General features: G+C 40.0%; 10 protein-coding genes across 16 annotated transcripts; 5 read left to right on the top strand and 5 right to left on the bottom strand.

Moving 5' to 3' along the window:
* Positions 1-399: 399 nt before the first annotated feature.
* On the top strand, positions 400-8,575 carry LOC120552675 (crystallin J1B-like). Of its 2 annotated transcripts, none has more exons than XM_039790880.1 (10): positions 400-477; positions 933-999; positions 1,827-2,006; positions 3,114-3,212; positions 3,760-3,852; positions 4,232-4,388; positions 4,505-4,620; positions 5,862-5,939; positions 6,779-6,918; positions 8,143-8,575. In XM_039790880.1, the coding sequence occupies exons 2-10, from the start codon at positions 933-935 to the stop codon at positions 8,245-8,247; spliced, it is 1,035 nt and encodes a 344-aa protein (XP_039646814.1). In that variant the 5' UTR covers positions 400-477; the 3' UTR covers positions 8,248-8,575. The 2 variants fall into 2 exon arrangements, with proteins under 2 accessions (XP_039646814.1, XP_039646815.1); XM_039790881.1 differs by having other exon boundaries at positions 405-477; positions 930-999.
* Positions 8,576-11,022: 2,447 nt separating this feature from the next.
* sh3glb1a (SH3-domain GRB2-like endophilin B1a) lies at positions 11,023-25,256 on the top strand. Its single transcript, XM_039789548.1, has 9 exons — positions 11,023-11,280; positions 11,783-11,924; positions 12,749-12,877; positions 13,767-13,900; positions 16,953-17,045; positions 21,376-21,465; positions 21,832-21,932; positions 23,112-23,349; positions 24,417-25,256. Exons 1-9 carry the CDS (start codon positions 11,218-11,220, stop codon positions 24,522-24,524), a joined length of 1,098 nt encoding a protein of 365 aa, XP_039645482.1. The 5' UTR covers positions 11,023-11,217; the 3' UTR covers positions 24,525-25,256.
* Positions 25,257-30,712: 5,456 nt separating this feature from the next.
* Positions 30,713-40,837, bottom strand: nrros (negative regulator of reactive oxygen species). Of its 2 annotated transcripts, none has more exons than XM_039789547.1 (3): positions 40,567-40,837; positions 38,636-38,753; positions 30,713-33,540 (listed from the first exon to the last, which is right to left on the bottom strand). In XM_039789547.1, the coding sequence occupies exons 2-3, from the start codon at positions 38,735-38,737 to the stop codon at positions 31,582-31,584; spliced, it is 2,061 nt and encodes a 686-aa protein (XP_039645481.1). In that variant the 5' UTR covers positions 38,738-38,753; positions 40,567-40,837; the 3' UTR covers positions 30,713-31,581. The 2 variants fall into 2 exon arrangements, with proteins under 2 accessions (XP_039645481.1, XP_039645480.1); XM_039789546.1 differs by having other exon boundaries at positions 38,636-38,750; positions 40,567-40,836.
* An 8,462-nt stretch (positions 40,838-49,299) lies between these two features.
* On the bottom strand, positions 49,300-53,288 carry fbxo45 (F-box protein 45). The gene is made up of 3 exons (XM_039789549.1): positions 52,364-53,288; positions 51,009-51,365; positions 49,300-50,367 (listed from the first exon to the last, which is right to left on the bottom strand). The coding sequence occupies exons 1-3, from the start codon at positions 52,688-52,690 to the stop codon at positions 50,182-50,184; spliced, it is 870 nt and encodes a 289-aa protein (XP_039645483.1). The 5' UTR covers positions 52,691-53,288; the 3' UTR covers positions 49,300-50,181.
* Positions 53,289-53,432: 144 nt separating this feature from the next.
* Positions 53,433-59,543, top strand: fam168b (family with sequence similarity 168 member B). Of its 3 annotated transcripts, none has more exons than XM_039789552.1 (7): positions 53,433-53,573; positions 56,165-56,256; positions 56,382-56,453; positions 56,685-56,827; positions 57,409-57,607; positions 57,784-57,908; positions 58,087-59,543. In XM_039789552.1, exons 2-6 carry the CDS (start codon positions 56,187-56,189, stop codon positions 57,894-57,896), a joined length of 597 nt encoding a protein of 198 aa, XP_039645486.1. In that variant the 5' UTR covers positions 53,433-53,573; positions 56,165-56,186; the 3' UTR covers positions 57,897-57,908; positions 58,087-59,543. The 3 variants fall into 3 exon arrangements, with proteins under 3 accessions (XP_039645486.1, XP_039645484.1, XP_039645485.1); XM_039789550.1 differs by having other exon boundaries at positions 53,434-53,573; positions 56,379-56,453; XM_039789551.1 differs by lacking the exon at positions 53,433-53,573 and adding an exon at positions 53,754-53,772 and having other exon boundaries at positions 56,379-56,453.
* A 758-nt stretch (positions 59,544-60,301) lies between these two features.
* rbbp8 (retinoblastoma binding protein 8) lies at positions 60,302-68,558 on the top strand. The gene is made up of 19 exons (XM_039790057.1): positions 60,302-60,468; positions 60,899-61,063; positions 61,198-61,240; positions 61,391-61,486; positions 61,567-61,658; positions 62,605-62,677; positions 62,988-63,169; positions 63,766-63,861; positions 64,331-64,401; positions 64,558-64,625; positions 64,897-65,185; positions 65,377-65,548; positions 65,701-65,789; positions 66,968-67,091; positions 67,233-67,379; positions 67,485-67,539; positions 67,713-67,800; positions 67,871-68,012; positions 68,194-68,558. Exons 2-19 carry the CDS (start codon positions 60,964-60,966, stop codon positions 68,289-68,291), a joined length of 2,025 nt encoding a protein of 674 aa, XP_039645991.1. The 5' UTR covers positions 60,302-60,468; positions 60,899-60,963; the 3' UTR covers positions 68,292-68,558.
* A 67-nt stretch (positions 68,559-68,625) lies between these two features.
* On the bottom strand, positions 68,626-77,011 carry LOC120552222 (transmembrane protein 241). 3 transcript variants are annotated; one of them, XM_039790058.1, is made up of 15 exons: positions 76,783-76,998; positions 76,068-76,114; positions 75,553-75,630; positions 75,364-75,445; positions 75,171-75,248; positions 74,640-74,665; positions 74,110-74,161; positions 73,962-74,010; positions 73,754-73,799; positions 72,124-72,159; positions 70,057-70,091; positions 69,771-69,840; positions 69,200-69,293; positions 68,929-68,993; positions 68,626-68,836 (listed from the first exon to the last, which is right to left on the bottom strand). In XM_039790058.1, the coding sequence occupies exons 1-15, from the start codon at positions 76,852-76,854 to the stop codon at positions 68,773-68,775; spliced, it is 894 nt and encodes a 297-aa protein (XP_039645992.1). In that variant the 5' UTR covers positions 76,855-76,998; the 3' UTR covers positions 68,626-68,772. The 3 variants fall into 3 exon arrangements, with proteins under 3 accessions (XP_039645992.1, XP_039645993.1, XP_039645994.1); XM_039790059.1 differs by lacking the exon at positions 76,068-76,114 and having other exon boundaries at positions 76,783-77,011; XM_039790060.1 differs by lacking the exon at positions 68,929-68,993 and having other exon boundaries at positions 68,626-68,824; positions 76,783-76,999.
* A 915-nt stretch (positions 77,012-77,926) lies between these two features.
* On the top strand, positions 77,927-96,184 carry nsmaf (neutral sphingomyelinase (N-SMase) activation associated factor). The gene is made up of 31 exons (XM_039790056.1): positions 77,927-78,062; positions 81,767-81,853; positions 83,076-83,154; positions 83,482-83,543; positions 83,919-83,955; positions 84,172-84,222; positions 85,126-85,197; positions 85,404-85,451; positions 85,669-85,721; positions 85,873-86,002; positions 86,279-86,350; positions 86,454-86,562; positions 86,975-87,151; positions 87,346-87,425; positions 87,584-87,674; positions 88,239-88,302; positions 89,068-89,119; positions 89,822-89,942; positions 90,146-90,277; positions 90,364-90,406; positions 90,492-90,658; positions 91,214-91,325; positions 92,418-92,476; positions 93,009-93,076; positions 93,165-93,232; positions 93,323-93,446; positions 93,668-93,751; positions 94,136-94,286; positions 94,805-94,907; positions 95,170-95,279; positions 95,577-96,184. The coding sequence occupies exons 1-31, from the start codon at positions 78,025-78,027 to the stop codon at positions 95,669-95,671; spliced, it is 2,739 nt and encodes a 912-aa protein (XP_039645990.1). The 5' UTR covers positions 77,927-78,024; the 3' UTR covers positions 95,672-96,184.
* Positions 96,185-97,661: 1,477 nt separating this feature from the next.
* On the bottom strand, positions 97,662-111,362 carry cngb3.1 (cyclic nucleotide gated channel subunit beta 3, tandem duplicate 1). Its single transcript, XM_039790894.1, has 18 exons — positions 111,165-111,362; positions 108,598-108,733; positions 107,976-108,123; positions 105,755-105,909; positions 105,353-105,652; positions 104,452-104,660; positions 104,246-104,296; positions 103,246-103,332; positions 103,061-103,125; positions 101,718-101,840; positions 100,748-100,889; positions 100,461-100,620; positions 100,199-100,296; positions 99,970-100,053; positions 99,282-99,400; positions 98,480-98,632; positions 98,161-98,284; positions 97,662-97,927 (listed from the first exon to the last, which is right to left on the bottom strand). The coding sequence occupies exons 1-18, from the start codon at positions 111,255-111,257 to the stop codon at positions 97,910-97,912; spliced, it is 2,265 nt and encodes a 754-aa protein (XP_039646828.1). The 5' UTR covers positions 111,258-111,362; the 3' UTR covers positions 97,662-97,909.
* Positions 111,363-112,339: 977 nt separating this feature from the next.
* LOC120552683 (cyclic nucleotide-gated cation channel beta-3) lies at positions 112,340-120,019 on the bottom strand. The gene is made up of 14 exons (XM_039790895.1): positions 119,839-120,019; positions 119,103-119,641; positions 118,959-119,009; positions 118,799-118,885; positions 118,634-118,698; positions 118,361-118,483; positions 116,458-116,599; positions 115,470-115,629; positions 115,187-115,284; positions 115,013-115,096; positions 114,729-114,847; positions 114,379-114,531; positions 112,639-112,783; positions 112,340-112,545 (listed from the first exon to the last, which is right to left on the bottom strand). Exons 1-14 carry the CDS (start codon positions 120,017-120,019, stop codon positions 112,522-112,524), a joined length of 1,971 nt encoding a protein of 656 aa, XP_039646829.1. The 3' UTR covers positions 112,340-112,521.
* Between the last annotated feature and the right edge of the window lie 22,186 nt (positions 120,020-142,205).

Here is a 142,205-nt window from a genome sequence, read left to right on the forward strand (position 1 = left end):
GACTAACCTTTGACCTTTGAGCTTAGCAACACAACGGTATAGGAATACCTACCTGAAGTACATAAGAAGCTGGAGTACACAGCACCTGACAAAGAAATCTCCTGGTGACTTCCAAACGTGATGCTGCTTTCTGAATGTTAAAATTAAAATCTTAAAATAATGTATGTAAAATATCTAATGACAAGAATCATGAGCAACTAATTATCCCTCATATACTATACAAAACCTGCTTTCTGCATTTGATTGGCAAGCTAAAACCCTACATACGTTTGTAGAACTCTAGTCCAGGGTTTTAACCTCTATCTGACCACCTCCTTGGCTTCTCTCCACAATACAAAACTGTTTTTCTTGGGTTGCCATTGGTCTATGCTTATCACTGGGCTGATGGTACCCTCCCCTTGTCAGAGAACTGACACTGGGACGTGTGTTTTTTAAACACTTCACGTGGTATGCTAAAGGTAAAGACGAGGCTCTAAGGTAAGGATAACCAAGTCTGTATTAGTTTGTTATTGACATCAAATATTATTGAGCACTTCATTAAGATGCACCATATACTGAGCCAAATTACTGTGTTCTCTCTAAAGTAATATAAGAACTATTCTCTAATCTTTTTACCAGATCCTATGTAATCAAGTGCTGTTTTGCATAGGTTCCCATAGTAACTTATTTTTTCAATAGAAGAAATTCACCAAAAATAACAACTTCTAAGTTCTGCATCTGGATATACTTTGTTATAGGTTTGTATTTTAGTTACTGGCTACATTAGACCATTTACAACGACAACAATTAGTGAGCCGTATTTCTATTTAATTAAATGAAATTACAAGCATTCATGTCAGGCAATCTTTTTAAAGGTTGTGTTTTTATATATACGATGAAAGCCTCACATTATTTATTGTGTATGCCGTACTTGTGTCTGAAAATGAAAGCAGATGGCCTTGACTTTGGCAGACCGAGCCATTGGGGCCATTATTGGGTCAGCAGCAGCAGATGCAGCAGGTAAGATAAACTGTGAGATACTGGTGCTGGGACTGGGTTAATTACAGCAAACAGGCTTTCCATATCTGCATCCTTCACTTTCCATATCTCAATAATTCATACTCCTACTGCATGTTATGATACTTTCATGGAGCGTCTACTGTTCCATGTCTATTTCCATGTTCTATTTCTCACATTGCAAATGTTATACATAAGAGTTTATACATCACATTAGCTTGCATCACACTATTTGTTATTAAATACCTTTCACAGCTTTCTAGTGTTTGTGTTAGATGTTACACAATATGACATTTCAAACACTGTTTCATTGTTTTCTTACGTGTTGCACACAAGCATTATCAGTAGAATTATCCATAAGCAACATCTGTACATGCTGATAAAGTACAGGGGCGGTTCCTTAAATTCTGTAAGTCATGTTGACTTTACACATATTGTTATGAAGGTTTTTGCAATAGCTGTACTGCTACAGTAAACTTGAAGTATATGATGACCAAAGTCATCATATATTTTAACTTCCACGTTATTCTTACAATTTAATGATGCATAGGAAAGGGAATTATCCCACATGTTAGTTCCTGCTTGGTGACTGCTTAACATGTAATTGTTCACACATCTATTTCCCTTTCCATTTTATCTGTTATCATCAGACTGTATACACAGTAGGTCATGTCAAAAACAAAACTATTGAATGTTCCACTATTTTTCTGTGTGTGTGTGTGTGTGTGTGTGTGTGTGTGTGTGTGTGTGTGTGTGTGTGTGTGTGTGTGTGTGTGTGTGTGTGTGTGTGTGTGTGTGTGTGTGTGTGTGTGTGTCCCCCACCCATACAGCCCAGCCCATGCACTGGATCTACAATCCAGACAGGCTCAAAGAAGTTCTCTCTGATCTGGAGCCCTGTCCTGAGTTTCGGCCTCAGTCAGCCAATCCTTTTTACCGCAGGACGACGGGCGAGCAGACCTGCTACGGGGACCAGGCATATGTCCTGCTGGAGTCCCTGAGCGAGTGTGGAGGTACTCAAACAGGCAGCAACTATGTTAACATATCATTCTCGGTGCCTGCCAACGTCTTACAGTAGTATTGTTTGATTGCCAATAAATCATTATTAAAGTTGTCAAGATTGTGATATTGTTACTGTTGGTAAAATTAAGACTATATTTCCCATACATCCTGCTGTTTCCTATGTTGCAAGGAGCCAACAATTTTAGTGAGTCCTCAGATTTGAAGATTTACACTTCGTGCTTACTGACAAATGATGATCATGATATGATTATTTTAGTTTAGAATAAAGACTGAAAGAAAGGGGAACCAGTTAGCCAAACTGAAGTTTAAAAAGGACAGTGGATTACAGGGGGTGGTTATGTGCTGGACTATTTGTCTCTGAGTGCTCTGACTTCCTGGGGTTACTTCCTGACAAGATTCCAGAATCTCCCGGAACAAAGCCAAGAAATGGCCCAGCACATAAATATGCTTAATATAACAGATACAGGCCATGTGTTAATTAGTGATCTTTACAGGTGCTGTTTTTTTTAATGCTATGCTAAGGTAAGCTTACAGTCTCCTGGCTGTAGCCTTATATTTAACAGACAGACATTAGAGTGGTATCAATCATCTAACTTTCTGCAAGAAAGCATACAAGCTCTTTTTGCTACGCTAAGCTAACCAGCTGGCTGTAACTTCATATTTAACAGACAGACATGAGAGTGGTATCCATCTTCTCATCTAGCCTACCTCTTTGCAAGAAAGCGAATAAGCTCTTTATGCTAGAACAGGCTAACCAGCTGGCTGTAACTTCATATTTAACTGACAGACATGAGAGTGGTATCCATCTTTTCATCTACCTTCCTGCAATAAATTGAAAAAGCTCTTTATGCTAATCTAGGTTAGCCAGCTAGCTGTAACTTAATATTTAGCTGACATGAAAGCGTTATCCATCTTCTCAAGTAACTTTTGGCAAGAGAAGTCAAAGAACTTTTCCTGTTTTGGGTGACACACCACCTTTAACAGATCACTTGCTTTTTACTATGTAAAGTATATAGGAGATAATGTCACATCAGTGTGTTTAATTGTGAACTAACATAATTGTTTTTTTAAAGCTACAGTATGTAATGTGTTGGCAGATGTAAATGTGGAAGACTTGACCAAGCGCATCTACAAGTTCTTTGGCCCAGGAACAGTGTACGATCTGCCTCTCAATGATCCTTACAGGAAGAAAGAAGGTACTGTTCGGCTTTTATGTAACTGTCAATATTGTAATGTCCATATCAATCATCAACTTAACAGACCTAAACAAATGTGAGAGCCTCCGCTGTCTGATAACACTGTGTGTAATGTTTTTCCTACCAGCCGATGGGGAATTCCTTCTCTATTTAAATATTCTATACAGTCAGACTTCTCTGTTCCTGGTTGGTGTTCAGAGCTTTAGATATTTGCGGCTTTATTACAGTCAGGATATCATAAAAATACAGTGCTTCTGTAAATCACCCTAACAGCACAGGGCATTTTGGGAGAGCTGTGTCATCATCATGGGCATTAATAGGCATCATGACTGAGCAGACAAGAAAAGAGCTCCACCTACAGAAACGTCAACTACATCAACAGAAAGTTCAAGGAAATGTTTGTTTTCCTCTCTTGCTTGTTTTGCCCTTTAGCTATACTTCTCTGATTTTATCTTTACCATAGGTATTATATCTAATGAGGATGACACTGTCAAATAAAAATGTATTCATTCTCCTATATAAAATAGCTGTTTGTTGCATTTGTTAGGTCCCAAAGCCATCCTCCCCATAGATGGCCCATGGAGAAACGCGAGCCTGAAAGCTTTCATCAGAAATGTGGATGCTGGCAAAGAAGAAACTGGTACATTTTTAATTTATACTTTTTATTGATCCCCAATTGGGAAATTACAATTTTTTCACTCTGTTGTTAGAACACACTACACACAGGCCGGAAGTACACACACACATGCTCAGGTCCTATACATGCACAAATAAAGAGATGTCTGAGTGAGGGGGCTGCGATTGCAGGACAGGCACCCCAAGCAGTTGGGGGAGTTTGGTACCTTGCTCAGGAGCACCTTGGCAGTGCCCAGGTGGTGAACTGGCACCTCTCCAGCTACCAGTCCACACTCTGTACTTCAGTCCTTCTTAATGCCACCCAAGACAGATAATAAGTGCATAAAGACCTCCCCATGCTTTTTTTGGTGGTCGTAATCTCTGGATGTGTATGTGTTTTTGAGGCTGTGATAAGGACTGTCAGATGGACGGCGTCACTAAGCTGGCTCCGGTGGTGGCCATGTACGCTGGCCGACCTGAGATGCTGGAGAAGGTGGAGAAAGCCATACGGGTGACCCAGAACAACGACATGTGTGTCGCTGGGACACTGGCTGCAGCAAGGTAAGAGACCGTTCTGAAGAAGATGATAAACTGGTCAAGCACCATAGTTAAATAGTTATTTAGAAGGGAGGGAAGGGAGACTCAACCTTTTGTGTTTATCTGTTGAACCCTGTAAGGTTTTTGGAGCATTTCATTCTGAATGGTCCAGATCCAAATGCCCTAGATGCAGTTCTGGCCCAGTTGAATGACCCGAAGAGACAGAACCCTCAGGAGCTGGACCAGGCTACCATTGGTAAGGCTACATTCATTTTATGATACAAAGGAATAATTTGACATTATGACATCACGCTTTTTGGGAAATATGCTTATTTATTTTCCTGCCAAAGGAAAATGAAAAGACCATAAAGGTCTGTTCAATATGAAGCTATAGCTGGGAGTTGATTAGCTTAGCTTAGCATCAAGACTGAAAGCAAGTGGGAACAGTTAGACTGGCCAACTCCAAAGCAAAAAAAAAAAAAAAATGTTTTACCTACCTGCACCTTTAAACCCAAAAGTTGAAGTTTTATTATTTCATATTCATTCCAGAACTGATTAAGCAAACAAGATATACTGTGTGCATTAATGAGCTTAATTCTGAACTAACTTTCAGCACAATGATTAGTCAGAAAGAAAATGGCAAAATTAATTTAGATTAAGCTAACCAACTCCTGGCTATAGGTAGGAAGCAAAAAAAATGGCAAAAGTTCAAGTAGAGTGAGACATCTTCCTGCATCTCTCCCTCTCCCTTCTCTGTCGGCATGTGAAATAACCTGTGATTGGCCAAAGTCTCCCGTCACGGCTAGACTCTCTAAAAGCTTGACTACAGAGCCAAGAGGAGGTGCAGAAGTCTGGTGATCTCTTGAATTAGAATATGCTGCTTATCAAGCAATTTCTGCCCAATGATGCAAGAAAATATACTGCCTACCACAGCTTTAAACACAGACGTAAGAGCTGTGTCAGACTTCTCATCAAACTCTCGCCAAGGTGGTGAATACGTAAGATTCCCTAAACGTCCAACTATTTACGGTATTGAAGTATAATTTCAATGAGCAAAACAAGGCATTTTTTGTGAAAACCTCCAGTTGCTAGCAGCCTGTACACTGCATTATGCAATGTATTCCATCAGGATGGCTTTGGTGTGAAATCTGCTGTTAGGAATTTCAGTATGAAGCAAGCATTATTCTCTCATCTGTCCTTAAAACAAGAAGAGGAAGAGATAGGCAAAAACAGAACGCAGAAACAAAGAGGTCTAGTGGGAAATGTGGTCAAAACCGCTAGAAACCCAAAATGGTACGTGCAGGAAAATGATCGTCTGTAAAGACATAGCATTTGTCTTTCAAAATCAAAATATAATGTTACAGAATAGATGTGTAAGATACATAATGTGTGTTATATCAATAAGCAGCCACAGCAACCCCCCAAAAAATGTCAAAGGCTCCAATGTTTAAACACTAAACAATGCATTTCATCTTGTGTCCTGTATCTGGGCTGAAGCACATATCCACCAGGTGAAGGACAACCTGGCCAAGACATCCCAACAGCTGATACCTGCTGTGTTCACAAACACATGAGGTAAGCAGGATAGCAGGATCCAGGTCTGTTGTCTTGGCGTGGCTTGCGTTCCCTCCCTGCCGGTATATCCGTTAGTAGAGTCCTCCAGCCTTTGATCTCCTGACTAATGGTCTCCCTCCTCCTTCCTTTTCATCTTCCCCTTCCCGCTGAGTTGAGTGTCTCAGGTTTTACACCGCGAAAAGGTTGAGATGCTTAACCCTTGTGTTGTCCTCCCATGTCAAAATTTAAAACTACCACCCTATTCCCCACTACCACCAGTACACACCTACACCAACTTGTTACCACTATTTTTAAACTCATATTTGGATTTTATAGTCAATAAACCTCATGTATCCTTTATGAAATTGTATCTAATTTTAGAGTTAAAAATAAATGCAGAAAGTATACATTATTATGACCAGGGGATGTTTATGGCTAATCACAGACTGTCAAAGTTGAGTCAAAAATTGATTAAAACACCCAAAAGTCAATGATTGTATTGAACTGATCCTTACTTTTACTTGTCAAGAGCGTTTCATGGAACCATCTGTGTTACTTTTGGGCAATTTGGTTGAAAGAAACCCAAATTTCTGATGTAGAAACTTTGAAAACGGGTCAAATTTGACCCGAGGACAACAGGAGGGTTAACGTACTTGTGAAGTTCTGCAGACCTGTTCAAGTGCCTATACCTGTAATGATATTGCAAAAGCAAAAAAAGTCAAATTGTGCACAGTGAATAACATAAGTAACTTGGTGGTAACATGAAAACCCTTGACTGAATCCTCTATATTTGATGGCTGATCTGTTACTGTATTATTTACCATGTCTCAATCTGCAACTAACTCTGGGTTCCTGTGTAGCTTTGCCTGGTGCGTTCCAGGGAGCGCTTCATGGAGTCCTGAAGCTGAAACAGCTGGATGAAGCAGTCAGGGACACCATGCGCTGCGGGGGATGCACCGCCAGCCGAGCCTCCTTTATAGGAGCCTGTTTTGGGGCACAGGTACTGTAGGAATGTGGCTCTCGGGCATATCAAATTATCATTAGTCACAGATAAGGTTCTGAATTTGTACTGGTGTATTTGTATTGTTTATTATTACTGCTTTAATGCTGTTTAGTTGTTTTGTTGCGGTCTGTTGTTTCTGTTTCCCTTTAATTGTAAAGTGCACTGAGACAAAGTTTAATGGTGATTTTACACTTTAAATACAATTTGATTGATTGGTTGGTTGGTGGATTATTGGTGGAAATCAGTAGCAGTTGGAAATGCAATCAGAAATGCGTTTTTAAAGATTTTTTACACATTTTTACACACTGAGAAAAAAAATTATTTTGTTTTGCTATTCAATATACTCACTAATACATACAGTATGTCCAAATCATGTGTAACAGCACAATAAGGCTGGCTACACACTGGCTGCGTGAACGTGGCGTTTCTGTTGCGTGTCAGTTGCGAGGCGGCTGCCTGGCGTTTTCTATGTCTTTTGCTGCTGCTGCTGCTGCTGCTGCTAGCCTTGTCTGTACACATGTATGTTTCCCATTAATAAAATGCACTCAAGCAGTAGTATATTTCATGATAAAAATACATATATACTGATTTGATTACAGCAAAGACAACGTCGGCAGTATTGACGGCAAAATAGGCTACAGAATATTTCGTTCTGTATTGACAGGTGGAATATTTGAAAATCAATAATTATTTATTATGTCAAAACCTAGACAGACATCAACATCAAAATGTCATTTATTAAATGTATTTGTGTCAAAATGACATATAAACATCTTTTCGTATTCCCTTTTGCCTAGGAACGCTTCCAACACGCTTGCGTGTCGTGTGAAAAATAGGCGTCGGTCCTATTTCTAGCATACACGCGTTTTCGGCGCGGCTCAGACGTGCGTGTCACGCAGGCAGTGTGTAAGCTCTAACCTGATAACATGGGAGCCGAAATAAAAACGGAAACGCCACGCAGCTGACACGCTCACGCCACGCAGCCAGTGTGTAGCCGGCCTTATGATGCTAAGCTGAGTGCACTCTGCTTATCCTAGTCACAAAGCCAATCAACCATAACAAATTAATCATTAAAAAGCATGCAAAGCCATTTTTCTTCATGGTTGAAATATATAATTTAGCATATTGTTGTTGTACTTGTGGAACTCTTGTGATGAGTTTGGCAGTGAGAGCTTTGTGCTGCCTGGGATGCTTTCAGCTGTCATCTTGATGTGTTTTCAGACTGGTCTCCATGGAATCCCAGAGTCTTGGAGGAAGAGGACACTCAGATACCCTCTGCTGCTGGAGCTCGCCGAAAATGTGGTCCAAAAAAGTCAGCAATTGTAGTTCGTAGCTTTGATTTTTGCCCTAAATAAAATAGTTTTATCTGCTATCAAGTATTTATGGAGCGCTGGATAATCAAAGCTATTTTAGAAGACTTTCTCAAGTTGCAGATGCACTTTGACACGACGATCCATGACAGTCTCATTCTAAAGTCTTGTACTGAATGAAACTTGAATCCTTTTTGCTCCGTCAAAGCTGCATCATGTAAGAAAGTGAAAGTCTGTGTGAAGTATTTATGTTGTGTTGAGGACATGGAATACATTAATACTCAGCAGCTGCATCGTACACTAGGAAACCGTCTCAAATAAAGAACCTTTATGTCGCCAACATACATGTCTGTATTGTTCCATTAACTCTTTGCTGCAACAGTTGAGATTTTGGAAACACGCTTTGCCTTGATGAGAAAATAATTTAGCTGAAGTTCAGTTTCAGCAGGTTTTGGTCTTCTCTTACCCTTGAGTGCTTTCTGTACGGCGAAGTGAAAGAGCAGATACACACAGATTAACTACTGGAACAACCAGACTGCAACCGATTCCTCCCTCCAAGGAGCTGTTCTGCCTTCCTGAAAGTGCTGACTTCCATATTCACGTGTTTAAAGCACCCGCCCACAACAATTCTGAAAGTTAGCCAAGCATAAAGCAAAGCCAAAGACTTAATATCTTTGACATAGCGTGGTTATTTAAAAAAAAAATGCAGTGTGTAGGCTACATTTGCTGCTTAACAGCATGTTCAAAAATGATAAATAGACAATAGGTCAAGCGTGTTCAAAACTGAAACATTTCCAACGTTGTAAATCACTACCTTTATGTAAACTGGTATTACATGACATCTTGGCAGAGCAATAAGAAACTGTGTGATGGGAAAACCCCACAGGATTTTCAGTTGTGAGGTCCAAACGCAACAAAAAGTGTGGAAGAAACCTTGGAGCCATCGTTTAGCTGAGGTTGTAGCTGACGGTGCGTTGGTAGCCTAGAGAAGGGAAGTCATTTGATTTTTCTCTCTGCCTGACTTCCTCCCACACAGCAGGTAGCAGGCTATGTCTGGCATAATTACATCCAGACCTGAAGAGTGTTTTTGTTTTTCCAAAATCTGCCAAAGTCCGCTTCCTCGGGACATTTTTTGAGAAAGAGGGGAGAATTGCAGAAGATATTATGTTGTAGAAGTAGCCTATTATCCTCATTGCAAATAACATGTACACGCACTAAACCTGCATCATATAAAACAGACAATATTCTAAAGGGGGGTGGGGGTTGGGGCTCTAAATAATCTCTCCCTGTCTCCCGTAATAGCCTCACTCCCAGCAATCACAATTGTCCTTTACTTTCATTAGAATTGCAAAGTTTGGAGTCCAGCCATGACTGGCGCTAATAACAAAATGCATAACTTATGAGGACAGATGAGCCACCCTCTCTCCTCCTCATACTCCTCTAGAAGTAATGCATAATGAAATTAAATATTGTGATGTTCCTGTTTATGGTGGGAGGGAGCAGCATCCAGGCTGCTGGAGGCTTCAGGATGATATTCAGGAAAAACATTCATTCTTCTAATATGTCTGCTAGAATGGTGGTTTTACATTTGGATATTGCATGCTACTTGACACAAGAAATAATTGCATGATCAAAGGTTTCCTTCTCATTCAGACTTGACAGCTGTCAATAATACATGAAAAAAAACAATTGGTAAAGAGTCAATGAGGGGTGACAGGCAAAGGGTGTGAGGTCAAGGGATCAGGGCAGATGATACTTGGTTAAGCTGCTGCTGTAAGGGACTTTATCCATATTTCAAATGTGCTTTATGGATATGGATATATATATATGGATCGTGTGACACATGATTTGAAGTATACATTCAGGTTCAGGTTCAGGTTCATTTATTTGTACCCGTAGGTAAATTAAGTTCCAGAGAGCAAGTTCAGGCTATTTCTCAAACATGTAAACAACAAACACCATACACACAGAACAAAACACTAAAATCACACTAAGACAATTTCCCCATCTTATTGCTATTCATAAAATTAATCACTACTGGGACAAAGCTATTTTTTATATCGTTTTGTTGTACACCGCAGTACTCTAAGCCGTCGATTGGACGGCAGATACTGGAACTCCTAATACAGCGGATGAAGCTGGTCACTCAGGATTGAAATACCCATACGCTGTACCTGCCTAGTATACAGCAAAGCTGGGTTCAGTAGTGGTTTCCCAATCAACCTAGGCCTACTGGACCATTTCACAATCTGGTTAATAGAGTTCCGGCTCTTTAAAGTTAAGTTACCGTACCAAGACACCAGAGAAAAAGAGAGTACGGATTCAATAAAAGCACGATAAAACATACTCAACAATGTTTTCTCAATTTGAAATTTGCACAGTTTTCTTAAAAAGAACAGACGTTGATGCCCCTTTTTACACACCGTTTCACAGTTGGCTTCAAAACTCAGCTTTGAATCAATGATTGTCCCAAGGTATTTGTAAGACTGCACACACACATATACATGTATATATTGTCTTGACGTTTCTAACTTGTAGGCTATTTATGTAGGCCTAAGTATGCTGTTTTAGATTAAGATTAATGGAAGCACCTGAGCAGAGAAATCATACATGAAATTGTATGGTGTATATCACATTATGCAGATAAAACTCGTTTCTTAAAAGCCCATAGTGAAAACTAAGTAATAAACAGCAACGCGTATTACTAACTAAAGTTTCAGTTTATTGACATTCATTTTTATTATTGTCAACTTTCTCATATTCTCGTGTGTCGATATGCGCCTGCGCGAGATTTTGCTCACAGCTGTCAGTATCGGACTCGGGTGGAGACGCGAACTATCTTGTCCTGCATACTATCTTTGTCAGGATCAACAGCTGGGTGGAACTTCGACAAAAAGTTGCTTCAATGACATTTTATATAGGGATGGCAGCTTGACTGTGAGACAAGCAAGCTGTTGTATTAAGTGTTTATTTCCCCCGCGGTGTCATGGATTTTAATGTTAAGCGGTTAGCTGCAGATGCGGGTACTTTCCTGAGCCGCGCTGTGCAAGTAAGTTTGAACGTCTGACGTTAGATCGTGGAAGTTGTTGCTAACCAACGTTAGCTGCTAGCTTAATTAACGTTAGTCGGGTAGCGTTAGCTCGCATGCTAAACAGCTAACGCTATCGTGTTGCTAAGTAGCCCGTTATCATCTGAGAGACATTTCTGTAACGTTATCCTTCAAAGTTGGCTGCAGTTACAATATAGAGTGTTTTCAAACATTAACGTTACCTGCGAGACCACAGCCTCTATTGTAGCTAACGTTACACTTGACATTTGTTCAATGTAACTATCAAAGCAGGCCTCGGCGACCATTAGATAGCAAGAGGTATCAACATTAGCTAAGCAGATAACGTTTATTTTGTAAGTTAGTCCGTCCAGCTTGCTCACTTTGGTGCCTTCCATCAAACATGCCTTGCATGACTCCTCCGCCTTTAACACTTTAACGTTAGTGTATCACTTTCCGGGCGACACTGTGTGTACACACTTTATCCGGATATTTTCTTTTTCAGTTTACAGAAGAGAAACTTGGCCAGGCTGAAAAGACAGAGTTGGATGCCCATTTGGAGAACCTGTTGGTCAGAGCTGAGAACACCAAGCAATGGACAGAAAGGATTATGAAGCAGACCGAAGTCTTACTACAGCCCAACCCAAGTAAGAAACAGCTAATGACCACTGTTGACTCTGTGATGACTGGACTGACAAATAAAATGCTGACATACTGGGACCCTTTTCAGAGCAGTGTAGGCCAGGTAGGTACCCAGTCCATGTTCCTCTCTCTATGAGGAGAAAGTCCCCAAAACCCATTTATAGATCTGTAATGCCACTCCAAATGTTCTTGTAGATTCATTATAATGGTGATCCACCAACAGATGCTTCACTTCTGAACCCAACATTTGTAAATCAACTATTTCTGCTATATTATCAGAATAATACCAGCTCTGAAAGTTGATATCTTGTTAACATATGTGTTGACAAAATGATAGCAGCTGCACTGAATAGTAGCTCAATGATTCATAAAAATGCTTGAATGAAGGAGACGTACATGCATTGCCAGTAAGATAAACAATGCTTAACATCTCTTGAGATGTTGTTTGACATACATCAGTGGGTAGGGTGTCTGTGAAGTCTGTAAGCTCAGCTGTGCATCCTCCTCCGTTCGCACCGTGATGCCATATTGCTGTAGCACAACAAACCCAACAAACCGACCGGCTCCTGGTTACAGTCTTGTGTAACGGTCCTATATTGTAAAGTGGATTTGTTCTACTTTTTCTCTGCATCCATACTACATACCACATATATGCTGACTGTGGCTGTCAGTGTTCATCCACGTGATGGTCACAGTTGTCAACGTGAAAGCTTCTATTTTAATTTGCAAACGTAAAGCAGGCTGTTTGGACTTACTGTTCTAAATTCGTTTGGCTCCCTCACTGTAGTCTTATGACTTCGTAATTAAGTTTTCTCGTTGCAATCCGCAGATGTCCGGCTAGAAGAGTTTGTGTACGAGAAGCTGGAGAAAAAAGCCCCTACGCGAATGAACAACCATGAGCTGCTGGGCCAGTCCATGATCGAGTCAGGAAGTGAATTTGGTCCTGGGACTGCCTACGGTGAGTAATACGGGGGACTTCAAGGAACATCTAGCCTCTGCTGAATTCTGGTAAACTTTGGTTGTGGCTCATATACCATCTTATTTTTATTTATTTTTTAGTTGATTCCTGTCACCTTTTGACAAACTCAGTCCTCCCGTACAATATTGCTTAATTCATGGAGTATAAAATGGTTGAAATTAGGGCTGCACAATATGAATGAAATATCTAATTGTGATTATTTTGACTGATATTGTGATTGCGATATGATTCATGATATTGGAGAGTGATCATTTTTGTACCATTATTCTATATTAAGTATATTAAAAGTAAAAAAATTTCAATGATGTGATTTTTGCGAGGATCTGTATCAAACAAAGATTTTTTTTCTTCAGTCTGTAGGATAGGATTTGTAGGTCGGGACGTCTACGCAGCACCACAATACTTAATTCAGAATGGTTTGACACAGATTTTGCCTTTTAACAAAATTGCACCCACTTGCGATTTGGATATTGCACTAGTCCATATTGCGATTTCGATAAAATGGTGATTAATAGTGTAGCCCTAATTGAAAGCCTTTTAGTTATTAAGTATTGAGTATTCCAGTATTCTGTCTACTGTTAGACTTTGAGTAAAGTTTTTTTTTTTTGTGGAGAACATTTGAACTCTTCTGTTATGATTTTTAACATCAGCATCACCCCCTGCCACAGTCTTTCATGTCATTACTCGGTCGCAGCTGTGGCTTCTCGCAACTTTTGAACAACAGTACTTTGTACGTTTCCACAGGCCTCTGTGTCTTCTCAAGACGGAAGTATTCAGGCCTTCTTTAGACTGTGGTGCCACATTGTGCAGTCTCCTGTCCAGTGGTATATTGGGAGTGAAGCTGTGTCTGTGCTGCTGACCATTACAGGAAATGCTTTGATAAAATGTGGTGAGACGGAGAAGCAGATTGGTGGGGCCGAACGGGAGTTAATCCACAGTGCTGCCATCAACTTCCTGACACCTTTCCGGAACTTCCTTGAGGGCGACTTCAAAACCATCCTGGTGAGTTGGACTGCTGGACTGGCTACAGGTCTTTGAATCACTTTCACTTTTCACTGAACTTTGAACCTTTATCCGGAACTTGACCCTCAGCACTATTGGCTGTTGAGTTTAGTGCAGTCTTGGTGACTGTCCCTTTCTGTTTTGCAACTCCGTCCAGTAGCCTCAATTTAGTTCAGAAGTTAGTCCAAAAGATATATTTAATTCTACCTTGTCGAAAGTTTCAAATTGTTTTGTGAAGTGAAATTACAGAAGCAGAAAAGTAGTTTCAGATCTTGTATCTATTTGAAGAAAATATAGAAAATGGCGCTAACAGTACTATAATAGGATTTCCTTCAACAGGGGATCCACAAGACTTGTACTTGTAAGTACAACTCAGCAATATGATGGGGGGGGGTTGAGATCATTGCAGTCATCACTGTTTGTTTTCTTTGATTAGTCCTATTAAGCTGCAGTTAAGTTTTTGTTAATACAAACTTCCTGTCACTCAGAATGAAAGCTGTTCTCCAGCTGACCGTTGTAATGCTTTTCTAGAACAGCAGCTATAGCATCCAGTAGCTAGCTTTTAGTCAACCTAAAGTTAGCAACTGCTAAATTCCATGAATGAAGACGGCCTTTATAAAGATAATGACGTTCAGACACTTTTTTTTTTTTCTTTTTTTTTTACCAGATGAGTTTTAAAGGTTCCATGGCATGATCTATCTATCTATCTATCTATCTATCTATCTATCTATCTATCTATCTCATGTCAATTATTGTAAACAAGAATAAGGAGTTGGTACATTTTTTTTTTTATTTGAAGCACATTATACTGTACTCAAAGTCTTATAGCGGGTCCCCCCTTGCTGTCAAATGCCCCTCAGATGGCCAACACCTGTAATTTGGCCTTTTTCCCCTTTGGCCTTGGCTAAACCAGCTTGCCACATTCCCTAGCATCAAATTTCTGCAAGCTGGGCCCCTCCACACTGATTCTTATCAGATCTTCCACTAGTCCAGGACTAAAAATCATATCTCTGTATTTTTCGGCTGAATGGCGATACACAATATATATCTCTCTATCTCTAATTTATATTTTTTACAAAGTAGGCGAAATGTTCAGTTTTAAGTCAAAGCCACTTTTCACAAGCTCTTTTATCAAAACAGATGTGATTGAAATAAAATGCAAAGACAGGGTTTCCTTCCCAATTTGAAAATATACAGCTGCAACACATGTAAATTATCTGAAATAAATAGCCTGGCATATATTTAAAAAATATATATCGCTGAGAAAGCTCCTTCACTTGTTTTCAATAACACCAGATAGCCCAGTAGCTCATATAGGGAGAGAGGGGGAGTACGATGGACTGAAGCTACTCACAGAGTGACGGCTGACTCATTATGAACGGGTCCTGCACGGGTCGAATGCGGGTCAGCGGCGTTGCATACGTCTTGTGTAGGCTATGAAATGTCTGTGTCGTCACTGCGCTGCATTTTTATGAACTATGATAATGTGGCCATGGGTCACATTTCTCGCCCAGGTCCAGCAGGCTCCATCTCACACACTATTATTCAACGAACTGAAGTTACCGTAGTTCCATTCAATAACTTCTTCTGTGTTTTTCGCCGTGGCGGCCGCAATAACAGAGAGTTAGGCTACCAGCGGAAACACTGGTACCAATACAGGTTTCCCTCTCATACTTATATATATATATATATATATATATATATATATATATATATATATATATATATAACCATATAACCATATACAGCTGTGTTAATAACAATTAAAACTGTAGACAAATGTCAGCATGTGGACCGGCGGAGCCGTGTCTCTCCATGAGCCACTTTCCGATGTTGCAGGTGAGCCGGCCGGTGTGTGAGTGAATGGGGGTCGGTGCTGCGCGGAGGAGAGATCCAAACACAGGCACGGCTTTACAGAAGGAGTGGGTCATGTACCGCAACATATCAACGACATTGCTTCGTTCGTGGAGAGGCAGCCGATGCAAGGACGTTAGGTGCACTGGTGCGACCTAGGAAAAATCTTAGTCGCACCCTTACAAATTTTGGGCGCATTTGCGACCAAATTGGTCGCACTCTCGAGCCCTGCTTAAGAGGTCATGAGGAGCAAGGCTACCTCCCCTTTCTCTGCTTTGCCCGCCCAGAGAATTTGGCCCACCCATGAGAGAGAGACATCATGGCTTTCAAACAAGGAAAGTGGCAGTTGGTCAAGGCCACACCCCCACCCTCCACCTTACCCCCCACCCTCCACCTTGCCCCCTCTCTCCTCAATAGCTACAGACACAGAAATGGCACATCCTAAGGAAAGCTCATTGTGGGACTGGCTCTAGTGGCTGTAATTCTGCACCAAGGCTGAATTTCGGGAAGAGACTTCAGATACAGTATTAGGGGACCACTAAGGTCTATATAAAAGAGACTTCAGATACAGTATTAGGGGACCACTAAAAAAAAGAAAAAAATTTAAAAAAAAATTTAGATAAGTATTAAGGGGACCACTAAGGTCTATATAAAAGACTTCAGATACAGTATTAGGGGACCACTTAGGTCTATATAAAAGAGACTTCAGATAAAGTATTAGGGACCACTAAGGTCTATATAAAAGAGACTTCAGATACAGTATTAGGGGACCACTAAGGCCTATATAAAAGAGACTTCAGATACAGTATTAGGGGACCACTAAGGCCTATATAAAAGAGACTTCAGATACAGTATTAGGGGACCACTAAGGCCTATATAAAAGAGACTTCAGATACAGTATTAGGGGACCACTAAGGTCTATATAAAAGAGACTTCAGATACAGTATTAGGGGACCACTAAGGTCTATATAAAAGACTTCAGATACAGTATTAGGGGACCACTAAGGTCTATATAAAAGAGACTTCAGATACAGTATAAGGGGACCAGTATAAGATTCTCCATCTACCATAAAGCGAGTGATGACAGCAAATGCACGCCACTTATCTCATGTGCAAGAAAATTGTGACCGTAAAGGACAATGGTGAACGAACCGAAGAATTCAAATGTTTTGAGGGTTTTATTGTGTTTTGTGTCCAGAAAGAAAGGAAGCTGCTGCAGGTCAAACGTTTGGATTTGGATGCAGCCAAAACCAGGCTAAAGAAAGCCAGGATGACTGATGCTAGAGCTGCAGTAAGTACACACACACACACACACACACACACACACACACACACACACACACACACACACACACACAACATCAATGCAACACTTCGTCATTTCTTTTGCATCTGGATATCTTCTGGTCATTTTAATGCTGATTAACGAACAGTGATTAGCCAATTTCCCTTCAGAGGAAGGAAAGCTCCCCACTGTGCCCCTGTCTGAAGTCCCTCAGGTCATAACTGCTACACCAAGTTACACAACATAAAGCTGATCATTTTATCTCTTGTGACTTGCATACAGTCACATGAGCAGCTATGGGCAGTTTAGACTTCCCTTTTTCTGGACAGTTGTTTTCTGGACATGGTGTCCCTGTTTTCTTCTGACGTCTGTGTTCAACATCTCTTTTTCTTTGGCATACCAGGGCTCCACACTTACATTTACTCTAGAGGCACAGACGGAAATTAACGTGCACAGTTATTTAAAAAAAAAATAACATAAATGCATCTCCTTTTTTTTTTTTACATTTAATATTGAACGTGCAGTATTCATAAGACTCATGGGTAAACCTTTTGATACATAAGGAGCACTAGGTCCCTAACAAAGGACAGCGATGATTGTGTGTCACAAATACAAATTGCAGTCTTTCAATTAAACAGCATAGAGTCTAAAAACATTTTTAGGCTTTTGAAGATAGGAATGGCATTTTTGCATCCTTTCAAACATCTTAGTGAACCTATTTATATTAAGTGTTCAACTTTAAAAGTTACTCAAGATATAATCTAACTAAAACTGAAAAGATCCAGTTGAAATGTTTAGGTTGAGAAGGCAAAAACTGTTTTGAGTCACAGCCAAATTAATTAATGTTCACAACCTGAAAATGACATAAGATGGAAGTTATTTACACACTGAAATAACCGTGGACTTTTGACTCTGGCACACCATATTTTCCAAAAAGCTATAAATACAACCGAAAGTTGATCCTCTTCATGTGTTGATGTTATATTAATGGAATTTCAACTGGGAGATTGTGACTCCTGCAATTGAGTTGATGAAATCAGCTGATGGTTGTGAAATTAGGAGGTCATTATAATTTAAGACAGTTCTCTAGCTTTGAAATTGGTAAAGTGAGGACAAATGCAAAATATAGATGTGTGTTTCAGTTTTGGGGGTTAAATTATGGAATGAACTTGATTGATGATGTTGAAAATGTGCACGTCTCTGTTGAATTAAAAAAAAAAAAGCTTTACAATCCAAATGAATTAACGGTTATGAAGTGATTTGAATAAAATGTAAATTGTAAAATGTATTACCAAGATTGTACACAGGTATTTGTTTTCATTTAGTTTTGTTGGATTCCCGGGGTGATTCTATAGTGATTATGGGATAGGATAGACAAAAATAAAATAAGCCTTGGCTTCAGCCACGGTGGAAAATTGTGGGAAATAATAGTTTCTTTCATGTATGTTAACCGAAATAAAATGATTCATCATCATAGAGAAAACTCCTCACTCTGTTGCAGTCGTTTGAACTACAGAAGCATGCGATGGTACAGTGGTGTTACAGACTGAGGCTTCTTTTACCTCATAAAGAATCTTTGGTTGAGTACAGGCACCCCAGCTTGCAGGAAGCCCACATTTTGGCCGGTCATCAAGTTAGTCATGGAACTAATGTTAATTAATGGCAGCTGGTATTCATGACCTGCTTTTTTTTCATTTGAACCAGCTAAAGTGCCATCAGGCGCTACTCAAACGTTTTGTACACTGAGATTTGCTGAGCAAATTATTGTACTGATAAGAGTCCTAAGTGCAGTATATAAAGTGCCTTTGCATTTAATCTCTGTGCCATTTGGTGTATCAATCATCAACACATTGAACCAATAGAGCGGAGGATTAGGATCAGTACAGAGACCGTCACCAAGTTGGGACTCGAGGCCTTTAAACCTCTTGAATACAGTCATTTTATGTATTCACTGATTGAGGTCTTTTGTAACGCTGGAATTTAAGATTCAAAATCCTTTATGAATCCCACAACGGGGACATTCACACTGTTGCAGCAGCAAGGGATTGGGGAGGGGGGGACAAGACACTCTAAAGCAAGGGTGTCCAACTCATTTTAGTTAATGGACCACATGCCCCTGATTTGATCTCACGTGGGCCAGACCACTCAACCACTCCAGAGAGATCAGAAACTTGAATCTGCCACGGAGTTTCTTGTCAGCTTGATGTTGGCAAACAAAAAAGAACTCGGATATTCTCTGAGATTAAAGTGGTGAATTTGGAATGAATTACTTCTCTGCAATTTTCGGGCCGGTTCTGGCCCACGGGCCGTATGTTTGATGCCCCTTCTCTAAAGATAAACAAACAAGGAATAATTATAAGTTAAGAGAGTAAATAGTAAAATGTATTTACAGTATTGCACAGTCACATTATGTCTATCTATCTATCTCTTGATGTTGTCTAGGGAAAAACCAGAGTTTTTCTGACCTGCAAGTGTTTGTTTTTTTCAAATTATTTTTTGGGCTTTTCCACCTTTCATTTTTGACAGGACAGCTAGGTGAGAGAGAGGGGGGTGGGGGGAGACATGCAGGAAATTGTCACAGGTCGGATTCGAACCTGGACCTCTGCGTCAAGGCATCAACCTCTCTGTATATGTGCGCCTGCTCTACCCACTGAGCCAAACCGGCCACGACCTGCAAGTGTTTTTAATGCCATGGGTTACATGGGCACGCGATGGACGTGCCAGTAAGATAACAGACGAGACAAACTAAGCTGCTGATATTCTACAACTATTAGAAGCAGGATCACTAAACAGTACGATGTAATGTCAGCCTCATGGATGGACACACAAACATTGGGCAGTATCCCAGAAAAGCTCTTTGGCTGCAGTCTTCAGAGCGTCTAGAGTAAATGAGTGGCTTTTGTGCCCAATTTTCCACAGACGCTTAAAAATCGAAACAAAAAAAACATCTATCTGAGACCCAGTGAGCCTAATTTCCATCCCTCTTTAAAGAACTGTTATTTCATTCAGAGCCAAGTTCTCCCTGTGGCTTCTTAACACGCTCCATACAAATAAATGTATGTTCTGTCAACAATATCTGAGTGAACTTGACTCATGAAAGAGCACCTAAATAAAGGAGGTGTAAATTGTAGTCTATGCTGGTTAACACCGGTTCTCCTTTTTAATCTTCGCTTCACGCATTGGTACTCTTTTACACGGAGCTCACAGGGAGCCTGAGGTGGCTTGGTTGTGTGAATGCTGAGGGGTGAGAAATATTAATGTGCTACCTTCTACAGAGTGTGGTTTTGTTGACACATGCCGCTGCCGCCACACACACACACACACTCTCAGAGTGGGTGAGGATGTGTTGTGTTGGCTGCGGCCGTGCTGCAGCTGTATCTCTAACTACTGTGTCACTGTTTTCAAAAAAACGCAAAGCAGCAGATGTGAGCAGAGGAAGTGACAGAGGTGAGTGGAATGTTGGAGCCATCTTTGAATTACACACACACACGCACACACACCACCCTGTAGCTTTCTCTATCTCCTCCATGAAACCGACTGTCGTACCTCTTAGAAAAAACCTTGAATCCTTGGAGACGAGTCCTACGAGAACCAAACACTGTAGATGGTCTCTCTGCGGCTCTAATGTAAGCTGTAGAGAGTTCAGGACAGTGCGGCCATTGTCCCGGTCAGTCTCGTCTCCAAACCATATGTTTATTGGACCTTTTTAGCAAGTCTCAACAAGCCATTGTTCCACAGATCTCATATTGACTCATTTTGGCTCATTGTGAGGAAAGGGGAACAGAAACATCATGGTGAGATGTTGTGTCCTTTTCCCTGGCCTCTGACTTCCCCGGTCTGGGCCCACTAAAGCCGTATGTCATACGCACATATTCAGCCTCTGGCATCATTTTCTCTTTTGGTTGATTGACCTGTTCATCTGTTTGTATTTTTAATTTGTTTTATGCTTTTTATTTTTTTGGGGACTAACTGATGGCATATGTTGATATTCAGTTTAAATCAATTTGATTATTTTCATACCAAAAAGTTTTTTTTTTTCCCCAGATGGCAACAAGCTTTATACCACAGGACACAAACACTTTATTTAAATACAGATAATATAGCATATCAGAGGTGGCACTACATACTGGCCTCCTTTTCAAAAAGAGGATATCGGCAAAGCAATTTGTTAGTCTGAGACTTGTTCATTCGCTCTTATTTTTAAATAGTATAAGTCTTCTGTTCTGCAAAGCTTGGTTTTGCCCGCTTGGATCATCATCATTTCTCCAACCGAGATGCGCATGTCTGTATAGTGATGTGTTCTCTGAAAATCTAGTTTTTGCTTCTTCATTCTCAGGCGGAGCAGGAGTTGAGGATGACCCAGAGCGAGTTTGACCGGCAGGCAGAGATCACCCGCCTGCTGCTAGAAGGCGTCAGCAGCACCCACGTAGGTAGCCCGGTTAAGCCCAGCACACCCTCCAGCTTCTCAGGCTTCTGCTTTAGTAATAATGAACGATCATTCAATCATTAAACAAATAGCATTAAGGGATGTTATTGCAGCGCTGCCGGTCCTTGATAGCAGGAACATCTGATTTCGCCGTGTAACGTTGGTGCAGCGAGCTACTATTTAAGACGACAAAAGATTTGTTGTAGAAATACGCATATTTCTAGCAAATCTAACCTACAAACATAAACCTAGTTAGGCTAAGAAAGTAATTGAATTCTCCTTTTGGAAACCTTGAGTTTAACAAGTGAAAGAAACTGGTGAAACTTGCAGTATTATTCTCTTACATCTCTCTTTGTGCATTACCAGGCACACCACCTACGCTGTTTGAATGACTTTGTGGAGGCCCAGGCTACATACTACGCACAGTGTTACCAGTACATGGTGGATCTCCAAAAGCAGCTGGGCAGGTGAAATACCATCATCACCTTTTTCCTTCCTTTTGTCCTGAATAACTCTATACAACTAGTTCACTGGCCGTTTTTCCAGGCAGTTCACATAACAGGTGATGCCACATAGAAGACAGCTTTTCTGAGATACACGGGTCAAGGCATCTCACTATCCAATTCAAAAGTCCTCCTGTTTGCATTCAAGGCCATTCACAACCTCGCCCCGCCATATTTGTCTGATCTCCTCCAGCGTCCCACTACCTCCCGCTCCCTCAGATCCTCTTCCTCCATACACCTGTCTGTCCCCTCCGCCCATCTCACCACCACGGGGAGCAGAGCATTCAGCTGCTCTGCTCCCCGTCTCTGGAATTCATTACCACCGCAACTCAGAAAAAATTTATTATTATTATTATTATTATTATTAAGTGCAGCACTCATCTGTTGTATCATTTGTCGTACTGCACATTGCTGCAGCTCCTCTTTTCACCCTGTGTGTTGAGCTCCATTTTAATTACCGAGTGAGGCATCTCACTTCTGTTCCAACTTTGTTGGGAGTCGCACATGTGCAGTACCTAGGTAAGCACTACTAGCCAGTCAGAAGCAGAGTATGAGGGCGTGCCACACTAGCAGCTAGGCGAGCATTATAACGTGTGTTACAAAGTGACGAGCGTTCGTCACGGAAGTAAAGGCTGGACTACAATAGAGCAGTTTGTGAACAGTGTACAAACACAATAAAGGAGAGGGACAAAGCATAATATGAGCACTTTAATATAATCTTACTGCAGGGAGCAGTAAGTCATTACGGCCTTTGCTGTTATTTTTTTCCAGTGTCTTTCCAACTGGGTCAATAACCGTGCTACTTTTAGAAACCCTTCCTGTTAACAAAAGTGTTGTTGTCAAAGTTTCCTCTCTTCAAAGCAGTGCAAGTTCATGTCGGGTTGTGTGAACTTCTCACCTTTCTGTTGAAAGAGGGAAAATGACTAATACTTAATCAGAGAGAGAGAGAGAGAGAGAGAGAGAGAGAGAGAGAGAGAGAGAGAGAGAGAGAGAGAGAGAGAGAGAGAGAGAGAGAGAGAGAGAGAGAGAGAGAGAGAGAGAGAGAGAGAGAGAGAGAGAGAGAGAGAGAGATTCACCCGCCAGCTCTGCTTCAGGCTGGCTCTGCAGTTGCCAGTGTTAATTGTCTCCCCTTCCTCCCACCAGTTTCCCCTCGTCATTCTCCAACAACAACCAGTCGTTGGTGTCGAGCGGAGCCAGCAGCATCTCCGTGCCCACCATCCCGGTGTCGGCCTCCCTGCCCAGTGTGTCTGCGGGCCACGGCAGCTCGACGGCATCGGGCGGGTTCAGTGAATTGCGTAGCTCCAACGGCAGCCGCAAAGCCCGAGTGCTTTACGACTACGATGCCGCCAGCAGCAGCGAGCTTTCCCTGCTGGCTGATGAGGTGAGGGGGGTGGGTGGGTGGGTGGGGGGGATGGGACCATACAACAATTTAAGAATGATTTCATTATTACTTTATATTTTTACTGCAATTGTTTTATAAGTTTTTCCTATATTGCTTGACTCTATTGTTTCAATTTTTTTTTCTTCTTTTATTATAGTTTCTTTTCCAGTTTCTTTTAATATAAGAATCAGCATTTTAACTAACAAATTTAGGAAGCTGAGTCTTAACCCAAACTACAGTGGAGCAGTTCCTGTTCAGTAGCGGAACATCAGCCACTCCCTTTTCCATTACAAGCGGTTGACTTAACAATGAACTGGCATTACCTCATTCATTCCAATACGCACATTTAGGAACATTTTCCACTCTGCCCTTGCATTTGGTGAGCCAACTGTGTGGCCTGAACCGTCTTTGATAATAGCAGGATTTATTACCAAGCATTTCATAAATGTGGTGCCTTTTGGAAACACTGTAATGTTGATGAATAGTACAGAGTGGGCTGACTGGATGATAGTGTACCTTTTTTTTTAAATCGAAACGGAGACTTGATACTTTTAAAGTTCCCATATTCTGCTAATTTTCAGCTTCACGCTTGTATTTTAGGTTTCTCTAGAACGTATGTCTACATGCTTAAATGTTCAAAAAACACTTTTTCATACTGTCCTTCTGGATATACACTGTACCTACTCCGTTTTAGCGCCTGTCTCTTTAAGCCCCTCCTCCGAAAAAGCCAAGTCTGCTCTGATTGGTCAGTGTTTTCAGGTCTTCCGTATTTGCGCTCTCTGAGTCTCTGCACTGTCATTGCAGCTGGGGAAGGACTGTAACGGCACTTTATATATTTATCAAGTTGTGACATCACAACCGTCCAAAAGTCCTGCCGGCTCGTTTAAAGGCACCGTTTCTAAATACGGTCTGTGTGCATTTCTCTGTGGATTGAGAGTTTTGATACTTTCCCAGTATTTATATAGCGCCTCAACCTGCTTTGTAATATAATAAAAACATATATCTCACTTTTTTTTACAATAAGGGACCTTTTAATACAATTTAAAACTGTATCCCTGTCTTTGCAGGTGATCACAGTGAGCAGCGTCCCTGGCATGGACTCAGACTGGCTGATGGGCGAGCGAGGCAACCAGAAGGGCAAAGTGCCCATCACTTACCTGGAGCTGCTTAACTGAGGCCCACAACCCCCCTTTTCCAGCCCTCTGTAACCAGCTGTGATGTCATATTTATATTGTGTTGCAGGGACAGGCCTCACTTCCTCTTCCATTCAGTCATTTTAGAATGAGTTATATTTCAATGAAAAAGGAGTCTCAGTTTTCACAGACTTGAGCCGGAATGAATAAATCTGAGTGATAGGAAAGGAAAATGGACCACAATCCCTAACACGTTTGTATGCAACTGCAGTACATTTCTAAAACCTGCTTCCATGCCTTTGTCTTTGATGCCATGCAATCTGCAACACGTGCCAGAACATCTCCCAAACTGTAACTTAAAAAAAAGAAAAGTTTTTGTTTACAATAGATGGTGACCTTAAATGCTTTTAATGTGAGGGTTTTATTTCTCTAATCTGTTTTTTTCTCTAATCTACAGTGATACTGTAGAAAAAGAAAAGAAAATGCACTTCAGTTTGAGGTGGAGAGTAATGCTGATCTTTAAGTCTTTTAAAAAAAATTTTTTTATTGATAATCTTATTGTGCAGTAGCTGTTATGGTTATCCAAAATATTTTACCATTATCGTAAGTATTGCGTGTCAGCTTTATTCACATGAGCCATACTGGACAGCGAGTTAAACACATTGTTCCAGTACATCTGATTGATAAGCAGTTGCAAAACATACATGCCAAATGATGTTAAGTGCCTATCGCAGTGAATAGACCTTTCTGAAACCATTTGCCTTTTTTTTTTTTGCAGCTAAACCAGCAGTATTGAGACTGTCGATTCAGTCTCCTCTCTTAACATTGAGCCCTAATACTTCTATTTAAGTTATTTGACAATTGGAAACCGACATTTTCCACGACAGATGTTAGCTCTGATTAAATTATTGATTTGTGAATTGTTCATAAATACACAATTTGTTACATATTTATCATCTCTGGCAGAGATCTTCGACAGGGGGTCCTCAGAGTCAATGCAGGGGCTCCAAATTATTGTTAGTATTTGAAAGTTTTTTTCAAAAATGAAGTCTTAACATGAATCCAACATATTATTAGCAAATAAAAAAATCCCCACTGATGATAGGCTTAATGGCCTATAGGTCAGGTAGTCACTAAGGTAGCCATCCACAGATTCAGTTCATCCTAAGGATTCACTGTGCCACATGTATGTTTTAACATTAAAACATGATTTTTAAAATACTACCAACAATTATTGGGCTATTTTAATAGCTTAGTATTATATGCGAAAAAGGTATGTATAAAGGCTTTTAGGCTGCCCTACATGTTAATCTAGGCCCAGTTTAATATGCAACTTCATTTTATACAATATATGTAGTAGGGGGTCCCTGCTCCATCTATCTTTTTAAGGGGACCTTAGCTTAAAAAATGGTGAAGACCCCTGATCTCTGGTGTTGGTCAACTTGGCGTTTAAAGAAAATTCCTCAAAGAACATCATCTTTATTTTGACTTTACTAACATCAGTTTCCCCCTAAACCTGAATTTTAACTCCACATTGGAAAAAAAAACAAAAAGTCTTGTTACATTCTGGGAGATAAACGTATATTATTACATCGCTGCTTTTTGTTTTGTGTGTAACTGATAAGATGGCATACAATTGTAAAATAAATATACAATATGATTCATTAAAATAAAATATCACTGGTCTGTTTTAAGATTTTCATTATAGCAATATAGATCGACATTTTCAGTAGTTAAGGAGCAAAAAGTGTCTTTCACAGCTGACTTGGTTGTTAAGTTTTTGCAATTCCTGGTGGAACCAGTAGAGGGCAGAACAGGGACTATAATCAGTCTGTGTGAACTGTGAAATGTATCTGGTTGGTACATACAACTGAAGAATTCATTTGTCATTTGTCGCAATCACATGAGACTGAGCTAGAGAAAAGTTAATGTCTGTAATGCATGAAAGCTGCCATTTTAGATGCAGTGGTAGTGGTGCTAAATGATGGTAAATGAAAGAAAAAATGGAAAATACACAAAGGACCAAACCTTAACATATGAATATTGTATGCTCAAAAACCAACCGGAAACTTGAAATAAACATTTTCCAGGAAAAAAAAACCTTTGATACTCCTACAGATCAACACCATCTCCTCATTAATTCTCAGTAAAGCACTTGCATGTTCAACCTTTATCAACGCAATCTACAAAAGAAAAGTACACTTCTTTTTTTTTTTTTCACGCCGATAAATGCTGAATGTATAAATGCTAAAAGTGGTGTGACACAATTCCTGTGAAAGAGGTCAAATGAGTTTGAAAAACACGAGAACGGAATTCATGCCCAATGTGATCCAACGGCAAATTATTTTGCTACAGAAGACACCTCTGAATGAAAGTTAATACTTTGGTTGATTTGTCCTGCTCGTGGAAAAATCTCTTTTCTTAATTTTTCACAGATCAACTTTATTTTAAAGCACGTGTTATTTGGGGCTCTCCCTCCTGACCCTTTCCCCACTGACTTCCACAACTCCCAGTGGAGCTTGCAGCTGTGGACCAGCAACATAGAAATCCCCAGAAAAGAAGTCAAAACGCTGACCCAGTTTGACAGAATTTCTATATTTGAATACGATTTCCAAAGCATCCTGTACTGGGTAGAGTCTAAACAAGAAATATTGGCTGTACTTACTGAGGGTTTCTCTCTAACCCTAACCCTGTAAAACCTACAGTGAAATATCCTTTTTTGCACGTCATTAAGTCACTTTTTAGCAGTCTTGAGGCAGTCACATTGTTAACAACTGATATCAAGTGCTTCTGGCTGAACAATAAGTCCAGTGCAAAGCGCCTTGCCCTCGCCTGTCATAAGAGCAGGAAGGGTTAAGAGGAAGTGGAGTTTTGCAAACTGCCTGTTGACTAAGAAGCTGCCAGTACATCAGCTTACATGGTACAATATTCATTTCCAGCACGCGCCCATCCACATCCAAGGCATTAACCTCTAACATTAGTAGCCTGTGTTACCATTTACCTTTTCTTTGTGTAATATTAAAAGCTAAAAGCCTAAAAGAGAAAGAAGAACGATTTGTGAGACAAATGGACACCAAACTATTATGTATAATATAGAACAAAGACTAAGAAATCCAATATTTGGGGCTTACATTTGTCCTCATAAAACCTGATCTGATTCTGCATTCAGAAACCTGACTGACTTTTTTCAATCTTAATCTCTCTAAAGATAACCCAGCCACTTAGGTAAAGTAAGCCTTAACCAGTTCACAGATCAGATGAGTGATCCTGAGTAAAAACACTTCCTTATCATATGTTGCACGGAAAATACTTGTTTGACATCTGCCATTTTGGACCTCCTTAAAGTTTGCTTGATACACAGGGGAAAAAAAGCAAAATGTCAGATTTTTCACTAAATAAGATGCTGAAACAAAAAAAAAAAATCATATGTAAACAACTTCAGGCACATTCCTTTTGACAGCTACTAAGAAAGTGACTAGTCTTTTTGGGAGCAAAATGAGCCTGTTTGGGTGCAAAAACAGTTCAGTAGTGGTCACGAGAGTCAGAACAGTAAAAAACAGTGTGAAAAAGTGAAACGAGAAGATAAACTGCTGCTTATCTGATGTGCTCGCTAAAGAGGTGGTTGGGTAACAGGTAGCCACCATATTATCATTGTCATGGCATTTTGTCAGTTCTTAGAAAGCTGTGTGGTTTTCATTAATGCCATGCTAGCCGCTAGGTTCTATGAATAGCAAAGCCCGTTGTACAGTTGGTGATTTATGCCAAAATACTTGCAATACTAATGAGTATTATATCAGCCTCCCATCAACATGCAGCATTTAGCCGAAAGCGCCATTGCGCATATAAGTATGGTACAGCCCCACAAAGCCGTTAAAAAAACAACCCTTTCACACTGCATTCTCTTAGGATAGCCCTGGTCTAACTTAGCCCTTCTTTCTTTTTTTACACTGCATTCACATAGCCCAGAGTTAGCCTAAACCCAGGGCTATACGATCTACACTGCACTTTTACTAGCTAACTTCTACTTGGACACAACACTAATGTTAACATATTTCTAGAATGTTAACATAATTCTAGAATGTTAGTAAAGTGTCCCACACTGACACCATTCCATTAGCCCTGTTTCCCACTGGCAACTTTTAGCCCCATGGCTTAGTTTTTCTTTCAGGGGATAACCCCACAAACTCTGAGCTAAACCTGCTCCAGAGCAGGGCAAGCAAGGCCTAGGCCAAAGTCTGGGTTAACCCACTTGGGATATGCCAAGATTGTGCCAGTGTGAACACTTTCTTAGCCCCAGGTTAACAGCTTCCCTTAGCCTTTGGGCTACAGTAATAGCTCCCTTAGCCTGGGCTTAGTACAGTGTGAAAAGGGCTCAATGAGCACATCCAGCTGAGAATGACTGCCAATCACACACACACACACACACACACACACACACACACACACACACCCACACCCACACACACACACTCATACATATATAATACATACATATAATGAGTTGTCTAGTTGACTTGGCACCCGTTCAATGCAATCAGGGACAGTTACAGTCACACGTGACCCTGACCACTTCTGGTATAAGGTATCCGGATATGGTATATCTAAATTGTACATACTGTATGTAGATTTAGCTCAGATGTACACAGCTGCTGTCAGAATGCAACTTAAAAGAATCTCATTCGACCACTTAAGGTCAAATTTTACTTCTCCAATGTATGTTGCATTTATCTGTGCGAAACTGTGACCACTACTTGAAAGAAAATAAAAAACTCAGCCACACTGCTTGTAAAGAGTATTGTGGTGTATATTTGGTAACTCACTTAAAGTACAGACCCCATGACAACAGCTGGGCTGTTTTGCAAAGACAAATCAGCTGCATTGATGTGTGTTTGGCAGCTTTGCTGTGCTATGTGCACACTACAAACTTGACTGGGCGGTGATATAATTGCTATAGTATGTATGCGGTCGCTTGGTTCCCTGACGACCACTGAATATGGCTTGTGCAGTCACATCTGATGCATTTATACACCATGTTAAGTTAGCTACAAAGTTATCAAAGTTTGGCTGTTGTGTGAATGCCCTCTTAACTATTTTATGCAGTTGTTTTCTGACTTCTTGCCTAATATATTACCCAATATATATAAATATATAAGACTATAATATTATATATATAATATTACACCTGCTGTTCACCTCAATTGGCATCCCTAAACACAATATTTGCTTGTACTTTTGCTTCAAAGTAGACTTACACTGGTTTCAATTCGCCAATCAATATAAATCCAGAAGTTCAGGATGAGTCATTGTTCACACTTCTTCTTCAAAACTGCTTAAAGATATTCAAATCAGAAACCTTCAAGTCAGTCTCAAGCCTGTTTCTCCATCTGTATTAACTGCTGCCCTGAGTTGAACCCATGTACATGCTTAGAACTAATCCTCCCTGTTCTGCAGATGAACACCCAAAATGTTGTGACTCTGATGACTTTATGTCATAAAAGATATGTAAAAAGGATGGTGTTTCTAAGCTTTGACGCAACTTCACTCCAGTTTCTCTTTTTATGTTCCAACCACCATGACCCTGAGCATCACCACAGCGGTATTCTGGTTACTTTCTGGTTAGGCCTCGGCACTCTGCACAGCTACACACTGATCTACCAACCTTCCTAACACTGAGCAGCAACAACACCTGCACACAAAGGTAGATAAATTAAGCTGGCCCTTGTTTGGAAGGTTTATAATGCTATCTGTACAATTTAGCCTGAACTTAATGGCCTGTCATTGCTGCCAAATGCACAGCAGAATGGATTAGCAAGTATCAATACGTGGGTCCAAAACAACTCCTCGTGAGTACTGACACACTGGAATTTTATGTCTATGTTGCATCTGTGTCCCCTTGATGGGAAGGAAACCTCAAACCCCTCCTCTTTGAGATGCTGAACTGGGCAGTTCCTGCACATCTTAGCAAAACAGGAAATTTCATGTTTCCTTTGCTGCTTATAGCAACAGCTTGCATCACACTACTTCTGCATATGTACACACACACACACACACACACACACACACACACACACACACACACACACACACACACACACACACACACAGCCACATTTTTACATTAGGTGTCAGGCTAAGGGTCTGGTTTTGAACCGCACTTCAACAGCACAGCAATGTGAACAGGTGAATACCCCATTGCTTACATACATAGAATAGTTCATTATTCTAGACAGTTTTACAATAACTTGAATTTATTTCCAACATACATTCAGTTAGAGCTGGGCAATAATCCAATATGATAATTTGTCGTTTTTCAATGTAATTGTATCATTATGATATCATATCTCGAGATAACGTGATATATATTCACGTAGTCTAAATTGATAATATCTAGCACATACTAACTCAAATTTCTCAGAAAATCTGATGTGAAATATTTTGAAGGAACACCATTTGAAGTTTGCGGTTTTGTTTTTACATCACACTATTTGTATATATAGTGTATAGCTGGAAAAAAAATCTTTAAACTGTTATGTTCATTTTGCACTAAAGTTCTTAATAATATGATAAAATACTAAAGTCTTTTCTCATTTGTCAAGTATTTAATTCACACAGGAGTATACAACACTTCATCACTGAGTATGAGATAAGACTCATATACATCACAACTGCACTGAATGTACCTTGCACAACCTTGCACAATAGGTTTATCTACATCCTATCTTTACTAGGGAAACAGTTGTAAATTTTTACTCACCATCTTGTATATATTTTAAATATTGCTTGTGTAGTATTCAATTATTATTTAATGTATATTGTTTCCTATTAATTAATGTATACTCTGTATGTATGCTGTGTGTCTGATATTTTTGCTGCTGCAACACCATTATTTCCCATTTTTTTGGGATCAATAAAAAAAAATCTATCTATCTATCTATACAAAAATAGGCTTTACCATGTGATTATTTTGTACGGACTCTTCATGAAATTACCAGAAAACGTGATTTATCTTGTTATAGAGATATATCCCAGCCCTACATTCAGTTACATTTCTTAATAATATACTTTACAAAATATGGTTCGGTTGAGGGTTTATAAAGTTTCAGTAAGATGTGGGCTTCAAACACTTCTTTTTGATTGACTTTTGTAGCATTTTGGGCTTGAAGGTGAGGAGAACAATAATTGAAATGCCCACAAAAGAAAGACAGATGGGTACGAAAAGCAGAATGTACCAGATTATAGATTCACCACCTTTCACCAAACACAATAATTGCTGGAAGTGCTCCACTCTGTGTGTTGTTTGGATGAGATCCTCACATTCAATGTCTGATTGTCCGACCATATTGATTGTCTTTGTTGTTTCAAATGTCCTGAACCATTCAGTTTGGCAGCAGTTAAACGGATTTCCTGTGAGGAAAACAGTGTGCAGTTTCGGGGCTAATGCGTTAGCCTGACCTGAGGAAATAGTGGACAGTCTGTTGTCCCTCAAATCCAGCACTTTCAGGTCAAGCTTTAGAAGTGAAGAAGGAAGATGGGCAAGGGAGTTCCTTGAAATGTTTAAAGACTTCAGAGCTTGGAAATGGGAGAAGTCAAAGTCTTGTATCTGAGTATTTCCTAAACCTAGATGCTGTAACGTTCTGCTGAGACTTTGTATTGATTCTTGGACAATGAGGCCGGGGTTGTCGGACAGTTCCAAGTGCGTTAGAGACAACCCAGAAAATGTAGACGATGGAATTATTTTGAGGTTGCATCCCTTGAGGTAAAGCTGTTTCAGGTATACAACGTTGTTCCAATATGCGCAAGCTGAGCTAGTGTCTGTACTGATCTTAGGTTCCTCAGGAAGGCAAATGTCAACATTGTTATAACTGAGATCCACTGACCTGAGGCTTGGCAATGAGGAAAATAATCCTGACGGTAACCGCCCAAGATTGTTCAGGCTAAGGTTAAAGTATGTCAGATTGCCAAGAGTGGTCAGCGTACCTCCATCTGCTACGATCTGGTTCAGCCTGTTATTGCTAATGTCCAACTCGTACAGGCTGCCAGAGAACTGTTCCAATGTTAGATTTAAGGTTTCCAGACAGTTCGTGCACATTTGTAGTCGAGACAGGACAGGCATTTTCTGGATGAAACCTTGAGGAAAGTACTCCACCTGGTTTCCTCTTAGATCCAAAATCTCTAGAGAGGAGATGTCACCGTGAAGGCTCTCGTCCCACAGCTGAGCCGTCACATTGCCTGTGTTCTCCTGCATATTGTAGAACTCAACAGTTGAAGTTGAGTTTGGGAATGTGCTGTTGTCTGCCAAGTGTTGGTAAAAGCTAATGCTGTTGTGGGATAGGTAAAGATTCCGCAAGTGGCTGTGGTTGGGCAAGAAGGGAAAGAAGAGCAGTTTGTTATCTGATAGATCGAGTGTCTCTAGCTGGAAGATGTCATTAAGGTCTTGTCTGGAGATGAACCACTCAATGAAGTTGTGGCTAGCGTTGAGGACCACCAGCTCGGTCATGTGGAAGTCTGTCAGGCAATGCAGATAGTTGAAGGCCAAGTTGAGCCGCTGGAGCTTGGGATTGCTGTCGAAGGCACCATCAAGCTCGTACATCATATTTCTCTGTAGGTTGAGTTCTTTGAGTTGGTAAAGATCTCTGAACGAGGTCTCATCCAGTCTCTGCATGAAGTTTCCGGAAAGATTGAGGTACTCCAGGGACGTCAGATTTTGGAGAAGAGTGGCCACCATTTCGTCATCAAGCTCATTCTCAGAGAGATCCAGAGCTCTGAGCTTGGGAAGAGTCTTTAATGCGAGGCTGGTTTCTTGGTAGCCAATACGAAGATTGTTATTTGCTAAATTGAGGTTTTCTAACAATTTGGTGCCTTGAAAAGTGTTTGATTCTAATTTCTCCAAACTATTACAAGCTAAGCTCAGGGTGTTTAATGAGGGGTAACGGAGGAGAGAGTTGTCCCGTAGTGTTTGAATGTGATTGTAGTTGAGCTGAAACTCCTCTAGGTTGTCTGGCTGTCTTTCAGGCACAGCGGAAAGGTTGCGATTGTTGCAGAGAGCCGTTCTTTGTATCTGCAGAGAAAAGGAGAGCACATACCATTACGCTTATGTATTTGTGGGTAGTATGTCTCAATGTTTTTTAACTCACAAGGCTGACTTTACTCTTTTGTAGGTTTACATCAGCCAGCTTCCTTTTGGGAAGGATTGTTTAACCTGTCATATCACTTCTAAAATCAACATTTTAATATGGGTTGTAATTTCTTAGTTTTTAGCCACACTAGCAGCATGCAGCAGCCTCACAGAGCAGCTAGCGAGGCAGTAGACTCATAAACCCTATTCGCACGGGATTAGTTTTATCTGAGAACCTTGTGTGATTTAGAAATTACAGACAAGTTCCGTAATTATTACAAATGACTAGAAGTCACCAGGTAATACCAATCCTTGCGAATAGGGCTTTAAGGTTGTCCACATGTACACGGGTATTTTTTCAAACGTAGCTTTTTCAATGCATTTTGGCCTTGCATCTACACACAAACAACATCTTAGGTCACTGTAAACAGACATTTTGTAAAACTCCAGCCAGGGTGAGGACTTTTAGAAACGCTGTTTGTGTGTTGTGATGTAGACAGGGAAAACTGAGTTTCTGGCTTGTAACGTGAGAGTGTGTGCTGTTATCTGTTAGAAAACGTTTATTGTAATGGCAGACATGGCCAAAATAGTTCACGGAGAGGAGAAGAGTTATGACCAAAACAGTCATAAAAAACAACATGTCCAGGCACTCAAGGTTGGTTACAAAAAATAAAAGGCCTTTGGCAAGACATTTAAAAGTACATTTGGTGCTTGGCCAAAATAGTACTAGTAACAGGCTTGCTAGTAGGACCTTTTACATGTTTACGCATAAATGTACAGTTACTCTCCAATTGTATTGTGGAAAAGAGGCATCAGAATGCGTTACGGGGGTTGATGCTACATAATCCAACACTGCCACGACACAGACTCTGGCGCCAACGTTGCTGAAGACCACGGACTTCTAGTTACTGGGTACCCTTCTGGTAACAGCTTTTTTTCTGGCTTCTGATTGGCCAACATCTTCTTATTCTTTGCACAACTAGGGTTATATTGTTGCCTATCAGCTTGGCGTGCTTTTGACAAATGTGTTTTGGTTTTTTCGGTAACACTTTACTTGAAGGTATCTACATAAGAGTGACATGACACTGTCATGACACAGTCATGACACATGAACCCTAACCCTAACCATAACCATAACTTGTCATGACAAAAACTGAATGACACTAAAAGAAGCGTTATGTCATAAATGTTTGACTTGTTTATAATATTTATGACACGTTCATGACAGTGTCATGTCACTCTTATGTAGAGACCTTCAACTAAAGTGTAACTGATTTTTCTAACCAATGCATGTGTGTACATTATTTAATTTTTTTAAACGAATGAAGGAAATACGCCGTTTAAAAAAAAATACTTGTGTACGTGTGGACTAGACCTTGTTGCCCTCAAGACAATTGACTGTGTATAGATTTTCATCACTTACTTGACTAGTTTTTAGTTGCTTCATCTTTGAGGTGTTTTATTTATATTTGTTTGTGCTAAATCAGCCATAAACAATCTACAGCAGAGATTTCTCACTTTTATTAAAGGGGTGATAGAATGCAAAACCGATTTTACCCTGTCATAGTTGAATAACGACAGTTCGGTGGGTAAATAGGACACACATAGAAGCTCAAAATCCCATTGACACCCCTTTACTATGAAAATCTCATATTTTGAAACTGCAGCTGAAAACGGGCGAATCTCAACAAAGCTAGAAGCTGACGTAAGCATCTCAGGACCTGTACCTTTGTCACACCCATGGGTGTATTAAGAGAACGGTCACGCCCCAACATTTAGGCTACACAACTGACCAGAGATCAGGTAGTCTTCTGAATCTAGGTCAGGCAGATCTCTGCTATTCCATTACAAAATTCACTTCTGAAACTTTTTTATGAAAGAAATCAACCATGTAAAGCTGAAATATGGGCCGTTTTACGAAAATTGATGGCTAATTACAAATTTTGTCCGACTGTGTGTCGGAGTTCAGCGGCCGGTGCTGCCTGGGTTGCTATATCGCCGCCCTGCCTGTCCTCCGTCACAGACCCAGGCCTGCTGTGAGCTCGATTGAGGGCCGGCAGCCCAGTGCTCAATACCCGCGCAAACTCACCCTTTTCTGGGTGACTGGACTACCAAACGCCACTGCCCTGACAGAGCTCCAGGGCCTGTAGCTCGCTGTTCTCCCTCCAGTCTTCCTGCTAAATGGCCAGCCGGTGAGTGACTGAGAGCGTGGTCAGCAAGCTTGTTACGCCCGCAATCTCTTACCGCAGGTTCCAGTTAATCTTATAATGGATATGTGTGTTGAGTTATTTAAACAAACAATCAGGGAACTAAAAGCCTCTTGTCCGTGAGTCTCATTGATAGAGCTGCGGTGAGCTGGAGTCCATCAATGAGAGCTAGCTAGCCTCCTCCTAACGAGACCTCTGACATTCACAAAAATGCATTCAATTGATATCCGAAATCGGACAAGTGTTAGCTAAGCTTTGTAAGACCTTGGGGAACCTGTAATATACATGCCGTGATGATTTTCCATTGTATTCAATGGGACACAAAGCTAGCTTGCTGCTCCTCCTAACAAGACCCCTCAGTTCATAAAAATACCTTAAATTAAAATCGGACACAACGGTTAGCTTTGTAAGACCTTGGGGTAGCTCTGATATAAGTGCTGTGACAAAAGTCAAACTGTAAATATATTATAGTAATGCTGAAAGTGTAGCTAGCTAGCTGCAATTGTTTCCCATTGTATTGAATGGGACATATAGCTAACTAGCTGCTCGTCCTAACAAGACGCCTCGTGTTCATAAAAATGCCTTAAAATCAAATCGGACACAACGGTTAGCTTTATAAGACATTTGGGTAGATGTTATATAAGTGGAGTGACAAAATTCAAACTGTAAATATACTATAGTTATGCCGAAAGTGTAGCTAGCTAGCTGCAATCGTTTCCCATTGTACTGAATGGGACAAAAATCTAGGTAGCTGCTCGTCCTAACAAGACGCTTGGTGTTCATAAAAATGCCTTAAAATCAAATCTGACACAATGGTTAGCTTTATAAGACATTGGGGTAGATGTTATATAAGTGGCGTGATGAAATTCAAACCGTAAATATATTATAGTTATGCCGGTAGACGGCCGCGGAGCCCCGGTAGTGCAGTATCCACAAAGGGTGACTTTGGCCTGGGTATGGAGCCCAGCAGGCTACCACTTTCTCGTCAGACTGTGCGGAGCTCCTAAAGTCCGACATGTCTTACCAAATTTTCAATTAGCCATCAATTTTCATAAAACGGCCCATATTTGAGCTTTATATAGTTGATTTCTCGCATAAAAAAAGTCTCAGAAGTGAATTTGGCAAGGAAACATTGCATTGTCTGGAATATGAGATTCTGTCGCGTCTCTAATGTGTGTGTATTGTGGATTCGCTCAACCAATCAGGGCGCGTCTCTAACGTGTGTGTATGGCGAATCGCTCAACCAATCAGCTCACAGTTCATCTAAATATTCATGAGCATACCATATTTGGAAGAAAAGCTCTTGTTACAAATAGGGCCAAAACACAGGGATGCATAAGGGCCAATAAAATATCAACCAGGCCATTTTCAGCCCAACCAATGTTACATACCCCATTAGGAGACCATAAAGAACAGTGTGAAATACCCTATATAATCATTCTATCACCCCTTTAATTGTGTACCACTTTCACTATGTGTTGTAAGTTGTAACAATTGTCTTTATCAGTGTTTAGTAAATGTCTGATTACTGCTTATTATAGCAGTTATACATCATTTATAAGAAACGTGGGGGTTGTCAGGTCATGAACATTTTATTATGTTTTGTCTTTTATCTAGCTACGTAATTCATCAGGAAGACCAGGTACAACCAGTTACCTTCTGGGAAACAGCAACAGAGCTTCCATAACGAACCCAAGTTATTAAGAAGTTATTAACCTTCACAAACTTCATTGCAGTTTAGTAAGTAAGTAAGTGCAAGTCATTGATAAAGGGTACTTCCACCACAATAGTCCATGAAATCCACTGCAAATGTCAAGTTGTTAAATGACAGATAAACCCTACAACAGTATTCCTCAAAGAGTGGTATCATGTATCATGTTTTTAATTCAAAATTCAAAACAGTGTTTCTCAAACTGTCTGCGAGCAATATAGTGAGAAACATAGTTGTGTTATTTTCAATATTAAATAACCTAGTATTTAAATTTAAACATTATTATTTGAACTGGCTGTGTTGCTGGACTTTAGCAGGCAACCGTTTTTCCGCACTGCCTCCAATTTAAATCATAAATGATCAGCGTCACTAGAAAATGTGGAGGATTAGATTAGAACATGGATAGATTTAGTGTAAAAATGACTCCTAATTCCAACATTTAATACCGTGAACTACCAACTTTGATGGATTACTTAATAAATTACTCACTTTGCCTCCCTGCTAAGACAATATCAGACCACGCAAAATATCCCCACAAAGTACAGAACATCTGATAGGCACTAAATGCAGCATCAGGGTGTCGTAATGATAACATACAAAACAAAAAAAGCCTATCTTTTATCAGAGTTGTACATCTGAGTTTCTCTACCAGTAGGCACTTTTCTTCCCTAAACTAGAACGCTACTACATTTCTAAACTATATAAGAATAGAAGATCAGTGTTTCATAAAAAACACATAAAATGTTTTGCAATTTACATCAGATGATGCTTTATACTATATGCTGTATTCCTGACACTGACACCTCAGTTTATTTCGAGATGGACTTTTATCAAGTAGGGCTATGTGTGTGTGTTTGTGTGTGTGTGTGTGTGTGTGTGTGTGTGTGTGTGTGTGTGTGTGTGTGTGTGTGTGTGTGTGTGTGTGTGTGTGTGTGTGTGTGTGTGTGTGTGTGTGTGTGTGTGTGTGTGTGTGTGTGTGTGTGAGAATTTGTATGGTTGCACTTGTATGTGGCTTGTTGGCTTGTTTATTATTATTTCTATTCATGCTTTGTTTTAATGTGTATGCTGTTTTTTTTTTATGCAAAGCACACACTAAATAAAATTGACATTGATATCTTACCAGCTGACATGGGTTGTGTTGTGGATGACTTGAGACCGGCGTCAGGATTCTGCACATGGTTAACAAGCAAAGCAGGATGGGAGTGAGGCCGTGGACTGGCATTTTAACATCCTCACTGCTAACAAGGAGATAGAAGGAGAGAGGGAGGATGCTGCGTTAGCCTTGCTCCTCCTCAGTATAAAACCACAGTTATTATGATTTGCATGTGATGATGAGCATGGTATCATGTCCTTTTGAAATGAGCACCACTTCTTGAAACCACTAGCAACTATGAGCTCATAGCATGCAAAATTGGAGAAATCATCTCTCCACTATAATACACTATATGAATTCTCAAACTGGGAGAGGGAGACAGCAACTTGATATTACAGTGGTGAAGCAGTGTTGAGGTCAGATTAGTAGACGGGCAAATACAAGTTTGACGGCCTGGGTTCAGTCACCTACTCAAAACTTTTCATACTGTGAGGGAAGATTTTCAGTCAACCTTTCAACTTAAGTTTTTAACATTGATTCCATACTAAAATGTGTCTATCGTAGTCTTGAGCCATTTATTTATTTTTTTACTTGTTGTTTTCTAACTTTAAATTTTAGGAAATATATTAATATGGCTTGACAAACGTGTTCTGGTCATATGTCTTTAATGGCGAAAGAATGTAATCCTCACATTATTCATGTCCACAACATTTTCTGTTGTGTCTGGTTGACCCTATACAATAACAGAAGTCACAGTAAAGTTGGAGTTAAATAAAATTATGTAAATATGTGAACGTCCTATCTATGATATTTTTTTTTTGCTGAAAACAGAAGCTGGACATTGATAAAAATGTCCCAAATTTCAATTCAAACCACTGCGTGACTCATAGTGAATATGGACGCCTTTTGTTCCTTTTTTGGGGAGTACACGTTTTAATCTTTGTATTTTAGTGGACTTATAAAGTATGTTGTTTTTGGGGAGAGTTTTTCTTTTCTTTAATAACATTATTTTATATATACATATTTTGATCACTATTTTTATCACTTTGCTGTTGTTTTTAAAAAATGCTTAAACAAATAGCTTATCTTCACCAACAGTAGTTAAATACATTGTGAACAACACTGGCCAGAACGCTACTACATTTCTAAACTATATAATGTGTTCTGGGGGAGAGTCAGCCACAGAAGAAAAGACTTTTTGGCAAAATACTACTTTCTCTTTTCTGAGTGTTGTGATAAAGCTAATTCATGAAAACAATGATCAAATATGTGATATGTTATTTTAAAATTGAGAAATTTAAACTGAACCTAAAAATCACCATTATTAAATTGAGACTGACATTGTGCCGTTGTTTGTCATCCATAACTAAAAGGACATTAATCAAATGCACTATCAAGCAATTTTGTAACATCAGGGCTGCAACTGACGATTAATCTGCTGATTATTTTCTCGTTTAATCGATTAAATCTATAAAATGTCAGAAAATTGTGAAAAATGTCAATCGCTGTTTTCCAAAACCCAAGATTATGTCCCAAAATGTCTTGTTTTGTCCACAATTCAACAATATTCAGTTTACTGTCATAGAGGAGTGAAGAAATCAGAAAATATTCACATTTAAGAAACTGTAATCAATAGTGGGCAATTAATTTAATAGTTGACAACTAATTGATTATTCTTTGCAGCTCTAGGTAACATTAACAATGGCTCATTATGCAACATTGATAGAAATCTAAATAATCGTTTTATGCTGACATTTGTTTTAACAATACTATTTATGACATACAGCACTATCAGAAACTCTAGTATGCACCAAAGCGGGTGATCAACAAGATATCTTGCTCAAATACACCTAAGACAAATTAGGTTCAAATTCAACATTCTAATTTGAGACAAAGCATGCAATTTGCTCCTTTTCGCATACTGCAGTACTAGATTAGAGCAAGGTGCCTTTACTTACGCTGGTGGTTAGGTGTGGATTTCCCAAGCCACTGACGGTTGATCCCCTGACCATATCGCTAGTTGACTGGCTGTTGCAGAGTGTGTTCTCTGAGGTTCAGCTGCCTTCCTCTGCTCCGACTGAAGCACTGCTGCTTCTTTTTTACTATTCACGGAAGCAGGCAAGCAACGGAAACCAAAGTCACATGGACAAGCTGCAATCAGAAAGAGGTTCTCAAGGCCGGGGCCACAGGAAGGCAAGTGCAAGCTCAACAGCTCTCAAGCAGCACAGCGTGAGTTTTTGTTTTGTTTTTCCGTCACACAAACCCCACAACGGTAATAATGTTGTGCAGGCAACCTATGGTTGGTAGCACAAGTGCAACCACAAAAACCTAACGAAAACACACCCTTCACACCCTTTGCTTATTCTGATCAGCCAAGCTACGAGGGAGGAAACCACTCAACACACACACGCCCTTCCTGCCTGATATTCGGCCTGGCACTGCAACAGCCATTACAAAACACACAGAACAGTCAAGTCTGTGGATATGTATTGAAGGGTCACAATGCTTTTGGGGCCAGATACTACAGGGAAGATGATCGATGGATAGCACACTTTTTTTTCAGCACAAACCATATCACTGCAACATACTCTAAATGAGTAATGGAGAAGTCCTCTAATGCTTTACTTTCAATACTTATATATTTACAGCATGGCCACTTGAAGTATGCAAGTGCCGTCCCTAAACACTGTTAGTGTTTCGTTCTCTCTTAATGTCCTGCTACTAAATGCACCAGCTCTCTTTCGTCTTTTGTTAATCTTCCTTCGTTAACTTTACTTGTTAACTTGTTTAGTCTTAGTAGTCACCCATGGGTAAAAGAATAGGGAATTAGGAATCAGGAAGTGATGATGCAGTCCTTGGAGAGTTGATTTGTCAGTGATTTCTTCCTGTTTTCATACAGGACATCTCCAGCTCTCAGTTCTGACTCTGTAAATTTGGGTGGCAACAATATTTTCTAATCCATGACTCCATGTTGAGGAGGATTTACTCTGAAACAAAGCAGATAAACTGGTTATACAACGTAAAAATAAAATTAACAATTGACCTGAAACTTCTTGAAAAGGGTGTTGCAAACATGCTCAATGTGGGCCCAATGGAAAATCTGCATACTAACCTTAAAGTAACAATCTCGATTGTCTATATCGATGACGTTTCATTTCCAGGATTGTTCAGGCGCTGCCGGAAATTCCGCCGGATGTCCCTAATTTTCGGCTGGATGTCCATCACCTTTTGTTTTCTTTGTGTTGGTATTCTAAACTCCGGTGGATTTATGAGGACTATGGTGAACTGCTCCTCAGATCTCTGCAGGGTAAATCCAGACAGCTAGCTAGACTATCTGTCCAATCTGAGTTTTCTGTTGCTCGACTAAAACAACTTTTGAACGTAGACACGTTCCATCAAAACAAGTTCCTTCCCGAGGCTGTTTTGCAGTGGCTCCGTTGCTCCGTCCTGGGCTTAGCACCGCCCAAGACGATTGTTATTGGTTTAAAGAAATGCCAATACACCACACCATGTTTTTCTCCCATCCCAGAATGCTGTGTGGACTAGCCGGACCCAAGGTCTGGCAATGCGAGACTACAATCTCGGAGATCTCCGTTTGGTCCTCTTTGGCGATAAGTGGAAATCAGTGGGCTAGAGGTTCAATCACCATTGTGTTAGCTACACACAACACACTCACCCAAAGGATTATTAGGAACACCATACCAATACCATGTTCGACCCCCTTTCCCCTTCAGAACTGCCTTAATTCTTTGTGGCATTGATTCAACAAGGTGCTGGAAGCATTCTCTAGAAATTTTGGCCCATATTGATAGGATAGCATCCCCCATACCATTACACCACCACCACCAGCAGCCTGCACAGTGGTAACAAGGCATGACGGATCCATGTTCTCATTCTGTTTATGCCAAATTCTGACTCTACCATCTGAATGTCTCAACAGAAATCGAGACTCATCAGACCAGGCAACATCTTTCCAGTCTTCAACTGTCCAATTTTGGTGAGCTTGTGCAAATTGTAGCTTCATTTTCCTATTTTTAGTGGAGATGAGTGGTACCCGGTGGGGTCTTCTGCTGGTGTAGCCCATCCGACTCAAGGTTGTGCGTGTTGTGGCTTCACAAATGCTTTGCTGCATACCTCGGTTGTAACGAGTGGTTATTTGAGTCAAAGTTGATCTTCTATCAGCTTGAATCAGTCGGCCCATTTAAAAAAAAATAAGTCAACATGAAGTAATAGCATTTTTCAATCAAAGGTGAAACAACAAAGCTATGATGGATTAAAGTGGGACTTGCCATGTTCACCCCATTAAAGGTGTAGTAGGTAAGACTTATAAAACTAACTTTCCTGTCATATTTGCTGAAACTGACCCTATGTTCGAGTAGAACTACATGAAGCAGGTAATTAAAAACAAATCCGGCTCCTCTGGCACCACCTACAGCCTGTAGTGCGATTTGCAAAAACCCACCGCTCCCTGTTCAGATGCTCCAATCAGGGCTATTGACTGCGTCTCAATCACTGCTCATGCACACGCATTCACTCTCCCTTGTGGGGGGAGGGGCTTAGAGACCGTTTTGGGCTTTAGCAGAAAAGGGGGAGGCACTGAGAAGTTGTTGATGTTAAATTTTTTTGGCTAAGTCCTGGATCTTCGCAATCCAGCACCTTTAACTTCAACAGAAGTCGCATCAAAATCTGGCACCAATGCAACATTCGAGCACTGTCACAGAAGTAATGTCTCTTCCTTCTTGTAAAGGTTCCTTGGCGGCCTAGGGTTTAACACGCCGACCATGAACCACATCGTCCGTGGTTTGTGTCTGGTCAGGGATCTTTGTTGCTTGCCCTTCATCTGTTTTTAAAGAACTTTGTTAAAGGCAGTGGTGAAATGTAACTAAGTGCACTTACTCAAGTACTGTACTTAATTACAAATGTAAGGTACTTGTACTTTACTTGAGTATTTTCTTTTCATGTCACTTTCCACTTCTACTCCGCTACATTTCAGGGACAGCTTAAGTTACTAGTTACGTTACAAATTAAGATTTTTCCACACAAAACACATGTAGTTTATAAAATACAATGGTTTATTATAAATTAAACTACTCAACAATATATAGGTCTACAAGTCCAGCTGAAATGATTAGACCATTAAACACAGAACTGTTTTGATCGTTTCCAGTTTCTAAAATGTGAGGAACTTTCTGCATTGAGTAGTTTTACTTTTAATATTTTAAGAACATTTTCATGATGATACCTTCATACTTTGACTTAGAAACCTGCGTGCTCTCTCTTCAAGTGTTAACATTATGAACCTCATACTTGAAAACCAGACCTCTATTTGCTCATTTTCATTTTCCACTATTAATCATGTCTTTGAAAAGCCTCTGAACACCCACATTCTGGCTGATAAGACACCTCTGCTCAGGTTGAAGGTGGGCCGGAGCTTTGGTGGGAATGTGTTAGGTCACAAATTTCATCTACCAATCAGAATGATCAAGGTGTCAGTTTGTCCTGCCCTAACAGGTGCAACAAAGCTAACAGGAAGCTGTCAATCAATCACTCTGTACATGCCCACTCAGTCCTGGACGAGATCTAATCAGCCAGATTAACTGAAAACACTTGGGTGAGCGTTTCAGTGTGGCTTTACAAATATGACTGCTTGTGTGTTCTGGGTGAGAAAACCTTTAAAACCCTTGTGTTGTTCTTCGGGTTCCAGTAACCCAAAGGACAAAACAAGGGTTAATACAGCACCTTAGTGCTTTTTTTGTACAGCATTTTGGTCATCTTAAACTGTGTTTAAATGTGCTCTAGAAATAAACTTGACTTACTTACTTTACGAGAGACAGGGTTTAGAGAGCAATTCTCAACAAAGTAAACGGAAGTACATAACCCTTGTGTTGTCCTTCGGGTCACTTGGACTTTAAACAGGGGGGCCCAATAACAATGACACTGTGTGGACGTATCAATTTCAATCAAATCTCTCGTGGCCTGTTCTATTGTTGTTGAATCGTTAACAACCATTTACTTACAACAGGAGAGAACCACACCAAGGTGGGAATTAAATAATGAACTGAAATTGTTTTTGCAACTGAAATGAATCTGCTTGTTTTGAGGGAGTTGAGAAATATTGTTGTTTACTGGCCAAGAGGAAAGAACTTAAGAGAGGTTAGACGGTAAGAGACTGATACAGAAGTGATTCACCTTCATGTCAAATGAGTGAGAAGCCCGACGATGGAAAACATTAAATCAAAGAGAAGAAAAGAAAAGGCTTGCGAACAGGGTCTAGATGAATTCCCCATTACTCATTAGCTTTAGTGTATGACTACAGGGCGCCCAGGACATTTTAATATCACATTATTAATAATTTCTTCAACACACATGCACGCAGGTGACGTGACACACAGTCACACTATCCCACTGATTGGCAGGTGGTAATGTGCCAAAAATCGCTGCAATGCACCTGCAAATGGAAGTTGATTTGATAGCTATTCCTTCCAGTTCCTGGAAGATGATGACCACTGAAACACCGAATGTACCTTGTCGTACTTGTTAACAAATAAACCAACGAACCTCCCCAGTGGAGATACAACGCTTGATATTTCAGCTAAATGAGTGACGCTTCCCCTAGTGTTAACACCAGCGAGGTCACTTTTAGTGGCTTTTGGGTGTTTCTTCACCTGGGTTAAACAGCTCTATAAATCAGCATGTTCACTTCCAGTTATAGCTCAGTGTTGTGTTATTCTTGTATTGTGAGCAGACCGATGGAAAGCAGCTCTCACACACTGGACTTGTGGTGAGAACATGTGCAGGCACAAGCGTGAATGCCGGGCACTATTATTTGTCTGTTTCAGGAAACATTAAGCCTGTATGAAAATTTGCATTCTATTTTTAAGAGCTGAGGAGGTCATGTGGCAGTTGGGGTGTGAAGTCCCATGGGAAGGTGGGCAACTCGCACCCTGCAATAACCCCACAGCAATGAAGACTTGTACCAAACATGATGATAAATATTAGATATTGAGGATTCTCAGTGTCTCAGGTTTAAATGTCTATGATAGTAAAATGTTCTTCTTCACCAGTTTTCTCAACCCCCCAAAGTTACGCCCTTGTGTCTCTACACTAGATACACGTGTAATTTCTCTCTTCCTCCGGACGTTTTGTAAGATTTTAAGCCGTTGTTTCACCATAAAATTCACTCCACTGCTGCAATTTAATGAAAACTGATACAACTTGCAAAAGCCTGCTTGATTTAGAATCAAAAGTGAGGTGAAGAACCTCTATCCTCTTGAGATTTCATGCTGCACATGAGTGGTGAAGGAAAGGCTATTTGCATAACATGCACAAGACGATAATGCCCTCCTGTGGAGACAGGATACAGTACATATTTGAAACGAAGATTGCAGGTGTGAGCCTATGGTATCATAGTAATTTGTTAGTACATTATTCAAATGCCTATACCAGAGATCTTCAACAGGGGGTCCGTGACCCCTATGGTGTCATTAGAGTTGCTGCAGGAGGGCCTCCAAATAATTGTTTGATGGTTTAAAAAAAGAAAATTAAAATATGTCTGAAAATATGAAATGAATCCAACATATTAGTAAGATAAATCTTTTTTTTAGCCATAAGCTAGCCATCCACAGATACAGATAAGCTTAAGGATTCACTGTGCCACATGTTAACATTAAAACATGATGTATATAAATATACAGAGCTGTATAGTAACGAAGTAGATCTACTTCACTACTCTACTTAAGTACTAAAAGGCTGTATCTGTACTCTACTGGAGTATTATTTTTTTCTCCTACTTCCACTTTTACTTGAGTACATATTTTCGATGAGTTTAATACTTTTACTCCGATACATTTTTTTATGTATTGCATATTGCATTGTTACTCATTACTGTTGTGAATTCCTCACGCTACGGAGACTGTGTAGGTTACAGTGTGTGTACGTTAGATACGTATGCTAAGAAACCGTTTCTTTTCATTGCGGCGATCGCCTGTTCAATAGTCAGACGATGTAAGTTTGTACTCTTTCTATTTAGCTATTGTTGCAGCATATGAATCTATTCCTGAGTTGTTTCAGTCTGCAATGAGTACTGAATGTTAACCGTTTGACCCTGTGATGTCAACCTGCTAGTTTATCTGTATTTTACTAGCTTGCTAACTTTCTTGTACATCACACATTTTATTTCAGTATTTGTTAATAAGTGATTAATAACCCACTGTTATATCAGATAATAGTAATTATAAGCTGTGACATTAATGTACCTTTTGGGGTTTATTTCAGAAACTTCCTTCATATCCAGCAATGTACAGCTTGTGACTGCCTTAATACCAAGTAGCCTAATATGATATTCAAAATTTGACTGGCTTTCTTTAATAACTACATAACACAATACTTGTACTTTTACTTTTAGTACTTGAGTAGTACATTTGAAAATAAACTACTTGCAATACTTAAGTACAAACATTTTTGAATACTTTAGTACTTCCACTTAAGTGGGGTGCTTAAAGAGCACTTCTACTTCTACTCAAGTCACTTTTTTGATAGAGCACTTGTACTTGTAATTGTAAATATATAATCATGCCAACAATTTTTTATTTAAAAGCTTAGTATTGTATGCACCATCAAGTGGTATGTGTAAAGGCTTTTAGGCCGCCCTACACGTTAATGTAAGCCCAGTTTAATATGCGACTCAATTTTATACAATAGGGGGTCCCTGCTCCGTTTGTTTTTCAGCTGAGGGGTCCTTGGCCTAAAAAACGCTGAAGACCCCTGGCCTATACAATTGGTCTTGTTATATAAAATTACAGATGGGAAAAAAAGTAAATAACCACTACTAAACTAGTATATACAGTAGTATGTATAGTAGAGCAGTCTGAACATTGCCTGAACAACAGAAAAGGAATTTTAGATATTACCCAGCTATGATGTCTGTTATTATAGCTGCTGTGTCAACCTCCACATTTAGGTTGTTAGATAGGTTTGCTGATAGACAGATACTGCAATTAGAAACACAGGTGGGAGGAAATCAGCCCAACAGAGTGACAGACTGGCAGTTAGAACGATCAAGGATGGAGAGCCTGACATTGATAGACGGACAGTCCTGCAAACAGACGTTCAGGGTCAGAACAGGACAGAATGGCAGGAAACTAGAGATACGGCTCTATTAAATGCTCAGACTCAGGGACATTTAAAGACAAATGGTCAGACATACCAAGGCAGCCAAGCTCTTAGCATTGGCAGCACATCTTCAATCAATCATTTATTGAAGTGGCAATCGTCTAAGATCACGCAGAACATTGTGTCCAGTTCTGTGATGTCTTTTCCTTTTTATTTCTTGTTGATGGTGAAGGCTGAGCTTCTGTGGCTGGTGCACTTTGTTTGTGTCTGTTTATCCACATTTATGAGTCATGCTGATGAGGGTCTGTATATTTCAAAACTAACGGTTGCTGCTGCATGAAATGTAAAATGCATCTCTTCCTGTGTGACATTCAGCAACAGTAAAAGGCTTATTTTATGAGTTTACTGTACATTCAGTCCCATGTACTTCCTCATATTAACCTATTACTTGAGGTTTAGCTGAGCTGAATGTGTTGTTTAAAACCTAAAGGTGTGCAATAAATTCAGGCCTATGTGAAGTTCAGCGTTCCGTTTTATTTTTTACAGAGCCATTCCAGCAACTGTACTAAAAACTAAAAATGTCAACCTCAGGGGATGTAAGGGGATTCCAGAAATTGGCACTCCTTGAGACATGCAGCTATTTTGGCTTAAAATATGCATTTACATTAGACAAAACAAATTGGTGCATACAACATCAAAAGTCCTGTATGTTGTAAATAAATTTGCCTGACATTAATTGGAACTTAAAATAGAACACTTAGAGACTATTAGGAGGTAGGTCAGGTATTAAGCTCTTGATTCTAAATGCTGTATGACTGTAAAGTTAAACTGTAGCCTTATAACTTCCTGTTCTCTACAAAAACAAATGCCATCAGCCTCAGAATGTTTTTTTTTTTGTGCTCGTTAATAACTGATGTTTCAAGCCATAACTGCAATATGCTTCCATTTCTGCACTTCTATCGATCCAGAGAAAGATGATTGAAGAGGATTCTTTTTCAGTACAGCGCTGATCCACACATAATGAATACATGCAGTAAGAGCTGAATGGACAGCCTTGACTTGATATGCTTTTCATGCATAGTCACTCTGGGTGGTGGATACTATGAACTGCATATGTTATTGTGCAATTAATTTATACCACATTAGCAATAACGGTCTGATGCATGGTTAATCTTGTATATTGGATAATGTGTCTTTTGCGTTCTTTAATTCATACACATTAATAACGAACAGTGCCTAATGCACTTACAGTACCATACATGCATATCATATCGCTGTCCTGTGAAAATCATACTGGATCTTCAGAACAGCTTTAGGAACAGTTACTAGCTCAGTTTATGTGATTAATTCAAAAATCAAGACGTTTTGAAGATACGTGGTTTTCACTGGGTAGCAGCGATATGCAGCATCTAGGCTGGGATACAAGCATCTATATGATCTGGAGCTTTTTTTAAACGTACAATTCATCCTGCAGCCTTGTGTTCATAGACCCCAAAAATATAAAGTCATGTGGCTGGTTAAAATAACATGGTTCTTTGTAAAACATGCAGTGTAATTAGACAGCCGTTCATAAGCAGACATCAAACATCAAACCATCTTTATTCTAAGAGTGGCACTATGTCAACTTTATTTTCAGGCCTTATTACCATACAGCATCTATAGTACCATAGATAAAACCAAGAAATAAATAGTGTGTAATACTACTGTAGCACATTTAAAAAGGACACACAATAACATGATACAAATATAGTTTGACACTGTTACTTGATAGCCTTGGTATACTAAAAAGTCAGATGTAAGGGTCCACACGCCAGTATCCATGCTCATGCAAGACAGTTGGTCCGCATGTCCTCTGTTTGCCTATAGCAAAATATAATATCAGGTCGCATTGATTTGGCATATAACTATTATTATGCAGTCAGATTAGAGTTAACCCACGATGAGCTGTTTCCATAAACTCATACAACAGATAGCTATTGCTAACAACTACTGTTTCACTTGTTAAAATTATGTCTTATAGTATTTGCCACAGTTAAGAACAGGTTTGGCCTCATTTAAGCAGACATAAAATCTCAAGTAAATGTGCAGCACTGTTAGCATGAATCGCACAAAATTAAATAATGTTCCCCTATCCTGTAAATAAAAAAAGTCCAGCAGCTTAACTGTAATAGTGGACACTTCCACGTTGACACAGAAAAATGTTTATGACAGTTTCCACACATTCCTTTCCCCTGTTTGTCCAGTCCAAAACTGACTCCTTATGTCGAGCTGTCGTAGAAATGCCAACAGTTCTTTTTGTGTTATGTGAATAGTTATTTTGCCTGGGAAGGAACATGATACCTTGGACTCCAAAACCTGTTGAAACGGTGCAACACAAACAGAGTTGGCAGTCTGTTGACCGAAAAAGTCCTGCACTCGCCAGTGGCCTGTTAGTTTTAATGGTGGCACAGGTTCCTCTGCTTCTAGCCGTCTAGAGGTTTTCCCAGGTACACCATGGTGACTTCAGTGTTGCCGTATACTGCAGAGACAGCTGGGAACAGGCAGGCTTTGGGCAGTCCACGAAACGCTATTCCAAGAAACTCAAAACCCCTCTCGAAGGCTAACGTCTTGTCATCCATGTCTAGAATCACTCTTATTCTCTCCCCGATCTGTGGACAAACGCAATTACACATGGCTGATACAAAAATACCAAATAATCAACGTGACATCATGACTTCACATAAACGTACACGCCACTTTATAAAGCCAAGTGGCGTGTTATCTGTACACATTTTGAGCTATCCGCGTGTATGTCAACGACGTATACAGTAGACGGGTTGCAGACTGATCTCAATAAATGGCGTATGCACGCCAATTCGTATGCCATTTTGGTGTGTTATCAAGACGCATAATCGCTTTTGGGATGGTTGGATTTAGGAAAAGAAGAAAGCGACGGTTGGGTTTAGGAAACGTGACACGATCCCGGTCTCCTGGGTGAAAGTCCTGTGTTTGACCCGTCCACCACCCCAACCAACCTCCCTATGCAGATTTTTTGGGGCTTTCATACTACTCGCTACAGCGTAAATCGCAATCGCAAGGTAATGTAAGTCAATGGAGGCCAAACGGCGCTGATAAACACGCTAAAAAGCGAGTATGCGTCTTGACAAAATGGCATATGAATTGCCGTGTCATACATACGCCACTTTTTGAGATCAGTCTGAAATAATAATAATTTTAAAAGACAACAGCAAACATATCTAAAATCGTACTAATTGGGCAACTCATTCCACACACAACATACAGCTCCTACCTGATATTTTGGTGCATTGTTACATTGGGGGAAATTTCCATTGACCTCCCCATTATGAAGCAGGTTGTTGTCAACCAGGTTCCAGCCCCAGCTCTGGTCATCACTGCCCAGCAGGGCCACGTAGCCCTGGCACTGCATGGCGGCCCGCTTCGTGGCAAGGCCTATCACTGCCACGGTGCCAAGAGGGCCTTCCCACCAGATCTCCCAGGCGTGCCTCCCTTCCGAAAAGCCAATCTTGCCACGTGCGCCATCCGTGCTCTGGGCAATAGGGTTGCGGTGCAGGGTGAAGCCGTTCTTTTTCACGTAAACATTGCGGGAGCAGTCATGGGAGCTCAGAGCATGTTGAAAGGCCTTGAGCTGTAGAGGACAATTGGACATGGATAACTGTTCAGGCATGAAAGATCCCGTTAAATTCTACATAATGATGCAAAAATGTTAAAATAGCATATTTCACAACATCATATTTAGGAGGTGTTGGGTGCTACAGTTAAAAGGAAAAGCCCTCTAGAATTTGTTGGTGAACTCTAAAGATCCAGGAAACATATCCTATATATAGATGCTTGCATAAACAAAGCAAGACATGGTCATGGACTTTGGCTTTCTACCATGAAGGACAGAATGTGTTGCTCCAATCAGGGCTTCGGAGTTCAAAGCTTCTGTCTTTCACAATTAGTTTTATAAGTAAATAATTGTGGCAATTATAATTTGGGATAAATTAATCAATATATTCCAAAGAAAGACTACATGGAAGAGATAATTAGCAGAATTACTTCTGATACAATTTTTTTTTTTTTTTTTTACTCAATTTTAATTTGGGATTTGCCATTTTCAAGTGTAGCATGTGATCTACAGCTGCATTAGTGGTACTCAAAATGAGGTCTAGACCTCCAATTTTTAGACCGTCCCATTCAGAGACTAAAAGTGTTTAGGAGTTATGCAATAATAAATAACACAACCTCACGCAAGGGCCTTGTAATAAAGTAAGGTTCCCTGACTTAATCTGAGCTAATGACAACAAAACAAGTCTGTTCAATCCTTACACCAAACCCCATTTAAGAATCTACCAATTTAATTCGAGTTTTCAGCAAACATTCAGCACATTTATTTTGTAGCTACAATACATTTTATTTTTATTTTTGACAGGCTGGGTATGATTCACCAGGGTCTTCTGGTATACAACACTGTAGCTTATGGATTCATCGTGAAGACAGTTTGCCACATTATCAGTCACGTTATGTGAAGGTGTTTGCAGAGCAAAGGTAGCACTAAACAGGCCGTTTTTTTAATCGAGTTCGTCATTAATCACGGCTCTTCCGACCCGAGAGAATAGCTGTAGGCTGTATTGGTATACTTACTTTCCCCCTGTAGGTAGGCAGGTTGCACAGGATGTCAGAACGCAAAGCTTCTTCGCTCAAAGACCGGTTGCAGAGGCTGCGCCACACCTCGCTGTTTTCATCCGCCAGGATATTGTTCCAATGCCAGCAGACCAATGCGCAACGCATCAAGTCGGACATCTCCAAATAGGAGAAAACATGCTCCAGGACACGAGCTGGCAATCGCCCGGCCACCCCTGCACTTCCTCCGGCTGCAGCAGCGTAGGGAGAGCCGGCGGAGCTGCAACTGGCTGCCGCTGCAGCGCCCTGACAGGAGGAGCCTCCTCCTCCACCGGCCGCTCCAGACATTATACCCCTGTTCTTTACCGACAACACCAGTCGACCGAATAGTTTCACCTTACACCGTAGAACGATTCCTAATATAAGTTCAATATCAACATTTTACCTATACAAATCACGTAGGCTATAAGTCGCACTAAAACCACAACAGTATGGACCCTACTCTTCCCAGTTCAATGGCTGAATAGAAACGATGCGTCAAGGTCCTTGAAGAGTAAATAGCCGACCCTTACTGTATTGCTGTTAAATAAACATGGAAATTGATTTGTAGAAGTGTTGTTAACATTAGGTGTTAATCAGAGACCGGCTACATCCACTAGACCCATATTAATAAGTTGTCAGATAAAGGGAAGCTCTTGCCAAAATCAAATATATTTATAGCCTGCAAGGACCGTAGATCAGCCATAATAATGAGCTCACAGAGAATTGAAACAAATGTTGCAGTGTTAGAATATTGGACGTTACATTGTTGCGATGTCAAAGTGTAGCGACTGTGGCAAAAAAAAAAAAACACGTAAAGGAACACAGATAGCCTACTAAGTAAGACTATTAACGATTCAATAATTTTATTTGACCTGTTAAGCTATTTACGTCATTTTAGTTGGATTCATAATCGTATTAGATATCGTGCTTGTATTAAGGAAAATTTAGAGAAAAAAAATGCTTTCGTGGTTTTCCTAATGACGAAAAATACGCATTGCCAGAAGAAAATTGTTTACCTGGAAAAAGCAGTGTCGCCTATTATTTTTGAAGACCACGTGACACCACACGGAAGTGACGCGTATGCTCAAAAGAGTTCAGCAAAGCATCTGGGAGCAAAACACCTAGCTTAAATACATTTTCCACCAGAAGACCAAAGGAGGAGACTAACAGACGGTCAGAACAGTTAACAGTAAGTGTGTTCTGGTTATTATCTAGATAGGACGATGTGAGTGTGATCTGAGAGGTTGGGACAGGCGTCACTGCAGAACACAGCTGTCTGTCTGTCTACCTCCTGTGCTATGCGGCCTGTTGACAAGCTGCCCCCATCTGGCTGGCTTCTGTCCGGGGAAAGTCCGGTGGTTTTGCACGGTCAGACAGGTGAATAGCAGGTCAGTCCGTTCATCGGAACCAACCTGCAATGGCAAACGTGCTTAGCTAACGGCGGGGTGTGCAGCTAAATAAGGCTGGTGAGCTAAGCTAGCTAATGATAACAAAGACCCGCTACGTTCACCTTTTCGAAATTCTTCTACTGAAAGGTTGCCATCTTTATTTTTGCAGTCAACATTGCCTAACGTCACCTCTTTATTATCGAGGCTTACTGAAACAAGCTTACATTCCAGACCACCGAGCACTTTGTATAAAAAAAATATATATATATCATTGAGTTGCGTCACATTGGTTTGGTGAAAAAAAAGAGAGAAGTAATAGGCCTAGTCAATTCTTTAATAGTTAACATTTTGGACGTATTTTCAAAACGCCTATGACATGATAAAGACAGTCGGGTTGTATTTTGCCCTATGATTTCCGTAAAAAGTCAGACCATAAAATAGATTTGGCGTTTGTAGTAGGCCTACATAGGCCTATGTAGCCTACTTAATTACAACTGCATAATGTGCTAATAATCTATTCACTAGAAATAGTAGTGGTATTTTTGTCTTCCGTTTTAGCATAACGTCCCTATAAATTAAGTATTGAAGTAGTGCGTTTCCTTCGCTATTTAAATTGTCCTTGAATCAGCAGACTTGTAAAGTGATGTAATGGTACGTGGACCGCCACTAGAGGACATCACAGGAATAGATGTAGGCTACCCAAGTATTATTATTTTTTTTTTTTCAACTAATGAGCATCATGTGGAGCAGAAGTCAAGGCTTCCTCTAATAATGGGATTTAGAAAGTTGTAAAACTGCTGCTGAATGAATAAATGTATAAGATTGTGTTTTACCAAATGTTTAAAAAGGCATGTGTGTGTTAGTGATGGGCGAATGAAGCCTTATGAAGCTTTGGGGCTTTCTGTTTGTGCCAAAAAAGATTTAAAGCTTGGGGGCTTAAAAAAAAGAAAAGCAAACACAGTGACATCTGCTGGCTTGCAAAACGTCTAGCAGCCCTTTTAAATAACCCATCCATGTTCAAGACGGCCCTATAACACTAGCACTATAGCACTATAACACCTCTCTGATTTGAATAGTTTTTAGTCTCGTATGCACAAAAAAGTTTAACAAGACTGAGCATTATTACATTTGTAAGATATTTTTTAGAAGTGCTGCATTAAATGTAGATGGCATTGTGCAATATGTTACATTAAATTAACAAATGAATTATTTGATATCAGGTGGGAATGTTCTCCTATTTATGATTATGTCTTTTGTGTACATTGCCATATTTCTCAGTTATTCTATTTAGCTTAGTAACTAGTTTAGCAGCAAAACCAAAACTCAAAACAGTAAAACTGAGCGGAGCTCTTTCCGGGAGTAAAACGAGCTTTGGTATCATCCACCCATCTCTATATGGGGGGTATATTTCAGCTTTTCTATCCATTGTATAGTACAACATTACATACATTACAATGAAAGACAGTTAAAGGTGCAGTAGGTAAGACTTATAAAATTAATTTTCTGTCATATTTTCTGAAACTGACCCTATGTTCCAGTAGAGCTACATGAAGCAGGTCATTTAAACCGGCACCACCTACAGCCTGTAGTGTGATTTGCAAAAATCCACCGCTCACTGTTCAGATTAACCAATCAGGGCCAGGGGTGGGTGTCTAACTGCATGTCAATCACTGCTCATGCACACGCATTCATTCTCCCTTGTGGGGGGAGGGGCTTAGGAGACCGTTTTGGGCTTTAGCGGAAAGGGGGGGAGGGACTGAGAAGTTGTCGATGTTCAAATATTTTGGCTAAATCCTGGATCTTTGCAATCCTATCTACGGCACCTTTTAAGCGGAAGAACACAAACAGTTTATGGGATGGAAGTGCTCATACTTGGTTAAGACACGGAGAGAAATTTAAAACAAAGTGGTGCAGAAGTCTAGTGCTGCACCATGTTAAATTATTAATTTTATGTAAACTGCTCCCACAAAATGTTTGAATTCCAGTTATGAGTATGAGCAGACAACACTTAAAAGATAAATAAATCTATTAGGACTATGGCCTCACTGTTCTCCCCAGATAATATCATATCCCCAACACAACATGTTTGTTTGCCTTTAACCAGTCTAGTTACTGAAATGTCAACGCTGATCAATGGTAAGTGTTGATGATGCATTTAATGCCAATATCCTTCTAGTCAGTCATTTGGGACTACTATCCATTAGCAGTGTCAGGGGAATGTCTACATTTCTGATGTATTGCTGTATAGTAAGATGCTTTTTTTGTCTGGTTGATGGTCAGTTGTCTCATGAATCTGTGCTAGATTTACCCAGATGATCTTTGCCTTAATTTTGTTTGTTTTGTTAATATGAATGCTCTGGAATTCACATGGTCTATGCTTCTTTCATTGCAGCATCTGTGAGTAGGCGTCCATTATGAATCCGGTTTACAGCCCTGGGCCAACAGGGGTCCCCTTTACCAATACTAAGGGTATAGGCTACCCAGGTAAATTCATGTGTTTTGATGTGTAATAGTTTAAACAAATATCCAAACTGCAAAAAAAAAATATCCTGACATCAAGAAAATTGAAAATGATTGCATTTTTGTTCTCTGTTTGGTCATGGTAGCAGGATTCCCTGTTGGCTACGCACCAGCATACACTCAGAATATCTATGCAGGAGCGAACGCAGCCTTCCCCAGTGGTAAGAATGTTTCAGACTGAATGTGTTGGAACTGTGTATGGCATTAATGGAGATTTTACAAGTCAGTGCTGTAGCAAGGATTTCAACACCTCTTCCGGTTGTGTGTAGGGCACGGTTTCAGCCTGCAGACCTTAAGATGATATTAAGATGCTGGTAGTAACCACACGGTATGCAATACTTCTGCATATTTCTTCATCCACACCCACTAACTTGTGTGTTCCTCCCAACCAGGCTATGCTCCAGGCACTCCTTTCAAAATGTCCTGCTCTCCCAACACTGGGACTGTCCCACCATACTCCTCCTCACCCAACCCCTACCATGCTGCTGTTTACCCGGTCAGGAGCACCTACCCCCAACAGAACCCCTATGCACAGGTCAGTGCATTTATGTTTTTGAAGAATGACAGATTTTGGCTCCAGATTGGCCTGAGGATGGCGCTATTATCAAAGGTCCAAATGTCAAACTTTGACACCATAAGAGCTAATTGATATAGCTTAGGGCTGGGCAATATATCGATATTATATCGATATATGAGGCTAGATATTGTCTTAAATTTTGGACATCGTAATATTGCAAATGACATAAGTGTTGTCTTTTCCTGTTTTTTTTTTTTAAAGGGGACATTACAGTAAAGTGATGTCATTTTCTGAACTTAACAGACAGTTCTAGCTGTTCTATTATTTGCCTTTACCAACTTAGTCATTATATCCACACATTACTGATGATTCTTTATAGAAAATCTCATTATGTTAATATTTTGTGAAGGCACCAATAGTCAACCCTACAATATCAATGTATTTGGTCAAAATGATTGTGATATTTGATTTTCTCCATATTGCCCAGCTCTAATATAGCTGTTTTAATTTCTCTTCTATCAAGTATTACTTCATTTTAACAAAGTCCTGTTGAGTTTAATATGTTGAACTGTAACATGTTTGGTTCTTCTGTGATCCAGGCACTAATGCCTTCACAACAACAAGGCACTTACTACACACAGCCGCTGTATGCTGCACCGCCACATGTTATCCATCACACTACAGTGGTCCAGCCAAATGGGATGCCTGCAGCCATGTATGCCCCGCACATGCATCCTCAACGCCAAAACAGTGTCACCATGGGGATGGTAGCCGGCACTACCATGGCCATGTCAGCTGGTGAGCATCAGTTTCTAATTTTATGATTTATCTGTATTTGATATAGATGCTTAATTTTACGTTATACCTCCCTGTGTTGAAGGTATAATTGTTTTTACACTCTCAGTAAATCTAGGCCCCATCCATTTGTTGTGAAAGTGTGTATATATTATGCTGTGTTCCCTTTTGCTTCTTAGGAACTCTGTTGACAACTCAATCACCAGCGCCTGTTGCCCCCCACCAAGTCACGATGCCCACATATCGGCATCCTGGCACACCCACCTACAGCTATGTGCCCCCACAGTGGTGAAGAGAGGGACGCGTAAGTATGATTTTAGTTTTTTCAGGCTGTATATCGGTCTGATATGGGTTCAGGATGTTTGCATGCCATTGACGTGAGTTTTATATAAACATGACACCCTTCTTGCTTCATATTCTACTGTCTAAAACCTTAAAACACTCACCGATTTGAAGGTTTCTACATGTTGCCCCCTCTGCAGGTCAGAAGATGGTAGATATGCATTCACACTCTACTCCAGTGTTTTTTGCTATTGGTGAAGACCTGCCCTGCCAGTGTCTGCAACCAGTTACTCTTCCAGCATAATGTGAATCTAAAACCCCATTTGGATAGGAGGGGGTGAAGAATAGGCCCATCCCCATGACCCCTCTCAATGGAATAAGGCTGCATTCCATGTCACACCCCAGCGCCAGCACCTCTACAACATGCTGCATATCTCACATCAAACAGCAATGCCTCCATGCAAATTATTTTGTGAACTGTCATGCAGGTTTTTATAGCTTAAACTCTTAAGTGGTAAAAAGGAAGTTTGGAATAGTTTTTTTGTTGTTTCTTTTAATTTGGGGGACACATATGATGTTGAATGCATGTGTGTGTATATATAGATATATGAAGTAATGCTAGCGCAATATACCTGCTGTGACAGATGCAAAATCAACAAAAGGCACACATCCAAAGGAACTTTAAAAAAAAAAGAAAAAAAAAAAAAAAAAGTAATAATCTGCAATGCTGAATCACCAGTGACCATGTCTGACATGTGAAAGAAGAAAAGACAAGAAATGTTAATTCATGCAAAAACATACCTGCACAAACAAGTGCAGACCAAACTGTACTGTTTTTCACTGCTTTGTGTTTTGGTAGGTGGAGCTAGGTTTTTATTTCTCTCAGTGATGCAGTGTATGCATTTTGTCTTACCATTTTTGTATTTTAGGAAAGATGGGACTTTGAGTTTGTGCCTCTGACTGATGGCCATTCCAACACGTAATCACAGCGTTTTATTTTTCCTGCCCTGTCAAACCTTTAAAAAAAAAAAAAGAAAGTATCAACTTTTTCAAAAGTGTGAAGCAGCTTTGTTTCCTGCTTTTTTTGGGTGGCATAAATGATTCACTTATTTTAGCCAGACGCGTTCTTGATGGGGAACGAGTAGAGGTAGTTGTTGGAGATCATTTGCACCCATTTAAAAGTTGAAAGCGTGGAGGAGTAGGAACAGTTTTGTGTGTGAGTATATGTGTGTGAATGAAAGAGGATTAAAATAGAAACCCATAAAAAATTTTGCCATACCATGCAAAATGCCTAAAATATTACACCTACATTTCACAATAACCAATTTGTTCGTAGGTTGAAGCACTACATCATTAAATCACTGCTAACTGTGGACATTTTAGGAAAACATGATATTGTTAAACTCCATTTGTGAATAGCACTACTGAAAGAAGGCACTAATTCAAAAACAGTAAAGATATCTGACCTTTTACATTGCTCGCTGTTTTACCTCAAGGTTTTAGGCTAACCCACCAATATCACTGTTTCAGACATGCTTTTCTATGTTGCCTCAGTCACCTCCGTTACATAATCTGTTTTGTAAATGTTATTTTTGTGAATTTGGTTCTTGTTTTGTATTCTAAAGAAAGACCAAAAATAAAACCAATATAAGAATAATCTTTGTTTCCCCTAATTGTGTCACTGTATACTTCTTGGCCCTGAACATTAGTCTGGCAGATGGTTAAGAGCTTGACTACCAGAAAATATTGGGCATTGAGGAAAATGTATTTCAACATGAGAAATTACACATCATTCTCAAACTGTGTCTATTAGCCAGACAGACAAGTGATATGTGATCAACCTGTAAAACGTAGACAACTGTAGATTGACAGATAATACATTATTTTTGTTTAATAACTTGTTTCACAGCGTTTTCAATTGAACAAACAAGTGCAGAGCAAAAATAGCGAGGGCTAGGATGAGGTCAGCTAACATCACAGATACATACACAGGTTGAGTTTATTGCAAATGGGGTTTGAGCATTACTGTAACGTTGTTAAAGTCCAATCAAAAAAAAAAGAAAGGAAAGAAAGTAAAATCCTTAATCAGTGTCCATTTCCTCATCCAGTGTCTTTCACCAGGGTAAGACAGAGTTCAGTTACACCAGAGCATTAGTGGTTTTAACGGAGCAGATAAATAATAATCCCTCAGGTGTGGTACTGTTAATGCGAAAAAAAAAAGCTAATTTTTTTTAAAAAAAATTTTGTGGGGGAAAAGGGGTAGAAAAAAAGGTTATAAAAAAAAAAATGTATTTATTATGCACAAATTGTTTAGAAGCACTATTTATAAAATAGTTGTTTTATATCTATGGTACTCATAGATATACACGTATGGTACTAACCTACGGGAGAGGGCGTCGAAGAAAATTCCAGATTTGCAGAAGAAGAAGAAGAAGAAGACTTCCCAGCATGCAATTCGGCGCGCGAATTTGATTTTTGTTTTGGAGTTAGCTAGCTAGCTACGTGTACTGCAACAACATGTTTGCCTAATAATATAATCCCCTTTAAACCTCTAACGTTACGTGTTTGTTGGACTCATTAGCGTAAGGCTTGTTCATTTTGCATGTTCAGCCGTAAATGTAATTTAATTTAACATTATCTAACGACCGTTAGGGGCTGTAATGTCGTTTTTACGGTCAAACAAAGTGGTTAACAATATGCTGTTTATGTTTACTTTAATAGTAGCTAACGTTAGAGAAATATAAAAACGTAGGTAACGTCAGTGTGTTGTATTTGAGTTACACAATATCTCAGTAGCGAGTGTCAAGTGTGAACTGTAGCGAGCCTCCGACTAACGTTAGACGCATTTAATGCTAATGTTAGTTAGCTTCAAGTCAACTAATTTACACTGTTCTCATAACGGTTTACAATAGCGCTATAAGAGGAGTAAAAACTGGGGATACCGAGAACACAAGGAAGGAAAAGGGGTATGAAGGATATTGGCCAAAATTACAGAAATATTTTTCTTTCCAGGTAACCTTGGTGTTGGCAGGTTGTAGGGTAGTAGGGCTGGCTGTGTTTTTAGCAGTGAATGGAGGATGAGCAGCCCAGGACCGAGCAGCAGAACACCCAACCCAGCTGACCTTTTTGAAGATCTATGGAGGCAGCTCAGAGAGTGCCACCAGAATGCACTTCAAGGTAACTGGCCCATGATGTATTGTATGTAGACATAAAGCGAATTTTTGAAGTCAGATACTAAAATAAAATCAATTTTGTTGTTTTTTAGCATTGTGTTTCACACTCTTCAACATTGCTTTTGTTGCTGTTTTTAGAACTGGAAGCAAAAGTGAGCAAGTTGAAAAAAGAGCGCTGTTTGTGAGTATACTGTGTCACTAACTTTTAAAAACAATAATGATGATGATAACATACACATGCTTGTCCGTGGCTTTAAAAAAAATAATTAGCGAATGTTTGAATGTTGTCTTGTCAACACTATTTACCTGTCATTGCATTTGTTTTCTACAGAGATGCTCAGAGACTTGAGGTGTTTTACAGTCGCACCCAGCAGCTAAAGGAGCAAAACAAAACCCTGCAGGATGCCATCAGTCTCTTGGAGGAAAGGTAACTTCCTCCACAACAGGTTAAATTAGTTAAAAAACAATGTGTAACAAAGACCAGCAACTTTCTTTCACTGTTTCCAGACTACGTGCAGGAGAGTGTGATCGCTGTGCCATCTTAGAGGAGAGCCTAAAAAATAACCATGATCAGAATTTGTGCCTCATCGCCAAACTGAGTGAGTTTACTCATTATTCTGGTTATTAAGGATTCATGTGTTAGACTGACCTACCTGCCATATACCCAGAAGTCTGCTGTTGGTCAAACGATAGTGGGCAAAACATGAAAACCTCAGTAGCTGTAAAGAAGTGTCTTTAGCTGGAGTGAGCGTGCAATATGGGTGGACTTTGAGGGCTCCTGTCTCTTGAGTGGTTGGTCATTCTGGTTAATAAAACCATGTTCTAACACTCTTATATAGGTAGGAAACAAAACTAAATGGGTGAGAAAGTGATTGATTTCTGATGGAATGCCCCTTTAGGAAATTGTTAATTAGGCCCTTAACCGGTCTTTTATTTTCAACATGTAGCATGTCAAGTTTTGGCACTGTCGGTTGGTCTACCATTTTGGTCCAGACTGAAATATTTCAACAGCTATTGAATAGATTGCTATGAAATGATTAGGTAGACATTCAGGTTGCAGAGAGGATGAATCCTAATGACTTTGATGATCCTCTGACTTTTCTTGTAGTGCCACCAGCAAGTTAAATTTTTCACTTATCCTGAGAAATAGCTTAACATACTGTATGCTTGATGGTTTGGTACAGAATTTTGGAGAGACGTTCATGTTACCCAGACAAAGAGTCATAATAATGATCCCTTAACCTTTCCTCTAGTGCCATCATCAAGTCAAAATGCCAACCTTTGTTTATGACCAAATACCTGTAAAACTATTGACATTCCCTTCAGCCTCAGCTGTAACTTTGTTTTAAGTGCCAATTAGCAAATGTTATCTTAGCATGCCAGTGTCTAAACAGCCCCACAGATCTGCTAGCATGGCTGTAGACTCATGAACACACAGACCAACCAAGCCTTCATGAGAATCCATGGCATGTATTTTTAGTGTGTATTAAGGGAGTATATTGGCTATACCAGTGTACAACAAGATATGTGATGTTTGTTTCCCAGAGAATGAAAGAAACAGAATTGAGGATGAAAACCTAAAACTACATGCTGAACTGCAGAAATTGAAGATGTCTCGGTAAGCTCTTTAGTGTGTTAAAGTCATGTTTTGTCAACATATTCTCTTTGACATAGGAAAAAATGTTCAAATACAACTTTCTATATTTTGCCAGCTGTTTTTCTGTAAAAGCTGCCCAAGATAACTACGATGTACTTTATGTTTTGGCTGCAAGACCGCAGTATTTATAGTTGTTTCACTTCTGCTTTGATTGCGAGTCAGGTTTGTAGCTCCAGTTTAGTGAGTTTTTAACTGGTGTTCTGTACAGGAATAAGCATTTACAGTAAAGTTTCAGTTCCCAGTTAAACATGGCAGGTGGTGTTTTTATCAGCTCAGAGTCCCAGCAGGCCTCTTCCCCGGAACAAGAAGAAGGCATCATCCCAGACTCACCGATTCTGCCAAGCTCGCTGCCTGTGGCAAACAAACTGAAGAAACAAAAGAATATCGACAAAATGAAACGCGTTCGCTATGCAGAGATACCTCTACCACAGTTTAACAACTCACTCTTCAGAGGTTTGTCAGCTCTAAAGTAACTTTTATGGCGCTTACCCACTGCTAGTACCGGCTCGGCTCGACTCGGCTGTGGTGCCCCGTCCTCCATTTTCCATGGCAGATTTAGTACAGTGGCTGGTCGTCATAGTGATGCCGCAGGAAACTGCAGTGACCTAACGCGACACACACAGAACGTCGAAGGTGTGTCGTTTTTTAGTCTCTGCAAGAAAAATAAATAATAAAAAAAAAAACACTGCTGGCTAAACTATTTTAAAATGGCAGGTTTGTTCAGGACACACCCGTCTGTCGCTAGCAATGATGACGCAGTGACTAGTGACAATTCTCTCCGACCAATCAGTAGTCTGCAGGTTTTCACGTCACCTTTTGGTATCGCCTCAGCTCACTTGGAACCTTGACAGAGGTGATACTAAAAAAAGTACCTGTTAGCAGGTACCAGACACTTTTTTTCGTAATGGAAAACAAAAAAAGGCGAGTCGAGCAGGTACCATGTAATGGAAAAGCGCCATTAGACTTTTTAATGGCCATTTTGGTTTTCTGAAGCACCTGTATGAAGACACCAAGTCTTATAACGTGTTTTTTTTGTTCTTTTTTTAAAGTTCTGGATAAGGAGCCTGTTGATGCTACAAAGAATTCTGACCGAGCACAAGTGCTTGTACCCAACACATGTGAATTGGACACATCCCAAATCTCAAGTATTACTTCATCTACTGTACTCAATATTTTATAGATTTAATATTAAACATAAAAAACAGGAAGACTACTTCTGTTTTCTCAGAGAAACCTTATTTATTTCCTTCCATTAGACACTGTCTGTAACTTGAAGTTGTAGATGAGCACTGGGCCATATTTATCTACACAAACACACCCATCATATCAGCCTAATTCACACGGTGGGGCTGCGCAGAAAGAGGCGCGGCTGTAAATCACCCCCATTCACCTCAGAGGACTGGTTACTGAAAACTCAAAAGTACACTTGAAACTGCCTCTTAACGTAGTAATCCATGTGATATGAAGCATCATAGATTGGCAGGGATGGTAGAAAAAAAATAAATAAATCTTGTCTGACATAATTTCTGACATTTGAAGTTTTGAGACGCTTGAACATTTTTGTGGAAAGATCATTATTGTGAGATGTGTAAAGGTGTTATTGTCTCGTCTCAGATGTGAAACTAAATCTGGAAGAAGCGATAGCAGAAACCTGTGGCCTTGAACTTACTGACAAGCCTTGCATGGTAGGTAGGCTTCATACTGGTGTAAAGTCTGTATGAAAGAGATTTTGAAGAAAATTCCCCAAGTGAACAGAATAATTATATCTTAGCAGAGGCATTCAAACTAATTCAGCTCTTTGGATTGTGTATGTAATTTCTTTACTTGTTATCTTTTCTCAGAAAACCGAGACACCTGCAGGCCAGCAAAGCGGCTCCAAATCTTCCTGGAAGTATGGCGTTCGTTTAAAGTAAGGATCGCACCAGTTGGGACCTATTCTTTTGCTGTCGTGACGGTATCATGTGTTGTGAACTAAGACTTTGGCAACTTTGGCTTGTCAAAAAAACAACTAAACACTGTGGCAGTCAGCAACGCACCCCTCAACCCCCATGAAAGCAACCCATTTAGCTGTTTCCTCATTATTTATTGACTGACTTTTGTTCTTAAGTCATGCAATCAAGCAAAAAAAAAAAAAAAAAAAAACATTTCCATAACACAACCATGTTTTTCCCTGCCTTAAGACCTTACCGCTCCTCCCCTTCATCCACGCTGCTCCCCAGCCCAGACTCGACCACAGAAAGGTCCCCATCACTTCTCCCAGGTGTCAAAAGGTTTGCGGAGGACGGCTCCATTAACAAAGCAAAACGGAAGAAGGAGGAAAGTGAGCCGGTGCAGGAGGAGGACAGACAAGGAATCCAGGAAGGGGTGGACAAACAGAAGGAAGGCAAACGCGTACAACCTGAACTGATCAACCGAACGTCCACGCCTTTAAGCAATCAAAGCTTCAAAAAGGAGCTGTTGGACAGCAAGGTTAGAGACGTGTCCAATGTGTATGCATGATGATTTTCGGCAGTGTTGTTAGACCAAATCTAGTGTCCTGGCTTCAAATTACCATACTTTGACTCGCCATTCTTTAAGACACTTATATAATATATAAGTAGGATATAATAATTCCTCCCTATGGTTTTAAAATGTGGTCTGATTCTTTTAACATTTAACAGACTCGGTCAGGACAAAATGGGACTTCCAACCAAAAGCCAAATGTGTCCTGTGTAAGTCCCGCTTTTAAGAAGCCAAATGTTAAAGGGGAAGCAAACAAGGCCGGTGTTGGGAAGAAAGGAAACCCGCGGCAGGATCTGAATGCCTCGCATGAACAACATAAAGGGGAAAATGGTGAGTTTGCTGTCCTGTTGCTGGCAGAGTGTGTTTGTGTCTGACGGGCCTTTGCAATGCACATCATCTTCTTTTTTTCTGATTGTAGGCTGAATGTTGTACAATTTCAAGTATTTCTGTATAATAAGTTGAATTGAATGTGACTGTCCCAGCTGAAAGGAAGCACAAAGTGGAGCCCATGTGGAGCATTGACCCTGCGCTCGCCCTGTCCATGTATGACAGTGAGTGGCGAGGAGACGAGGTACGGCCCCTGTGTCTTGTTGTAGCAGTCAAGCTATATTGTGCTGAACTGAAATGCATTATACATTTTGAAAAGCCCTTTTTATTGCTTTATGTCAGAAGTGTTTATTCAACTTAATAATTTTTTTTAACTTGTGTGATTTAGCATGCCAGTTAAAGAGAGCGTCTACCTGTGACCACCGTTTTTCAGATTGCTACGATTTTCTGTGATCGGTAACGTCGTGATATTTTTTGACTACTTATGAATAGAGCTGGGCAATATATCGATATCGTTATATGAGACTGGATATCGTCTTAGATTTTGAATATCGTGATATGACATAAGTGTTGTCTTTTCCTGGTTTTAATGGCTGAATTACAGTAGAGTGATGTAATTGTTTGAATTTAACGGAAGGACGGTTCTAGCTTTTCTATTATTTGCCTTAACCCACTTAGTTATTATATACAGTACAGGCCAAAAGTTTGGACACACCTTCTCATTCAATGTGTTTCTTTATTTTCATGACTATTTACATTGTAGATTCTCACTGAAGGCATCAAAACTATGAATAAACACATGTGGAATTATGTACTTAACAAAAAAGTGTGAAATAACTGAAAACATGTCTTATATTTTATAATGGTTTTCTCTTCACACCTGTGCTTTGTCAGGGTTAATTAGTGGAATTTCTTCCCTTATTAATAAAAAAGCAAAGGGTGGCTACTTTGAAGAATCTAAAATATAAGACATGTTTTCAGTTATTTCACACTTTTTTGTTAAGTATATAATTCCATATGTGTTCATTCATAGTTTTGATGCCTTCAGTGAGAATCTACAATGTAAATAGTCATGAAAATAAAAAGGAAACGCTTTGAATGAGAAGGTGTGTCCTAACTTTTGGCCTGTACTGTACACATTGCTGATGATTATTTATCAAAAATCTCATTGAGTAAATATTTTTTTGTAAGCACCAATTGTCAACCCTACAATATCGATATTGAGGTATTTGGTCAACAATATCGTGATATTCGATTTTTTTCCATATCGCCCAGCTCTACTTATGAACATGAAACACAAAGTTAGGAAAAATCGGAAATCCTCTTTACTTAAATCGGAAATCTATGCACATGTTTATCCGGTTAAATTGGATAGATTGTGTCTCCCCAGGCTAATGAGCTGTACCTCTGTTCATATTTTAGAAAAAGGAGGAGGACGAAGATGAATTTCCTGGAGAATTGGTAGATACCGACCGCACTTGGGTCAGTCACAGCTTACTCCAGTGTCGGGGAGAAAATGTCCGGGACAGAAGGGAGAGTGTGTCTGGTGAATATAAACCACAACTTTTAAGAATAAATTGCTTACTGAAATGTTTTGATTGGCACTGAGGTTATACACATGCTGATCTGTCTTATCTGCAGCAATTGCATAATGAAAATATAATAACTTATCGGTCTGCTTTTGTAGGACTAGGCGAGAAGACAACTGACAGTTTGGATATGATGTTTGACACAACAGCTAACGGGGAGTACAGGTCTTACAATTCACACTTGGGCCAGAGCCAGCCTTGTGGTGATGAGGAGGATGAGGATGAAGATGAAGAAGAGGGCGATGGTAGGCTTTTAGATGTAGAGGAACTGTGTTTGTCATCATGTAATTTGACCAGTGTTTCTGTGACAGTGGATGTTAGTAAAGTAACTCTTTGTTTTAATCTTCTAGATCAACAAGATCCTCATGAAAACACTATGAGCCAAATGAAGAGGCGCAAAGCACAGTAAGAAACACTCCATCACTCATACAGTCAGTAGGTTATGGTTGATATGTTTTGGGGGGATCAAATGTCTTTTGGGGTATTTCATGCAACAAAAAAAAGTGCAGACAGATAAATACAAAGATTGATTCCAGTCTCACAGACATAGTCAATTTCCCACAATCTCTTTGGATTAGACATCCGACATTTGCACACGTGACTGTGGTTCGCAAGAAAGACGAGAGAAGAAAACTGAAGGGCACTACCTGCAAGGAATGTGACGTGGTAAGTATTTTGGTCCTACACTGACACGTTTTAACACCGATCCTATGTCAAGGATGTGTATTTCCAACAGTATTACGCCCATCTACCAGAGGAGGAAAAGCAGAAAAAGCTGTCTGCCTGCTCGAGGCACCGCTTTTTGTATATTCCTCCCTGTACTCCTGAAAACTTCTGGGAAGTAGGATTCCCATCAACTCAAACATGCATTGAAAGAGGTAATTCAACGATTTTTGCTTCGTAGTTACACCCTCCATTTAACAGTTGCTGGTAAAGCATTAGCGGACCATTTGAACTGATAAACGTCATTCTTACAATGTCTTAATTGTTATAGCATCCCGTAATGATGTAAAATGCATGAAAAATACATACAGATACTGAGACATCCTCCCCTTATAGGTTATATCAAGGAAGAGAAAAATCCCCAGGCACGTACTCGGAGAAGACAACCATTCAATGCTTTATTCTCCCCGAAGCAAAGCCAGCAGGAGAGCTAAAAAAGAACTTGAATTGGTCCATTCACAGAAAAGAATTACAGTATATAAAGAGCAGGCCTGTCACACAATGAAGCTCTGTATTATACTGTGACCTTATTAGGAATGTTGACCCTTTGTCATCTTTTATTCAGTTTTAAGTGTATAATGTCAATGTGCTGACTGTATGTATAGACTGTTTGACTGGTCTGTGTTTTGTTAAGACTTTTCTAGATAGTGAGTATGTTTGGGCTGTGTTTGGGTAAATAAAAATGACTGTCTATGGAGTGATGTAAGTGACCCAAGATATTTCATTAACAAGAAATCTAAGACCTAAGATCACACAGCAAGCACAATATGTACACAAAGATAATTTTATTTGGTCAGCAGATTGTCAGCGCATAGATGAGAAATTACAAAAATAAAATATTTTTCTAGAAAAAAAAAAAAAATCTCTTTTTGGACTGCTAGTTGTGGGTCAATCCGGAGAGCTGCAATTTCCTCATCACAACTGAGAGTCTCTCTGAGAATACATCAGCAGGGCCTCTCCAACATGACTAATGACAACACTGTAACCAAATGAATCGTAGAAATCATTATTAGTTTGATAATAACCCATCCATACATTTCAGTACCATAAATAGGCATGGGATGTGCTTACCAAATAAGAGATGGAGTATTAATGTCCATGTAGAAAATAAACGGAGAGAGGGACATGGCAGTAATCTGGAAGGAAACACTTGCAAAATAATCTGTACTTCTTGTTAGGCAGTTAGGTCAAACCAATTTCACTAATTAAAATTTTACTTTTGATTGTGTGAATTATTATGCTGAGTTGGATATGAATTTCTGTAAGGTTTCTGTACTACTTCAACCATGAAATACTATTACAATGCAACTGGATAAAAAGTTAATCTATAATTTATAATCACCTTAGACAAAAAAATCCAGACCCTAAAGTGCTCGAGGGACAATCCACTTTTTAGCTTGACTGTGGCCAGCAGCAACAAAAAACCCAGCAGTGCACTGTGAAATGAGAACAAGGTGAGGTATCATGCTGAAAACCTACGATAAAATACAAAAATAAATTTGTTCTCTAATTAGAAATAACTATCATTTGAAAAGTGACATGGCTTCCATGCTTGTGGAATTTCTTAACACAAATGAAAACTGTTTAAATTACTCTGTAGACTTGTTGATACTAAAACGTTAACAGGACTTTGTAACACAGATCTACGTACTTATAACCATGGATCTGTAGGCCTCTACATATTATAAATACTTTTCAGGTTGGGAAGAGCACAAGCTTACACCGACTGGGCTCTGTGTCAAATGACAAATGGCACCTAAAGCATGTTCTATTTTGACATGGCATGGTCTATTATACGGTGTCAAAATAGAACATGCTTACAACTACGTAACTATTTCGGTAGATCTATTCAATTTTTTTTTTTAGATGTTACAGAAAAAACTACAAAGTCTCCATGGACCGAAAGGTCTCACCTGGCACAGCAACCACAGTGAAATGTGTGGGACTGAAGGGAGGGGAACTCCATGGCACCCGTGAGGTCGCCTGTAGAGGGACAAAGATCTGTTTGCGAAGGTACAAATGTAGATATCGTATTCTTTAAGGGATGACGGTTACAACACAGCAGACACTGCTCTATCTAATGTAATACACTAATAACCCAACAATTCTAGGAACAAAATCTACATTGGGTTGTGCAACTTTCATCTTATGGTTCACCAGCATTAGAAATATGCCACTTCTGCTCAGGGTCATGCCTACCTGTTGGATGAGCGGCAATGGCCAGCAGAAGTACACTGTTATGTAAAGGCAGGGAAAGCTGAAATTAGTCACTGAGAATACCTGAAGCAGCACTCTTATGATAGATCTTAAGCCGTCCCTCCAGGATTTCGCGGTCTTTTATTTATATTTATTTATTTATTTGCGGCCCAAAATGCCTTTTGTAAAAAATTGCGATAAAAGTTGCGATGTCTTTTGTATGTTTGTTGCAATGAAGTTGCGGGAGAAATAATAATTTATTGAATTAATCAAATTTGAACATGTGTCAGTGGCTTGTTGATCTTTACATTGTTAGTTCATTTCCTATTCTGGCCTGGGACGCACATTCATACGGTTTGATAAAGTAACTTTACTTATTGGACTTTAACTTATCATTGCACTTACAATAACGAGCATAGCTGTCCTCAATTTAGGTCATTGTGTACATCTCATCTCCGGTTTTTGATGATCAACCCGTTCTCACTCCTGCTTGGTCAGTGGCTCTAGAGTGCACGTGGGACTGCTGAGATTGGTTGAAGTCGCGGGAAACTTAAGGTTATTGGTCATATTTGCGGTGATTGGTCAAAATTGAGAGTCGCACCAAATTCACGGCGATTGGTTGAATTCGTGTGAATTGGCACGATCGCGAAATCCTGGAGGGACTGCATAATGTAACAAAAACACGAGTCCTGATGTATTACTACAACCTTTCTGGATGCACATGCAAATAACTTCACCTTATACAATCACTTTATTGAAAGAGGTTATACGTATTTAAGTTTACTTAGAATTTTGTAAGCTAATACGTATATAGGTAGTTGGAAATTCTGGCATATTAACTTGTAAAGGCCCTTTAAGTCCACTTCTAACTTAAAAACTACCTTTTTGTTTGTGTGTATGTTTTTGTGTCTAAGTGTCTGATGGGAACAACAATCTTTGACACTGGTCCAGTATTAAGCAAGATGGCTGCCGTCGGCAGCAGCGGTGAAACAAGCTACTATGTAAGTTAATAGGGCAATCGTGCAGCTTGTATTTACGTTCCCAAAAGTGCTTGTTTTGCCATTGACGGGTTCAAATGAATATTCTAAGTGTCTGATAACATTATGGAAAGGATTTCTAAGGAGGTTGACATTTCTGTTAAAGAGTAATCATCATCAAACTTTTATTACAGACTCAAGGTCCAAATCACCCACAACAATACATAAATACATATCCATAAAATCCATGCATACACACCTACCTACACATGTAATAAATATAAAAACAAACAAGATCCTTTTTTTTTATTTTTTTTTTATAAAACATTTGCGAAATTGCGTTCGGTAAAGCCCCCAGACTCCATGTAAATAAAACAGTAATTTTAGCATCGTAAAATACACTTCATTTAAACACTTCATCTTTCCACTTTTCCAACCATCCCAACTCTAGTTTTGGTTGAAATAAACACAGTTTACCGATTTACATGTGAAAATATGTTGGCTCTATACACGCTAAAAGTATTGTTTTTTTTAATAGAGTCTGGTGGGTTTAGCGCTAGCGAAGTAAAGAGGTTTTAAAAAGGCCTATCTCTGTAGGGATCCTTTCCATAATGTTGTCAGACACTTCTAATCTAAACAAAACCAGCACTTTTAGTAGGCTAAACTGATGCTGAAGATTTGCAGCCCGGTCTGTGGCTGCCGGTTAGAGTTCACGCTTAATACTGGACCAATTTCAAAAGATGTTCCCATCAGTCACTTACACACAAAAACAAAGGAAAATAGGGTCCAGGTTGAAAAAATAAAATACGATATTTACCCTTTAAATGATTGGCTCTTCCTCCAGCCTGTCTGTTGCTGAATTTTCATGCTAACTTTGACTCAACATGCTCCTTCTAGAGCTCCAGGGAAGGCAATAAACATGGACTGCATGTTTCATCAAATTGATTTGAGATGACAGTTTTGAGTAAGCCATCGAATAAGAAAACATTGTTTTCAAAAGATTTGAGTTTAGATAATTTAAGACCTTATAAACCTTCCATCCTTGACTTATGTACTGTATCTGATCCAGTTATTTAAAATGATTTATTCTTACCTGAACAGGTAGTTGATGCACTGTTGTTCAAGGTCACTACAATGAAAACATCCCAAAAATAGTGACTTCAGTGAGCAGTTTTTAAATGTGAAGTTTGGATAAAGTACAGTATTTATTGATTTGGTTCCATCAGCAGAGTGTTTTAAAGGTCCCTACTTGTATTTTGGATTTCAAATATGACATGTTAACATGGTTTAATGTTCAGAAAACATTTTTCTCATACTGTCTGGCTGACTTTACCTGTAACGCTCTGTCTGAAATGCTCTGCTTTAGCGCCTTTCTCCTTAAAGGACAATTCTGGCACAAAACGAACCTAGGGGTTATTAACTGATGTGTACCTAATCTGTCACTCTCTGGGACATGTTTTCATGCTAATCCAATGACTTTGGAGCTTTGACGAGGCTACCGCAGACCGCTAGTTAGCTTACAATGCTAGTATTTGAGGCATGGGGACACTCAAATTAAATCGTTATTTAATACCACTAAAAAGGCTCGAAATATCACCACACCATAACGTTAGCATAATGAGGGTCCCTAAATGTGAACCGAAGCATTGACAACATTGTAAGTGGACAGATAGTTTATTAAAAAGAGATTCTAAAGATTATAAAGCCTCGTCAAAGCTCCAAAGTCATTGGATTAGCATGAAAACATGTCCCAGAGAGCGACAGAGTTGGTACACATCAGTTAATAACCCCTAGATTCGTGTTGCGCCGGAATTGTCCTTTAAGCATCCCTCCCAAAAAAGCCAAGTTTGCTCTGATTGGTCAGTGTTTCTGGGTTTTCTGCATCTGCACTTTTAGTCTGCAACCTCATTGCAGCCTGGGAATGACTGTAACGGCACTGTAGTGGCACTTTCTACCTGTAGTTGTCACATCACAATCCTATGGAAGTCATACAGGCTGTGTGCATTTCTCTGTGGATTGAGCCTTTAGATAATTTCACAGCATTGAGATAGCACCTTGACCTGCTTTATAATAATAAAAAAAAAAAAGACATGGAAATCCCACCTTTTACAATATGGGACCTTTAACCAGTCCCTCCAGGATTTTGCGGCCTTTTTTTGCGTGCGTCAGGCGCGGGGGGAACTGAGCAGCATCCCCACCTGCTGCAGAGAGCAAACAGGATTGAAACGGCAGCAGCTTTCAGCGATTTTAGAGTGAAAAAACGTTACAGCGTAGATTGATGTTAAAATATATACAGGTTGGCAGGACGGTCTGAAATGTTTTTCGCTGTACATTTTGTTGGTAAATGTGAGACGTTGGAGTCAAACACGTCTCGTCTTCATACCAGAAACGAGGAAATTAATTTGGTGACGTACGTGCTGTTCTCACTCCTGCTTGGTCAGTGGCTCTGCGTCACATACTGACGCAAAGTCTGGCACGTGGAAACTCCGGTTATTGGTCAAATTTGCGGAAAAGTTGTGGTGATTGGTCAAAATTGTGAGTCGCACCAAATTCATGGTGATTGGTTGAATTTGCGTGAATTGTTGCGATCGCGAAATCCTGGAGGGACTGTTTAACAAATTTAAGCTGAAAAATTGCACTTTGTGTTTGATAAGGAACAGAGGCACAAATAAACACTTTCAAGGATGTTTTCTACTATTATGCATTGTTGTGCTTCTACTTACCTCAAATTACTTGATTTGTAGTGAACTTGAAACACTCTGTATGCACCTGAAAGATGACATAATATTCTTACAACTCAGCCTCTTATGATTATTATGATTCTTTCAATTATCTGTGGAGTCCCTCAAGGCTTAACCCTCTGGTTGCTCTTTATGCAACTCCTGAGCTGTTAGTTAACAGTTTAGCATCTCTGTATATTCTTAGACTTACCAACACAGAGCAGATGACCAACAGCCCAGAGGTAACCACTGTAGTCAAACTGCACACAAAAAGCAAACTTGTAAATGACCCCAAAACACTTGTATTCCTTCTCCCAAGTAATAAGACTCCACCATTTGATTATATAATGAATTATTACCTGAGGATCATGGAGGGGGAGGTTGATAGCTGAGAGCAGCATTAAGCATATGCTACAAGAAGAAAAAGCACATTTAAAGATGCAGTCATGTAAAATGGAATATTTGTTGCTTTTATTTATTGCTATTGCTGATCCAGAACCAGAAAGGTGCTTTACAGGTTTATTACCTTAATTAATATCACTACCATTATTAATAAACAATTATGCCCCACCCCAGTCATACACATATTACCATTTTTAATTGCATAAATTGTAGGAACTGACAGGATTACATTTCACTGGAATTGTATTTTTTATATATATATATATATATATATATATATATATATATATATATATATATATATATATATATATATATATAAATATATATATATATTTTGTTTCATTTCATGACAAATAAATTGATCACAGGAGAACTAAAACGTAGTGTATTTTCCTTGTGTTTCTTCCATACTTCGCTGTGTAGTTATGAAAAAATGCCAAAAATGCATTCCATCTTGATACAACTTACTGGGAAAAGCACAAACCTGATTAATTTCAGCCATTGTGTCTTCTGTCGATAAAAGCATATTTTACAGAGTGAGATATATCATAATGGTGGTTAAAGCTTGTACAATATAAAGTTAGTGGCCAAGGTCATAAATAAGTTTTGCTTCCCACCAATAAGAAAAGGGGGTTAAAAGGGAGTGTACAGCACATCATTGTGTGTGTGTGTGTGTATGTGTATATATATATATATATATGTATGTATGTATGTATGTATGTATATATATGTGTATGTATATATATATGTATATGTGTATATATATGTATATGTGTATATATATGTATGTGTATATATATGTATGTGTATATGTGTATATATATATATGTGTATATATGTGTATATATATATATATATGTGTATATATGTATATATATATATATGTGTATATATGTGTATATATATATATGTGTATATATGTGTATATATATATATGTGTGTGTATATATATATATATATATATATATATATATATATATATATATTTTCACACATAGGCAGTGCAGGCACTTACCTCTCTATGGAAAACCTTCAAGATTATGTAACTAACAACATGGGAGGAATTCTGAAGAGTGAAGAAAATAGGAATGTCCTGGACAGAGAAAAAGAAAATGATTTCAGATGTATCCCACCTACAGTATAGGCCGAGCCAGGCAACAATCTACTAGAGACACTACATCTAAGGGTGGCAGGTTAATGTGACATACTATGCGTGATAAAGCCCTGGAACCCGCATATATGTTTCCCACAAACAGGAGGGAGCCTGGAAGCCAGGAAAGAGCTGCTGATCTGTAACACAACATTGCAACATATCAAGTTCTTAATACATGTGCTTATCGGCAGCCACTGAAAACACTCAAGTATAAATCCTACAATAGTATTTTTTTTGAAAGTACCTGGTGATGCGGCTCATTTCCACCCATCCAAACTTCCCAGAGAGTAGAAGCAGGACAGCCCCGATAAATGTTTGCCATCTGGAAATGTGCATTTTGTTTTTCACGTTACTGAACCAACACAACAGTTTTTTGGGTGTGAAGTTTATTTTTCATCACTCGTTCACAAGGCTCACACAAGAGGTCATCTAAATCAAGATGCAGATTTAACTTCTTTGTTCATTTAAGTAGGGCGGGGTTAAAATAATCGATTATCCAATTAAAATCGATATTTGTGTGAGTGATCTGATGTTCGATCTCGGGAAATCGGGTATTGGCGATACCCTGCCATAACATTTAGATTTATAAACTGCAAATGCATTTCCCCCAAAAAAAAAACATTTGACATTTTAAGGCCATTATTCTAAGTATTGAATTCACATTTTTTTAAGTGCATAGTGCACACACATCTTGTAATGACAATGAAAGGATATAACATGAAGAGGTACCACATGAAGTATTTACCTTTAGCTACTCACCCTTGAAATAAGGTTGGATAGGTGAATTTTAACACTGACAGGACAAACTGAAAAAAAAAAAAAAATCCCGATATAATTCATGTCATGGGCTTATCATAAGCAAAGCAGTGTGGTAACCAGCGTATCATTCTGACACTAAGAGATGCTCCACCACTGGCACCAAATGTTGTCAATTCAGTGTGTCCATCTGCAAAAGTCTGTTAACGCAACTCTGAATATATCATTGGCGGGATTCAATCTTCCATTCGGCATATTGTACATCCAGCATTTCATTTTCTTTTTACAACTTTTTAATTTCGTGCAACGGTTTTCTATCAAAAATAATTCAGAAGTTGTTAGTTTAGTAGTAGTAGTTAGTTAATAGTTGCTTTGGGCCACGTTCATGCCTGGTACGTCACAGCAATTCGAGAAGGGTCTTAAATCTTGTTCACTTCATGGTTATTGCTGATGATACGGGTTATATTGTAATTTTCACAGGAATAAGTCACGTTGTGTACACGGGTCAATGTACAAGAATTTATTGGATTTAGTTGGAACCTTTGTTGTCGCTTTGTATGCTGCAAAATAAAATAAAAACTAGCTGTGCCGGTTACAAATTAAAACGCTGGATAAAAGCCATATAACGTTAGTACTATTATTTTTGAACTCGGCTGAGAAATTATGTTGCTAGTTTTTACTTGAAGTTAACGCAAAAACCACATCCTCTCACACTCACCTTATTCGTGAAATATGATACAACGAAAACGATGCTAAAAGCGAGACCAGTGATGTGTCTTTTCCACTGCATGTTGACCCGCCGACACACTTCAGCAGGGACATGATTTCTAACCACAAAATAATACTAAATGTAATACATGTCGCCTGTTTCAAACTAAAGACATTTCAAGATCGGAAACTTCCCTCACTGCCTGTCCGTGGTGACACGTCAAGACGTGAGACAAAGATCGTCTATATCTGGGGGGTGAGGATTAACTGGCCCAAATGTGCTTCACGCAGCTTTTCTCATTTTCTGCAGGACATTGATTCTGGTATGTATGAAAACGAATATGCCAGTGTTTGTGATGTGTCTGTTATCTTCAATTGGAAAGTATGGAATGTATACGAAATAATAACATAGCAAGTCTACTAATATCAACTATTTTGGTGGTTTAACATGTACCCTTGTATACAGTTTATGCATGATGTAGCTACCCCCAGGATCTGTATTGATAGTAGATGTAAAATAATTAGCCGATTAATCTAAAAGTAGATTGACAGTAAATTCGTCGCCAGCTGTTTGAGTAATTTTTCACGCAAATATGCAAAAATATACAAGAACATTTTCACATGTTCTCAAATGTGAGGATTTATTATAAAATAAAATTATATATCAATTTTAATATAACAAGAATAATAAGGATCAACTTTATTTGTACAACACTTTTATAAACAAAATGCAGCTCAAAGTGATTTAAAATGCAAAAAAAATAAAGAGCAGACAATTCAAACAAGTTAAAGTATTAAAACATTTAAAAGAGGAAGAAAGTAACATATCAAACTGTTTAAAACCGTTTTAATAAAGTTTAAATAAAATAGAAAAAAATAACTAATGTAAATCCGTTATAATATGCATAGTTTATTTGGGATTTGAAGTGTTGGCTGGACAAAAACAAGTTATTGTAAAAACCTGGACTCTGGGAAAGTGTTATAAATATTTTCCACTCCTTTCTGACATTTTATAGAAGAAACAGGCAATTGAAGAGAAAAATAAAATACGGGTACCGGGGCTAAATTTTGTTACGTAGTTTTGGTATCCCGAAAAACAGTCAGAGTGAAACCTCCCTCCTTTCCTTTTGTTAAGGGATCATTTGTCTCAGGGTCAGTCACGTGGGGTCCAGGCAGCAAGTTTCCGTGTTTACAGACAGACTGTGGCTGGCGGCTGCTCGGTGTTCAGTTCTTGAGAGGATGGTGTGCAGTCATGGCCTTTTTAAAGACGCAAGAGCTAACTAAAGAAAGGTTTGTGCTGCTTCTCCTGTTGTTAACGTGACATTATTTCAGATAGGGAAGGCCATTCTGTGGGTTCAGTCCGAGCTCCGCAGTAGCAGCGGTGCGTTTTTCTCGACTGGATGAATGCCATTATAACGTCAGGCTGGGCCACTCAGCTAATGAGAGCTTCTCTGTCAGCTGTGGGATGCGCTCTTGTTATTGAAGGCAAATTGAGTGGTCTCGGCGAGGAGCAGGAATTTAGTATTAATAACGTAAAAAATACGTCATGAAATGTCCAATGTCTTCTCTATTTAACACCTATAGTTACATTCTATAATCTTAAAGGGGAACACCACCTAAATTAAGAATTCAACTATGGCATTTCCATGGCCTAGGAAAGTTCAAGCAATATGTGTGCAATGAGCTACTCTCTCTCTGAAAGCCAAAAAAAACCAGAAGTCTCAAACTGTGATGTCATCAAATATAAAGTCTGGAGCTGGTCCATAGACGAGAGACATTCTGTGGATCCACAGAATGTTTTTTTTTCTTTTTTTTTTTTTTCCCTATACCCGAACATTCCCCTGGGTGCTCTGTGTCATATATAACATCTTTCCAAATGCATTGTCTGTGGAACAGTTCACACTTTATACTTGATGGCATCACACATTTGAATTTTAGCACTCTAGTTTTGGGGTTTGGAGTAGGCCTAGACTTGTTCATATGTTTGAACTGTCTTACACCGTAGGAATAACCTGTATGAATGTTGAAAATAGGCGTAGTTTCCCTTTTTTAAAAAAAAAGAAAATCCTCACAAGGCTATTTGTGACCTGACAAGAGCAACAATATTCACGTACCCCTGATGTATAACCACATAGCTATATATCAACCAAAAGTGCACTGCGGACCATATAGTGGCCATTGTGAACACATGAAAAAAGTAGTATGCTATTGAATCAGTCCTTGGTGAGTTACACACGTTTCAAATTTACCACAAGAGCCATCCCTTAAAAGCATTTAAATGATGTTCAGCATGGCCCTGATCTGAAGTGAGGCATTGGATTTCCAAATGCAGTTTGACACAGAGCTTTACTTTTTTTAATTTTTTTAGTATTAGTATATAGAGGTATAGATCAGATTAGCTTTTGCTTCAGTCACCACATAGAAATCACCACTGATGTCTCCTCTATGACGATACAGGATTCAGTCTCACTTTTTCTCTACTAATACTGATTTTGGTCCCTCAACTCTGATGAAAGAAACAGAGTCCCCTGAATGAAATGAACTGATAGTTATGACATTGCAATAATGACTCTCTCAAAGAACCTGGACAAAAAGAAAAATGCTGGCTTTTTCAAACTGCGTCCTTATTCTCATAATTGTGACCATTCTGACTACGGGTCATGCTAACGTAGCACACCCTATCTTCGTTGTAGATATTTTGGAAACGCAGCGCCGGAAGAAAATCTATCAGAAGGTCCCTAAGGCTTTTCAAAAATGTGTTTTACTTGTGGTTACTTCACTGTGCAGAATGTTGTATGTTCTTGTTTTCACTCTGATCTGCTGAAGGGGAAATTTTCTCATGGGCTCACCTTCAATCTGAGTTTAAGACGTGTATGTACGTACAAGCATGATTTTTGTGACATCACAACTAGTTTGGAAGCTAAATGGTCCAATATGCAACTTACACAAGTGTGATGTGGAAAAGCTTCCACATCACACTTGTGTAAGTTGTGTAAGTTGGCGTTTCAGATCCATGCGTCACTAATTTATGAAATAATACACACAATAGACCTTTTCTAAGCAGAAAAATGCCTCACTGGGACATTTTATTAACGTTTCATACCGAGTATTCATCATGTGAATACAGGTTCTGCTGTAAAATATGAGCCAGAATGGAGGACATACTAAAACAGGTATTTGTCATATCTAAAGGGTTTCACCATCAATTTTAAAAGCCCTGGTTTAAAGATTGTTCTCCATGTGAATATAAGACAAACTTCAAAAAGAGAGCTTTCCATCAACTGTACTGCTCCGCCACAATGTATTAAGTTATTCTCTAAATATACTTACAATAGTTTACAATGTGCTATTAATGCCATTCTTGAGAAAGTCCAAGCTGGTTCCAGACATGTATACAGCTATGTAAAGGAAGGAAGTGAGCATGTCACACACTGAAAACCACATTACTGTTATTTGCAGTAATGTGGTTTGAAGCACAAATATTTCACAGTGGAGAAAAAGTGGTGCTTTTGCATGATTCTTTGTGGAGAAACTCGATTTTACCCGACGTGTCGATGAAATCAGCTAATCGATTAGTCGACAAAATGGTATAAGTGTTAACCGACTATGAATTTCTTCAATCGTGGACAGCCGTAATATAAATATATACAGTATCTCACAAAAGTGAGTACACCCCTCACATTTGAGTAAATATTTCATTATATCTTTTAATGGGACAACACTGAATAAAATACACTTTGCTACAATGTAAAGGTTATTTTATAGCTTGTATAACGTGTTATAGTATGTGCTGTCCCTTAAAAACTAACACAACACACCGCATTAATGTCTAAACCACTGGCAACAAAAGTGAGTCCACCCCTATGTTAAATTCCCATAGAGGCAGGCAGATGTTTATTTTTAAAGGCCAGTTATTTCATGGATCCAGGATACTATGCATCCTGATGAACTTCCCTTGGCCTTTGGAATTAAAATAGCCCCACATCATCACATACCCTTCACCATACCTAGAGACTGGCATGGGGTACTTTCCATAAAATCATCTCTCAATGCAAATCAAACCAGCTATTTGGCTAACCGACATAAAACCATGCCAGTCTCTAGGTATGGTGAAGGGTATGTGATGATGTGGGGCTATTTTAATTCCAAAGGCCAAGGGAACTTCATCAGGATGCATAGTATCCTGGATCCATGAAATAACTGGCCTTTAAAAATAAACATCTGCCTGCCTCTATGGGAATTTAACATAGGCGTGGACTCACTTTTGTTGCCAGTGGTTTAGACATTAATGGCGGTGTGTTGAGTTATTTTTAGGGGACAGCACATTTACACTGTTATACAAGCTGTACACTTAATACTTCACATTGTAGCAAAGTGTAATTTATTCAGTGTTGTCCCATTAAAAGATATAATGAAATATTTACTAAAATGTGAGGGGTGTACTCACTTTTGTGAGATACTGTATATATACTTCTCATTATGCATACATACATAACTACATTCCTTTTTAAATTAATTCACATTCATTTGCAATTCAGTCTACACTTTTTTAAATGTATTGTATAACTAGGCTATATTACTTCATTCATATTTTATTTTGTTTATATTTAGCCCTATATCTTAACTTGCACTATTTTTTTGTCTTAGATTTAGATTTCGCTGGTTGTGTGTTTTTCTTTGAGTTATTTAGTGAGCATTGTTGGAGGTGCCTGAGGTCTAAGATGTTCATTGCCGATGACTACTTGTGGTGTTGTTGTTGTTGTTGTTGTTGTTGTGCACATGACCAATAAAAAAACGTGGAACCGTGTGTAGTGTTCGCCCCTGTATCAGAAGACCTGCCAATCAGTTCAGGAGTGACAGAAGGTTCTAATCCGGCATTGTTTAGATTAGTTGTGGGTTGACCCTGTTGTTTACACAATGTTCACCACACTGCAGCTCCCATTTTACATTAAGTTTATGTTATCTCATTCTCCTCTATTGTTGTTTCCCCCTAGATTTTCTCTCCTGTTGCTGGATTTGGAGGAATATTATTTTGAACAGCACACTGCTTACCACGTGACCACCAGTTCAAAAAAGGAGAGGTAATTTAGATTGTTAACGACAATGCTTCATCTACAACTAGTAACACTATTCACTTCGCTATATGTGGCATACAGTATGACCATATGTGACTAGTCTCACATTGCCAGACCTATCTCCACAGCGCTGTGGAGTAAGGTCTGGCTCCTCCACACATACATTCTGGGATAGGAGAAAAAAGCGCTCTGGGTTGTTTGCATTTCTTTAAACCAATCACAATAATCTTAGGCGGCGCTAAGCACCGGACACAACAACAGTGGCTCTGCAAAATAGACTCGGGATAGAACTTGTTTTGGTGGAACATTTGTACTCCGCAAAAGAAAACGCCACATACAATATAAACTGAAGTTTATTCACACAATACAGTAACGTGAGCTATTTAAATTAGCTAGATACATGATTAAACCTAATTTGCTCTAATCAGCGTATCGCCGTGTGTACTTTGTCCATAACAAATCCCCACCAATCGGTCTCAAAACGTCCCAGTTAAAGAGTAAATGCCTTAAACATATTCTTTGTAAATCTTTACAATCATTCCCCGATATAACCAAGCAGGCCTCCCTTGTTGCACCATCCAAATTTTCTTCAAAACCTGCCATTGTCAGCATGTAGTTTGCTAGCTCGGAGGTTCTGGCTGTTGTTCTGTAGCGGACGGCGTTTAAGAACAGCAACACACAGAGAGCAAAAGGTGAGGGACATCCGTGAATACCCTGTAAATGTTGTTGATCCGGCCTAATGTGTGACTACATGAATGTGGTTACTCTGTGTATCCTCAGCATGGGTTCACCAGATTCTTTTTTGTTTCAACCTTCCTGTCCTAATATGTGGTAATCCTGATCACCGTGTTGTGATGCCAACCCCCCCGTTGTGTGTAAAAACCAGAATGAGTTGTAAACCCCTAGATATGCTTCTACTGCTATTTATTCAAAGCCTTTCCAGCTTGTAAGGAGCAGCTGTTCAAACACCATCTTATCCTGTTATAAAGACTTGAGCAAACTTTTTTTTTTTTAAAAGTCACAAGCCTCTCAGAACAACATTATTCAGACAATTTAGTTTAATTGTCCTATGAAAGTGGGCAGAATGTGTGTCCAGTAAGGATAAGGGACACATGTATGTGTAAAGATGACATGTGATCTGAAGTTTACAGTGATAATCAGTATCTTTTGGTGGGGGACCAGGGTTTAACAGTGCTAACAGGCTAACATTAGCTATTTTTCCTTCCAGAAAAGTCAGAGGCTCATTTAAGGTCTGTTCCAGATCTGCCATATTTGATCCAGAGGATCTTTCAGAGCCAATTTTAAAGGTTTGTTTTAATACTATTTTATGTATAATATGTCTTTTAACTCTTACTACCAGATCTTTTTTTTTTTTAACCAAACAGGAAATGAGGTATATAAAAAAAAAATGAGGTTGCTATAAATTGGAAATATTAATACGAAAACTTTCACATAGGAATTTTGACAGTAATCTTATGTGGAAAGCTGAAGATATAAGAACTGACAGTATATATGCAGTTTGAAAAAAGTAAAGCGTACTGAATTTCAAACTGCATTCATATAAAAGCCATGTTTTGCATCGTGTGTCTGTTGTAAATGAGATGGTACATCATTATCTGTTGCTGTTTCTGTAGATTCCTCTTCGAGACTGTAAGAAGATTGAGTTTGTGGAGAGCGAGAACAACCCTTTCAATGAGTGAGCGTCGTTTCATCTCTTCTCTTGTTTATTCACTTTGTCAAACTGGTTTGGTAACTTCAAAATGCCGTGCAAATGTTTACCGTGCTTGGAAACCAATTTTGAATCCAACATCCACAAAGAATTGAGCATACTGTATCTGTTGTGATCTTTACCCTCTGGGTCTGTATCATGGAAGACATACCCAGATAGTGTAGTTTGGAACGCATTTGATGTTTGTTGTTCAATGTTGATAAGCAAAATCCCAAAATTCAATTGTCATTTGATTTCAGTGTTTTAATTTTGGATTTAGTTTTGGTTTCCCTTTTAAAACCTACAGAAATGAACTACAGTGATTTGTTTTGGTGTTTTAACTTGTTTATTTTTTCCTCATAGGCCGAGGCCATCTGTCATCTCTATTTTATGTGTACAGGTGAGTCCTCTTTAAAATATCGATGCCATTTATGTGAAATATTGATCTTCAAAGGTGCATCAGTCGTCGTGGCTTCTTACACTGTAAGAAATGGTAACCGTTGCTTCATTTGTCTTTTGATTTATACAGATTTATTATCTTTTAATTGTTCATCATGTATATTTTGTCACGACAGCTATTAAAAATACACAAATTTCATTCTCACTTTAATTCCAGGTTATTTACATCAAAGAGAGCAATGTCATAGCACCTTACAGAAATGAAAGGGTGAGTCAACTGAAACTCAGCAGGGGTTCTCCTCTGATGGTTATATGCCTGGAGCTGTTGGCATAGACTTGACTGTGCTCTTTATGTGTCTGTTTGTTTGTAGAATTAAAATCCATTCTTGCAAATTTGTCATTTATCATGTAATAGTCTGTCTTTAATTTCCTCTGCTTGATAACATGAGGAGGGTAAAGCTTGATTTATGCTTCTGCAGAGGCTCCACACAGAGCTTTCGCCGTAGCCTACGTAAGGCGTGCGTGCGTGTGTGTGTGTGTGTGTGTGTGTGTGTGGTAGAGCGAGCGAGTGAGAGAGTGACAGTGATTAGCTTCAGAGCGAGTAGCGACTCTAGAGTCATAGTGAGAGAAACAAAGTGTCTTCCCTGTGCTTTCTGACCACGGTCAGAAATCTGTAGCAGGAAAAGTTCACCCTCTCCTTGATTTCGTGTTGTTTATGGAGAAGGAGAACCAGGAAATGAGTCAGGGAAAATGCAATGCTACCAAGCCACGGTGGAGCGACGTGTAGTTAAATTTTTCCAGAGGTGCACGTCGGGATACGGCATAGGTCTTAGGTCTTACGTACGTAGCCCTGGCGGAGATTTTACGCAGAAGCATAAATCACACTTAAAGGTCTTGTTGAGTTAAAATAGCGTGAAATACAATCAGTTACACTTGAGTATCACAGCCTCAGATAAAATGTGAATTTGAGCCATTGGAGATGCAAATTCCCACACTAAAACAGCAACATTTTAGCTATGACATAATTATGTCAACCTTAAGATCTCTAAAAAAAAATGGATGAAGACCCACAGAAGCATTTAACCAAAAGATGAGTGCAGAAGAAGTTGTGCTCCAAGATTTGCTCATGTATTCAAATGAAACACTGAAACGTCTCTCCTCACTTTGGCAGGGGGAAAAGAAACTGACTTTTCAGTTGGAAGGTTGGAGTAAAACCGAAGATGTCATTCAAACATTACTCCAGGTGCGTAGCTACTCCCACACAATAGTGGCTCCAGGATTGGGAGGGACATTTACGGCCACTGGAGTCATGGGAATTGGTGTTGTGTGTTTGCTTTAATAAACGGAGCGGTTAGATTGTTCGTGACTCAGGAAAACATGACATTTGATTTACTGCTCCGGTATGTGTTGGTGTCGCTCTGCTCATTTAGACTGTGGTGAATTTTGCAGCTCCACAGGGCGTCCTGTCTGGAAAAGCTTGGAGACCAGACTGCAATGGTGAGTTAATCAATGCTTCAAGTTGGAGCACACAGTGGGCCTCTAAAGATTGAAAGATGATGAAATGACAAAAATCATCAGCATGAATGATCCGTTTTGCTTCTTGTACTTTATTCCACGTAATCGTACGTCCTTCAGTGCATGGTTATTGTTTTAAGTGTTGGTAACCATCACATGATCATCAGTGGTCAAACATACAGTTCTTGTGTAATTCTAGATTGCAGCAAATTTACAATCGCGACTGGCGAGGTCATCTTTTGACAAAAACTGGTATGTTGACTTCAGCACTTTGATTCACATGTAACTGTTTGTTAGATTGCAATTCTTAATGAAAAGTGCTGTTTGAAGCGTTGAGTATTGCAATATTAATAACTTCTGAGTATGCAGCTGGATAAGATCATGTTGGGAATCTGATGTAAAGCTTTCAGAGTGTCGCTGAGATGCCTCACATGGAGTGTGCGGTGGAGATGGTCATGCCTCTGGTGTGCAATCCAGGCCACGTCTGCATAACGGATGAAAGCCTCTACTTCCAGCCTCTCAATGGATATCCGGTGAGCAATTACATTACATATCATTTAGCTGACGCTTTTATCCAAAGCGACTTACAATTGCTATATGTGTCAGAGGTCGCACACCTCTGGAGCAACTAGGGGTTAAGTGTCTTGCTCAGGGACACATTGATGGTTTATCGCAGTGGGATTCGAACCCAGGTCTCCCTCACCAACGGCATGTCATATCCACTGCGCCACCACCACCTCTGAGGGGCCAAGCTGGGTTCCGTTATTGAGCTGAGGTAATGATGTCTTGTTTATGACTTGTCATTTCAGCAACAGGTGATCCAAATCAAACTCCACAGAGTCAGGAGAATCTACAAAAGACGGCATGGACTAAGACCACTGGTGAGCAGAGCGAGCCGGAGTAAGCAAATAAATAACAATGTGGTCAATATGGCTCTAATCGTTTCAAATCCCCATGTTTGTGTGCATGTCTCTCCTCACCCAGGGTCTTGAGGTGTTCTGTACCGAGAATGATTTCTGCTCAGACATCTACCTGAAGTTTTACAACACGGCCGACAGAGATGAAATCTACTACTACATCGCCAGTTTCTTGGGTGAGAAAGCTCAAAGCCAGTAGTGACTCTGTTACAGGGTGTCTTGAGTTCCTAAACAATCTTGTGTACAAGAGTATTTAAGAGTAAGTCTTATAGATGTAAGTTTGTCTCTGTGTGCTGCTTTTCCTGCGTTTGAGACGGATGATATGAAACTGTTTTTTTATTGACGGAATCGGTCTTTCATTTCAACCCTACTGGCCTTGAAAAGATCTCTAGAAACTCTCCAACATGATGCAAATATACATACAATGATGTAAGCAGGCTTTCAGAGGAGGGGTTTACACTCCCTTGATGGCCTACATGAGTATGAGCTGTCTGCATTGATTGAAGAAATATTGGCGCCAACCCTTACTGGTGAAACCCCGTAACACATGACTGACTTAACCCTGCTGTTTTCTTCCTCCTTGCACAGAGAACCACATGATGGAGCACACAGCAGAGAGTTACATGTTGCAGTGGCAGCGCGGCCATCTGAGCAACTACCAGTATCTCCTTCACCTCAACAACCTGGCTGACCGCAGCTGCAACGACCTCTCCCAGTATCCCGTCTTCCCCTGGGTCATCGCTGACTACACCAGCGCGCAGTTGGGTGGGTCAACCAAAAAAAAGAACACACAGATTCATTTACATAACATGTTAGCTGCAGAGGCCCAGGTGATCAGGGTAATTTACTGTACTTGCCATCCAGTCGTCTTATAAGGGTAATGATACTGAGATTGGGCTATAATCAGACATATTAATTATCAGTAGCTAATTGTTAGGACATCACCCTCCATTTCCCAGATATGACAAACGCTGCCACATTCAGGGACCTGAGCAAACCTGTGGGAGCCCTAAACAAAGAGCGGCTAGACCGACTGCTGGTGAGACTCTGCTGCGTTTGTGTTTTTTCTTTTAGATATATATAACCCACTGACTATGTCTATGGATTTTATTTAACAATTGGGCAAAAACGGGATGTTTGCCAGATATTGTTTCTGCACTGTGAGTATCTGTAAACACAGAGTTGTCATGTTCACAGGCTCGCTACAGAGGCATGCCTGAACCTCGCTTCCTGTATGGCAGTCACTACTCGTCACCAGGCTATGTCCTCTTCTACCTGGTCAGAGTCGGTATGTCACACGCTTCTTCATTAAAGCTACAGCATGTGTGGAAGCCGAGTGCACACAGCATACACTCAGTGTGTTTATGCACGGTCGACCTCTGCTCAACCACTGCGTCTGTTTTTGTCTGCACTGTCACTGTTCACTTTCAACACGTTAAACTCAAATTTTTTCTGTGTTTCTCCAAAACTTGCACTCGAAAACTACAATCAGAACATGTTTTAGCTGTAACAATATAGGTATTCTAATTCATTTTGCAGCCACATTGTCAACGTCAGTCTATCTAACAGTTTGTCAGTAGACAAACCATGTAGGCCCAAACAAACGATCAAACCAACAAATAAAAATGATAAATGAAATGGCTCTTTCTTGGTTTCTTTTTGAATCTCCTCTCCTTTACCTTTCACAACAGCTGTTAGCATGTTATACAACAGCAATCTAGAGACTGATTACTAATAAGAGGTGCATTTGTATTCTGGGTGTTAAAGTCTGTTGACATGTGGCTGCAATCTTTGCTTCTACTGAAAACCAAAGCTAATATTTTGTTATTGCTTACTGTCTTCTCCCCTGCAGCTCCAGAGCACATGCTGTGTCTCCAGAATGGCCGCTACGACCATGCAGATCGCATGTTTAATAGGTACATTATTTCTACTTCAAATTTGATAAGCCATGAAATGAAGGATATCATCACAGTCATAAATCAGTGATGCAGCGCAGATTTTTACTCTTGTATTGGTGTTGAAATAGTGACTGAAGATTTGGAACTTAACACTGAAAAAAATAATAAACGATTAAAATATTTCTTCATACTGTACAATTAAATGATTGCTTTTTACACATGAATGTATATATTTATGAATATTATGGTGGCGGATCAAATTGCAATACATGAAAAAGTGTTATATTTATATTTAATCTGTAAATTCCAACAGGTTATTGCATTAACGACTTGGTAATTCAACGTAGTATTTTGATGTTAATGAACGTCCGTTACACTCAAGCCATCGCCAAATGAGTTGCTACCAAGCTAATTAAGACTATCAGCTCAACACAACTCTCTCTGTATATCTCAGTATGACTATGTTCAGAAGATTGTGGCGTCCGGTGACTTTCCCGCGCAGAAGTTCGAGTGAAGATAATGACCTTCTGAAGAGTCCATGATGTTTTTTTTAATGCTCCGTGTCCTCCTTGGCTACTAGCAACTGTGTGGAGGAGGGGGGGGGGGGCTATGCGCGATCACAAAAGGCTTGTATCACGAGGACGCGCCGACGCTGTTGTTGTCATTACTTAGAATTCCTCATGGGGCCGACAGAAACTACGCACCATAGACCACCATACTTTCTTTCATTTAAAGTATGATTTTGCATGTTGGTATTTACTGACCTGCATTGATTTCTTACAGCATAGGTGATACATGGAAAAACTGCTTGGAGGGGGCAACTGACTTCAAAGAGGTAAAATACGACTACTGTATATTATGTCCGTTAGAAACCCCTGCCGTATCCACCAAAAACATTCAAATCTGAGTTGTTCTGTTCACCAAAATGATTATGGTAATAGGTGTGAAATCATTCATGCATCCGTGCTTGCCATTTTAATTTTTACTGTTTTAATAGTTATTTGTTCAGGCGCCGGAGTAGCTCACATAGTAGAGCGCGGGCCCATATACAGAGGCTCAGTCCTCGGCGCAGTGGCCACGGGTTTGATTCCTTTGCTGCATGTCATTCCCCTTCTCTCTCCACTTTCATGTATAAGCTGTCCTGTCACAAATAAAGAAAGTGCAAAAAAAAAATTAGTTATTTGTTGGCAAAGCTGTGGAAATGGCACTCTGAACCCAGCATTTAGCCTTGAAGTGGCTGCTGTTGTTTATATAAGTTGCAGACTTGGTGGCAAACAAGACAGACAAGGAAGTTGGGGGAGGGGGGGGTTGAGAATCTCAATGCAGAGACCGGATACTCCAACCCTAACTGGGCATTATGGATTAGTCTGACATTCAGTCATTGATTGCATGATTGATGATGATTGCATCTGCTTGTACAGCGCAGCGCTTTTTCATGTGCAAGAGCATGCACATGCACATACTGTGCAGTCTTGATGAGGTTTCTGTAGAAGAATGTGTTTAATGCCATGTCTGTGTGTCTTTCCGATTAATGCAGTTGATTCCAGAGTTTTATGGGGATGACTGTAGCTTCCTGGAAAACAAACTGAGTCTTGGTTTGGGCAGAAGGCAGAACGGAAGCTTAGTCGGGGATGTTGTTCTCCCAGCGTGGGCCTCAGGTAACGTCCTCCCATCTGGCCACGGTATGCATGTAAACTTTGTTGGACCCAGGTCTCCTATCCTCCCTCATCCCCACGCCAACACCCACCTGACAACACAGTGTCAAACTCTACAGTCCCTGTGCTGTTTTTAACAGTATTACTATTACTTTCAGTCTGTGTGCTGATTCACATTTACTGTGTCCTGTTTGTCATGACTCCAGATACCAGGGACTTTCTTCAAAAGCACAAGACAGCACTGGAGAGTCAGTATGTGTCGGAGAACCTTCATGAGTGGATTGACCTGGTGTTTGGCTTCAAACAGAGAGGCAGTGAAGCTGTCGCAGCCCATAATGGTAAAATAACCAGCAGCTTTTTTTTTTTTCAACATCAAACCCACAAAAACTGGACAAAGACTCATATTTACCCCTTTTTCTTTCAGTGTTTCACCCACTGACCTATGAAGGAGGCATCGACTGCGACAGGTATCGAAGAAAACCACTCGCACAAAATATTGATTAAGGCATTTTACATTACATCGTGGAACTAACTTTCCATTTCCCTGAGAAGCATCGAGGACCCTGACCAGAGAATCGCCATGCTGACACAGATCCTGGAGTTCGGCCAGACGCCCAAACAGCTGTTCACCATCCCTCACCCTCAGAGGATCACACCGAGGTTTCACAACATAACTCGAAGCCCCAGCAGCAACTCACCAGTCAGTGAACTGTCTCCAGGTAGAATTGCAGAAACACACACAGTTAAAAAAATAAACGTTGTGAACAAGGCGCCTCTTTCAAAATTTAAGGGCATGTAATCGTATTGATAAAGTTCCCAGTCATGTTGACCAATGGTGCCGAAGGTAATTTAGAGCTCTAAGTGGAGAAGACCAGTGGTCTGAGTGTTCTGTGCATGCAGCAGTTGCTTTGTGCAGTTTGGGAGGCAATTATAATTTCATTGACTCATCCCTGTTACAGTAGCCTGATCCTCTTCTTCAGAAGCTGGGTGTATTACCATGCAATCCAAATCAGAAATATTTCAGTAAGGGGCTTAATTTATAGACAAACGTGTGACCAATCATGACATGCATTAAAGTGTGTCCAAACGGAGGTTGGTTTCAACTGACCTAGATAATTTATTTACTAATAATGTAATAACATGCTCATAACTGCTGATTTATTTAATTTATAGGGATGAATGAATAATAGTGCATTGGCATAAGCAGCATCCACCACAATCTGTCATTTTTGTTCACCACATATCCCTACTGCAGTTGTATGTTCTTTTTGCAGCCTCTCAGAGTGAGGACTCCTCCTTTGAAGACCTGACCGAGGAGAGCAGGAAGTTAGCCTGGGCAAACATGGGAAATCTGAAACCAATCTCCAGCCACAAGATCCATAAAGAGTAAGTCGGGAGGCGTCCAGTCGGCTACAGTAATGTCATTGTACAAATACAATTGTGTTTCTGGTCCACACATAACTGAAATGAAAGCTCTGGTTCCAATTTGAGGAAGTGCATGCAAAGATAGAAGGCGTCAGGCAGCTGCAGAAAAGAAAAAAATAGTAACTTATTAAAATGTATTGTGATGCCACTTCTAGAGGACAGGTGGCTGCTGTAAAAACTTTAGAAAAGGGCGCTCGGTTAGCTCATTTGGTAGAGTAGGCTCCCATATATAGACTCGACGCAGCGGCTTCGACTCCGACCTGCGGCCCTTTTGCTGCATGCCATTCCCCTCTCTCTCCCCTTTCACTTCTTCAGCTGTCCTGTCATTAAAGGTCTAAAAATGCCCACAAAATTAACTAACTTAAAAAAGAAGAAAGAAAAATGAAGAAAAAAAAAAATAAGAATCTGTAGAGCACTTACTGAAAAGTGTTTTTGTGTAGTCTCAAATTGCCTATCTATCACATACTGTACATTCTGTGATAGGAGAAAGAAACACTCTGGGTTGTTTTAATTTGGTTAATCTTCATTCTTTAATCCTCATGAGCGGCGCTAAGTTCTGGATGCAGCGACGGTGCTCTACAAAATGGTCTCTGGAAGGAACTTGTTTTGGTGTGACATTTGCACCCCGCAAAAGAAAACGGCATATCAATTTAAATTAATTGTTCACGGAATACAGTGACCTGAGCTATTTAAATTAGCTGGATACGTGGTTAAACGTAATTTGCTCTTACCAGTGTATCGGCGTGTGTATTTTGTCCATAACAAATCCCCACCGATCCCAGAAATATCCCAGTTAGGTAATAAATGCCATGAACGTTTATTTATTAATCACTCACTGAAAGAACCAAGCAGGCCTGCCTTATTTCACAATTTAATTTTTTGTCAAAACTTGCTATTTTCAGCGTGCAACGTTAGCTTCCTCGCTCTGAGTTCTTGTGGTTTCCCGTAGTGAAAGGATTCGCCAGATGTCCACCATGCCAGGCTTATTCTGGCAATGTACTTCTGTTGATCCAGACTAGTTTTTGTGTAACCAAGTCTCTGTTGAATGTGCAGGGCTGTGACGGGCATCGCTGTGACTCGAGACGGGGCAGCTATTTTCTCCACATCCCAAGGTCTGGAAAATATATTTATGTCTCAAATCTGAGACAAATATCTATTAGAAGTGCAAAAAGGATCAAAGGACAGGCACCGACTCTGTTAAGGAACTGCGGGTATAGTGTTACCTGTGATATTCTAATCCAGATTTCAACCAATTACAATATTTGTTGTTATTTTGTATAATGGTATGTCTGTCATTATTATCGTCAAGTAGCAAAAGTATATCACAGAGCAGTGTGTGTTGAGCCTCTTTTATAGTCGGGCCTGTTTCATAATGCATTCATTTTAGTGCTATTGTGTGATGTGCTCAGCATGGCCACTTCTGCCTCTAGTGGCCCTCTGGGGTTCCTCTATTACTATAATGGTGCAAAGTGATGTCATCGCCATAAGAATCAGTTTTCCCATTAGAAGCAGTAAGGTGTACAATTTTACAAGTAGAAAGGGTGACCAAATTGCAGATTGGTTCTTAAAGCATTGATTAGTTCCTTCACTGTGGTGGTGTTTGCTCTTTTCTGTGTCACTCAGCCGTATCAATCTTTATTCCAGACTCAACACTTAAAATGTTTTCCAAGGAGTTAAAGGACTTCCAGAGAAGCATGTCCTTCTCTAACATGGTATGCAGCTGTATTTACTTTCCACTTCACCATCTCGCTAATCATTTCCAACGCTCTCTAAACAATAAACCACTTGGCTATTTTTCAGGCGTTATCGTCATGTTTGATGCTGGCAAATGGTAAAACTGTGGTGTGTTCTTCCTGGGACAACAATGTGTATGTATAGTATATATACACAGACATATGATTATCAAAATGATCTTCACGACCTCACACTGACCCACATGTTTCTCTTCTTTCTCTTAGTTATTTCTACTCCATCCCATACGGCAGGCGGCAGGACACACTGATGGGGCATGACGATGCCGTCAGTGAAATGTGTTGGTTTGATGACCGGCTGTACACAGCGTCCTGGGATTCCACCATCAAGGTAAAATCTAATACTTTAATGAGATGATGCTATTCTATTACCAATAAGCCAGGAATTTGTCAGGCATTTTGGTGTTAAGGGTCTGTGAAAAATCCTCATAACACAACATGACATCATTGTTGCTGACAGACGTGGTGTGTGTATTAGTTTTTTGTTTTATCGGTGGGTGTTGGTGTCTTATTGGGAGGTGAGAGTTGCAGATGATGTTGTTTATTTCCCAGGTGTGGCAGTGCGCTTCTGACAGCTCATCCAGTCACAAGAGATCCCAGTTTCAGTTACTGGCTGAGTTGGAACATGATGCTGGGGTGAGTGAGGAGGCTAACTCTCTATTTAAAGCATGTACAGTTTATGTTTAATTTACTTCACTCATACAGAGGTAATGGAACGTGGTTGGGTCGGAGTAGAGGCCGGCAGGATGCATGTTTAAATTAAAAAATGTCTTAAATTAAAAAACTGAAAATGTTTATTTTCTCATATTCCGTGTAGTTGATAAGACTGTGTGCATGTAGTGTTGAATAATGGTAATGCTGTGCATGTTTCTAACACATACACTTCTAAGGGTTTAATCCTCCTAAACAGTAAATTACCTTTTTAAAAAGATAAACGTGTTTGTCAAACACTGAATAGTAGCAGCAGCACTCCAAACATACAAACCTGTGTTCCCTCACCTCTCGTACACTCGTGAACAGGTGAACACCATTGGTCTGAATCCAGCGGGGACTCTGCTGGTGTCTGGCTGCAAAGATGGGACCGTCACCATCTGGGACACCAGCAGCTATGGAACCTTGCAGCAGGTCCACTGCCACACTGGAACCATCCAACACATGGCCTTTAGTCCTGGTATGTGTCAAACCTGCAGCCAGTAGGACACTTTTAGTACTGGTCGAAGTTTAGTGGCACACAGTTTAAAGTTCAGAAAAACCTTTTATAGAGTCCAACCTAATGTCAAACCGGTAGGTTGTACGTGTAATTTACCACACACCATCTGCCCTCACAAAAAGTGCCAGAGGTAAGGGGGCTTCTTGATTTGTTTATCAGAGCCTAAGTCCTAGAGACTGCCTTTCAGATGGTGCAATATACATTTTGCCTTCAAGAGTCAGGCCAGAGCACAGTAATTGGCTCTTTAAGCACCTTATTGTTTTGCACCAACAAACTAACTTCAACACACTGCATTGAAATGGCCAGCACCAAATCTAAACTTGATAAAAAGATCTGAGCAAGCAAACAAATTGATCCTGTTTTGAAAGGGCAAAGATGGGCTCTGATACCTCCCAAATCAAGCCAACAACTGACAGCCAACACATGAGTCACCTAGAAACCATGGCTAAAGTAATGACTGAGTTTTTTTACATCCACAGATAGCCGACACGTCCTCAGTGTTGGTGCTGACTCCTGTATGAAGGTTATTGACGTCCAGACGGGAATGGTGATCTCATCTGTGAAAGCTGAGGAGGAGCAGAGGTAAGATCACACCATGTGCCCAACAGGAAAGGCAGCATTTCACCCAAAGCGAGAGGGCACAGCATTTGAAGCTCCTTACGAAGCCCGAAACTCGTATGTAATTGAGAATTCATGTTATATTTGTTTTAAATCATTTTCGATATGAGTTTCTTTGCCCTACATTGTACATGTGAGGGATAAGTACTGTACTGAAATAGGTATTAAGGTAAAATATTCTCTACATAACCTGCAAGTCAAAAGGATTTAACGTGTGTGGGTCCAGGTGTTTCTGCTGGGACGGGAACTCAGTGCTGTGTGGGGGACAGTCTGGCGACCTCCTGCTGTGGGACCTGCTCAGCAACACAGTCTCCCAGCGGATCCCTGCACACTCAGGTACAGTACAGCTCGTCTACCCGCATTCTACAGCCCACCTGGTTAAACGTCCATCTATGTGAATGCTTTGTTTGCTTATATTGAGTACCGACAATATTACAGCTTTTTAAGTGTACCGTTGTTCCAGTTTCACTTGGTGCTAATGCTACATGTACATAGCAGCTTTAAATAAAGCTCATTGCAGTATGATAAAGTACACAAAGTATTGTTTTTATGTATTATCTACTGTTCTTACCAAAATAAATAGATTTGTATGATGCATAATATGTTCATTGTAAACATGGTGTCTTTGCACAGGTGCTGTCACAGCCCTGTGGATGAGTGAGCTGTGCTCCACAGTGATCACAGGCGGGGAGGACAGACAGATCATCCTCTGGAAGCTCCCGAGTTAAAGGACTGTTTCTGCACAATCCATCTGCTGGGGAGATAAAGACTTCCAGTGCAATATACTGGACATTACCGGCCAAGTATCCTGCAGACTACATGACCCAACTATCTGACTTTAAACAGAGACTCATAAACAGTTATGAGGAGCTGAAACCGTACTGTAAATGTGCAGTATCACAGAGCAGTTGGTGACAACTAAAATCGCTCTCAAGTGTTGTCAATGCGAAACCCAACAAAAGTCATCTTCGTTCATATAGCTATCTGAATATTGAGATGAAATGTCCAATAGCAGTTTTGTGCATGAGAACGGGAAACTACAACAGTGTACACGCCTTATTCTACATTGTGTGGATTTTTTGTTTTCAAATGTATCATTTGTTTTGCATCATGTTACACAAATTCTTTTTTTTTTTATTATGTTACTATAGTTTGTGCATTTTATTCTGTGAAGCGGACGCAAAAAGTATTAGGCTGCTCAGGTGTTGATTTATTCAAATAATATTGGTCTCTAAAAGTAATCTTTTCTGTCTCCTGTTTGTTACCATTTCCTTAGTCTATATCGATGGCGTTTAATTTCCGGCATTGCTCCGGTGCATTCTACCGGATGTCCCCCATTTTGGCCGAATGTCCCTTACCGTCCGCTTTCTTTGTGTTGGCATTTCAAACTCCGCTGGATTTATGACTATGGTTAACTGCTCCTCAGATCTCTGCAGGGTAAATCCAGACAGCTAGCTAGACCATCTGTCCAATCTGAGTTTTCTGTTGCACGAATAAAACAACTTTTGAACGTACACACGGCCCACCAAAACAAGTTCCTTCCCGAGGCTGTTTTGCAGAGGCACCGTCGCTCCGTCCGACGCTTAGCGCCGCCCAAGACGATTGTGATTGGTTTAAAGAAATGCCAATAAACCAGAGCACGTTCCTCTCCCATCCAGGAATGCTGTGTGGATTAGCCAGACCCTCCTCCGCAGCGCTGTGGAGGAAGGTCTGGCAATGCGAGACTACCATTTCCTAGGCCTCAAAGATTTTGAACAACTTGTTTAGATTTCTTCAAAAGCTTGTTATGCTGAGCTGCACAGGTTGCAAACAGTTTTAAACAGTGGAAAAGTAACATTATGGTATGAGTAACATTAACGACATCTTAAAATGTGAAAGTATAAATGTGTGTAATGTTTCAAATACACTGAACACACTGCCCTGATGTTTGCACAGCTCCAGCACTTCATTTTAATCCGGCAATGCCTTAGGTTAGATTTCTTTCATGTGCTTTCCACAGATCAGCTGTCAGCTGAACAGTTTGAGCCAGGACTGTTGTCATCAAATTCTAATGTCAGACAGTAGGTGGAGCCATTGCTGCTAATACCAACTTTCCAGTTCTTCCAAACTCAAACTAATTACAAATTAAATGATTACAGAGGGGACACCAGTCTGAGGTACGGAAGAACTTGTAGTAATAAAACCGAGGACACATTTAGTACATCTTAACTTTGTTTTATACAAAAAATGATGCTCCAGATGATCCAGATAATTGACCATAATTTACAATATACAAACCTTCAGATTTGGCTACTGCCACAGATCAGGTTAAACATAACTATTAAAGGTCCCATGGCATGAAAATGCGTTCCCCCAGTGGCTAGAAAGCGATAGGTGTAAACCGAGCCCTGGGTATCCTGCTCTGCCTTTGAGAAAATGAAAGCTCAGATGGGCCGATCTGGAATCTTCTCCTTATGAGGTCATAAGGAGCAAGGCTACCTCCCCTTTCTCTGCTTTGCCTGCCCAGAGAATTTGGCCCACCAATGAGAGAGAGAGACATCATGGCTTTCAAACGAGCAAAGTGGCAGTTGGTCAAGGCCACACCCCACCCTCCACCTTGCTGCCCCCCCCCTCCTCCTCCTCAATAGCTACAGACACAGAAATGGCACATACTAAGGGAAGCTCATTGTGGGACTGGCTCTAGTGGCTGTAATTCTGCACCAAGGCTGAATTTCGGGAAAGAGACTTCAGATACAGTATTAGAGGACCACAAAAGGTCTATATAAAAGCATCCAAAGAGCACAATGTCATGGGACCTTTAAGGAATCTACAAAAGTTAACAAGGTGGATATTAATTACAATTACGGATGCCCTGTTTCTGTCTTCTTGTGAGCCATTCAGTAGCCAATGAAAAGTGGAATATACGAAATGATTTAGATTCGAAGTGGTAGAGCTCAGCAGCATCAAACATCCCACTCTCGACGTGTCTACTTGTTGGCCGCTTTCTGTGGACAGAAGAACAAAAAAAGCAGGATGTCACTGCTCATTATCCATGATGCCACTGCTGTAAATTTGGGACCAGTTCTGTCATCATGAATAGTTAACGATGCTCATAAACATTTACAAAAGCTATCCGGTGCTTACATTTTCTATAGTAGGGCAAAGCTATTTGTCAACAACAAAATCAAAAAATACCAGTTATTGTATGAAGAATGCTGCATCACTGTAAACACTTTACCTTCATATTTTGGAAGAGTTTCATCATCTTGGGTGTTGGTGGTTTTTTTCCAAACAGAGCAACACCTTTCGGCTTTTCCTCATTTCCTTTCGCAGGTGCTGGGCCTTTGGCTTTGGTCAGTTTCCTTTAAAGTCACACACAAACACAATCCTTAGTGGGCTGCATTTTACAGTTGAATTTGCACATTTGAATTGTATGTAGCATCACAAGGATTTGACTGAGGTTGGAGCTGATAAATTACTTAAAATGTTTGCCTAAACAGCCATAGTCACAATGAAACTTGTGCATGCCAGAGATGTTTTAAATGTAAATAACTCACCTTCCCTTCCTGGCCAACACTTTCTGAGACTCTGGGTAGTGGACCAGGATATCAAACAAGTCTTTCTTCTCCAGGACAAAAAGGTTAGCAAAGCCATGCGCTTTCACGTTAGCGGTGCGCCTGTTTCCTCCATCTTTGGCAGACTGTAGTAAACTGTGATGGAGACAGAGGCAAAAATATATATCCTGTGTCCAGCGTTCCATTTCAAATAACACTGATCTCCTGAGAGTCTGCGGGTGCAGACAACAGACTGTACAGTATAAATACACTGCAACGCTGCAGCCATGCACTATACAAGTAGTACCCAAACTTTTTCATGTGAAGGACCCCTAAACTGACATAATTTACACCACTGAGACCCATCTGATAAGATTTCATCCCATCTGATAAGATTTTTGCCTTCAGATGTTTTATTACAGGAACCTATGAAATCCCAAATAGTCATAAATTCTGTCTTTGTGTTACTTATGAACGGAATTATACTGAAATAAACTATTCCTCTTTTTGCTGGGAACTCCCTAAAGGACCACCGGGGGTCCCCAGACCCCACTTTGCAAACCACTGTACTAAACTAAACTGTAATTTAGCTTTGTCTTAAGGTAAGGTAAGAAAACCACCACATTTAACTGACGAAACTATATTCTTATGTATACAGTGCTAATTATTATCATGCCAAACCATGTCATCGAGACACTTACATGTACTGGATGATGAAAATGAAGCATGAATATGTTACTTGTTAAATTGTTTTCAGCTTTTATTTGATGTTCTAGTTGTCACAGATCACTAAATGCAGACTAACCTGATTTCTCCAAACACGCTGCCAGCCTTCAGTGTGACAAACACAATGCTGTTGTCAGGTCCTCCCACCACCTGCACCGCTCCACTTTTAATGATGTACATCTCTTTACCGATGTCCCCCTGTGGAGCAGAGCACAGGGCGAGAACTCAGAGGTTAGCATTGCACTCAGATAATAAAACCTTGGATGCATTATTGGTAATTGGTAATGCATAATAATAGTAATAATAATAATACATTTTATTTGGAGGTGCCTTTCAAAACACCCAAGGTCACCTTAGATAAAAACATGTTAAACAGCAAGACAGGCAATGGCAAAGACAAAACACAACGGAACAAGAGACAAATGTGACACTTGTTAAAACAACACGGATCTGTCCAATCTGAGTTTTGCAGCGGCGCCATTGCTCCATCCGACGCCAAGGGCCGCCCAAGACAATTGTGATTGGTTTAAAGAAATATCAATAAACCAGAGGTTTTTCTCCCATCCAGGAATGCTGTGTGGACTAGGCAGACCATCCTTCGCAGCGCTGTGGAGGAAGGTCTGGCAAAGAGAGACTACCATTTCCTAGGCCTCAACGATTTCTAACAACTTGTTTAGATTTCTTCGAAAGCTTGTTATGCTGAGCTGCGTGGTGGGGTTTATTTTTGCAAGGTTTATCTTTTAAAAAAAAAGAAAAGGCTTACTCACTTTCTTCACTACAAAGTCTCCAGGTAGATAGACGATTGACTTGAGCCTCAACAACATGTCCACCAACATCTGCTGGTCGCAGCCCTGGAAGACCCAATATCAGGTTAACGGGTGAGTTTTCAGTGCTGGATCCAGATGGATGTGTATGACTCTAGATGTTTATCACATTTTCCAAAACGCAATTTAATTGTCTCAAATTGTTGGTAGGACACGGTGACTGGTGAGTCACCTGGAACAGTGCAATCTTCTGAAAGGTGGATAGGTTGATGTCAACAGCGATGGCAGTTCTCATCACCAGAGGCATCTTATCCAGCAGCTCGGACTCATCTGGAGAGAACATGGATCATCATCATATCTCAACATACGGTAAGTTAACATCTCTGGAAAATGTGCTTTGTCATTTCAATATTAGTCGGAGAGTTTTAGCGTCTCGTCGGGGTTTTTCATTCTGATAAGGATACATTTGTGGTATGAAGGTTTCTGGGACTCACCCAGCATGCCCTGAGCTGCCCAGGTGTAGTTGAACCAGGTCCGGATTCTGTTCTGGACTTCCCTTGGGATCGAGTAGGTGTTCATGTAGTCAACACAGCCATCCATCGATGCCCGGAAATATGTTTCACCTGCTGTTGCTGCTCCTATGACGTCTCTCATCTGAGAGAGAGAGAGAGAGAGAGAGAGAGAGAGAGACAGGTAGAGTGTTGTATTACAATATACTGTATAACATTGTCAAGACAAGCTTTGAATAAAACTTCCGTCTAAAAATCTTCCTCCTACCTACCTGTCCAATCAAACTGGAGAACACAAAGACGCCAATGAAAAAGTTAGTCATCTGAAAGGTAATCTCAAAGACGGTATGGGGTTCGTTAAGACCCCCGATGTTGATCAGACTGCGGACAGCGTAGTAGTAACAACGCAGATACCTGTGGAAAGGACAGGGTACAAGCTCATTTCATTTTGATTAAAAATAGGGCTGCAACGAACGATTGTCATCGTTGACAATCTGTCGAGTATGTCCTCGACTTCTCGATTAGTTGTTTGGTGTATAAAATGTCAGAAAATGGTGAAAAATGTCGATCGGTGTTTTCCAAAGTGCAAGATGATGTCCTCAAATGTCTTGTTTTGTCCACAACTCAAAGATATTCAGTTTGCTGCCGTAGAAGAGTGAGGAAACTAGAACATATTCACATTAAAGAAGCTGGAAATCAGAGAATTCAGACTTTTTTCATAAAACAATTCCTCAAACAAACAAACAATTCCTCAAACGGATTAATGGATTTTAAAAATAGTTGGCCATTCATTTAATAGTTGACAACTAATCGATTAAGCTTTGAAGCTCTAGGTAAAAAGACACTAAAATGCCTTTATGCTATGTTTTGCTATCTTCAACAACACAGGAAACTCCTTGTTGTCTGGGGAATGCCTCCTTGAATTCAGTGTAATACATACAAAGGTCCAAAATGTACATATTGCAATAGATGACTTTTGGCAGAAACTATATGCAACACTAACTTTTTCATTCCACTGTGGGGATTTTTGAAGACACTTTAAAGAGCATAACATTTGCACTCATACTTTGGACACTCAAATAATATGGCAGACAGTAAACATAGCACTAAATAGGGAGTTATATACTATAGAGAGACTGCTTGAAATATTCAGCACCGTGGACAGACACGACGAAGGATTGGCTTTCAGTGTTTCAGCCCCACAGAGAGCTCCCAAAAAGAGACAAAGCAATAAGTACTTACGCGTTGCCCTGTCCATCATACACCCATTTGGTCGATCCAAGACCCTGGTACATAGAGGCAACATAGTACGCACAGGCGTTGATATGGAGTGCGTAGAGCAGGTAACCTGTGGTGCGAATCACTCTGCATCAGAAAGAGAGCAAAATAAAAGGATTAGACCGAACTGAGCTGATCTGTGTGTGTGGAATAAGAGTCATTTTAGTTGCAAATATTGTCAAGATACAATAGTGGGAAAAAACACTGTAAAGTAAATGAATAACAGCATGTAGACAGGCTGTGAAGTAAGTAAGTTAGTAAAGTTTATTTGTATAGCATCTTTCACAGATAAAGTAGCAAAGTGCTTCACAATAAAATGTAATCCAATACAACAAATACAAGAAAAATTTAAATAATAATAGAAAACATTAACAACCATAAAAAACCCGCAACTAACTAAAAGCCTGCTTGAATAGCAGAGTCTTCAATTGCTTTTTAAAAGATTTGACAGAATTCACACAACAAAGAAAGGGAGGCAAGACATTCCACAGCCTAGGAGCCGCTGCTTGGAATAATCGATCCCCTCTAGTTTTAAACTGAGTGCAGGGAACCATTAATCGCCTCTGACCTAATGACCTCAGACTACAGGTGAGAGTATGAAGCTGAATCAAGTCAGACATGTAGGGAGGAACTTGACCGTGCAGGGCTCTAAAAGTAAGGACCAGGATTTTTAAATTGAATTCTATACTGGACTGGTAACCAGTGAAGTGAAGCTAAAACAGTGTGATGTGTGCTCTTTTGTTAATGTGAGTTAAAAGCCTTGCAGCAGAGTTCTGAACAGCCTGGAGACGGTAAAGTTCCTTCTTACTCAAACAGGAAAACAGACTGTTACAGTAATCTTAACGAGAGGAAATGAAAGCATGAATGATCATCTCCACACATTAACACAGCAGAGGGCGCATAACGGAACAAATTAAAGTAATATTAGAATTCAGTACAATATGAGATCTTCGGAGTGTGAGCAGAAGTGTCAGGTGGATACCCGTTATACAAACAATTTAGTTACAAAGACCAAATGACAAGCAGTTAGAAAAGTAAAAGGTTTAGAAACTGTGGACAGTCAACAAGCATCTTTTTCTGCTTACAGGCAACTCAACAACTCCGCAGTACAGTTAGGTGGAGAGTGGTGCAGCAAGCGATGCCGCGCAAAGATTGTTGACATTTGAACTGAACTGCCAAACAAATACAAAAGTGTATTGGATTAACATCGCTTGCTATAGGCTACCTTTAATCAAATGGCATAAGTTTACACGCTGTGTACTAAGAATTGGATAAAACTCCCGTCACTGTTCCGGGGGAGCGTTTACCTCCAGATGTAGGCCTTGGCCATGATACTCTCAAGTCGATCGCTGAACTCGAAGAAGTTATCAATCTAGAACACACAAGGAAACAAACTAGTGAGGGTCAGGACAGGACATATGAAGCATATTAAAACACAAATCTAATTTTCTTCATTTCCATCATCAGTAAAAACGATCAGTAGGCTGCATACCCTGAGGAAGCGGTTGAGTCGGTATACGGAGGAGAATCCAGAGTACAGGCAGAGAAGGTCAAAGGGGATGATGCTGATCATATCAGTCTAAAAAGAGAGGAATTAAATAAAGACCTGGTTATGTTTCACAACAGGTTACACTACTTCTGTACCTCTGAGGTTACAGTGAGAAGATGCACGGTAGTGGAAGAAGTAGAAGATTTATTTTTAAATTACCAGTACAACAATGTACAACTACTCCAATTGCTCCTTCATTCATAATTGTACATAAAAAGTACAGAAGTGTTATCAAAATATTATCAAAGTATTATCAGTAAAAGGAAGTGAGAGATATATTATTATGTCAGACTATATATGACATTATTAGATTGTTTATACTGATGCACTAATGCATAAATAGCTTTTCACTGTTACTGTAGCTAGTGGTTCCCAACCTACGGTTTGGTCACAAGATAAATCTGAGGGGTCATGAGATCATAAATGGGGTAGGGATGAAAGAAAAAACAAAGATCTGCTACACAAACTTGTAATAATTTTAGCTTTTTGTGAAATATTAACTAAAAGTACTTAATCGAGCCATGAACAGTTATTGAAATGAAACCATGTAAGAAGTTTCCAGGGGAATGTCTCTTTAAAAAGAGCTGCTAACGACACATAGACATCAGAAATGTGACAAGGGGCCCCAAACAAAGACCGCTAAGGGGTTACAAGCCAAAAAGGTTGGCAACCATAGATTTAATTTTTAACAATCTATTCTATTTCATAATGTTATCATAGGTTTACTTATGTAATCTTAAAAGTAGCCACTAACTTCAGCTGTCAGATAAATGTAATGGAGTAAAAAGTACAATATGACCCTACAAAATGTAGTGGAGTAGAAGTATAAACAGGCATACAATGAAAATACTTGAGTACAAGTTCCTCAAAACTGTATTTAAATACCGTACTTGAGTAAATGTACTTAGTTACTTTCCACCACTGGACACATCATTACTCTTACCATAAATCGCTGTGATTTCCGATAATGATCCTTACATACCACTCTGTCTGTCTGCAGGAGAATTACACACAGTATTACAGCTCAGCAGGGTTTAAGAATATACATAGAACACCAGTAAAAAAAAGCCACCAATAGCCAACAATCACAGATACAGATCAGACACAGTTCACACTAACAGTGATGCTTCATAATGCCTTGTGACTTACAATAATGTCTCCGCCTTTGACAAACTGTATTCGGGGCTGCCAAATGATGATGTCAATAACATTCACTACGTCAGTGAGAATGTCAAAAGTTATCCAGTAGGGGTTGGCGACTTCATTATGATAAGGGAAGACCATCCGGGCAGTGCACAACCAAATGTTGTAGTTAAATACCACCGCTACCAAGGCCAACCAGGTAATATACCGACGATCTGGAGAGAGACAGACATAAACAGACACAAGTAGTTTAGGTATTATTGTGTTCTGACCTCTCTGAAGTAAATCTTTCAAAAAGTTACATTTTTCAAACTAATTTTAGCAGCAGTAGTAGTTTAAGTTTCAGTTTTAGATTAAATTGAGTGTGCTGCAGAGTGCCAGTACTGTTTTTAATTTTTCATTCTACATTGAATGTAGAATGAATACTATTGTTGACTTGGAAACTATTTGTTAGTATTTAGTAAATAAAGTATTTTATTTATTACTTTAAGGATGTCAGTAAAGGAATTATACTTGTTGTATCTTTGTTTTATTGGCGTTTTCTAATGTAAAATTATTTAATTGATAGCTTGCATTGCTTTAAGTTGGTGGTTAGCACTACTGTGTGTATATATATATATATATATATATATATATATATACTCATGGTCTGTTTTAATACTGTTGGTATCTGTATTGGATTATTCTCATTTCTGTTTGTCTTTTGTGCTTTGTTACAGTTTTACAGTAGAAAACAATAAGGGAAGTCAAGTTTATTCGTCATACCCCAGAAAAGTTATGTCTTGTGTTTTTTGGAGGACTTTACACTTTTAGTTAACTGTCAAGCTTTGAAGATAAGCAGCTATTTGCAAGGTGTTGTTGGGTGTTCATTTTATCTCAGCTGTTCTGTTCCCTGTGTACACCTCACCTAAACCATCTATGGTGTTTCCCAGGATGGTATCCATCTTTTTTTCGATTGGACCAGAGACAACGTCTAAGCAGGCGTAAATCCCGTCTGGGAAGATCTTCTTCATCTTCTTCTTGGCTTCCGCCGCAATCTTCTCCTCCGTTTCTTTCATCTCGGCCTGCAGCCGTTTCTCCTCGTCCTTTTTCTTCTTCTCCTCTGCCTTTTTGGCTGCCTCTTCTGCCTTCTTTTTATCCGCTTCTTCTTTTGCTATTCGTTCCTCTTCCTTTATTCTGATGTAGTCCTCCTTCTTCAGAATAGGTGCTGAGCAGGTAAAGAGAGTGACAGAGAGTTAAATGAATGCTTTGACCATGTTTGTGTGCTTATTTTCTGTCTGCATGTTGGTTTGTACATGTCCATACTTACTGACAGGTGGGGAGATTTCTGGCGAAGTGGCGTAAGGGTCTATGGCTTTCTCTCTTAGCAACTCTGTCTGCTCTCTTAAATTCTTAATCATACTTCTGAGTACGTCATCGGTGTAACGGAAGTAGACAACAGGTGGAGAAGGAGGGGCCTCTTCACTGAAAACAGTAAGCAAAAAGAAAGGGGAATAAAGGAATAGAACAGGTATAGAACAGGTAACATTAAATCAGAGGGGAGGGAAGTGAGGGGCTGAACTGGAGAATAAAATTTGTGGTGAGCAGGGAGATTCACAATAAATGGGAGAATTTTGCAAGTGTGGCAATGTAGTTAAAGTTTTAAAGTTTTTTAACATTAATATGCGTTCCCCCAGCCTGCCTATGGCCCCCCAGTGGCTAGAAATGGTGATAGGTGTAAACCGAGCCCTGGGTATCCTGCTCTGCCTTTGAGTAAATGAAAGCTCAGATGGGCCGATCTGGAATCTTGCCCCCCCCCTCCTCCTCAATAGCTACAGACACAGAAATGGCACATACTAAGGAAAGCTCATTGTGGGACTGGCACTAGTGGCTGTAATTCTGCACCAAGGATGAATTTCGGGTACAGTATTAGGGGACCACTAAGGTCTATATAAAAGCATCCAAAGAGCACCATGTCATGGGACCTTTAATGTTATCATTGTCACTATTAATATGCTGAGATATGCTGAGAATAGGCAGACGGATACATAACCCTATTTGAGCTATATATTAGCTCTGCAAACAGGTTGGATTTCTTTCCCACTTTAATCTGAACCTCAGAGAGATAAGACTATCCATGCTATTATCTCTCTAATTCAGCTATTGTTCATTTCCACCAAAAATGTCATTGTATATTGTGCAAATCATTCGCAAAGAACAACATTAATTCTTTGAAACTAATTCCCACTTGCACGTGAACGCCCTCCCTGATCATTCTCAGTCACAAATACCACTAAGCTCCTAATCTCCTTTGCTACTTTAGGAGTCACAGGCTGCAAGTCACAGTGTGATCATCGCTGCTGTTACTGCAGCTAACATACAGTGTGCCCACTATTCTTATTGTGAGGAAAGCAAAAACAATGGAGGTGAAGCCACTCAGAGTAAATTGTCTATCTGCACTATCAGTTAAAAATGGTTAATGTATGTTTGGAAAGTAAAAATAACAAATCTAGATTTAAATGGCAGATATTAGCAACAGCTATGCCTAAAGCTTGGCAATTATGTTAATACTGGTGCTACAAAGTCCAATAAATCACTGTAAATTGACACAGCTCGTAGTGTTTACTGTGCTGTACTGAAGCTGATACTATGATACCTGGAAACTTGAGGAGTTCCTGAAATGGACAGAGCTCAAGCTCCAGGGTCAAGGTATTCTTAGTCCAGTCAAGTTTATGTGTATAGCTACTAATTACTGTTAGTCTCATCTAGCCTCACCACACTCTAGCCTTGTACCACAATGAAAAAATAATACTAACATAAAAACACATTATTTCTTAATGGATCTTTTAAATGTTCCAACAAAAATATCCTCTTCTCTGTGATCTCATGCCAGAGACGACACAACAGACCTGAACGATTTTCCATAGTGGGTATCACAACTAAGCAAGTAACAAGTGCACCAACATTTCTGCAGGTATGAGTGATTTGTTCACCAGGTCATCCCAAAGCAGAAATGTTCAGCACAGGCATTTTATCAACAATCAGCAACATCTCTCTCTGTCTTACTCTTCTCATTCTCTGTAACACTCGCTCAAACAGGCACAAAGTACCAAACTGTAAGGACTTGTGCCCACTTTCAGAAGCTCTGAAACATTCCCATTACACATCTGCACAGGTAGACTTAATATAAATGAGTAGGGTGGCTAATTAAAGGCAATGTTCCAATTAAATGTGGGATTGGGACTTCAAAAAAACTAAAAATTGCATCTCAGAAAAAAATCTGGATTTAAGTCCTGTAATGTATAGCCTAAAGTCACTTTTCAAATGTCAGTACTGATATGTCATATGCAGGGCTGCAGGGGACTGGGTGAGATGTTGGGTACAGGTTCAGGTTACTTTATTTGTACCCGTAGGTAAATTTCTTGCGCAGTTAAAAAGTGCAGGGCATCCATGACACAGTTTCAGACCCCACAGACAACAAACAATGGGACAATACATAACATTACAATGGGACAAACAAAAAAAACACACAGTATATTTTGCATTCTTACCCATTAGCCCCCTCTGGATTGGCCGGAGCAGCAGCTGGGGCCGCAGCAGCAGCAGGGGCAGGAGCAGCTGGGGCCGCAGCAGCTGGGGCAGGAGCAGCTGGGGCAGGAGCAGCTGGGGCCGCAGAAGCTGGGGCCACAGGAGCTGGAGCTGGGAGAAAAATACAGCAGCACTCAGTCAGTTTATAAAGTAAACACAAACACACTAAAGGACACGACTAAATCACACACGTAATCATTGGCCTTACTGTTAAAGACCCTCCTTTGCACTTCCTGCAGCTTTTAATCTGTAAAAATCTAATATATAAGGGGAATCTTGGCTCCAGAATCTGCATAAGGTGTGTCCTGTACAAAGTGGAGTACAAATTCCCATTTAAAGTGTAAAATGCCTTTAAAAGCATGTTTAATAATTTGTAATAGAAGTGCATGTGATAATTGAAAAAGAACACCTGCTGAAAAGCACCAATTCACAAATGTGGAAAAACTAAATGCCATGACTTCTTAGCAGGGAGATAAAAATCAAAGCAGAGTGTATCACAGTACCTTCCTAAACATATGAACAAGGTGTACTTCATGCACCTATGTCACTACAAGATATCCAAGTTCCTGTGCATTTATTTCTCACCTGGTTTTGGCTCTTCCTTCTTGGGCTCTTCTTCTTTCTTCTCTTCATTTTTGTCCTCTTTCTTTTCCTCTTCTTTCTTTTCTTCCCCTTTCTTTTCCTGCTCTTTTTCATCTTTTTTTTCAGGTGCCTTTTCTTCCTGTATTTAACAATACATTCGTTCAACCTTTATTTATACTCAAGAGATCATTGAGACGCAACCCTAATATACAGTGACATCGAGTCAATTACAAAGACAAAAAAAAGAACACAGAGAAAAAACATCATTCAAATACTAGAAAGCTATTAAAACTTTCTGATTTGGGAAATTGTTTCAAAGATAAAATAGGATAAGATGTAAAAGAAAATAATTTGAATTAATTTCTGAAATGTCCAAAAGGTACAAGTGAATTGATTTTAAGGAGGTGCTGTATTTTGTTCCAGGAGTCAGGTGCACTAAAATTAAAAGTATAATTTCCCAAGTTCAGACCAAGCTTGTGGAACATGAAGTAAAAGCCAGTCTGAAAAGGTCCCTGAGTGACAAAGCAATTCTTTAAGGTAATATGGTAGTTTTCCAGCAAGGGCCTTATAGATAAAGAGACACCAGTGCAGCGGTGGAATGTAACTAAGTACATTTACTAAAGTACTGTACTTAAGTACAAATTTGATGTGCTTTTACTTTACTTGAGTCTTTTCTTTTAATGCCATTTTCTACTTCCACTCCACTAAATTTCAGAGAGAAATATTGTACTTTTTACTCCACTACATTAATCCGACAGCTTTAGCTACTAGTTACTTTACAAATGGAATTTTTTGCACACAAAACACATGTAGTTTATAAAATACAATGTTTTATTATAAATTAAACTACCCAAAGTATAACGACCTACAAGTCCAGGTGAAATGATTAGACCATTAAACACACAACAGTTTGGATCGTTTTCAGTTTCTAAAATGTGAGGAACTTTCTGCATTGAGTACTTTTACTTTTAATACTTTAAGTACATTTTCCTGATGATACTTACATACTTTTACTTAAGTAACATTTTCAATGCAGGAATTTTTACAGTGTGATATTAGTACTTTTACTTAAGGAAAAGATCTGAATACTTCTTCCACCACTGCACCAGTGAGTAACACGTCTCCCTTGGAAAGAAGACTACCCAACTCTGTCATATAAAATACAATGCTGTGTACCATAGATATGGCTGGCTATAAATCTTAAGGCAGAGTCATAGACTGGGTCAAGAGACTTAGTGTAAAAGTTGTAGAGGATGCATGTCTACTGTATAAATCACATCACCGTAGTCCAAGACTTAAAGAAAACTAACAACTTTTTTCCAACAAAATGTGGGAAAGATGCTTTTATTACTGTAGAAATGCCAACCTCTTGCCCGATTCTGTACACAAGATTATCGATGTGAAATTTGAATGAGAGCTTTTCATCAATCCAGATGTTGATTTATTTAGATTTTGTGACTCTATCGATCGTAAGTGTGTTCATAGTAGAAATATTAAAGTCAGTATAGTCTACAGCTCTGGCAAAAAGCATGAACTTTATCAGTGTTTAGTAAAAATCGTAGGTCTTTAGGAACGTCTTGCAGAATGTTAAAGGAATGTCATAAGTTTTTCAACTGCTAGATGAACAGAACCAGCAACATAGTACAGCACTGTGTCATCCGTATACACATTACGTTACGGTAAACATACGTTTGTCAAAGATGAAATAATATTGTTGATATAGATAGTGAAAAGATCTGGACCTAAAACTTAACCCTGTGGAACACCTTTTGTTACTGATAAAAACTTAGAATTGTAGCTTCCCAATTTAACTGATTTTTGTTTCTCTGATAGGTAGTTCCTGAACCAATTGCATGCATTAATATCAAATCCAATATTTTGTAATCTCTGCATGAGCAGGCAATGGTCTACGGTATCAAGTGCTTTAAAAAGATCAACAAAATAATTTTTTTATCTAAAGCTTAAACAATGTCATTAACTATGAGACAAATAGGACTCAGGCCGACCTTCAGCTTGTAAGACTAGTTCATGCATCGAGCATACTGTGGATTTGAAAATGTCAAAGTGCTAAATGCTACTGCAACAAAACCAGGCTTCAAAATTAATATTTGCTAATGATTAAGCTGTGCACACAACTACACTTGTAGTTCATCCTCAGTATTAAGGAAAGGGATAGCTCAATTTCAGGAAAATTATTGCTGACCCAGTTTCCCCCTAAAAAAAACAATAAATCCACCGATGCAGGCTCACCCTCCCTGCTGAAGCTGCAGTGACTGCTCTTCATCAGTGCAAAGTTGCTTCAGAGGCTTTCACTGATCTGAGTCACCTTATTTTAAAATAAACTTGTGTGTAGTCAGTGTGACAAGCAGGTAGTGAGCACAGAACCTAATTAATTTAGCGTTTGGTTTAAATGGTAGCTGTTTAAGGAGCGGCTAATACAAATGACCCTTACCCGAAAATAAGAAAGTAAAATGTGCTAATATTACAAACATAAAGGTAAAGAAAGTACAAAATACATTTCTGGTCCAGGTGTTTTATATTGAAGATATCAGAAAGAGGACAGGCCTTACCTTAGCTGGCGGAGTTGGGGTGGAAGGTGGGGTAGCAGGTTGGGCAGGGGGAGGCTCAGGAGCCCCCATCATTTTTTTCAACCTGTTGAACATGGCGGTAGTCTGTGTGGGCTACACCATCCACTTCTCCTCCTGAAGACACTTTCCAATGTAGTACTCAGATCCAGGACACTCTGTAGTGCTCTTCCTCGCAATTACATTTCTTAGAACCATTAATTCCCTTTGGACACTCCCCTTTCTGCTGCAGTCAACACCAGATCAGCTATCACAGCCACCAATCACTGCTAGGCAAGGCAACTGTCCTCTTGCAGTGTTGACTCCAGTCCAAAGGCCATTTACAGGGCCTAATAACTTTATCATGTATTAGCAATTAGTGTGTCTACTTAATAATCAATTATCAAATGAAAAGATTAACTACTGTCAGTCAAAGTAGGTTGAAAGGGAAATACATTTAAAAATAATTTCATACATTTTCAATTTGACTAATTCTGCCATTTAGTTTATTGAAATAAATAAAAACAACTCTTAGTTTAGCCTCTGCATTTCACATGGAACTAAGTGAATTTTTTTAATATATATAATCAAGGGATAACACATAAACTACATGGTAGTAACTCAAAAGTAGCTGGTGTAAAAAGTAGACTGCTGGGGTTATTTGACTCCAGACTCCAGTTCACAAACACTGAGACCACTTAGTTAATTAACCCTCATAATGTCCGTCTGCCAAACGGGATTGGGATTAGTCTGTCTCTCTCTCTCTCTCTCTCTCTCCCTGAACTGTACCTCCTTCTGCTCAAACACGCAGACAGACAGACATACAGTATACAGCAAGCAACACAGGATGCCACTATAAGAAAACTGTAGATAAATCAGGCAATCATTTATTTAGGCAAATATTGACGAAGATCAAATCAAATATTATATTTTAAGCATTGTTGTTACCAATCCTTCTAACTGATAATCTTTGTTAGGCTTTTAAAACTACTATGCATTGGTAAACTGAAAAATAATATAGCCAATAAAAGAAGAGAAACAATAGGTGGATAGGTAGATACATATACAAGAAGCAGCACTCATGCCAGTAGTTGAGGTTCACATACTGATTCTAATACTACATATCTCATTAAAATAGTTTGAAACACATTTTTGATATTTAAATCTGCTTGTTGTCTTAGTTTTTTTTTTTTTTGAGTGGTCTAAGCATGTCAAACCAAAATTTGGACTCTGGGAAATAACAGTTTTTTAACAATATCTTAAAATGACAGGACATACACACTCATTACAAAAAGAGGTTGAAAACAAAACTGTACATTCACTTCCAAAAAGAAGTTATAAAAAAAGAAGCTCACTACAATCATCACTTGCCACCGGCAGCAGCACTCTAGGGAAGAAAAATAATGATATGTTTATCAGTCAGCATAACTGTAATGGCTTTCATGACAACATATCTAGATAGAAATGGAAGAGTTGTTACCCTCATTTTTTCCAAGAAGTTAGTGTTTCCACCAAAAGCACGCAGCAGTTTGGGTGTGGGCGGTCTGGGTCTGAACAGCACCAGTCCTTTCTTCTTTTCCACTTCTGCATTAGCTGCTGCTGGACCCTTCGCCTTCATGAGTTTCCTACATGCACAGAAAAAGAGAAACAGCTGGCTAAACAAATATCCTCTGATACTGTGTACTGCAAAGCATGCTCAAATATATTGGTTCTTAGAGTGGAAATGGCTTTGTTTAAAGAATGACACAGGTGGCCGTTAAGTGAAATGCAGTTAGCATCTTGTTGCTTTGCATCTTTAGGTGCAATTGAGCATCGACCAAAAAAGTGACATGACATTCATGAGACTGAACTTTAACGTTACATCATTTATTGTTTGCTAAAAGCTAGCCAACTAACATATCCACTTAGATAGTATTTTGCTAGCAATAATATTAGCGAGCAAGCAAGCAAACGTTAGCCAGCTAGCTGTAACTTAGCTACGCTGCATGGATCTGGCGTTGGTTACTTCGTAACGTTAGATGATGAAGTAATTTGCAAACGGCAAGCTAGCCAATTTAGCAGCCAGATCAGACCCAGTAGTCTGGATGAATTAGCTGACATTATCCACTCAAAACACTATTTTGCTACGTTAGCTAGCTAGCCATTTATCCTTGTTAGCAAGCAAGCTAACACTGTTGTTAACCTTTGGCACTGTAGGGGAGCTGAAAAGAGGCAAGAGAGGAAGAGAACTGAGCGTGCATCAAAGGTATAATAAGTTATATTAATCCAATACACTTGTTGTCAAATTCAGAGAATATCTCCTCACTCCTCTCTATTTTCTGTGTACAGTATTAATACAAAGCCCTGGCTCTGTAAATGGAAAACAAAGGTGCGCACGAGCCACAAAACACTATTCTAGCCAATCAGCAACAGTTGATGGTAGGGGGCGGGAGGGGGGCAGCATTTGAATGTGCCAGCCAGTAGTTATCTCTCTGTGAATCTGGGGGGGCGGATCTTGTTTAGCAGTTGAGTTCAAATATTAACAATCTTTATGCAGAATCAATTACTGCACCTTTAACTTCATATCCTTTGAATTTTCCTGGCAAAGGTCCCGAGTCCTTTACATAGAATCAGTACACAGGCTGTTATAGGCAACTGAGAAAGTCGAGGAAGGTCTCATTTTTAAGTTACATTACAATCTGTTCACAGATTGGCAATACAAAGCACTTAATACATGTAAATTGCTTCACATAGTACCCTTAAGCAGCCCAAGTGGGTGTCGGCCAAATAGTAGAGTCCTAGCTGAAAGAAATAGGTCTGAAAACTGAAAACTGTGTTTCCAAAACATAGGCTGCTGAAGTTATGAGTTATGAGGAAACAATGTAGGTAACATCTTTCAATAAGTGCTGCATATGAGGTGATACATTTTAACTATTTTTAAGCCAATATTTTGTAGAGTAAATAGTAAATTGCAAAGAATAATCACTACTTGCAGTCCTCATGTCTGTTTAGATTTGTGTAGATTGTCCCACCACCCATATAGATGATCAATAAATAAGTGTTTGCATTGATAAAGGTATGTGCATGTTTTGTTTAATTTTAATACTTTATTTATACTATTATTATTATTATTATTGCATCACCACCTTCCTGACTTTTGGCAGTGTGAAGTAGGTCTGGGAATCGTTTCACCTCAGTGAGGGCATGATTAAGCTGTTTGTAGCAGATGCCTCTTCCTCACCTTCCCTTCCTGGCCAACACTTTCTGAGACTCTGGATAGTGGACCAGGATGTCAAACAGGTCTTTCTTCTCCAGGACGAAAAGATTAGCAAAGCCGTAGGCTTTGACATTAGCTGTCCGCCTGTTCCCTCCATCTTTGGATGACTGCAACAGACTGGGAAAGAGAAACATTTTATAATGTGTTCTTGTCTGTGGATTTTAATCTATCATCTTCTAATTACATTGCTGCACATTTAACCTCTCTGCTGATATTTAACACCGTGTGAAAATTGGAATTTACAATGCCCTAAGATTTCTTTCTTCAGACTGTATATTCGGTCTGACAATGACAAAGGGTGAACTTTCTCTTACCTGATTTCTCCAAATACACAGCCAGCCTTCAGTGTGACAAACACAATGCTGTTGTCAGGTCCTCCCACCACCTGCACCGCTCCACTTTTAATGATGTACATCTCTTTACCGATGTCCCCCTGCAGAGAGGGCAATGGCATAAACATGTGCAGAAACATAAATACAGAATAGACAATAGATATTTGCACAAAGGTTGTAGTTATAGGGTTTTGAAGGATGATACAGATTCAAATATAAAAGTTCAAATCCAGGACGGTGATGGCATGATAAGAATGTGAACTCACTTTCTTGACAACAAAGTCTCCAGGTAAATAGATGATGGACTTGAGCCTCAGTAACATGTCCACCAACATCTGCTGGTCGCAGCCCTGTGGAGAAAAAAAAAGGCATTTAATTGACTTAATGTCCAAGCTGCAGTATGCCTGTTTTACTGTATTTGTGGTGTCTTGGAGAGGCACCTTGAAAAGATCAATCTTCTGAAAGGTGGATAGGTTGATGTCAACAGCGATGGCAGTTCTCATCACCAGAGGCATCTTATCCAGCAGCTCGGACTCATCTGAAAGCATCAAGATGAATCGGGAAATGTTTATTCTGGGGTCAAATAAGTCTGGATCTACAGAGGTAAGTAGTACCACTTTTTTTAAAGGTAATATATCTACGTGAAGGACTGTAGATTCCTATAATTCAACATTTCAACATTCAACATCCTGTAAAAACAGAACTTTGTCCAGTGTTACTGACCCAGCATGCCCTGAGCGTCCCAGGTGTAGGTGAACCAGGTGCGGACCCGGCTCTGCACCAAAGGGGGGATGTGGTTGTTCACCATGTAATCCACGGTGCCGTCCATGGAGGCTCGGAAGTAGGTCTGTCCTGCTGTGGCTGCACCGATGACGTCTCTCATCTGAGGCACGATGACAGTAAGAATAAATATATGAACTAAGGAAATCTTTGGTTAAATTGGATACCTACTGATGTCAATTAAACAGTTTTTGTTGTTCAAATGCTACATTTAATACATTTAACAATCTTTTTTGAAAATCAAGACTTCACAGGGAACCAGTGAAATACAACAACAGTTGGAGTGACGGATGATGGGATGTTAGTGAAACTAGTATGGTAAGATGATTGATGATTGTTAGTGTCATCATTTATCTGTCACTAAATCACTACATTAACGAGACAAGAGGAAAAGGACATGCTAATTTAGAGGTGCTAATTTCAGGTTTCCAGAGGAACTGAGCATGCTGGGACTTTGACTCATGCTACGAGCAGAATGTGTCTCTCTGTTACCTGTCCAATCAAACTGGAGAACACAAAGACTCCCGTGAAAAAGTTAGTCATCTGAAAGGTAATCTCAAAGACGGTATGGGGTTCGTTAAGACCCCCGATGTTGATCAGACTGCGGACAGCGTGGTAGTAACAACGCAGATACCTGTGGAGAGGGTGGGGGCGTTAGAGGGGCTGTCACAAACACTATATGTCACTGGCCTGTTTTTTGGACTGACAGATAGATGTGTGTGTGCATGCGTAGGAGTCATTGCTATTTTCCCCCTTTTTTCAAGTTTGATTCCCTTGATGTCTTATTGCAAAACTTAGACAAGTCATTTTCTAAAATTGCAAATTGAAAGAAAAGAGAAAAATAAGAATCCAAAAACAGGTTAATTAAAAAATAAATTATATAGAAAAAAAAATAATAGCAATAAAAGATTAAGAATTGCAAATAAACTACCTGGCCAAGAATGATGGACATAAAGAATGCCCCAAAAAGGTAGTTTGTCATCTGAAAGATCTGTCCGAACATGGTGTCTGGAAGTGGCAACTCAGCGATCATCAGCAGGGACTTCTCCGCATAGAAGAAGCAGCTAAGGTAACTGCAGCAGCAGCAGAAATGGAACATACAAGACATTTTTGTGATCGTTTGTGGATGTCTCAGGGATGGAGACAACTGGTTTCAGTGCAGCAAGCATCGCAATGACTCTTGTAAGCCATGTGTTGTGTTTGATAGTCATGTTGTCCCATTTTGTCATGTATGGTAGCCCTATTATTTTTGTGTCTTGAACAGCCAAAGAGGAATGACTTTAAAGGTATAATATGTTGCTTTTATCGGTTGGTGTTTGCAAACACAGCGTTCAAAGTTGGCCTCTCCTCCCCGGCTCAACAAGCCAGAAAGAGAGAGAGAGAGAGAGAGAGAGAGAGAGAGAGAGAGAGAGCAGCGGTGGTTGAGCAAGCTAGAGAGTGAAGACAGGGAGCGCCGAACAAAGCAGTACATCAGAGGAATAAAACATTTTCTGATTGTTTCATGACAGTTACATTCTAACGCACAAATAAACACACCCACACTTCAGTGGCAAGATGCCACATTGCTGGATTTTGTGTGAATGCAGAGCTTCATTAGCCTGGCTCCGCCCTCCTACATACTTACGCTCAATTTTCATTTCCCTTCAGTACTACGTCTGGGTTCGCCGTCTAGTCTTGGGTTTTCTCCAGCCAGTCCAATCAGCGAACAGAGGGAGTGGCTGACTCCCAACTCTGCCGAATATCCAGAAGTTAAAGCCCGAGCAAGAACAGTCTTTGCTGAGTTATGTTGGTGGCCATGATGTTGTGGCCCTCCTCCCCACGGGGTTAGGGAAAAGTTTGATTTTCCAGCTCGCTCCATTAGTGGTGAAGGAGTTGGCTAAGGCTAAGGCTAACACTAGCGATTCTAATGCTAAATATAAGCCGATAGTTGTTGTCGGTCTCCCCTCTTGTTGCACATGCGCATGACATACGTCACGACCAAATGTTAGCGATTGGTTATGGCATATCCAGAGTGGCTCTGGGCAGATCCAATAGTTTTAAACTTCAACAGAGTACCCGCCTTCAAGGAAGTTAACACTTGTCAATGGAGAGTCGCCAGATTCTCTGTACAAATGAAATGTACGAGAGTCTGGTAGGACCAGGCTAGAGCTTCATCATGTCTGTGTGTGTTTCTATTAAACTTGTGTGTCAGTAGCAGGCACTGAGGGGCGGGACAAAACAGCGGTACCTGGCAATGAGAATGGGCTGCACAACCTGCATGCTGTTATTGGCTGGGGGTTACACACCCATGTGGGGCCCAAAGGCTCTTTGCTCACACCCATAAACGTCCAGCACACATCGAAATAAATAGAAAAGAGAAAATACAGGCAGAGGGCAGAGTCTCTGCAGATACAGCCACCACCACTCACTTCTAGTGGTCATAAGTGATGATTGAGGGGGATTATTTTTGTATTAATCTATACATTGTTTTGTTTTTTAGGAACATCCTGCATATTATACCTTTAAACTAAAAAATATTTACTTTACATGGAGCTTTATTTAAAAAAAATAGTGTTTTACGCTGATTACACCATTACCAAAGTCCCTACAACTTGCTAATGGTGTAATTATATTGTGCTTCACTAATATGTTGACATATGTTGAGACAGAAGTATCAGTTTTCATTTTGAGTTGAGTTTGACAGAATGTGTTAACCTATTAGTAGTGGTATTGTTAGAGTAAATATGAGTCAGAAACGTACAGATACTTAGATTAACTTTGTGCAATCAGGAGAAAACCCAAACAACAATGTCATACATCAAACACAAGCGGGAATATGAAGGTTCTGTACTTACGCGCTGCCCAGCCCGGAGTAGACCCATTTAGTTGACCCGATGCCCTGGTACTCTGAAGCTACATAGTAGAAGCAGGCATTGAGGTGGAGCATGAAGAGAAGATATCCAATAGTCCGAATCACTCTAACAGAAAAGATGTTAGTTTCTCCCTCTGTTTATCTGTCTGTCTTCATTATTTTTTCACATGCATTTTTATTTCCCAATATAGAAAAAAGTGAGTTGTTTTGCTTTTGCATTATCATAGCTGGTTACTAATTTTTTTTTGTTACTAACCTCCAGATGTAAGCCTTGGCCATGATGCTCTCTAGGCGATCGCTGAACTCAAAAAATGTACCTGCCTTGATAATAAGCATGACAAATGTCAGTCAAGGCAACCCCAGGAAGGAAACAAAGTCACTTATCAATTGGCTGGCCTTTGTAACACATAAGTAAATTCACCTTCAGCAGACGATTGGCTCTGAAAATGGATTTGAATCCAAACTGGAAGTACAGCAAGTCGAATGGCATGAGGCACATCATGTCTATCTGTTAATGAGAGACAGACGTGTGAAGTCACTGAGATGAGTTCATCCTAATGTTCAAATTTAAGTCACAGTACCATGAATCTCTCCGAATCTCTGTAGTACTTCCTTGTCACCACTCTGTCTTTCTGAAAGGAAGAGAATAAATTGTCATTTTGTTATATGCTTTATATATCCTTCTCAGTATCAGGCTCCATTGGCCAGGATTATATCAGACTTACTATGATGTCTCCTGCTTTGACAAACTGTTTGCGGGCCTGGAAGAGGATGGAGTCTGTGAGGTAGATGAGGTCGGCCACCATATCCAGGGCGACCCAGTAAGGGATGGCGCTTTCAGTGTGGTACGGGAAACACAGACGGGCCGTAATGAACCAGGTATTGTAGTTGAAGGCCAGAGTCACCAAGCTCAGCCAGGCGATGTAGCGACGGTCTGTAAAAGGGTCGATGGTGTTCCCCAGCACTGAGTCCATCAGGCCCTCAATTGGCATCAGCACAACGTCCACCCAAAACCAGGTAGCTTCAGTTAACTTGGACTTCGTGCTCTTCTCCTCCTTTTTCTCCTCCTCCTTTTTCTCAACTTTAGCCTCTGCTTTCTTTTTATCCTCCTCCTCCTTCTTCTTCTGCTCGGCCTCCTGCTTTTTCTTCTCCTGCTCCTCTTTCTTCTTCTTCTCAGCTTCTTCCTTCTTTATCCGCTCCTCCTCTGCTTGCCTTTTCCTCTCCTCTATGACTTTTGTGTAGTTGTCTTTGGTTAACACAGGTGCTGAAAAGGCAATATTAGGAATGAGTTTGCTGAAACTTTATTTATTATTATTATATTTAAATATCCATCATGTGTTGCCAATTAAGCACCAATGATAATCATAAATCACAAATATGAAGCTTTTGTGCTTACTAACACAGCTGAGGTGAAGCTCTAAGTCGTGTGCATACAGATGAATAATTGTGTGATGCACTCACTGACAGGAGGGCTGATCTCAGGGGACGTAGCATACTGATCCTCCACTTTCTCCTTGAAGAGCTGCAGTCTCTCTCTCATTGACTTGACTATGGTTCTGAGCTGCTCGTCTGAATACTTGTTGATGACGATGGGTGGGGGTGGAGGAGGGGCCGCTTCTTGTCTGATGATTGAAAATACCATCAGAAGAATTAGCCACACAACCTTGTTTTTTTTATTTGTGGAAGAGGGTCATTGGACAGTTTCTCATGTAATGAGGATGGAGAAACCACAGCATTTGTAGCAAAACTAGTCTTAAGTGATGTGCCAAAGTAAGTAAAGCTTGTTATTTAGTGCCTATAATCAATATTTTATAGTTCTGTGTATACTCTGCAGTTGCCAACATAACTATTGAGCATAGTCTGTCATAGCAAGTGTCTGTTAGCTCATTGTTTTGGTTTTTCAAACGTAACTGTTTTGGTTCACTCTCGCTGCTCTCTTAACATTTTTAGCCAGAGTAGGCACCTGTTTCAGTAAATAAACTGTACCAAACAGTAGACAGACACAGAGAGTGCTTAGCTGGGGAACATGGTGGAGCTTCAGCAGACCGATATTATCCTCAGAATTTAAATGCACAATATGTAATTTTCTGCTGCTAGGGGTCTCTCAATCAAAATAACAACAAAAGATGGAGACATTCCGTCATTGCAGTCAGTTTCTCCCAGTTAAGATTACTTCAGTGATCATTGTTCGGGAGGTTGTTTACCGGGGAGGTGAAGTATCCGCATAGGTCTCATCCTCTTCAAAACAATCGAACTCGGTGATTGAAATCAGGTAAAAACACTTAATAAAGCAGTTTTACGTTAAGAATCAGTATCTCTGATGCTGTTCAGCTAGTCAGCAGAGGGGGTGTGAGCAGAGCTGCCGCTAATGTTAACACAACTGTTTTTCTGATAATAACCTAGGATACAGACGTCTAATAAATAATGGCGTATTCCTTTAAAATATAAAAACGACTAAGATCTAAAAAGTGTATCGTAAAAATGTGGCTTCAAGGATATGATGCCACTGATAGGCGACGACAACCAAATGGCTACCGTGGATAAAATTACAGATTATTCTGGGTTTGTTAATAACATTTGGGAAAATTGTAAGTACACAACTCATCAAACATATTTAACATAGGTCTAGTCGATTTTAGACATTTTAATGCAGAAAAGTTACATATTTTATCTGTCAGTAGAGATGCAGAACAGAATTAATATTAGACTTAACGTTCACCAAGTTGCCAGAAACAAAACTGTAACAAATGCTAATGTTGCTGTATCAGCTTAATGTTTAAATATCAACTTTCAATAAACTATCAATTTCTGCTGCCCGCAAGTTGCTAAATTTTTAGTAAAAATACTTACAAAAAAAAACTACAAGTATAAATACAAAGCTAGAGTAGTGAGAAGGGCTTGAATGTGTGCATTTTTATTCCAGCAAAAAGGAACACGCTACTGTGGCTGGTTTAATTCATTTTAAGTAATTTAAAGAAAAGAGAAAGAGCAAGTCAGTAAAACCAGCAGCTGCGGTGTCAATCTGTTATTGAATGTCTACTGCTTTTCACACATGGCTTAGCATAGCAATGTGATTCTTTACGTCAAATAAAGACATTTATACTGTGAAATTACATTTTAAGTGGAAAGGCTCAGCTGACATACAACTTCAGCCTCAGCAGTACAGTACAGGAATGGGAAATCAGTGATCATATGTCACCCCCTAGTGGACATAATTAAGCATTACTTTTAGCTAATAGGAGGAGCCAAATGTATTTGTGTCAAGTCATTACAAACTGCACCGCTGCACTGTAACTGCCCGAAGCTTTATCTAAATCTATATTTAAGTACTTTCATCAAATCAAAGACAATTAAATATTCTTAAAATAGTTTACAACAAACTAAAACAGGAAGGTACAACGTTGACACCACTTCATTAACACAGTGTAGGATGTAGTCTTTCCATTGGGTGCACTATGCTGATGTAGTCCTTCACAGTTGAGTGATTAACATTAGTTTGGGAAAGTGAAAGAAAGGGACTTTGGAAGCTGTTACAACCCAACTCAGGTGAGTGGAATGCCTCTCTTCTGCCAAAAGTGCAGCAGAGGCTACCCTCTGGTGGCTATGAGTCACAGTACTGATGGGAAGCCTCTAAAGATTTAATCTAGCCTGAAGGCTGCAGCTTTTTTTTCCTGCTAACTAGTAGAAGGTCACACGATACAAGAAACACTCTGCAGTTTGTGGTGCTGTTCAATTGTTATGCGTTATACTGACAGATGTTTGTCCACCCCATTTATATCAATGAGGACAGGCTAAATAACAGAAACAGCTATATGTATAACTCAAAACAACTTCCGAACCAATAAATAAAGTTCATTCAATTGAACTGAATTAAATTAAAACTGCAGTCGACCAAAATGACCTTGCAGTTAAATCAGCAACTCTCTTAAACAGTTTCAACAAAAACTGAACATTATAACCGTTGTGAAGGTAGGATTTATTGCAGAACTGTTGTATTAGACTGCACTAGTTTTAGCAAGGTGTACCTAATAAACTGGCAACGCAGTGTAAATACTGTACAAAGATAGTGTAAAAAAAACAGTATATTAATGAAATTATAGATTAAAAAAGAACACACCTTAAACCTTGTCAGTTGTGGTGTTGTGCCTTAAACTATGGCAAACTTTAGAGATCTGCATTCAAATGCTCAAATTTATTCATTAATGTCCATCATAAATTTAAATATATAGATGTAAGAGGTGTTTTTAAAAGATCCTTCTTTTTTTTTTATAATCCAAGATCACGCAGACTTTGCTGTTTAATAGTACTGTAGTTTTCAAAATAACGGTCTGGATCAGACATCCCAAAATAAGATTCCAAAATCCTCTCTCACTATGACTCTGAAGTTGGTACTCGCTCCAAAGCTAATTGCCGTCACTCTCTTACTCGCTCTACCACACACTCCCCACACACACACACACACACACACACACACACACACACACACACACACACACACACACACACACACACACACACACACACACACACACAGGCTGGCCCTGCTAAGAGATCGACGCACACACCAACGTACAATTATAAACTTCAGGCCACACAGGCTACAGCGAAAGCTCTGCGTGGAGCCTCCGCACAACCATAATCAAGCTTTACAGTATACAGTATGTTATTACATCTTCACCAGCCAGCAAAACATAATCTGGCACGAGTGCCTTAAAGGTCCCCTGGCATGAAAATTTCACTTTTAACATTAATATGCGTTCCCCCAGCCTGCCTATGGTCCCCCAGTGGCTAGAAATGGTGATAGGTGTAAACCGAGCCCTGGGTATCCTGCTCTGCCTTTGAGAAAATGAAAGCTCAGATGGGCCGATCTGGAAGGTTACCTCCCCTTTCTCTGCTTTGCCCGCCCAGAGAATTTGGAGAGAGACATCATGGCTTTCAAACGAGAAAAGTGGCAGCATATATATTTTTAAGCCATTTGATAATAGAAAGCCTAAAAATCAATCATTGGGAAAACATGATAGTTGCTGAGGAAAAGAATCATCCTGTAGAGCCTACATCCTTTTTTAAATTTTAATCTCTCAAACTGTCTTTATCATTCTGAAATCAGATTTTCACTCCTGCCACCTAAAAAAAAAAGCCAAAAATAGCCTGATGATACTGTTTTGAAGTTATATAACATATGTAGGGCAGAAAACTTGGCCTAAACAGCACTACTAATCTTGAAACCTATTTTTAGTTCACAGAATGAATGGTGATATTTTCCAGATTTATTTTTTTAACTTTTGCTCCATTGATTTGCTGGTCCAGTCAGAGAGACTGAGGGGAAAAGGACAAAAAGTTGAAGTTGTTTTAAAACCCTAAACGGATTCAGGGCTTTTGAGAAAAACATTTGGGGCTGGAGCATCAGCCGAATCTGTCGCCTTCATGTTTTTTTCTTGCTGGGCCAGAAGCAGCCCTGGTGAGCTCCTTAAACTTAAAAAGCTGAAAAGCTTTTAATCCACTTTCAGGTCAACCCCTTCGTAACATGCATGTTGCGCCAGGGGATAAAGATCTCACATGCTACACTCATCACTGAGGGCTTTCTCTGTCACTATCTCTCTCTCTCTGCCATCTTGCCAGGTAATCTGATTAATTAGTGTCCATTTGGTGATTAATTAAATACTAGTTTGTTTGAACTTTCGGAGTCTTGGCAGGTGGGTGTTTTAGTAAGCTACATCTACTCTAATTAATTGCTTAAGTTATACCTTTAATGCATCTCCCTTGTAATTAAAGGTACGCTAACAAATCAGGTTACAACAAACCCTTTGTGATGATGAAGGCGTGTTGATGTCTCTAAAGTTATTGGAAACTACCGAAACTACCATGGATGCAGGTCTTACCCCTCAGGTCCAGCTTGATCAGGGTTAGCTGGGGCGGCTGCGGCCGCTGCTGGAGCAGGAGCAGGGGCTGCTGGGCCTGGGGCCGCCGTTGCTGGGGCTGGGGCAGCTGGGGCTGCTGCTGGGGTCGCCGCTGCTGGGGCAGGGGTTGGGGCTGCTGCTGGGGCTGGGGTTGATTTTTTAGAAAGGGCAACAATCATAATTACATTTCATCTCCTTCAGACTTGATGTTTGTAGTGCTCGTTTTTTTAAAGCCTTGCATGTTATCAATTATATACATTCTTATGAATTTAATTTACTTTGTTTAATTAATTTTGTTTTACTTTACTTGTTTCCCTGTAACTTTGTTTTTGCAAAGTGCTATACAAATAACATAATTATTGTTGAAATGGGTTATTTTCTTAAGAATTAAGTTTGGATGACACTAACTATATAGTATCTAAGGTCAGTATCAATTACATTGGAAGGAATTATAATGAAAATCACATTTTAAGAATGTTCGCTCAGTTTTTGGGCTGTAGCTGTGCTGCAATGGTATACAGACATGCTGTCTCGGAGAAAGACACAAAGTGTGAACAGAAGTTATGAATGAGATTCACAACATCCATAAGGCTAGATTATTTTTGCTATAGTTAGAGGATTGTTAAGTTGCAACTCTCAGCTTTTTAGGGACATAAATTAAGAGTATAATCAGCTGTATTTTGGTGACAGGACATAGATTGATGGCATACCCATTGTGCTTGATGCTACAATTGCTACATGACAGGTGTCTGAACTGAAAGCGACACAATCAACAAGTCACTGAATTTCAATTTATGTTATAGACCTCGGAAAGCAGGGAAAATAAGCTTAAGAACTTCTTATTGATAAGTTCTCAACAGTCAATGTGTGTCATGCATGTGCCTCTCTGATTTTCTTCTTGATCAACATCTGGGCCTTACAAGTGCACACACAGCTGATTACAGCCATTTGAAGCTCCCCGATACTGTCTAACTTTTGAGAGCAACTACTATTGGTGAGCTTGCAAGTAAGCGCAGAGATCATTTTAGCAAAAAGTGCCAGCAGAAACTTCCAGTCTACACAGTATGCCTGGTATACAGTTTAACCACAGCCTTTGGTACACGAGAGGTAAAGGACAGTGAATTTGAATCATCATAAAGAAAGCTCATCTGACACAAAACAAAACAAGGGACATACAATTTCTAAATGTGCCGTAGAGCCTCTCAAATGAATGATAACTTACCTTGCGGTTTGTCCACTTTCTTGGCCTCATTCTCCTTATTGGCTGGCTTTTCATCCTACAAGACAAAATCAACATGTTCCACAAAGTCAGATGCTCAGCTTCATTAGTCAAATCACAGTCAGTAGCGAGACATTTTAATTAAGAGAGCTTTTATTTTATTTTTTTTAAGAAAACAAGCTGTGTTTGAGATGAAATTAATTTTGCCCGTTGGATAATGAGCAATTTCAATGAGGTCTGTGCAATGAAACAATTTTATGTGATTTGTTGTTGGCAAGAGTACTAACAATTGAATGGATGGGGAGCAGATAAGAAGCCACTGCTGTGATCTTGGGGGAAAACAAATGTAACCAAATTTGCTGTTTTACAGGCTGGACGTAATACTTTTTTTTTAGTATCATTTTAGTATTACTAGTATTAGTATCAGATCAGTACTTATTGTACTTGTAAGAGCATCACAGGAAAATCCAATACTCTTTCACACTAGAAATGAATAACATATCTTACTATGAAGAACATTTGTACTTAATCATTGAATATACAGCACACTGTTTTTAAAACAAGTCTTACCTTAGCTGGAGCTGGAGTCTCCGAAGCCACTGGCACCTGCGGGCCACTAAGGAGGCCCTTTAACTTGCCAAACATGTCTAGAAACCTAAAGGTCCATCTGCAAGTGACTATGATGGGAGTGTACCACTTCCTAAGGAGCTTCTGGATTAACCCTCTCTTTTATCTCTTTACTGTTTCTTTTAAAGTAACATGCCCCCATAACCAAGTTGGCTCTGATGCTATAAGTGCTTTTAGCTCCACTAATACTCTTGCAATGAGAATAGCCCCCACAATCACCAGCGACATATAAGCCCATCCCCATCGTATATAAGATCCCAATTGGCTTACAGGGGACCACTAAAGCAGGGCTGAGGCCACCTATTTACAGAACACGTGTCTGGAGTACATACAGACTGCATTTACCACTGCACTTATGATAAATGAAATGCTTCTAGGGAGTATTATTTTGTGACAACTGATTCAACCCATGTCTTGTTGAATGCACGGCAGCAGATACTGTACTGTATGCTACCTGACTATAATTTTCAATTGGTTATAGGAAGTAAGTTTTTATTAAATTTTTATGACATACTATACTATCATCTGGGTGAATAATTGATTCTGATTGGCAGCAGGGTGTCCATTAAAATGTAATATAGGACACCTACAAAGTATTGTTGGGGAAACAGGTGTCTGTTCACCGTTCTACAACAATGCATGAAATCTTAATATTTTATTTAGAAGTGCTGCAAAAAGTTACACTACTCCTCTAATACTTTGTATCTTAGCGATCATCTGCTGTTCAAAATAGCAAACTGAGTTATTGTTCGAATAAAGCTTGGATTTTGGTCGCAAAATGCATGAAAATATAAATTAATGATCTGTAAAATATTTGGCAATGGACCATGGTTTAAGTGGGTAATGCCCTTCGAGGTGGCTATTATGATAAACTATACTATACTACTAATACTTAACTATGACATTTTATGGCATAATATACTATGACTTTTTTATAACATTTTTATGGCATGCTATATGACTTTTTTCAGACATTTTTATAGCATACTATGACTTTTTTATGATGCCATTTTTATGACATACTATGACTTTTATGACATTTATCTGGCCTACTATACTTAATGACATTTTAAAGCATACCATACTAAAGGCTGGATCAACAACATTTCACGGATAATAATGGCGAATATATTCTGTTGGATGTCCCTCGCCTTGCAAAACTCAACGTTCATTTCGGGAAACAACAACAAACTTCGAGCTAGCAAGTTACACGCTGAAAATGGCAAGTTTTGAAGAAAATTTGGATTGTGCGTTCAGGGAATAATAAAAAAAGACTTATGAAGAATATGTTTAACATTACGGCATTAACTATCTAGCTGGGATGTTTTGGGACCGATTGTGGCAGGATTGCTGTGGACAAAGTAACGTTACGCAGGGCGATCCACAGGGACGTGCACAGGTACGGGCTATTGTTGCCTGGGCAACTGCCCATTTGCCCTGATTCGCTTAGCTGCTCCTCTGGTGAAAGAGCTTAAATAAACTTTTCTTTCTTCTTTTTTTTGTTTTGCTGTTGTGGGTGCATCAATATGATAAAACAACCATCATTTCCAAATTGAAATCAAATTAAATTGCTATCACTTGACTTTGTTTATATTCTCACACACAGAGCACTGCATGTGAAAGAGGGAAAGCCAAGCCCTTCTACCTTCACGTGAGTTTTTAAAGTTATGAAGATTATCACAAATGCCCTGTGAATAACCAAAAAAATCCATTTGAGCTTTGAATAATGTGTAGCTTCAGCTTATAACGTTTGCATCACGTTGCGCAGCACTGCCTTAGCTATAGTAACGTAAAATGCTATGTCATCAACCAAAGCTAATGACTATGACCTATATTGCAGCGGCAGGCTAACGTAGCTACGTTACGTCCATTACATTAGTTAGCGTTCTGTAGAGAAGAGAGAGGCTCAGGGATGGTATGGTTTGGGCTCTTCAATCATGCTAGTTTATACGTTGTTTGCAGTCAGTATGTTACGTGAGTTTTCAACCAACAAAGCAGAGGGATGGGTCTGGAAGATGGTGAGGGACTCAGAGGTGCGGATCTCTTGGGGGAGGGAGTTCCAGAGCCTGGGAGCTGCTCTGGAGAAGGCGATGTCCCCAAAACAGTGGAGGATGGACTTGTGGATGGAGAAGAGACCAGCTGAGGTGGATCTGAGGGACCGTGAGGGTTGGTACGGGGAGAGGAGGTCAGTGAGGTATGAGGGGGCCAGATGGTGGAGGGCTTTGTAGGTGAGGACCAGGATTTTGTAGTGCATAGATTAAAACACACAAAGAAAAACCGACAAAGAACAACATTCCCACACCAAACATACCCAACTACCCTGCTGCCACTTGATAAATTAAGACTCTGGTTAATAGAAGAATATGCAACGTGGTATGCAGAAATATTACAGTGTAAACAATGCAAAGACACAATGCAAAGCACTTAGTATTGCACAGTGAAGTTGAGGTATGAAAAGTCATTAAGGCACAATAAGCAGGGAAACAGAAGCAGCACGTCCGGTCCTGGAATGTCAAGTCACACCCAGGTGTGTACAAAGTGTCAGACATGATAATTTGAAAATGTATTACCTGTACTAGTGTGGAGGGTTTATCAAAAGTCAAAGAAGATCTCCACACTTTAATGAATTTCTTTTTAGAGACCAGTAGCGTACATCTGATTTTTTCAAGCTTCAGGTTTGATAACACATCCCTTATCCAGTGGGAGACTGAGGGCGGGGCAGCATCCTTCCACCTCAAATGTAGCAGGCGGCATCAAGAAGAGTAGTAAAGTCAACTACCGTATGGCCCCCAGTAGGTACCCGTACCCCATCGGGAATAATTCCAAACAGTGACAGTAGAGGGTCTGGATCAATTTGGACTGCTAGAACTGTAGAGAGAGCCTTGAAATGCCCCTTCAATACCCATCTATGTTGGGGCAGAGCGAGAACATATGAACCAGTGTTGCATCTGCAGACTTACGTCTATCACATATAGGGTCGATCTGTGTGTATATTTTAGCTAGTTTGGCTTTGGAAAGATGCACTCGGTGGTCTCTGAACTCTTCCCAATATCTTAGCCCAGGTCTCCTCAACAATCGGCAAAATAATTCCGTTAGCTGGTTTATTGGGAAACTGTGAGAAAACTCCCTTAATATAATGCCTAATCTGTAAATAACTGAAAGAAAATGGGAGTTAGGTATATTACATTTCTCTGATAGCTGTTTAAAAGAGGCACATTTATTTTGTAGCATTTCAAACCCCTCCCATACCACATGTTAAATGCGGTATCATGTATTGAGGGTAGGAAAAGGTGAATGAATGGCACTGGGCTAGAAAGACACGTATCTTGCAGGTTACAATCTTTCCTGAATTGTGAATAGATTCTGAGAGAGTGACTGACTACAGGGTTAGTGTTAGACATGTTCAATGATAAGGGCAATGATGTGCCAATTAGAGCAGGTAAAGGAACCGAGCTACAGATATCCGTCTCCATCTTAAAGTGATGGTTCGGAGTAATTCACCCTAGGGTCCTTTGCGCCATGACCTCGAGCCAAACACCCCCCCAGAAGCTTTTTTCACCTGGGTCTAACATTGGGAGAGTTAGCGTAGAGTAGCGTTATCAGCTGAATAGCTTAGCGCAGGGGCTAACGGACCCACGTTTGTATCTCGTAAGTTACCCCACTAATAATGCACGAAATGATACCAAACTTCTACACTAGTACAAATAGGTTATGCTCTCATAAAACGATGGATTGGAAAGTTTGTAAGTACACCAGAAGTTTATGTAAATAACACTTGCCTGCTGGCTTCTGCTCTCTGCTGTTGTTGTTGCTGCTGTAAGACGAGTGCTTAGGGTCGTCTACAAATTACAACACCGAAAAGAGATGCAACAGAAATATTTATTAATTAAATGTTTTTTTTAAAGTAAGTGCTGTAGTATAACTACCAGGATACAAGTAATAATTGAGGTAAGTTTGGAGACATTACGTTATTTAATCATTGAATTAATAAATATTTTTGTTGTAACTCTTTTGTAGTTATGTATGTAGACGGCCTAAGCACTCGTCTAACTGCAGGTAGCAGCAGCAGCAACAGAGAGCTGAATAGAGCGTAACTTGCGTAACCTTCTGGTGTACTTACAAACTTTCCAATCCATCGTTTTATGAGAGCATAACCTATTTGTACTACTTGTATGCGTTTGGTATCATTTCGGCATTATTAGTGGGGTAACCTACAAGATACAAACGGGTCCGTTAGCCCCCCGCGCCTAGCTATTCAGCTGATAACGCTACTCTAGCTAACTCTCCCAATAGTCGACCCAGGTGAAAAAAGCTTCTGGGGGGGTGTTTGGCTCGAGGTCATGGTGCAAAGGACCCTAGGGTGAATTACTCCGAACCATCACTTTAACCCAGGTAGGACCATTTTTGTAATGTAAGTAACTAATGATGTGTCCAGTATGACATACAGTGAAAGTTGGCTGCCCAGTAGTAAAATCGGAAATTCGAAAGGGCCATACCTTTGGAGATTATCTCCAAAGTGTGTTGGAGTTTATCTCCAAAGCAGATAATCTTTGCGCAAGTGAGGCAGTTTGCCATTTCAAATATATGATGAAATTAGCTTTTTGAAATAACTACCAGGCAAACACTGAAACAGGTACAGGTATTTGGGGAGCACAGTCATGTTAATTGCATTAACTCGCAACTCATTGCATTTGCCTATAAGCGAGATTAGCAAGGGAGACCAATTAGCCAAGCCCTACCTTGTTTGTTATCAGTTTTCCGAAGTTTAGCTTAAAGAGGTCTGCAAAATTCTTTGTTACTTTGACTCCAAGGTAAGTGAAGCTGTCCAAAAGTATTTTAAAAGGTAACCTGATATCCTCAAGTGTTGAACTGAATACATTTAAGGGCAACAACTCACTTTTGTGCAGGTTTAATATATATCCCCAAAATGTGGCAACAAGTCAAACGGGATTGAAGTTTCAGCGTGGGACACATAGAGGAGAATCGTATGGAATGAATACGTCTAACAGCTAGAGCCAGGAGTTCGATGGCAAAGACAAAGAGGAGAAGACTCAGAGGGCACCCCTGGTGAGTTCTGCAGGGCAGACCGATAGATTATTGGTCAAGGCCATGGCCGAGGGGCTGGTATACAGTGATTTGATCCAGGATATGAATGTAGCTTCGAAACCAAATCTCCCCAAGATCTCAAAGAGGTAATCCCACTCTACTCTGTTGAATGCCTACTATGTATCCATGGAGAGAAGGCATCCTGATGCATTTTGGCAGGGAGAGTACATGATGTTAAACAAGAGGAATAACGTCTGTGTTTAACAAAACCTGTCTGGTCTGGTGATATAATACTAGGCAGATCATCTTCTAAAATGCACGCCAGTATTTTAGCAAAAATTTTATAATCTGTGTTCAACAGAGAGATGGGTCTGTATGATCCACAGTCCAGGGGATCTTTGTACTTTTTTTTTACTAGTAAGGTTATACATACCTGGTTTAGGGATGTTGGAAGGAATCCTGATTTCAGTGAGTCTGGAGTACATAGCTGCCAAAATGGGGGTTAGTTGTCCATCCATCCATCCATCCATCCATCCATCCATCCATCCATCCATCCATCCATCCATCCATCCATCCATCTTCGTCCGCTTATCCGGTGTCGGGTCGCGGGGGGAGCAGCTCCAGCAGGGGTTAGTTGTATCGCATGAAATTCACTTGGCAGACCATCCGGACGTGGCTACTTTCCGGTTTGTAGTGATTTAATGGCTTCTGTTATTTCTTGTTGTGATTGGTTTTATCTAAATCAGAGACCTGGTCTGGGGACAAAGACGATATGTGTAGATATTAAAAAAAATCTAGCATGACGTTAATATTGGAGGGGTTATTAGAGGTGTACAGTTCACCATAATAACCTTTTTTTCATACATTTTTTATTATTTTTATATTTTTGAACATACAGAACAGACAATTGAACAAGAAAAAAAAACCTCTCCCACCCCCACCCTCTGCGGTCTCGAGGAAAACAAAAACAAACAAATAAGCAAAAACAAAAACAGAAATCACACCTTGCCTAGTCACTCTCCTCTAATTCTTGTGATGCTGAGGTCATTAGGACTGATACTTATGCTAAAAAAGGGTATTTTACAATTACTTTGAATGCACCACGAGGCTGGCGAGGCGAGGCTGAGTCTGTATTGTTTTTCAGACAACGGCAGCTACAGTCTGGTGTTAGAATACTCTACAGTGAAATACAGACACACTTTTACACCGTCCGTTTTCGGAGCATCAGAGAGAAGCGCAGGCTTTTAAGTGGCACCTAAATAAGGCACCGAAATCTGCGTTGCTATTCGGTCCGGTAGATAACGGTCGTTAAGGCACCGGTGCCGGATCTTCAGGATTCACGTGGATGACATTTTCCCATTCAAAATGGCGATTTTCGCTGAAAAGCGACTAGTTTGCAGGTATGTATGCTGCTGCGTTTTTCCACAGATCTATAGTCGATGATTTGGCTTTGTTAATCCTCGCTACAGAGAGCTTAAGCATAACTATGTCTAGAAAATACGCCAACCAATGTTGTATACATAGCGAGGGGCCAGCATGGGACTATCATTTTCTTGGTTGCGGTTGAGCCGGCTAGCCAAACTTTCTTCTGTCTCCCAAGCAGATGTAATTTAGAGTTGTCATTAAGTAACAAGACATTATCAGGTCAGTAGGAATTTGACATCCTATCACATCAGATATTATTGATGTTGTTTTATTCCAGAACTCATGCATCTGTTCACACTCCCAGACCATGTGCAGGAAAGTTCCAGTAGTGTCAGGTTGACAGAACGTGCAATAAGGAGTGGGAATGACTTTAGAGATGTATCTCTTCTGAGGAGTCCATTATGTCCTATGACATATGTTGAAGTGGATCTGCTGGTGATTTGGGTTCTTGGAACAATGGAAAATGTTGTCCCAAACTGTCTCAGTGCTCAGCTCTCGCTCCCATTTCCTTGCTATTGGGAGTTCTCCTATGGATACTTGCATCAGTTTAGCATAGATCTTGGACGCTAATCCTCTCACATGAAAATCAACAAACAATTTAATAACTGGGTGTAGCTCAAGACTGTTTCCCCATGGCCCTCCATAACATTTTAGGGCTGCTCTTAAGCGCAGATACAAGAAGAAGGATGTCCTGGGGACCTCAAAACTAGCGCTTAGGTCTTCAAATCTCAACATACCTTTCTCATTGAATAGCTGGTTTACAGTATAAATGCCTCTGTCACTCCACTGCTTACAAGCAAAAGGTTTGTATTGTGTGTATTGTGCCAAATTGGGGTGTCCAGATGCCACTTGTTGGTGTAGCATAGTTGCTCCTCCACCTGTTTAAAGTTAGTCAATGTGTTGATGATAATAGGGCCATAGGCTAGCATACACTTTCTTGGACACACACCTGCAAAGGTTTTGCTCTATTTCTCTCCATGGGACTGTAGATGAGGGGTCCATCCACACTCTGAGGGCCCGTAGCTGAAAGGCTCTGTGATACACTTTAAGGTTGTGGAGGGCCAAGCCTCCCGTGTTTGAGGTACGTTGCAGGGTAGAGTATTTTAGCCTAGGTTGTTTATTATTCCAAATATATTGCCGAATTAAGGTATCAAGTTTCTTCCAGAAATTTATCGGTGGGGGTAATTGTACTTAAGAAATTCACACAAGGAACTATGTTAATTTTAACAACAGCAATCCTGGAACGTAGGGATGCGTGTATGGTGATGCCCAAATATGTAATTTTGCTTTGGGTTGGTATTGTAACCCAAAACTAATGGTTGATGCCACCTGCCTGTTGTTCAATAAAAGAAGGTCAGATTTATTCCAGTTAATTTTATAGCCTGAGATGAGCCAAATTTGTTGAAAATCTTAAGATTTTTTGTGATAGAGTTCTCAAGATCAGCAATGTACAACAAAATATTTTCTGCAAATAATGTTATTGAGCTGCTACTGGATTTAATCTTGATATTACAGATTTTATTTTGCCTTATGGCTTGGGCTAACGGTTCAAGAGAGATTGCAAATAAAATGGGGGAAAGCAGACATCCCTGTCGCGAGCCCCGCTTAATGGGAAACGGCTGAGAGTGCAATCCATTGGTTGAGACTATGGCGGTGGGATTCGCATATAAAGTACGCACCATGTCAATGAATTTGGCCAAAAGATCTGTAGCAAAGGGTGAATTGTTAGCTCTGAGCAAGGTGTGGCAAAAACATAAAAAGTAAAATAAATCCCCTAAACCTCTGAGAACGCAGACCCCCTCCCCTATTTGTAAGATGCGTGACCACATCAAACGCAGTTCGCGCAAAACTCAAAACTGCACCTCCTGTCTTAAGTCACAGGTTAATTGAAACAGGTCTAGTGAATTCTTATGTTAAACATGAACAATATTATAAACACCTTAGAACTAGGTCTCAATCAGCTGTTAAGAAGTAGGCTATGTGAGAAACAATTTCTGGAATAAGCTGTGTGTAAAACACACCAATCTAGTTGGAGCAAAAGGCAGACTATGAGCTGAACAGACAGCATCCCTACATGTTAAACTACTGTAACAAAAGACTGTAAACTGACCAGCCAGTATTTATTATGTATTTTCAGTCAGGTTAAGTGTCCCTTTAAAGTCTGGCTCCGAAACTTAGTCCTTAGTCCACAGGATTTATCATGTTTTTTCAGCCCGATTAAATGTCCACAAAAGCATAGACTGTAGACTGAGTAGCCAGCATTCATAATTTCATACAGTCTGGTTAAATATCCCTTCAAAGGTCGGTTCCAAAACCTACACACAGCGTCCTCCAGTTAAACTCGGTACAGTAGCCCAAATACCATTAGTCCACCGGTGCTGAGTCCTCCAGTCGTGGCCCAGGCACCGAACGCAAAGTCCGACCGCTGCCCTCCGGTTCCTCTGTCGGTAACCGTCCGCGGCGCGGGGCGACCCTTGCATGTAGCGCGTCTTCCTCCACTTCTAGTTCCAGCCAGATAACACCCAGCTCTGCGGCTGCAGCGAAGGTGAGCTCTCTCCCTCCGTGGATTGCTCCCAGGGCGGGCAGGCGGCTAAACGAGTCTGGGTTGCATTCAGCGTGTAGTTCGTGTTGAGTCCATTCAGGCACCCGAAGCCGCTGGATTTTGAGTGTGACAGTCAGATTGATCCGGCTCACATACCATCATTTCCTGCATCTCAGGTTCTGCCTCGATGTGTTGCTTCGAGGCATTCATTTCCGCCAACACTCCTTTCACTGCGTTGTAGATCACTGATTCAAGCACACTTAGCTGCCTCTCCAAAACCCGAGCGATTACGTCCTCTATGTTAGAGAATGCGTTCACATCAGTTGCTCCATTAGCTAACGTTCCATTAGCCGCCGCCATGCTAACAAATTTCTCTGAACGAGTAAATAGTTTAGGCGACAGCGAGACCCACTCTTTCGTGCCTGCAGGCGTTTCACTGAGTTACCGTGACAACAGACAAAACAATTTGGCGTCGAAGAAAAAGTAATAGACCTGGTTATTTAATGAAATACGGAGGTGAGTGTGGGAGTCTCAGTCCTTTGCAACCATAGCAGTGGCTGGTCACGTGATCCCCCCCCCACCATAAAAATCTTTAAAGATATTTTTCATTTCTTGTTGGTCTGTGGTGACCTGGCCATCCTGGGAGACCACTCCCATAAACATTCTGGACATGGTGATGAAAAAAAAAGTGATAAAAAAGTCATAGTATAGTATGTCGAAATGCGCTTTTGTATAAAGGACTCTTCCCATGCTGGACACCATCTGTTTAACCTGTTGCCTTCTGGAGGGCACTACATGACAATCAAAACACGGACCCCCAGACTTAAGAAGCATTTCTTTCCGGGGGGCCATAAGCACACTTAACTCCAACAAGCTTTGAATTACATGTAACATTTTGACTGTATTTTAAAGAAGAAAAAACTGGATCTTGTGCAATATTTACTTTATTCTAGTGCAATATTACATTCATACTAGAGCAATAAATGCTCTAATTACTGAAGAGTGCAAAATGTCATTGCATTTATTTTACTTATTTTATGTGTTATTGGTTTGTTGATAAAATTGTTTTGTTCTTGTGGTGTTTTCTTGTGTCTTTATTGCACTGAGATGCTCTCCTAATTTTGTTGTATTGTGTACAATGATAAATGCTTTATATTTCAATGAGATTTAAATGTCATAAAAAATCAAAATACAGTATTCCATTAAAATGTGATCAAAAGTCATATTACGGTATGCCATAAATATTATAAAAAGTGAAAGTAGGCCTATAGTATTAGAGTATAGTATGTGTATATAGTATAGTAAGTCAAAGAAAGTAATAAAAAAGCCATAGTATAGTATGTCGAAAAAAGTGAGAAAAAAGCCATAGTATAGTGTGTCGAAAAAGGTCATAGTATAGTATGTTGAAAAAGGGATAAAAAGGCCATAGTATAGTATGTCGAAAAAAGGGATAAAAAAGCCATAGTATAGTATGTCGAAAAAAATGATGAAAAAAGCCATAGTATAGCATGTCGAAAAAAGTGATAAAAAGGCCATAGTATAGTATGTCAAAACAAGTCATAGTATAGTATGTCGAGAAAAGTGATAAAAAAGCCATAGAATAGTATGTCGAAACAAGTCATAGTACAGTATGTCAAAAAAAGTGATAAAAAAGCCATAGTATAGTATGTCGAAAAAAGGGATAAAAAGCCCATAGTATAGTATGTCGAGAAAAGTGATAAAAAGGCCATAGTATAGTATGTCGAAACAAGTCATAGTATAGTATGTTGAAAAAGGGATAAAAAGGCCATATTATAGTATGTCGAAACAAGTCATAGTATAGTATGTTGAAAAAAGGGATAGAAAGGCCATAGTATAGTATGCGGAAAAAGGGGATAAAAAGGCCATAGTATAGTATGTCGAAAAAAGGGATGAAAAGGCCATAGTATAGTATGTCAAAAAAAGTCACAGTATAGTATGTCGAAAAAAGGGATAAAAAGGCCATAGTATAGTATGTTGAAAAAAGGGATAAAAAGCCATAGTATAGTATGTCGAAACAAGTCATAGTATAGTATGTCGAAAAAAGTGATAAAAAGGTCCTAGTATAGCATGTCGAAAAAAGTGATGAAAAGGCCATAGTATAGTATGTCAAAAAAGGGATAAAAAGGCCATAGTATAGTATGTCGAAAAAAGGGATAAAAAGGCCATAGTATAGTATGTCGAAAAAGTGATAAAAAGGCCATAGTATAGTATGTCGAAAAAAGTCACAGTATGGTATGTTGAAAAAAGGGATAAAAAGGCCATAGTATAGTATGTTGAAAAAAGGGATAAAAAAGCCATAGTATAGTATGTCGAAAAAAGTCATAGTATAGTATGTCGAAAAAAGGGATAAAAAGGCCATAGTATAGTATGTCGAAAAAAGTGATAAAAGGTCCTAGTATAGTATGTCAAAAAAAGTGATGAAAAGGCCATAGTATAGTATGTCGAAAACAAGTCATAGTATAGTATGTCGAAAAAAGGGATAAAAAGGCCATAGTATAGTATGTCGAAAAAAGTGATAAAAAGGTCCTAGTATAGTATGTCAAAAAAAGTGATGAAAAGGCCATAGTATAGTATGTCGAAAAAGGGGAAAAAAAGGCCATAGTATAGTATGTCGAAAAAAGTGATAAAAAGGCCATAGTATAGTATGTCGAAAAGGGGATAAAAAGGCCACAGTATAGTATGTTGAAAAAGGGGATAAAAAGGCCATAGTATAGTATGTCGAAAAAAATGATGAAAAAAAGCCATAGTATAGCATGTCGAAAAAAGTGATAAAAAGGCCATAGTATAGTATGTCGAGAAAAGTGATAAAAGGCCATAGTATAGTATGTCGAAACAAGTCATAGTATAGTATGTTGAAAAAGGGATAAAATGGCCACAGTATAGTATGTTGAAAAAAGGGATAGAAAGGCCATAGTATAGTATGTCGAAAAAAGGGATAAAAAGGCCATAGTATAGTATGTCAAAAAAAGTGATGAAAAGGCCATAGTATAGTATGTCGAAACAAGTCATAGTATAGTATGTTGAAAAAAGGGATAAAAAGGCCATATTATAGTATGTCGAAACAAGTCAAAGTATAGTATGTTGAAAAAAGGGATAGAAAGGCCATAGTATAGTATGCCGAAAAAAGGGATAAAAAGGCCATAGTATAGTATGTTGAAAAAGGGGATAAAAAGGCCATAGTATAGTATGTTGAAAAAGGGATAGAAAGGCCATAGTATAGTTATGCCGAGAAAAAGGGATAAAAAGGCCATAGTATAGTATGTTGAAAAAAGGGGATAAAAAGGCCATAGTATAGTATGTTGAAAAAAGGGATAGAAAGGCCATAGTATAGTATGCCGAAAAAAGGGATAAAAAGGCCATAGTATAGTATGCCGAAAAAAGGGGATAAAAAGGCCATAGTATAGTATGTTGAAAAAGGGGATAAAAAGGCCATAGTATAGTATGTTGAAAAAGGGGATAAAAAGGCCATAGTATAGTATGTCGAAAAAGGGGATAAAAAGGCCATAGTATAGTATGTCGAAAAAGGGGATAAAAAGGCCATAGTATAGTATGTGGAAAAAGGGGATAAAAAGGCCATAGTATAATATGTCGAAAAAGGGGATAAAAAGGCCATAGTATGGTATGTCGAAAAAAGTCACAGTATAGTATGTCGAAAAAAAGTCACAGTATAGTATGTCGAAAAAAGGGATAAAAAGGCCATAGTATAAATATGGTCGAAGAAAGAGGAAGAAAAGATGAAGACAGAGGAGGAAGGAGTAGGAGAAATGGAAGAACAGAATGAAGTGGATCCCACACACACAACACACAAGGCATGGACATGGACACACATGGACAGGAAGGAATGGAACAAGGAGGAGACAACACAGGACACAAGGACACAGGACCACAGAGACAGAAAGGAAAAGATCCAGGAGGAATACAGGCACATGGCCACAAGGAGGAACACATGGACACACACAACCACACACAGACACAGACAGAAGGAGACAAAAGGAGGCACACATGGACAGGAAATAAACAGAGAGACATAATGGAAGGAATGGAAGGCACACAGGAGGACGAGAAACACACAGGACAGACACAGGAAACAGCCCCAGGAGGAAGGCAAGAGACAAGGAGGAGACACACAGACACACAAGGCACACACACACAGGAGCACACACAGCCCACACACATGGAGGACCCCAGACACAAAGACCACAGCACACAGACACAGGAGGAGGCACATAGACAGAACACAGTGGACACATGAACAAGGAGGAAGGAAGGACACAAGGACAGAGGTGGACACACACACACAGGAAAATATGGACAGGCACACAACGAAACACAGGAGGAAACACATAGAGGAGAAACAGTGGAGGAAGGAAGGAAACGAAAAGTGGATGGAAGGAGGGAGTGGAAGTGGATAAAAGAGTGGAGGATCTCCCTCCCTCTCTCTCCTCTCCTCTCCATCCTCTCCTCTCCCTCTCCTCTCCCTCTCTCTCTCTCCCTCTTCCTCCTCCCTCTCCCTCTATTCCCTCCCTCCTCCTCCTCTCCTTCCCCTCTCTCCTCTCTCCTCCCCTCCCTCTCCCCTCTCCTCTTCCCTCCCTCCTCCTCTCTCCTTCCTCTCTTCCTCCCTCCTCTCCTCTCCCTCCTCCACTCTCTTCTCTCTTCCTCCTCCCCTCCTCCCTCCCTCCTCCTCCTTTCCCCCTCCTCTCTTCCTCTTCCTCCCTCTCCTTTCCTTCCACTCTCCCTCTTCCTCCTCATTCTTTTCTTTCCTTCCACTTTTCTCCTCTTCCATCTTTCCACCTTCCTTTCCTCCATACTCCTCTACTTTATTCCTCCCATCTTCTTCTCTATTGTAAGTTCTCCATATAAGTCAAGCCTGTTCCTCCTCCTCTCTTTCCCTCCCCCACTTCCTCCTTCCACTCCCTCCTTTTCTTTTCTTTCCTATTACATCTCCATGCTATTTGTCCATCCTCCTCCTTCCTTCCTCCCTCTCCCTCCTCCCTCCCCTCTCTCCTCCTTCCTCCTCTCCCTTTCCTCCTTCCTCCTCTCTTCCTCTCTCCTCCTTCCTCCTTCCCTCCTCCTTCCTTCCTCCCTCCTTCCTCCTCCTTCCTCCTCCCTCCTCCTCCATTCCTCCACTCCTCCTTCATCTCTTCTCCTCCTAATCCCTCCCTCCTCTCCATCCTCTCTCTCTCCCTCCCTCCCTCCTCTCCTTCTTTCCTCTCTCCATCCTTTCCTCCCTCCTCTCTCTCTCCACTCTCTCCTCCTCCCTCTCTCTCTCCTCCTTCCACTCCCTCCCTCTCCTCCTCCCTCCTCTCCTCCTCTCCCTCCCTTCCTTCCCTCCTCTCTCCTCTCCTCTCCCCTCCCCTCCTCCCCCCTCCCCTTCCTCCTCCTCCTCCCTCCTCCTCCTCCCCCCCCTCCCTCCTCTCCCCTCCTCCATCCCTCCTCCACTCTCCATCCCTCTTCCTCTCCTCCTCCTCCTCCACTCCTTCCACTCTCTCTCTACTCCCTCTCTATTCTCTCAAAATCTTCTCTCTCTTTTTTTTTTAGATCCCTCTTCTCTCTCAATTTCTTTTTTTTCCACTCATCTCTCTCAATGCTCAAACCTCCTCTCCTCTCCCTCCCTCCTCCTCCTCTCCCTCCCTCTCCCTCCCCTCCCCCCTCCTCCCTCCTCTCTCTCTCCTCCTCCCCTCTTCCTCCTTCTCCTCCTCCTCCTCTCTCTCTCTCCTCCCCCCTCCTCTCCCTCCTCTCCCTCCATCCCTCCATCTCCTCTCTCCTCTCCTCTCCCTCCTCCTCCCCCTCCCCCCCTCCTCCATCCCCCTCCTCCTCCTCTCCCTCCTCCCCCCCTCCCCTCCTCCTCCTCCTCCCCCCTCCCCCTCCTCCCCTCCCCTCCCTCCTCCCCTCCCCCTCCATCCTCTCCCTCCATCTTCATCCCTCCTCCATCCTCAATATCCAACCTCGTCATCCATCTCCAATCCTCCTCCTTAAAGAGATGATGAAAAGGCCATAGTATAGTGTGTCGGAAAAAGAGGATAAAAAGGCCATAGTATAGTATGTCGAAAAAAGTCATAGTATTGTATGTCAAAAAAAGTGCTGAAACGCCATAGTATAGTATATCGAAAAAAGTGATAAAAAGCCCATAGTATAGTATGTCGAAAAAAGTGATGAAAAGGCCATAGTATAGTATGTCGAAAAAAGTGATGAAAAGGCCATAGTATAGTATGTCGAAAAAAGTCATAGTATTGTATGTCAAAAAAAGTGATAAAAAAGCCATAGTATAGTATATCGAAAAAAGTGATAAAAAGCCCATAGTATAGTATGTCGAAACAAGTCGTAGTATGTCGAAAAAAGCGATGAAACGCCATAGTATAGTATTTCGAAAAAAGGGATAAAAAGCCATAATATAGTATGTGTAAAAAAGGGACAAAAAGGCCATAGTATAGTATGTCGGAAAAAGGGACAAAAAGGTCCTAGTATAGTATGTCGGAAAAAGCGATAAAAAGGCCATAGTATAGTATGTCGAAACAAGTCGTAGTATAGTTACTGTTCATCGCATCCCCAACCGGCACCGTCAGACACCGCCTACCAAGAGCCTGGGTCTGTCCGAAGTTTCTTCACAAGAGGGAGTTTTTCCTCGCCACTGTCGCACTGGTCGCACTGGTCGCACTGCTTGCTCTTGAGGGAATTACTGCAATTGTTGGGGCTTTGTAAATTATAGAGTGTGGTCTCGACCTACTCCATCTGTAAAGTGTCTCAAGATAACTCGTGTTAATATTTGATACTATAAATAAAATTGAATTGAATGGTAGTGTGTCGAAAAAAATGATGAAAAAAGCCATAGTACAGTATGTCGAAAAAAGTGATAAAAAGGCCATAGTATAGTATGTCGAAATAAGTCATAGTATAGTATGTTGAAAAAATGGATAAAAAGGCCATATTATAGTATGTCGAAAAAAGTGATGAAAAAGCCATAGTATAGTATGTCGAAAAAAGTAATAAAAAAGCCATAGTAGAGTATGTCGAAAAAGATTATAAAAAGGCCATAGTATAGTATGTCGAAACA

This window comes from Perca fluviatilis, chromosome 22 (assembly GCF_010015445.1).
Source record: "Perca fluviatilis chromosome 22, GENO_Pfluv_1.0, whole genome shotgun sequence".
Lineage (NCBI taxonomy): Eukaryota > Metazoa > Chordata > Actinopteri > Perciformes > Percidae > Perca > Perca fluviatilis.

Bases quoted from the DNA above. Each gene is read 5' to 3' on its own strand.
- cngb3.1 (XM_039790894.1), bottom strand. From the start codon at position 111,257: ATGTTCAACAGGTTGAAAAAAATGATGGGGGCTCCTGAGCCTCCCCCT. The intron at 105,910-107,975 runs GTAAGAATGCAA...TACTGTTTTCAG, and splicing joins AATCCAGAGGGGGCTAATGG to TGAAGAGGCCCCTCCTTCTC. The intron at 104,661-105,352 runs GTGAGGTGTACA...GTCTCTCTCCAG, and splicing joins AAACACCATAGATGGTTTAG to ATCGTCGGTATATTACCTGG.
- nrros (XM_039789547.1), bottom strand. From the start codon at position 38,737: ATGCCAGTCCACGGCCTCACTCCCATCCTGCTTTGCTTGTTAACCATG. The intron at 33,541-38,635 runs GTAAGATATCAA...TTTTCTCTGCAG, and splicing joins AACACAACCCATGTCAGCTG to ATACAAAGAACGGCTCTCTG.
- fbxo45 (XM_039789549.1), bottom strand. From the start codon at position 52,690: ATGTCTGGAGCGGCCGGTGGAGGAGGAGGCTCCTCCTGTCAGGGCGCT. The intron at 51,366-52,363 runs GTAAGTATACCA...TGTCCTCTACAG, and splicing joins TGCCTACCTACAGGGGGAAA to CTCAAGGCCTTTCAACATGC. The intron at 50,368-51,008 runs GTAGGAGCTGTA...GTTTGTCCACAG, and splicing joins ACAATGCACCAAAATATCAG to ATCGGGGAGAGAATAAGAGT.
- fam168b (XM_039789550.1), top strand. From the start codon at position 56,187: ATGAATCCGGTTTACAGCCCTGGGCCAACAGGGGTCCCCTTTACCAAT. The intron at 56,257-56,378 runs GTAAATTCATGT...TGGTCATGGTAG, and splicing joins TAAGGGTATAGGCTACCCAG to CAGGATTCCCTGTTGGCTAC. The intron at 57,608-57,783 runs GTGAGCATCAGT...TTTGCTTCTTAG, and splicing joins TACCATGGCCATGTCAGCTG to GAACTCTGTTGACAACTCAA.
- nsmaf (XM_039790056.1), top strand. From the start codon at position 78,025: ATGGCCTTTTTAAAGACGCAAGAGCTAACTAAAGAAAG. The intron at 93,447-93,667 runs GTAAAATCTAAT...TTTATTTCCCAG, and splicing joins CCTGGGATTCCACCATCAAG to GTGTGGCAGTGCGCTTCTGA. The intron at 93,752-94,135 runs GTGAGTGAGGAG...ACTCGTGAACAG, and splicing joins AGTTGGAACATGATGCTGGG to GTGAACACCATTGGTCTGAA.
- sh3glb1a (XM_039789548.1), top strand. From the start codon at position 11,218: ATGGATTTTAATGTTAAGCGGTTAGCTGCAGATGCGGGTACTTTCCTG. The intron at 12,878-13,766 runs GTGAGTAATACG...TGACCATTACAG, and splicing joins TGGTCCTGGGACTGCCTACG to GAAATGCTTTGATAAAATGT. The intron at 21,466-21,831 runs GTAGGTAGCCCG...GTGCATTACCAG, and splicing joins AAGGCGTCAGCAGCACCCAC to GCACACCACCTACGCTGTTT.
- rbbp8 (XM_039790057.1), top strand. From the start codon at position 60,964: ATGAGCAGCCCAGGACCGAGCAGCAGAACACCCAACCCAGCTGACCTT. The intron at 63,170-63,765 runs GTTTGTCAGCTC...CTTTTTTTAAAG, and splicing joins TAACAACTCACTCTTCAGAG to TTCTGGATAAGGAGCCTGTT. The intron at 68,013-68,193 runs GTAATTCAACGA...CTCCCCTTATAG, and splicing joins TCAAACATGCATTGAAAGAG to GTTATATCAAGGAAGAGAAA.
- LOC120552683 (XM_039790895.1), bottom strand. From the start codon at position 120,019: ATGGTATTTTCAATCATCAGACAAGAAGCGGCCCCTCCTCCACCCCCA. The intron at 114,848-115,012 runs GTGAGTTCACAT...CCCTCTCTGCAG, and splicing joins GAGACTTTGTTGTCAAGAAA to GGGGACATCGGTAAAGAGAT. The intron at 112,784-114,378 runs GTGAGGAAGAGG...CTGTGCATGTAG, and splicing joins GTGTTGGCCAGGAAGGGAAG to GAAACTCATGAAGGCGAAGG.
- LOC120552222 (XM_039790058.1), bottom strand. From the start codon at position 76,854: ATGCAGTGGAAAAGACACATCACTGGTCTCGCTTTTAGCATCGTTTTC. The intron at 69,294-69,770 runs GTGAGACCTTTC...CTCATTTCACAG, and splicing joins CACTGTGGTTGCTGTGCCAG to TGCACTGCTGGGTTTTTTGT. The intron at 68,994-69,199 runs GTGATTATAAAT...GTTTCCTTCCAG, and splicing joins TCTGGATTTTTTTGTCTAAG to ATTACTGCCATGTCCCTCTC.